General features: G+C 39.3%; 7 protein-coding genes, 2 long non-coding RNA genes and 4 pseudogenes across 14 annotated transcripts; 7 read left to right on the top strand and 6 right to left on the bottom strand.

Annotated features, from left to right (window-relative positions):
* Positions 1–6,230: 6,230 nt before the first annotated feature.
* LOC123475558 lies at positions 6,231–6,904 on the top strand. Its single transcript, XM_045178421.1, has 3 exons — positions 6,231–6,321; positions 6,387–6,567; positions 6,631–6,904. Exons 1-3 carry the CDS (start codon positions 6,231–6,233, stop codon positions 6,887–6,889), a joined length of 531 nt encoding a protein of 176 aa, XP_045034356.1. The 3' UTR covers positions 6,890–6,904.
* A 483-nt stretch (positions 6,905–7,387) lies between these two features.
* LOC116928503 (protein ALP1-like) lies at positions 7,388–9,169 on the bottom strand. Its single transcript, XM_032935592.2, has 3 exons — positions 8,830–9,169; positions 8,163–8,769; positions 7,388–8,091 (listed from the first exon to the last, which is right to left on the bottom strand). Exons 1-3 carry the CDS (start codon positions 9,167–9,169, stop codon positions 7,869–7,871), a joined length of 1,170 nt encoding a protein of 389 aa, XP_032791483.2. The 3' UTR covers positions 7,388–7,868.
* Positions 9,170–11,757: 2,588 nt separating this feature from the next.
* LOC116928728 lies at positions 11,758–12,107 on the top strand (annotated as a pseudogene).
* A 3,175-nt stretch (positions 12,108–15,282) lies between these two features.
* LOC116928727 lies at positions 15,283–16,250 on the top strand. Its single transcript, XM_032935815.1, has 4 exons — positions 15,283–15,424; positions 15,491–15,545; positions 16,052–16,125; positions 16,195–16,250. Exons 1-4 carry the CDS (start codon positions 15,283–15,285, stop codon positions 16,248–16,250), a joined length of 327 nt encoding a protein of 108 aa, XP_032791706.1.
* A 3,419-nt stretch (positions 16,251–19,669) lies between these two features.
* Positions 19,670–24,844, bottom strand: LOC116928645 (annotated as a pseudogene).
* Positions 24,845–25,122: 278 nt separating this feature from the next.
* Positions 25,123–28,136, top strand: LOC116928398 (histone-lysine N-methyltransferase SET9). Its single transcript, XM_032935485.2, has 9 exons — positions 25,123–25,312; positions 25,377–25,581; positions 25,651–25,860; positions 25,937–26,056; positions 26,274–26,381; positions 26,464–26,496; positions 26,554–27,575; positions 27,653–27,824; positions 27,890–28,136. The coding sequence occupies exons 1-7, from the start codon at positions 25,280–25,282 to the stop codon at positions 27,561–27,563; spliced, it is 1,719 nt and encodes a 572-aa protein (XP_032791376.2). The 5' UTR covers positions 25,123–25,279; the 3' UTR covers positions 27,564–27,575; positions 27,653–27,824; positions 27,890–28,136.
* Positions 28,137–29,808: 1,672 nt separating this feature from the next.
* Positions 29,809–31,490, bottom strand: LOC116928390. 2 transcript variants are annotated; one of them, XR_004397167.2, is made up of 6 exons: positions 31,258–31,490; positions 31,083–31,196; positions 30,851–31,027; positions 30,478–30,787; positions 30,214–30,368; positions 29,810–30,133 (listed from the first exon to the last, which is right to left on the bottom strand). It is a non-coding gene; the product is annotated as an uncharacterized LOC116928390 (long non-coding RNA). The 2 variants fall into 2 exon arrangements; XR_004397166.2 differs by having other exon boundaries at positions 29,809–30,133; positions 30,214–30,787.
* A 1,929-nt stretch (positions 31,491–33,419) lies between these two features.
* LOC116928467 lies at positions 33,420–34,498 on the bottom strand (annotated as a pseudogene).
* A 5,016-nt stretch (positions 34,499–39,514) lies between these two features.
* Positions 39,515–42,055, bottom strand: LOC116928642. 2 transcript variants are annotated; one of them, XR_004397338.2, is made up of 8 exons: positions 41,972–42,055; positions 41,855–41,890; positions 41,623–41,793; positions 41,340–41,546; positions 40,612–41,281; positions 40,393–40,536; positions 40,134–40,319; positions 39,515–40,051 (listed from the first exon to the last, which is right to left on the bottom strand). It is a non-coding gene; the product is annotated as an uncharacterized LOC116928642 (long non-coding RNA). The 2 variants fall into 2 exon arrangements; XR_004397337.2 differs by having other exon boundaries at positions 40,393–41,281.
* Positions 42,056–53,944: 11,889 nt separating this feature from the next.
* On the bottom strand, positions 53,945–57,510 carry LOC116928407 (annotated as a pseudogene).
* A 405-nt stretch (positions 57,511–57,915) lies between these two features.
* On the top strand, positions 57,916–59,821 carry LOC116935292. The gene is made up of 5 exons (XM_045177653.1): positions 57,916–58,570; positions 58,640–58,744; positions 58,814–59,049; positions 59,119–59,318; positions 59,380–59,821. Exons 1-5 carry the CDS (start codon positions 58,366–58,368, stop codon positions 59,636–59,638), a joined length of 1,005 nt encoding a protein of 334 aa, XP_045033588.1. The 5' UTR covers positions 57,916–58,365; the 3' UTR covers positions 59,639–59,821.
* A 668-nt stretch (positions 59,822–60,489) lies between these two features.
* On the top strand, positions 60,490–63,159 carry LOC116922284 (cilia- and flagella-associated protein 251-like). 4 transcript variants are annotated; one of them, XM_045177882.1, is made up of 12 exons: positions 60,492–60,715; positions 60,787–61,111; positions 61,189–61,364; positions 61,427–61,513; positions 61,571–61,651; positions 61,713–61,793; positions 61,829–61,882; positions 61,973–62,047; positions 62,110–62,334; positions 62,391–62,477; positions 62,535–62,691; positions 62,749–63,159. In XM_045177882.1, the coding sequence occupies exons 1-9, from the start codon at positions 60,539–60,541 to the stop codon at positions 62,194–62,196; spliced, it is 1,143 nt and encodes a 380-aa protein (XP_045033817.1). In that variant the 5' UTR covers positions 60,492–60,538; the 3' UTR covers positions 62,197–62,334; positions 62,391–62,477; positions 62,535–62,691; positions 62,749–63,159. The 4 variants fall into 4 exon arrangements, with proteins under 4 accessions (XP_045033816.1, XP_045033817.1, XP_045033818.1 ...); XM_045177884.1 differs by having other exon boundaries at positions 60,496–60,715; positions 61,980–62,047; XM_045177881.1 differs by having other exon boundaries at positions 60,490–60,715; positions 61,829–62,047.
* A 37,801-nt stretch (positions 63,160–100,960) lies between these two features.
* Positions 100,961–103,287, top strand: LOC123475559. The gene is made up of 7 exons (XM_045178423.1): positions 100,961–101,406; positions 101,716–101,911; positions 101,965–102,042; positions 102,246–102,374; positions 102,434–102,641; positions 102,836–103,110; positions 103,171–103,287. Exons 1-7 carry the CDS (start codon positions 100,961–100,963, stop codon positions 103,285–103,287), a joined length of 1,449 nt encoding a protein of 482 aa, XP_045034358.1.
* Positions 103,288–143,809: the final 40,522 nt, after the last annotated feature.

The raw sequence follows: 143,809 nt of genomic DNA on the forward strand, positions 1-143,809 counted from the left end.
ATTTATTGCCGGGAACGAGGCAACAGCAACGGTCTGGGAGGGCGTGTATTTGACAGTGGAATCGCAGCGGATCATCGTGTGAATGTCACACGGGAGAGGTATGATAATAGCCACTGGGGAAAGGAGCCGTAGACGAGCAGCAGAGGAGGCCGCCAAGGAGATTCAGACCTATTAATCGGGTTTTAGGGCAGCGACACCTCTAGCACGATCTTAAACAGGATTATAGATAGCAAACGCTGCTTTAGCTCGGTCAAAGGGCCGTTCAAGAGGCCCTCCTGGAGAAGTGAGTGACCTCACTTTGGGACAGAAAGGTACGTGGTTAGCCAGGGAAGTGTCCCTACTGCGGGAGGTTCCAGATCCGTCATAATACCAGTCTGATTCCGAGCCACAGGGCGACGAATTCGAGGAGGCACAGAGCTACCATGCTTCTCGGAATCCGGAAGCAAGGAGTGCTTTGACGGAGAAAGAATATGAGCCGATGGCTGCACATAAGCAGTACGAGGGGCTCGTGAGGTAGGAAACGAATTAGGGGTGCACGCACGTACCGGGACGGGTAACGAGAAGTGGCAGGATGTGCGGGTCATCGATTGTAATCAGATCGTGCACGCGTCAGGCAGAGTTCGACGACCGCGAGTCGCTCATCCCACTTGTGTCAGTCTACAGTGTCCAGGGAAAGATCGACGAGCAGTGGAGGAAGTCGTACGACCCAAATTCTCTCGGAACGCAGGGGTCGGTGACCAGAAACCGAGAGGTGCGGCAGGGGTAAGCCCGGGCGAAAGGAGCTGCCGACATAAGACGCACAGTTAGCGTGGAAGCCGATACCAATGGGGTCATCAACCGATCGTCGGGTACCAACAGCGGACAGCCGTCGGAAGCGAGGGGTGGGCTTGGAAAGAAGAAGCCCGTGCGAAGGCCTACGACCTACAGCGTTTAGTACTCGGCAGGAAGCGGCAACGGGGAGACAGGAACGCGGTGGATTCAGCGTCGGAGGATCGCCAAGCCGACAGTCTCTGGTGGATCCTAAACTCGATTGGGACACGTTTTTGGAAGAGGAGGAAGACATGGCGGAACGCCCAATGTTCCACTACAAGGAGTCGGAAAAGTTCCGGGGCACGCTAAAGGAAAATGCAATTGAGTGGATAGACCGGTTCGAAAGGATTAGTCGCCATAATCGTTGGTCCAATAACGATCTTGAAATGGCTATTAATGTGTCGCTCGAGGGTGCTGCCTACAAATGGATTGTAGGCCTTGAGGCGAGAAACGCCCGCCCGGAGCACTGGGAGGACCTGACGGACCAAGTAGCCGAAACGGACGACGAGCAAGCGCACTACAAAGAGGTGCGTGGGCTCAAGACGCTGTTCCTGAAGCAGTTCGTAGGGGTAAACCTGAAACGACACATGGAAAGGAAGCTACGCATGCGGGTCCTAGGGAAGGAGGAAGACATCACGGAATACTACCATGATGTTATGGATATGTTTCGCATTGTTCAGCCAGACATGGCTGAAGAGGTGCGCATAGACCACCTTTTCAGGAGGATGAGCCCAGCCCTCTACGAGAGGCTTTACGTGTTAGGCATTAAACCGTGTGAGGAATTCCTGGAGGAGGCGAGACTTCACGCTGATGCCGTAAAAACAGCCTATGAGAGGGGGCACGAGGATGCACGTAGAGAGCGCGAGAAGCCTGCAGTCAGGGCAGTAGGCCTTGACAAGGTGCAAGACCTAGAGCACCAGATTCAAGAACTGAGGGACGAGCTAGGCCGGGCAGGAGATCCTTCGAAGACAAAGGAAAAGAAAGGGAGAAAAGCGAATGAAACCAGAAGCAGAAAAAGAAAAATTAGATTCGCTGTTTTAATTGCAAGGAAGAAGGACACATTGCGAGAAGCTGCCAGAAAGAAAAGAAGGAGAGGGCGACGAAGCCTAAGAAACCAGAGGGGGGGGGAGCCTAAGGCGGCCTGCACGCTGATTGGCGGAGACCAGACTACGGGAATGACCAATGGTGATTGATAGCCGACCGACGAAATATGGATTGGTGGACGACCGGTCGATGCATTGGTGGACACAGGAGCAATAATTTCAGTTATTTCGTCTTCATTGGCGAGTAAATTGAAGTTGAAAATAGTCCCGTGGGAAGGACCGATGGTTGTATCGGCTAATGGACAACCGATGAACCGAGGGGAAAGGTTTCCTTAATTGGCCGTTTCCTTAACAGTCACGAATAAAAACGGGTCCGTGGAGGGTGAAGCCTTGGTCCTAAAGACATTTGGACCAGAATTTATTATTGGGGGAAATCTACTGAAGCTGTTTCGAGAGCTAAAAATTTGTTTTAGCGATCCACCAATAGTGGAACTCGGGGCGCCATCCACATAGAAGCGAGTGGTGGGAACGAAACAGTGAGGAAAGTGACAGCGATGGTGCGGATGACCGAATGCCGAAAATAAGTGCGGTACCAGTGAAAGTGTCAATCCCTGAATCGAGAGGAAATGACACGATTATGTTACTCAGACCGTCGAAGAAACTGCTGCAGAATAGTGGACTGTCGGCGGAACACACGCTGATCAACTGCTCGAAGACGGATGCAGTGGTTCACGTGATGAACTTCGATCATGCGGTCACGTGATCGTATAGGGAACATCCATCGGTCACCTAGTGTCCATCGACCAGACCAGTAATCTCTCTCTGAAAGTTGGTGAGGGGAAGGATGCAGCTGGGGAAGTGAGGGGCCGGTCGGGAAAATGGCGGGATCCAGCGGCATTCATACATTTCGATCAATGTGGGGCGTCGACCTTATATCGAAACGACCTAATTGAGCTCCTGATAGAGTTCCAAGATGTGTTTTCTGACAGTGGCGATTGTTTAACCCAGTGCACTGTGCTTAAACATGCTATCCCAACGGGAGGAGTGGCACCGATTAAACAACTACCAAGGAAACGTGCATGGAGGGAGTAGGAATTGATTCAGGATGAGGTCAACAAGATGCTTAAGCAGGGGGTTATAGAGCCTGTTAAACAAAGCCCGTGGTCATCGCCCATCGTCTTGGTGAAGAAAAAGGACGAGGAAGTGGCGGTTCTGCATTGACTACAGGCGGCTGAATGAAGTGACAACGAAAGATGTTTACGCACTCCCGCGCTTAGAAGATGCACTGTCCAAATTTGAGGGAGCGGCTCTGTTTAGTGTTTCAGACCTTCAGAGCGGTTACTGGCAGTTGCCAGTCGCGGAAGCTGATAAGCCGAAGACCGCTTTCGTTACACCGGATGGCCTGTACCAGTTCCGGGTAATTCCGTTTGGGCTATGCTCAGCTTTGAGCACATTCCAACGGCTAATGGATATGGTGTTGGCAGGATTGAAGTAGACCGATTGCCTGGTCTACATGGATGACGTGGTCATCTTTGGAAAAGATGCCGAAGAGCATTTGGAGAGACTAGGAAAAGTCTTGTCGTGCTTCCGAAAGGCTAATTTAAAGCTTAAGATGGAAAAAAGGTACCTTCGGGAACGAGGCAGACCGGATGGAAACGTCTTGTCTAGCTGATGGAGTCTGTGGTTGAACAGGAATGCGTGTCTCTTGTTCGATGACTTGCTCCTGTATTGTTCTCAGGTGAACCTTGCTGACTCCTATCTTCGTTCGAAGGCTTTCGATCTGGGTGTTTAAGTTCAACTTATCCGTTTCGATCTTTTGATCCATGTCATGTAACGTTTTACATTAATCTCGATCCAGATGAGTAATAGCAGCGATTTTAAGAGACGTAGTTTGTGAGCTATCAAGGGGTTTGCTTAGCTATTCACTCATGCCCTTTAAAGCTTTACTTAACGTTTCCGTGACCGACATTGCGTTAGCTTCCATTAGAATATTTGTTGGTTTCCGGGTATCGCGGAACGGGTAAACCTTTTTTGCGACAACGTTGTGCTGGTGATTATGATGTCTGAAGTTGACGTCCCAATGGAACTGGCTGAATGGAGTGACGACGTGGTATACCTAATGGTTAACTTGATAATTTCCATGTGGTCAGTGTCAAACTACAGTACCCGCCCTTAGTATCCAAACGCGAGGGCCAGTTAACCAAGCGTCTTATGGCGAATGGTGTGTATCGCGGATAGGGAAATGGGGTAGTAAAAATTAAAATAAAGATACAAAAAAATTTCATAGTGTTAAAAAAACAATAAGCTATCCAGTAAAATTTTTTTAAATTTTTTACCTACAATATTTGGTGAAAAGCATGCTATTCATCAAATATCCGAACACGCTCGGTGTTCGGATCGGGCAAGCTCTTCATGTACTTGTGATGAAGGTCTTTTACTTCTTCGTAGAAATGACCTGATTCATCTCACCATACTGCAACTTGCAACATCTTGAGTCTGAGGGCTCCCATTTTGTGATCTGTTCCTGCTTTTCTGAGCTGATTCGTTAACTTCGTGTGGGCCGCCTTTCTCTTCCCACGTTTCTGCTTCAGGCTCTCTGTTGTGATACAACGGGATTCAGTGCAAATATTTTCCAATCGACTTTTAAATAAGACAGCAAAATGAATTTAGAAAACTGTTTTATTCTCGGAAAGTTTAAGAAAGGAATACATGGCTACCTAAAAAGCACAATGTTACAAGGAATGTGTTTTAAACGCATCCAATAAACTGGTTGTTTCTGACGCTTGAACCACACAACTTCGCATAACTAGAGAAGAATTCGATCCCAGAGTTAATTCTAATAATAATTAAAACTATTTCCTGCTATGTGATGGTTTTGAAAAATCGTGTCTGGAATTAAAAGCAACGTTTTACACGCAATTAGATAGGGATGCAACAACAGCTATTTACTTTTTTTATGTTAAGACTTTTTTACGTCATTTTTACATCTTCCGGTCGCGCTTACTTGTTCAAACGATTCTGTATTTTCCGGATAGTCTCAAGAATTTTTCTTTCTGAAAAAAACCCCCTGACTTTGGCCACGAAAGAGGTGCTGCAGTCGCATTGCTTCCAGCAGTTTAGGATTTACCATCCACCCTTCAGGAGCCTTGCACAATTGAACTTGCTCTTAGCGGCATCATCGAAATACTTTTAAAAATAATTTCTTTTTCCAATATCACTCCTTCTGTTGTCGGTAGAATTTTATTGAAAGCGCTCCATCCACTAGTGCGCATCTTCTTCTGAACTTTTTCGGAAGATTGGCGGGCTAATAAATTTTCTGACAGGTTCCATAGCTTGTCTTCGTGGCTGCTTAATATGCCTTGATTGCACTACAAATTGTTGTCCACCGACCGGAGCAACTGGACTTGTCGCCACTCTCAAATCGACCTCGGTTTCTGGATCCAAGTTTGACTCTCTTGCAGTCTTGATCGATTCACCCTGACTGTAAGCTTCTTCGACCAAATCGTCCTTTAAAATAGTGTCGCGGGGGGACAGTAGCAGATGTGCTTATCTCTTCCTAGAGATGCTACAGCCGACGCTGTAGTTATGAATGTTAAAACTTGTTGTTGTGTCACCGGGCATTACTCTTTAATAAGTACAAATTTCAGAATAGAATAAGAAAGTACAATAAAGTCGAGTAACCTTAGGGAAGGGGCGTATTTTCTAAGCTAGTATAAAACCCACGATTATTTTCCTTTAAGCCTCGCTTACACTAGAGGTTTTTTAAGCTTTTAAGCTTTTAATTTTAAGAAGTTAAGGTCTTAAGCTTTTAAGTTTCTGTCTTATACTAATAATTTTTGAAAGTTTAACAGCTTAATAACTTAAAAGCTTAATATCTTAAATATCAAACTGGTTTGATATTTGAGCTTTTAAGTTGTTAAACTTTTCGGAAAGTTTAAGCTCTAGCCAATAGGAATATTCGGCTAGTGCGTACTTCTTCGTAAATTTTTTTGCACTGGTGCCACCACAAAGTTTCTTGTATTTGTAGTTTTATTTATTTAAAAGTTTTTTGTCTGAATTTCAAATTTAAAATGTCTGTCAATAAAATAACTAACAGTAAAAAGACTGTTTCCCCGAAAAAATCTGAACGTTTACCAACGAGAATGTCTCCGAGAAAGAAAATAGACAAAACTGTCTACGATTTGGACATAGCATCAGGAAGTGGAGTAAAATCTTCAGCCATGAAAAGGTAACAATACTTTTGTAGTATTTTAAGTATCTTAAAACATAATTATCTATGTTTATTTTATTTAATGTTTTACAGAATTTCAACATATCCATGGAATGAAGAAAGAATCCAAGAAATGATACAGGGTGTGTCAGAGTATCCAGTCCTTTATGATATTTCTCGTGAGTCGTGATGACTACAAGGATGTCACAGTTCATGCCCGTGCCCTTGATGCTGTTGCTCAAAGACTGACATGTTGCAGTAAGTATCACCTACATTACATATAATTGCATTTTTATCATTATTTCATTGTTCTTTTTTATTAGCTGGTGCTGACGTAAAATCAAAATGGGAATATTTGAGGAAGTGTTGGTTGAACGAGAGGAGAGAACAAAATAAAGAGGATCCATCTGGCACTGGGACTGATGACTTAAAGAAAAACCAACGCAAACCATTTGCTTATTATGAATCTATGGGATTCATTTCCCCTTTCACCAAGTCAAGAGTGTAAGTTGTGCTACTTGTTTTTTTTTTCATATTTGAAATCATCAATGTATGATTTTATTAAAGGGGTCGCCATACTAACATTACTAACAATAAATATTTCCAAACCGATGACTATGGTAATGACAACGATGCTGATGAAGCTGTTCAACAACAACAAACAGTTGAAGTAGTACATGTTGAATTGTCACTCGATTCCAGTAATTCGGTTTTTGCATCAGAACAAACAAAGCAAATTTTGCAAAACGGAACTTTTTATTCGTCGGATTCAGACCAATTTGCTGACGAACGTAATAACAGTGGGAATAAGACTCAAACATTTTGATATTCTTTTCCATACGTAAAAATTTAACGAACTTTTAGGAATAGAAAACGGTTTTGCAGGAGAATTCTTTGATGTTGAAACTTCACTACAATCTGGATGTTCTTTTCCATTATTAATACGCAGTCCTTTAAAGTCTACGAAACATGCCGCTGGTGGATCCAACAAGACATCTGGAAATTACAAGTCTTGCGCTGGTAGCAATAAGAAGTCATGATTACACAATTACATTTATTTATTATTTCTCTATTCATTATAAAGGAGAAGAGGCTAACCAACCAGCTAGTGCCACTAAGAAAATGATCAAGGGAAAAAACACAATGCAAGACATAGATGGCCAATTAGATTTCTTAGGAAAATCAATGATGTCACTTGTGGAAAGTAAGCCTGAAAATCCACAACTGGACGATACTCAGAAAGACTGGTATAGTTATGCTGCCAACTTTGGTATACGTGCTGCTGCCATACCATGTGATGATGCCCCCGACCAAATTAGATTGGGTATGGAAAATCTATACGCTACGTACAAGAAGTGGAAGCCATCAGTTTAATTTTTATAAAATTTTTTTTTTGTCTTTCAAATGTTCAATTGATTTTAATTTTGGTCTAACGACCTTTGCGACTGTTAATGCGGATAAATATTTCCTGTGCCAATCTTCACTAAGATATTGCTTTACTTTGAAACGTTATGTTCCTCCATTTTAAAATAGTTTCTCCCCGGCATCATTTTTTGTTCATGAATCGTTTATTTGTTGAAACTCGGAAAAGAAATACATAATTGTATTCATAATGCTAATGCATTTATTCAGGTGTTTTTACTTGTAAAATTAGAAATGACATATTGCCACGGTACACTTCCTTCATGGCAAAAATATTGTTTGTATGAATTACGCAACTTCTTTGCCTTTTGCGTTGCATTTCGACTATAAGAGTGTTCCATGTTATTAAAACTTGCCGCATTATTATATACTTCATCATCTCTCTAATCTCCATCAAACAGGCCACCGTTTCTGTCGAAATAGTCTGATGTTACTTTTCTTACATAGGTGTTGCATTCAGCAATCAACAAGTTATGCAGGACTAAAACTGCACGAGTATAATGTTCTACATTCTCAGGTTTTGCGTTCACAGCTGTTAGGAATAACCTCCACCTTGTTGCTAGAATTCCAAATAAATTTTCCGAAGTTCGCCTGGCTCGAGAATGTCTATTTTAAATCAGTGCATGAGAAATATATAATCAAACAACTGAATGCAACTGATGGTAATGCTGTAATACCTATAATTGTAGATAGTTTCATGCTGAGGAAGTAGAGTTCTCCTACCGGGATATCCTTTCATCATGTAATCAGTAAGCTCAAAGGCATCGTCACCAACAAGAATCATTGGGTGCACTAAAGAGCCTTCTTGTGACAAAGGAAGAGCAGATGGTGCTGGAAGATCTAATTGTCTGTTTTTGAAGGCTTTGCGTAAATCAGACGAGCACCAAATCCCACTATCAGATTGTCTTCCATATTCACCAAGATCAAACATCAAAACTTCGTAATTAGCACCAGCTATCGCCATTAACACGATGCTTTTAAAGCCTTTGTAGTTTTGGTAAAGAGACCCACTGTGTGGTGGACAAATAATAGCGATGTGTTTGCCATCTATTGCACCACAACAGTTGGGATAGTTCCATTTTGTGTAGTATTCTTGGACAACCCTTCTCCATTTATCTGCATTTGGCACAGCTAGGTATTTTGATGCAAATTCCTCATAAATTGCTATTGCTGTACTTCGAGTAATAAGGCATGCAGTAGAAGAAGCTACTCTAAATCCATACGCAAGGGTATGAAGATTATCACCAGTGGCAAAATATCGTAGGGTGAGTGCCAATCTTTCTCCTATGAAACAATTAAAGTTTTACTATTAATAACAAAGCAGCATTTAACAAATGATACTACCTGCTGTGATACACGTTCTCATTTTGGTATGTTTCCTTTGCATTTCATGATGACCACCAATTTCTTTAAGCAATTTCTCAAAGCAAATTGGGGACATGCGTGTGAAATTCTGAAACGTGTAGGAATCAGACAAAGCAGCCTCTTTAAGAATAGTAAAGTACCAAGAGTGTTTAGCTCGATTTTCTTCTTTGTTAAAAGATCTTGTCCACGGACGTCCTAACGGATGTCTTTTACGAATAAGATATTTCTTTTTAAGTAGAGTTACCGCAAATAAAAGAGCTGTGAATCCAACAACACATTTGGTTTTCCACTGGTACACGTCAAAATCGTAGTTATCCATTTTGATGACGCTCAAAATTACCACAAAAATAGCACTTCGTCTGCTTATATTTATTTGCGTTTGCATGGAAACTAACTCCGCCTTCTTTAAAAAAAAAGTCACTTGACAGTGTAAGTTGAAAAATTAAAAACTTAGCTTAACTTCTTAAGAACCTAAAAGATTAAGGAACTAAAAGCTTAAGAAGAACCTCTAGTGTAAGCGAGGCTTTAGGGGCACTCTTCTTCCGCTAGACGCGTAACGACGCGTAACCGTTGCTAACGAATTTTGTTCTTCTCGAAGTTGTAGTCGATGCAGAAAAAGCCTAATGCAAGCTTACCTAGTTGCCCTCGTGATCCAAGTAGACGATTGCATCCAGTGTTGTCATCTGAATTGTCAGGTGGTGAAAGTACAGCGACAGGCCAGACACAAGATCTGGAATTCTGAACCTCTAAAAGAAATAATAAAAATCAAATACAAAACTAATAAAAACCTCAAAAATTTAGCTACGTCAGGTGAAGAAATAATTCAACAGAGCGGTTTTAGCAGCCCTGAAAATCAGTCAGATTCAGGATCTGACAACGAAGCAGATTCGAGGGCAACATCTTTTTGGACCTCCAAGACATCAGCAGCAATTTCAAAGAACAGCTATGGCAGCTGTAAGAAAATTCATAAGCCCACCTACTTTTTTGGGTAGCCCAACGGAAGACGTTCGTCAATGGTTAGAGCGCTACGAAACGATCCTGTGCGCAAGACTCCGGAATGACTGGGAAGATGTAGCAGACCCGTTATATTGGCTTTGTTTTTTTCTCTCTCTCTCTCCCCTATTCTGTTGGCTGAAATTATTTTGGTGTTTCTTGTGTGCCTTTTCTTTCTCTTCTCAATAGCTATTTGTAGTTATTATTTTTGTTTCATGCTTGTTTTATTGGAAATTTAGTTTTTTCTTTAATGTCTATTGGTTTGAGCAGTAGACCAACCCTTCTTGCATTCTGCTGTGAGCTTTGTTTACATTAAATTTTGCATTTATATGTTTACATTTACTTTTGGCTGAAAATTGTTTCTTTGCATTGATTTTTGGCCAAAAATGGCTCGTGTCTCTTCTGTTTTCTGGTTTATTTTTTTTCCTTGTTCTTCGTCGTTATAGTGCGATTGGTACGAGTCGCAGGCTGAAGGGGGGATGTAGCGTTCACGCATCATTCGTAAGAGAACTCTCGCCATCCTTTATAGCTGTAACGGTTCGCAAACGACCGACGGAAGTAACATTCAAGGGTCATCCGATTTCTGATACATCGGATTTGCCGACTGACTCTTTCCCACGCCTGGAAGACTATAAATGGGCTGTAGTGTAGACCTTTGTGGCCAGTAGTTTAATAGAACAGTTGTTTTTACTTTGTGTAGTGCTTGAGTGTTGTAGAGATTCATAAATATACCGAACTCATCGGTGATAACTCGTTACAATATGGTAAACTACTCGACTGTCATGCGGGATACACGTATTCGAAACGGATGACAGAATAATGAATTTAGCGCATTTTTTTTTATAGAGCAAAAAGTCGTCCCTTTTTGCACACCAAAATAAGAGCTTTGGTGACCATAAAAATCCGTGTATTAGAGCAGTTTATACCGGTCATCAGCACCTTCTAAAATCATCTTTAGGTCGTCATTGTAGGATTTTAGGACAGAATAAAGAAATCCTAGAAGTGCCGTTAGGATGAATAAATATCCTTTAAAAGACTTCAGTGTGCTGTGTGGGATGTGGAAAGACACACGGAATGATTATGTTTCAATATATTCCCGAAGCAGATACTTTTTTTTTTATTATAATTCTCCGGATGGAAAATCTATCCAATTATTTTCGTTCGTGATGGACGTGTACCATAAATTCTATAGTCGTGGAGTCAAAATCCTTCAGCGGATTCCTTCCCTATGATCTACATAACTGGAATGAATCAAAAGATATTAAAATAAAAGGAATAAATGATTCTATTGAATGTGTAAAGAACCGTGCTGTAGTATAGGGTAGCTCAGTAGTAAAGCACTAGATTGCTAAGAATAAAGGTGAAGGTTCAAAACTTTCAAAATTGATTACATAAGATAATTTGTGAAACAGTGACACTTATGGATATATATATTTACTTATATAGTGTGTTATTTATTTCAATATCAATCATCGGCACTTCCCTAGCAAGACAAGTTTTCTCTAATCCAATAACGATTAATACAGGGTTGTAGATCTTTTTACGCTGATCATTTTTAACCGGAAACAAAAAACGTTGCTTGCCATAATCAAGCAATACATCGCGCCTGGCACAACTATTATTTCGGACGAATAAAGGGCATAAAAGTGTCTTGGGTAATTAAACCTTTCGTTCAATTATTTGTCTTATCGTATAGTTTATACCAATATTAATCTAATTTTTCGTTTGCTTTTTTTTTCTTACAGAACACATGGTTATATCCACCTCACCGTTAACCATTCCAAGCACTTCAAAGACCCTATCACCGGCGCTCACACAAACACCGTCGAGGGAATGTGGGCGCACGCCAAGCGCACCCTTATCAAGGGAGGAACGCCGCGGAATCATCTCTTCACGTGCTTGGCCTTCTTCATGATGAAGCGAATGTTATCGGCCCAAGAGGAACCCGATACGTTCGTTACCTTCATGAAAATGGCTAACGCGTGCGTCGCCGACGGGAACGTCCTTCCCGGAAACTACGGCAACTGGATTCCTCAACCCGAACAGGACTCGGCAATTTTCACCACCTTCGAGGAAGACCCAGAAGACAGCGACGGGAATGACGAACCGATCGAGGATGAGACTGGCGCCGACATCACCGACCTTGATTCCGACAACAACGACGATGACCAGCCGTCATCAGGTCCTCCCTCTTCACCGACAATCAACCCACCGTCACCTATACCGAACTCTACGCTCCCAGAGGCCAACGACCCTCCCGTTGAACCTTTCCGCCCCAAACGCCAAAGAAGAATTCCCAGTCATCTCCAAGATTATCAGCTTTAATTGACTTATTAATGTTATTGTTCTTATTTCATTTCATTTGGTTTTTATTGTTCTTGTTCGATTTCGTCTGTATTGTTCTTTTTACTTTTTTTCCCATTATTACTTTTTTACCTTTTTTTGTTTCATTATGACCTCTTTTGGTTTACTGTTTTTTGTATTGTATTTAATAAATTTGTTGACCTCCTTTTTTAACAGTTAGCCATCACGAAGAAGTCGAGGAACATTTTAAAAATGTGACATTATACTCATTTGGAAGCTCTGGTTCGTTTCTATCTTCTCCCCTTGTCCTCTCCACAGTCATCACGATCTTGCGCGGTCGTGAAGATTTACCTACCGATCTTCAACTTCCATCAACTACGGAATATTTTTAACAATTTCAATTTTTCAAAAAAATTAGAGTTCCTAACCGACTTCACCGAGATTCGAACCTCGGATCTTTCGCATCACCGGCTAACCAGCTAACCATTACACCATCGGTAACATGCGAGGCAAAGGGAAAACATGGGGCCGTATGGTGTGGCTCAGGTAAACCCCCCTTCACTGTCCCCTCTCCCATGGGTACGCGCAATCCCCCCCGCCCGACCCCCCTTCTGGCCGGCTTGGGCAGCGCGTCAGTTCCGTAAAACTCGAAACTTTGTACGCGTTTTACGGACACTCCCGCTCATTTGCACACCCTAAACCCTACATTAAAAATGATCAGCGTAAAAAGATCTACAACCTGTATTAATCGTTTTTGGATTAGAGAAAACTTGTCTTGCTAGGGAAGAGCCCAATCATCACTATTTATACGTTTTATATTTACAACTTAACTGTACTTAACAATTAAGCTTTTTTTAGAATTTGGTAATTTTTTCATATTTGTATACGTATTCGTATTTTATTTTTCATATTTATGTATACATTCATATAACATTTATTCACAATTTCTCACGCCACCATGTGACTTTGAATTTTTTATGAAAAAAAAAGTTTTTTTTTGTAGAAAATATTTAGTTGTTAAAAAATTGAAAGTCAAAACCTTGACACATAGGAAATGCTATATTTAAGGAAAACTTGGACAACAGTAGCTTTTAGCATTATTCAAAGCAGGGAATTTCAAGAAAATAATGGCTCTAAGCAACTTTTAGTTGGCTTATAAAAATTTTCTAACTTAAGCATAAAAACACAACTTTGAAAGATTTCTTAAGTAGAAAATCTAAGCGAAATCGGTTTCGCCGGTTCTAGAAAATCTAGAATCGGTTTCTAGTAAATTCAAGCATAAATTCGTTTTTTAAGAAAAAAATTGTTAGTTTTTGAAGAAAAAAAAACGTGCTTAAACCAAGACTAGAATACGGCCCCTGGTCACGCTTAGGTTCTTAACTAGAGTTTAGTTAAGTAAATTTAGTTAAGTAATGATAGTCAAGTAAAAAATACTTTTTACAAAATTTTGATAAAACTGTCGGATTAATAAATTGTCAGATTAATAAATACGGTCAGGATTCCTTTTTTCCACTCTTAAATTGTAACAAGACTTATGCAACACAGCCCAGAAACAAGTTTTTTCCGGGTTTTTTACGTATCTTTAGTACTACTTGGTACGGGAGAAACACGTACTGGGAAGTAAGGAAGACATCTTTTTTGCGTCTTTTTTGTGTGCACCGTTTGTAAAATTAGGTTAAAAACACGGTTTTTCCTTGGATTAAATAATCAGGTTTTTAAGTTTTTGGATGTGTTTTATGTTTAAGAAATAATTACTGATCTTTCATGATACCGCTTGTTTCTATATAGCCAGTATCTATATTTTAAAATAAACGAATAACTGTATTTTATATAACACGCTATAAGTAAATAAAATATTACATACTAAAATAAAATTGTATTTTTTTGTAGAATGATTTTCAGTTGTCATACACAATTACACAATTCACATATATATTGCACTAAATCAGAAACACAATTTAAAATAAATTTTTTTACTTTAAAATTCCACAACAGATGGGATAGCAGAAGAACCAACAGTAGATGGGTGACCTTGCAGGATGCGTTGATGTGGGAGCGGGTGGTGTGGTTTAATAATAGTGCTTCAATCTAAATGAAATAACAATTATTAATTTGAAAAAAGAAATTAAACATAAAATACTGAAAAAAAAAGTTAACTTACTTCATGAGTTGTAGAATAATTCGATTCAATTGTCAATTGCAGAGCTATTCAACACATGTTGTAATCCAATAGCAGGAGCAGAGACTCTTCCTTCACGAAAATCAACTAGCAAAGGGCTCATGATGTACCACGTGTCTGCTTATATATGGATGATTGACGAGACATCTAGTGGTCATATAATAAACCAGGCTGAGAATAGTTTTGAAAAATCAAATATAGATATGACGAGATATCTAGTTGTCACATGTAAAACAAGACTGAAAATACAGATTTTGTAAGAAATTAGTTTTGGTTTAAACTTTTCCTTTGCCACATTTCAAGTAGCTCCGTAGAGAAATGGAACATAACATTTAAATGCGAAATTATGCCCAAATTTGTCTTTTAATACTCGAACTGTAACCCTCGGATAAAATTACCTGCTTTTTACGTAAAAAAAGGTTCCCTTAAGTTCTCGTTATCTTGCAGATTAATTAACGTTTCCAAACACTTATTTATCTGTGACTTAGATTAAACATGGTAAGAAAAATAAGACTGATAAGTTAGGGGAAAATAAAAGAAAATCTATTTTGGTACTCAAAAACCACTCCCACACGAAACGTCTTTTTCACGTAAAAAAAATTAGGCTTGTATGAAAGGTGCCGGCGGATACGTGTTTAGAATGAAGTTTTATTCAGTTTTCCTGTGTGGGTATGATGGGTTCAGACGTAGATCACAGTAATCTTCAAGGGCCTTTTATTCGCCAATGGGCGTGTATCTAGATTAAGACTGAATTCATTCAATAAGAAAAGCTGTCAGAAAATCCAAATCTAGTGTAAAAGTAACTGTACATACATAATCAGTAAATCCACCAGGAAAATATGCAGTCACGAAGAAGAACGTTCTTGTGCTAAAAAATCTTCCAGAGATATTAACAATAAAAAAGGCTTGTCGATATCATTGTTCTCAGCTAACATAAAAATTTTCTATTTAGGCATATGGCTCCTGAAGCGTTAAAATTTGTTAAGGATACACTTACCGCCGGCGCACAACCTGCCGTCATGAGTAAACTCCTTCAAGACAAGTTCGGTACCAATCTCATTAGCAAGGATCTAATCAATATCAAGCGAACATTAACAGGTAAATGTTAAGGTCATGGACAATTATTTTGCAAAATTTTTAAAATCTCATACATCAATTTTACAGGAAAGTCACAAGATGAGTGGGCGGATACTGTAGCTTTTCTTCAGGAGCTACAGAAAATCCTAACAACGTCATCAAGGTGTTGCAGAGTCCTGAAAAAGAAGTTGCCGCGATATTCGTCCAATTTGAGCTCCAACGTAAACTGTACCTGAAATACGGAACTGTTATACAGTTAGACGGTACCTACAAGACAACGAAAGCCGGTTTCGCCCTTTACCACCTGTTAATTCACGATAATAACGGAGATGGTAAGCCCTCGCTTTTTTTTATCAAGAAAGGAATGACAGAGGAAATTTCTGAATGCCTGCAGATTTTTACCGAGGTAAATAAGAAAATGAAATAATATAGATTACGATATTTTTAAATAAAATAAAAATTTGTAGAATAACGACGTCTCACTGACTGAAGTTACCATTACGGATAAAGATTGCGCTGAGATTTCCGCTCTATGGAAATTATTTCCAAAGGCGTCCGGAATTCTTTGTCAGTTTCACGTACTTAAGGCGGTTGACACTCATCTGCAAAATAAGTTTAAAACATCACTGGACAAAAAGAATGAAATCCGTGGTTTCGGTCTGCCGTTTACGCCGCATTGGAGGCGGAATTTCACGAAGCTAAATCGCAACTACAGGCACTAGGTATTAAAAAGCTTATGCTACGTAAACTTAACGAACAACAAAATTGTTACGAAAATTTATATTTTCTAGGAAAAGAGATTGCAGCTTTCTTTGATGGGAATTGGTTTAATATTGCAGATAAGTGAAACTATCTTGGACGTCGCCAACTATCAACATTTAGCAACAACACTACCAACTGCCTGGAACGGTAAATACAATAAGATTTCCTACTGGTTCAATATTAATGACATTTTTTTACAATTAGCTATCACCATACCCTTAAGCAAGTTCTCCAGAAGAACAGGCGATTACTAGAAGTAATCAGAAGATTATTTAATCTCGTTAGGCTGCGCCTTAGTGACAGGAAACTAAAGCAATCCATACGAGAGGTGAGGTTTAACACCAAGGGAAAGCACCCGGTGCTGAATACTGTAAACTTAAAAACGTGTAATACCTGTAAACTTCTGGAGGGAGAAATGAAAATTGTTCAGTGGAAAGCATATGACTTTGTCCTCAATGAAGTAAGTAAATTACCTACTATTGCTTTTCTAACGGATTAACTGATGCTTATTATTTCAGGAACTAGACACGTACAGCATTGCCTCTCGTCACACAACGTACAGTTTGAAACGAGACTTGACTGCTTCTACTTGTAAGTTTTTTATGGATTTTGACCTCCCTTGTCGTCATATCATCAGCTGCCACATCAAGAACAACACGTAAATTTCCTCTGGATCATTCCTGGATCATTGGCGGAATGAGTGTTAAGAGGTATACAATTTTAAAAAATATAATGTTTCTTTTTACCTAATACCATTACATATAACAAAATGATGCAGTTGTTCCAGCTTGAGTGTCTTCAAAAACTGGAACGCATTATTTCAAGCAGCTTACAAGGAAGCACATTACCGACAAGGACTAGTTCAACTTTGCCAATACTATTTTTCGTAAAGTTGCCGACACGCTCAGCCAATTAGTTCAGTCGGACTTCGAAGAAAAAATGCAACTCTACTACAAAATACACGTTTTGATCAAATAAGGGAAACAGTTCCACAAAGTTCTCCTGTTCAACATTTGACTGATCTAGTGATTGATCTAGCGTCGGCTGCTGCTGACGAATCTCACGAAGTCACTTCGAAATCTATAACGGAGAACAAGGTAAATAAAGTTAAAGTGTAAATGAACTCCTGTTATAATTTTATGTTTTCTTACGAATAGGTGTTACATCCTTCCTGGAATTTCCTCCATCTTCCTTCAACACCACAAAAAAGAGGTCGTCCTAGAAACAACAACGGATATTTCACCTTATACCACAAACACGCTTAAAAAGCAAAAGATGACGTGGAATTTCTAGATCGCTGGGTGAAGAGGAGATGTTTCTGCGGGAGGAAGCTGAACATCTGATGGTTGGCCTCAGTGATATGCCGGTATCAGACCACGAAGTTGCTATGGAGGACTCGTTCTCACCAACTTCCCCTGATTTAATCATCAAACCTGTTGAGGTAAATTCAAAAATTACTTTAATTTTTTCAATTTATTAATTAAATTTTTTTACTAATTATCAGGAGTCTCAGTCAACTGCATGTGTGCCAATCCGGAATCCGTATATGTTGAAGTTCCTCGTCAAGGTAGAGCCGGTTATCAAGAACAACTGGCTCGGTACCAGCATAGTCAACCTGGCAATGAAGATTCTGAAGCTAAACCATCCAGCGATAGGTGGTTTTTATTGCAGTATCCTTGGTGGATCACTGGAGTTTCCTGGCGCAACAGGCCAGCAATGGCTGCAAATTGTGCATGATGGGGCAAACCACTGGTTGTTGATAGCCAAGAGTTTTTCCTTGCCGGAACATGTTCTTGTTTATGACAGCAGCCCTGTAGTAAATGTCCGTCAACACGTTCTGAGCTGCATGGCGTCTTTGCTACAAACCCCTAAGCCGACAATGACATACGTAGTTAGGGGATGTCAAAAACAAGGGAATATTTTTCATTGCGGTGTCTTTGCTATAGCATTCGCTACTAGTTTAGCAAATGGACAAGACCCTACAGAAATTCTTTATGATCCCGTGAAACTTCGTGACCACCTCAGGACATGTATAGACACCGAAGTGCTTTCCCCATTTCCGTCCACCTACTGTCGCCCAAGGAATCGCGGAGAAAAAATTCAAAGCATCGATGTCTTTTGTTATTGCAGAAGAACCGATTACGCGTCTGATTGTAAGCCAGATTCATTGGAAATGGTTGCGTGTGACAAAAGGGGCAGCAATTGTGTAATTTTGGTGAATAAAATGTTTGACAACACATTTCCAGTTGAAACAAATGATTTGGAATGGTATTGCAAAAACTGTGTGCTACGATGATTTATAGTCTTTTACTGTTTGTTAATTAGTATTTTTAATGACTTAAATTTTACTTAAAATTTATACCAATTTTAACTGTATTAACCATTTGACATAACACTTCGTTGCAATTTCTAGTCTTTTAATTTTTTAAGTTCCGATATATTTTAATGACTTCAATTTTACTTTAAATTTTTACTGATTTTAGAATTTCTCGTCCTTATCTTTTATTATGTCTTAAAATTTTTATGTTTACTGCTTTGTGCTTTTTCCTTAAAATCTAAATAAATATATATTTGTGATGCCAAACGCTCGTCTCTCGAATATGGGTAAAACTCACGGAGTAAAGAGAAATGGTCGACAAAGGGATGGATTCTCTCGGGGTTGTTGGGGCTTTCAGCCAACCCGTCAGGCCATTGACCACGCACGGGGAAACGAACGTCTGGCTAATTTCATTGGATACTCACCAGATTGGTGAACAGTTCCTGGTAGCAAATGTTGTGGGAATCCGTCAGCAGCAGCTTCGACGACCGACAATCATTGCGGGTTAGGCTATTTCTTTCACCTAGAATAACCACGTTAAGATAACTCGTTAAGTATTAAGTAAACTAGTGTAATAGTTTTCCGCGCGTGACTGCATAGACTATTTACGACGAATTTAGAGATTTAATGTTATTTTTGTATTTACCGCATTGAAAGTACACCGAAACACCGTGAGGAAGAATGCAGCATGATGATGAAGCACAGGACAAGGGTTCTAGTACATTGGAGAACAGAAATAACGCACAAGTTAAGGAAAGAATGATCCGTCTAAGAATCTACTTGTTTCTGCTTTTTTGGTCCTATTTGTTACATTTCGGGGTAGGCTTTTCTGGCTAAGCGTCACTTTCTTAGAGGTCAAATGAAAAGTAAGCAGTATATGGTCTACTCTTGGCCTTGCCCTAGTGACAAGAATATTCTAGACTAGCTCTATGGGTTTCCGATAGAAGGTCACGAGTCGAAAGTCATTCCCACGGTCAACTCCCTGCATTGCTTTGTGACAATAATAAGGGTTACCCTGAGATCGTTGAACTCTCAAGGTTCTCTGCAATTTGGAACATCGATTCTTTACATTACCCCCTGCATTGCTTTGTGACAATAACAAGGGTTACTCTGAGAAAGTTGAACTCTCAAGGTTCTTTGCAATCTGAGATATCGATTCTTTACACTAGTATGTAATTAGATGCTTATTAACCAGGCGATCCATTCGATAAAGCCGAACAACGATCCAGGTAACTGGAAGCATGGGGCTGCGTCTTAACGCAAGTAAAGTGATAAACTAAAAAAGAAAATGTATCAAAATTTTATAAATTTTTGGCATTTCTATACTATTTCCATTGAACTTACCTTTCTAATAGAGTCAAGGATCCCGTTATCTTAGATTAACGTTTGGCCGCTACTACCCCATCGGTACTCAAGCCAAAAAAATATGTAAGCTCAAGTTTACGTTGGTTGGCTTCCGCTTCTGAGAATACACTTATTGCATTGCCAAAGAAACCAGCGTCAGAAACCGCGGTTGAAGGACTGGACTGGGACTGGGTTTTTGTGTTGGCGGTTTAAGTTGAATCTTATCAAAGTTCCTAGAAATGATCTCAATTAACCAACTAAAAAATGAAATAACTGTTCTGAATTCAATTAAACTATTCAAATTGCTTGTTCAATAATTACTGGAATCAAATATGTATAATGGGATCAGTTTTTCCAGTCCCCTGTGTGGCGAAGCATATTTCTATCCTAGTCGGTGTTTGGCATACATTGGCCAACAATTCGAGCTGCAGTTTGTCAGCAACATCCATCTCGTCTAGAGCATTAATGTGATCTTGTTTATTGGCAAGCCTGGTAGAAACATGTATGTTGATTGTAACTTCTTTGTAGCGAGATAACGTTAGGTACTCACAGAAGTAGAGATGCCTGGCGTACATTGGCCAACTATTCGAGCTTCAGTTTGTCAGCAACATCCAACTCAGCTAGAGCATCAAAGCGAACTTCTTTATTAGCAAGCCTGGTAGAAATATGAATGTTGATTGTAACTTCTTTAGCAAGATAACATTACGTACTCACAGAAGTAGAGACTTTCCTTTTTCCAAGAGAAAACTTTACCTTTTCAATGAAGGCTAGATTGACAGATAGCGTCATATCGTATGGTTAACGTTGCAGTGTTGGACGCTCTAAGTTTTGTCAAAGTTAAGCAACGTTGCCATATGAATTTTCTCCAGTTCTCAAATTTCTACATATTAGAGCCATGGTACAGCGGAGCCTGGTGGAGCTGTGGCCCAGGTTATATAAATAGAGTCAGAAATGTAAACCGAAATACTGAATCAAGCAAATAATTTCTACTTGTAAAACGGTCTTGTATCGCGTTTCCGGGTACCCGGGTATCGGTGTCTGCGTTGCAAATAGCGTCCTCTGGCGGCGAAGGCCAATAGGTTTGACCTAAAATATTTATAAAAGGACAAGAGTTTGTCTTAACCCCCCCCCCCACCCAACCCAAGCTAGTCATTCCGTGGTGGAAAATTGAAGTCCTCCTTAGTTTTAAACAAAATTTATTTTGCCATTCAAAAAAAAAAAACATTAACAAATGTTTTTGGTTGTTATCGTTACAAAACATGAATTTTGCATTTTCAGATCCTCAGTAGTGTAAGCCATCTTAGAAAAATAAATATGGAGCCCGTAAGATTGTAGGATAATTTCGTCAAATAATTCTAGTAGTCATCTAAGTCCTGTTGCATGCAATTCTATTTGCTCGTTCTTGAATGTGTAGACCTTTATTGGACCCAGCCCTTCATAGTAAACAACACAGACGCAGAAAAAAATTACGGCTTCTAATGTGAAATACGCCCCTTTTGTTCTTCTTCTTCAGACTTTTTTCGGCTCTTGCCTAACACAGTCATAGTTTGAAATCGTATCCTAAGATTAAAAACATTGAAGATGTTAGATTCCGAGTCTAATTCAAGTAGTAGTTCCGATTTCTGTCAGGTTAATTGTCTGACAGCAGCAGCTCGTCGGACTCATCCCGTTCAGATTACCGTAGGCGTCCTAGAAGTAACAAGGTCACCCCTATTCTACCTCATGGCGTGAGGTGTTCCAAGGACCAAGATCTGCTATTCCACCTCACGCAGGGTTCCCAAACTGGGATTTGTTCAAAGCCTCTGCGTGAGGTGTTCCTAGTACTAAGATTTGCTATTCCACCTCACAAGACAACTAAAAGAATGTCTGTGAATTTGTTGTTATACATTACGGCAACAATCAAAACAGATTAAATACTTTCTTCTTATGATAAAAAAATCAATTATTTTTTTTATACGAAAAATCTAGCTGTGTTTAAGAAAAAAATATGAGCACTTGAAATTGAGCCAACGCCTCTGATGGATCAAGCACAAATGATAATTTTCCCTGTAAAACATTTCAGTGTAATCCCTACTAAGACGCGCCATCCAAGCGATATCCAAGGTATGTACAACGGGATGTTGGCGTCCCTCATCCCATGTGGATGTTCAGGGTACGCTACCAGTATGTACATAAATGGATAAAAAATTAAGAAATTCTTTGATCCCAACAGTATATGAAAAACATATACAATGGACATACATCAAGTACATTCACTGAATGTACCGGAAGTATGTTTGGTGTACGTACAGTTTTCATCCGATTAAGATGACAGCTCATATATAACTTTCTTATCAAACATGATAAACAAATACATAAACATTTCGTTCAGGAAAACAACACAGGACGACAACACACAGCAGATAAAATCTTAAATTTCAATGTTTATCCATATTAGTGAAATAGGATAAGATTATTAGTTGAATTTTAAGTTCAATAAAAGAGACACAAAAAACTTTCCTATTTCTGGGAAACTGGTTGGAATTCTGATACATTTATACATGATGACATGGAAGGGGTATAATTCCAATTCAGATAAACAAGACACGACAGCTTCAAACAAATTTGTTGACGACAGAGGGTACTCAAACATAGATTCAACCTTCAGATATCTTTTCCCAATAACATACGGGGTGCCAGCCATATCGACGAAGTTATGAATCAAGAAATATTGCAGCGTTTTATCATGAATAATGACACAACTGTCACGCAAGCCATTTGAAAGCACAGAATTTCCGAATATCAATTTATTGTACTGTTTAGCATTACCTACCGCAGGTAATGTAGGACCATACGTGTGATTGCCAACTAAAAACACAGTATTTTTCTCAACGTTTGTGGCCCTAGATTTAATTTTTAAAAGCGTAATGGCATCTTTTTCATGGGAACGACGAACAGCTTGTTCTAAGTCTTTTCCTCCTTGATGCACAGAGTTTTTAATAACTTGAATTTGATTCTCAAAGGGAAAAGCACTAGTTTCCTCGAGACTGCCGTGTTTTCTTACACCTTCAGCTAGATGACAAAGACTGTGTACATTAAAAGACACAAACTGCGGGCCAAATAGTTTACTAGAGGTCTTAATAAATAGTCTTAGCAATTTATCTGCGTATACTGAGTCATTTTTACAAGAATCAATTTCTAATAGAAGTCTAATGGCAACATGGAGCAACATCATGTGGTGATAACCAGCTGTACTTAGAAAATTCTTGTAAATCACTGGACAGAGATAGAGAAGATCAAGTCGCAGCTCAGCTGCTTTTCAGCGAGTCAAATATTTTGCTTCTCTAGACTTCCTTGCGAAATCACTAGGAATGAATTTTTGAACAAACACGCGAAACGCCGAAATTTTTTTCAAAATTTCCGAACTCAATCTAATAGTATCGAACGGATGTGAGAAATAGCAAGTCAAAATCTTCTTGTATGAGCCTATGCATACCAAATGCAAATAATCGAGATGTACCTCATCAATGAAGTCTTCAATCACGTCCTCGACGATATATCTAACGCCGTTCTTTGCATGATGATTTCGATGACGTCTTTGGCGAAAAGATAAATCAGTTCGACTAGGGGAATTCAAATCGGGAAATGTAACCCTCCCACCAGATTTTGCTTTGTTTGCCTTAGTTACACTAGCAGACCAATTCCCCTTACATGTGCATTTACGACAGGCATAGAACGAATTGTGGGATTTTATGTTCAAAATGAACGATGTAGCTGGTGCATCCCAGGTCATTCCAACGACGGAAACAAGGATCGTTTTACCTTGAAAATCAAATCCGGATGACTTCAGTTTAACTATTTCGTCTCGAAAATCAGCTAGGTATTGGTTCACATCTTTTGGTTTTCCAGGACCATGATAAAGACCTACTACAAACACGTGATCCCACCCTAATTCAAATAAGAAATTAAAACAAAAACAAATAAATCCTATATAGAAATAGTTACCAACAATTCGACACAGAATTGGCCAGAATTCGCCGTATCCACTTTTGGACGTATTACTTCAATCAACATTAAATATAATTTTCACAACATTTGGAATTGGGATACCCATGTCTTTGAAAGCAAGAAGAACTTTCGACAGCCCAGCTTCCACCCCGGAATGATAATATCGTCCTGGAGGAATTTCTTTGAAGTTAAGTTTTCCACGAATTGAACCTAGCAGTGTTTGTGTTGTTCTAGGCAGAAACGTCATCCCAGCAAAATCGTTGAGGATATGAAGCAAACGTGTAGCATGCATGTGAGCGACTCCACTTTCAACAACCCACTCTCGTAGAAGTCGTATGGCACAGTATTGTAATTCTTCGACAGTAGGTTCCGAATTTCTGTAGAGAGAAACAGGAAAAAATGTATATCACACATGTCTGTAGTCTACGTAACAATTGCCATTAGCCAATATTACAAATGTTTTCTTTCTTACCAGCCTCATTTTGTTGATTCCCAAACATAACCGTTTCTTCAACAACATCTTCCTCGTTTGTTTCTATTCTTAATGAGTCATTATCGTCAAAGCAGTAATCACTGTTTGGTTCACTGTCCAGTTAATTTTCTTGGTCACTGTCTAGTTGATTTTCTTGTTCATTGCCGTTCTCTCTGATTGGGGTTCCTGTTTGATTGGCACATAGTTAAGAAAGAATAATTTTATCGAGGAAAAGCTATGTATACCTTCTCTCACTGACTTGTTTGAATAACTTTGGTGTGTGACTTGTCTCATTGTGCGCCCCAGATGTTCATTACAGGTTCCAGGTATGTCACCTAAATTTCTATTCTTCTCTTCACATGGCATATCTCTAGTAAGATAAAGCATGACATTTAACTTATTGTAAGACACATCACAATGAAAGTAAAGATACTTACAGTAAGTTAGGCCTATCTTCGTTTTCCACTTGTGCATAATATTCCTTCAACTGTGCATGTACCCGATTCCGAATTTGTCTAGCACCAACAATAGCCTTTTGTCGTCTTTTTCTAATCATATTTGGCAGTTTATTTTACTGTGATTGCTAAGTGTATAGTTCTAAAAATGAAGAGATAAAAAAAAATTTTAAGTGTCAGAAGTCAGAGGTCGTTGTCCACATCACTAGTATTAGAAATTGGCAGATAAATTTTTTTTTCAATTTTTTTTACTCATTAAATAATATTGACATAACAATAAATCAATTAATTTTAATTTACGGAATTAAATTGCAAAATTAAATTAACTGAGTTCAAAATTACAATAAAAATTATTCATTTCCGACCCACTTTCAACTTGGCAACACACCACGCTGTCGGAAATCGTTGGAGTCTTTTGTTGCATCAAGATACAGCAAAGAGAAGACTGCTCAATCAGCATTATTTGTCAAATTTGATGAAGTAAACTCATCCTTAAATTGTCAGTGGGAAGTAAGAAATAAAGGGAATTTTTCTTAGAAATGCAATACGCAAATGATGGGTGGTACGAAGATGTAAGTATTACATATGCTTGTTAAATGTGTGAAACCGAAATGTTAATGAAAGTTTTTTATCAAGCGTGGTGCATTCGTGATCGTTGATTTGCACTTTGAAGATACACTACAGACAGCAATCGTACCTGATTTCTGGCTAATTATTGAAGAAGGTCAACTGTTTTGTAGTTACCCCCCTGGTAACAAAACAACAATAACCCCAATAAAAATGAGGCATGTCCAAGACGATACTTGGGTGACATATCCAGCTACTTGGAGAAGGGATTACGGTATAAAATTATTTCATTATATTTAATGTATTACTCCCAAATAATTAATGTATGATTTATTTGCTGTAGAATCTTACTCCAAAGCACGGAAAGATTTGCCAAATGCTGTTCAGTATACTGACTTTGCAGAAAGTGATAGCGAGTCACAACAAAGTAAAGCAGTCAGTAGTAAAACTGTTCGTAGATCTTCAAGATTTAAGAGGAAAATATCGTCAGATGAAAGTGACAGTGGTCATGAAACATTGTTGTCAAACAGACCCTCACCTCCTCGTTCTCTGGGTTTGTATTACTTGTTACATCTACATAGATTTGACTGTATAATTGGTGTAGCTAATGGCTTTCATTTGCAATTTAGGTTATGGTTTGCTGAGTCGTGACATTGAAGAACCCCTTGATGATGTCGGACAACATGCACAGAACCTTAGTGATGAAGATGATGATCTGGATTTGAATTTGTGTTCTCCGGCTCTTCCCCGTAAGAACTTTTTACTCCATTAAATATTTTAGTGAACTTTGTGTTTACATAGAAGTATGCTTGACTATATTACCATTTTTATTAATAATGAGGCTTCGATATTGCCTAAGAAAGATTTCCCTAAACAGCATTAATCTAATGTGATGATGAAAAATTAAATCTAATTAATTCAAAATATTTATGTTGTTAGTCTTATTGTATTTCATTTGTATTGTAGGGGCCAATGAATTTCCTCCTGAAGACGACGACCCTTACAACAGCAACAATGAATCGTCTGATGAGACGAGTGAAGAAGGGGTAGAAGCGGACACATCAATTCTAATGGGTTAGAATTTGATTAATTCTTGTCGTTACATGTTTTGTATTGATTCACTTTCCCATTACTAATCTAAATTTTTTTATTATAGGAGGCTTCTATACTTCAACTCAAAAAATTACTGGTACGAAACCTTAATATTCATGCTTGGGCCAGACTTATTTTACCATTTAAATTTCAGAAGATGTACCGGAAGGCGTTGATAACCGCCCTAGAAGAGCTCAGATTGTGAAGGACAGTCTTGGTAGTAGCGATAAACGAAGCACTACGACAACATATTCCTTTATTAGCCGGACTGAAGCCGCTCCTATGGAACCTCCCCTTAGTGGTAGCGCTATTAGACGCAGTTCATCAGGAGCTCTTGTACCAATTTCCCTTGGTAATAGTGCTAGTAGGCGTAATTCTACAACGTTGGCATCTGGAAGCAAAAACACAGCAGCTACTTATTCACAAGACAAGAATGCTAGCAAACGAAGTACAACAACCTTAACAGCTAGTGGCCGCTATCCAGCACATCGTCCACCACATGTGCTTAGTGGTCGTGATAATCCACGCTTTGTAAAACCGTTGCCTGGTGGTGGCCGTTCTTCAGCAGATTCCATTCAACCTCCAAATGGTAGCAGACCTACTCATGGACAGTCGGCTGGTGTTATCCCATCAACAGCACTTATGTCACACGACAAACCAGGAACAAATGCTAATCATCGCCTTATATCACCCATTCCGGTTAGTGCTGGCCGCTCTGTAGCCACTCCTATGCAACGTCCGCGAAGTGGTAGCGCTAGTCGACACAGTTCCTCAGCAGCTCTTATTCCAAATTCACTTTCTAATAGCGCTACTCGACGCATTAATACACCGTTGGCAGGTGGCAGCCGTTCTGCTGCTGAATCTTCTATGCAAAATCCGATTGACGCTGGTACTAGCCGACAACTTCATCCCTATCGCCGATCCCCTGAACGCATAGTCACTATTCCTGTTTTGAATAACAGTCGCCGAGATGATGCTGTATTGAGAGCCATGTTCGAAATGAACAAAAATTTCAACAGCCTTAATAGAAAAGTAGATCAAATTTGTGGGCGGATAGATACACATCGTCCGAGAGAAGAATACGATCCAATGGAGGAACTGCCAGTGAAAACATTGGAAGAATTTTTATCGTTTGAGAACCTGTTATTGGTTGATGAAAGATAACGTGCATCATTGGTTAGTTGGCAAATATCATATCGAGATCTCTTTCTGGATTTTATGAATTTTATGTGAATTTAAAAATAAATTTGTAGGTCCGTTTTGTAAGAAACATTGGTGGCGCAACAGAGGGAGATAGCGTCAGCAGAGCATGGAAGGAGGTCGTTTCGGTGGAAGTAAGAGCCCAATGTAACTGGAATGGAGTTAGAAGGGGCCGCATTAAAAAACACAAATTGAATAAATCCCCGATAGTCTTGGCTGTGTGGAGTAAGTCGTATATTACATATGTACATCCAAAGTTTTTTATCAGCTAACTTTTGAATGTTTTTTAGATATACTTAGACAAAATCCAGCTTGCAGCAACTCCACTGATGCTGCCTTGCAGTTTGAGACAGTAAAAGCTTTTGTAAGAGCTGCGGAAGCGGCCAGGAGAATCGCAGCAAGAGCAATCTTACTTGCTGAGCGAGAGGCAGATCATAATGATGAACACAATGCGGAAGAAAATATATAAAATGATTAACACGTTTTCCTAAATGTTGTCATGGACATTTAAAAAATACAATGCTTCTTTCATCATAATTTGTGTTTTATTTACTGGGTTTTTTTGTACACGTCGAATAAGAAACATTTAAAAAGGAAATTACAAAAAATATGCCATTGGGATGACATGGGTACAGACACATACGGACGTACTGCTGATATACCCCACAGTACATCGAGGGGAAGGTAATTAGGATATTCCCCGTACATTCATTGTATGTACAAATGGGATGTACTAGATCCCAAAATTTACATCCCATGGATATACCATGGACGTCCATGTCTTAGTAGGGAACAACTATGGGGTATAGGGGAGCATTTTTTTAGTTCAAATAATTCTAAAACATGCACTATATTCTAATAGAGTAAAGAAAAACGCGTCGTTCGGCATAAATAAATTAATTTAAGGATGTTTGAAAGTATTTTATATATTTTTTTGGCACTAAAAATGCACAAAAAAACGGGGGTGTACCTAATCGTTTGGTGGGTACTGTTTCTACTAACACAAGGTAGTAAACATAAATTATTACATTTAAGCAGGAAAAATAATTACCGAGTGATCTTTGACAGGCGATGGGGAAGGATGTCTTGCCGCTTACTTCCGTGACAATTGGTTCACCATCGAATCCAAATGGACGAAACTTGGCCGCCGTCACCTGCCCACTTTTTAGAATGGCACCACAAACCGAATGGAAAGGTAAAAAAACGAATTTTACGTTTGAAATTTGAGAGAACAATTGATGCTATTAGTTTTCTATTTGAATTAAGGTTCCATCGCCCAATCAAGATATTATCCCAATTGGATAATATAAAAGTACAGATGAATGAACGACGACTCAAACAGAAAATCAGATAACTACGATTTCCTACGTAGAAGACAAATCCTCTTCACGTAAAGTTTAAAGATTCAGTAACACCATTTGCATAGAGTTTGGTCTAAGAACAATTTAAAATCATCAAGAAAACAAATATCACCTACGATTTCATCGTTACCAACGCTGAATTCCACATTTATTCAAGGCACAGAACTTACATCCTGAAAAGCAATATATCACGGTGCTGCTGCGAATTCTTTAGTAGCTACGAGCTGCCATGCCGTCATATACTTTTTTTCTTGTCGAAAGAAAACGAGGAAATCCTGACCGGAATCTACTCCCAACATTGGTTGGACGGCTGCAGAGAAGTAATCATACCTAAATATTGGAAATATAAACCATTTTAATTCGTTTGCCTGTTTCAGGATGAAGTTACAGTTGGAAAAAGTATATCTCCACCTACTGCCGTCATCAAAGAGAAGAAGATAAGGCGTCCGGTGACTGCTCGAGAGCAGAACAATTTGGCATTGAATTTGTAAAAAAAAAATTGCCGAGACTCTTAGCGGAAGGACTGCACTTAATTTCCACGAGAAACTCCAGTTGTTTCTCGATATACGCAACCCGTACGAAAGTTTTAGCTGTTTTCTTGCTGTAGTCAGCTATTTATTCAGGTCTGGTTAGCTAGAAATGCGTAGGATTGAACTTTTAAATTTCATACTGGGCATTGCCATGTATGTTTAAGCTTTTTTAAAATAGCAAATGTAGCTAGCAACTAGGTAGCTTGAAATTTTCTACCTATATTTCATCTAGAATTTGGAAACTTTTGTATAGCTAATACTTTTTTCATACATCGTACTATATTAAAAATTAAATAATATTTGATGCTGTGAATAAACTGGAACATTCTTTGTATTTGGTATAGATTTCTTTGTGTTTCCGAAATTTCAAATGCGTGACTTTATATAAAATACAATAGAAAAAACTGTAAAAACGAACGTGAATGCGAAAAATATTACATACAGGGACATTGTAAACGTAATCATATAAGTGCATAAATATTGGACTAGAAACGCACTGTTTATTAATTTACTCTGAATCTGCCACTTCCTCCACTGCCAGCATCTTCTCTCTTGACTTTTGAGCCATGTGCTCAATTAAAATTTTTGCAGTTATGCATAGAGACACCAATGACGGATCGATTCCCATCTTGTGTCGGGTTTCCTAGTAATCGAACGTAAATTCTTAAATTTAAACAAAGAAGTAAACATAAAAGTTATTCATTATTATTGTTTATGACCTACCTGTTATGGCTTCAACAACTTTTTTTGGAAGAGCAGGCTTGGGAGGATTGCTACTTTTATCAGTGGGTGCCTTTTTTCCAGTTAAACTGTGGCTTGACATAAATGTTCTATCCCACAAGTCCTCCATTATCACGTTAATCATTTTACTCATTTCCCTAGAAATTATAATAACATAGTATGATGAAGTATGATAATCTACTTATCCAATTTAAAAATATATATATTCCTACATACTTTTAGGTAAAAATGATTATTAAACTATACCTAATTTAAGCGCGCTAAAAACTTTGAAAGCCTGTAACACGGGAACGGGTGATTTATTTTCAAAAAAATTTTGGATACTAACTAGTACAGTATATATCAACAATAAAACATTAAAAAAATTTAAAATCGGCGAGATGACCGTCACTGTCATTGGTTGATTTCATATGGAATGACCCAATTACAGTATTCTTGTTCATTTAGGTTAAAGCTGTCACCCGAGTCTAGTTCAGATGACAAATACTTGTCTTTACTGAAATTTTACATACCATACCTTCTAAGTCTTCATCAAGAATTTGCATTCTTTTTCTAGCTATAAAAAATTTATATGTCACACTTGTAAAAGATTGTTACTTTCTTATACAATTGGAGTTACCCATTGTAGAACCATCAGTTGACAATTTTAGTGAGGTTGTACTTTTTTTGGAGCCCCGTTGACTATAAGTAGTCTTTGGATAAGACTTTTTTGCTATTACTTGCTTATCAGCAGAGGTTGCAGGCCCGGTTTTCTTCATCATAGCATTTTTTGTGGATAATATTACATCCTTGTCCTCTGTAAACCAAACCCATTGAAATACACCAAATCATTAAAATTATGGGAAGCTTACCTGAAAATGTAATAACTTTGGCCAATCTTATATTGAACTTGTGAAGTTCTCGAGTCCTGTGAAGGACTCAATTCACTGATGGAATACTAAACAAACTAAACAACAAACTACTAACTACAAAACAAACAAGAGTTAGCTTTTTCAGGACAACACAAATTTCACAAAAAAGACATACTCCAACGGTTTTCTTCGTCCCAATAAACCCCTTTAACTGATTCAGCTGATTTAAAAAGGAAAGTTCGCAGTATTCTTTTGGAAGAACAATGGACTCCAGGGTCCCAATACCAAGACTTAACTCTTCATTTCCAGTAGAGCTAAAAAAAATAAATACTGACGGCTTATTTTCCTTTTTGCATAACAAAGTGTGCTTCAAATCACAAACAGCCCTTCTCCCACACGACCGGGATCGCCGATGATTTAAAGCAGAAGAAAACGCGATTTCAAGGCCAGAACTAAGGCGTCAAAAATAAGGCTTCATTGCCAAATTACACAAAAATGATCAAACCACAATTGTATATTAGTACTTTTTACTCCAAATTTTGAAATGTTAATAGAATGAGATTAGAAATTGAATTAATTAATCAGGTTTATCTTTATTTAGTCACTTTCAATGGAATTAGGAAGTGCCGTAACAACAAAGGTTTCGGTAAGAACATTATACAAACTAATAACGCACTTTTTAATTATATCTTTTGGGTGGTATGCACTTAGTACCGTTGAAAGTCCAACAATTTTTCTACTTTGACCGGGCAAATTGGAAAAGGAAAAGTTATTGAGAGGTGGAGGGGAACATTTAACTTGAGAAATTGTTCCCATAGTTCGTCTTACCATTAGCATTTTCCCTTCGATAGGCAGGGATTGAAACGAAATTATGCTGTCTATCAGAAAAAAAAGAATCATCTTTCATGAACGCACAGAAATTCCTTCGTTTTGGGGAACGATTGTAACTGCTAGTTGTAAATATGCCTTTTTTTGGGCACTGTTGTAAATGTGGCGCTGTTGTACTTTTCGTCGCGGTCTGACAACGTCGCCCCGACCTCCTGCGTGAGAGAGGGGCAGTTCGGTCCAGGCGTAGCTCGAGTTCGGGCGTTTTTCGTGTTTGCTCTGAAATACAAACCTAGTTAAAGTCGAACACGGCCGATTGTCGATTTAATTTAACGAAAACGTTCGTTCCCTTCGATCGAGTCAGGCGATTTCGTAACAGCACCTTGAGCCTTTGGTAAGAGTAATATATTTTTATGGCATCCGAGTCTACTGATTTCCTGAATGAATCGTTTTTATCTAATGAATCAAGATAATTGATAATGGCGATCTCGTACGAAATGCTAGTAAATGTTTTAGTGGCAGTTCCAAGAAGTTTAATACTATCAGCCACACCAGTATCGTTGCTGAAATGCGGAAAAGGAGCTTCATTTTGTGAAATATTCAACAATTTACGAAACAAAGAACTTACAGTTATAGGCAAGTTATAAGTTTTGATTAGCGATATTGCATCTGATCTAACTGCTTTCCTTAATAGAAAGGATCAAACCATTTGTTCAGCAACAAATAGGGTTCCATTTTTTTTAGAAACTAATTCGCCACTTAATCCATTCAGGAATGAATGTTGAATTACTCCATGGAAGGCCCCAATTAAGTGCACTTTGAACTAAATGGGTGACTAGATGGAAATTATAATGAATGTTGTTTTCTCATATAGTACTTCGGCTTCTCTCACAAAGTATTGAAAAAGAAATTCGACTTCCTGAAGTCACTTAACTAATACTTCTTCTTGAAGCAAAACTTGCATTCCATATACAAGACACAAGAAGTTATCGTAGAACTGCTTGGGTAAAAGATCTTCTAGGACTGAAAATAATAAAGAGCAAATGCTCTAAATTCGGACACCTTCCATACAGAGATATCGGAGATTTAATTGGATGTTCGTGTGATTCGTATGTATTTCATATTGCACTAAGGCGAGCATCGAGAATAAAACGTTTGTCCTTACCTAAATGCCAGGGCTCTTTCCAATACTTTGGCTCCGTCCAAAAAAACACCAAACACTTGATTTCTCCCTGTCAGACCGAATGTAAATAATCTGGTACTTGTGCCTTCACGTAATCGAAATTTGTGAGAGCAAAAAAGGGAGAAGGACCTCTGATTCCATGAACGGCTTTTCCTTTTTCCAGCACAATCTGCCAATAAAAATTTAACTGTTAGATTAACTTCTACGCGGACTAAAAAAATACGGATATTGCAATTAAATCTTCTTCATGCTGTTCTATTGTCCTTAATGGAAATTTTGAATTAGTAGAAGCTTCTGGATAAACTCTTGGGGATCCTCTTCCTACTTCATCATTTCCCTATATGGGCAAAAATAAAAAAATTTCAACGTTACAAAGGTTTTAATATTTAAATCCATGGAAATGTCATTGTTACCAGTGTGCAAGCAAAAATCACACCCGAATTCACCACTACATTGTGTGTCATGTAAGAAAACTGTTCGTGCCATTGAGTCTGTTGTCAGTAACAAATGTTTTAGAAACACGGTCAGTTCTCCAAATTGGACCCCGGAAGAACCAAGCTGCTTGAATTCGGCAATTGACGTATCAAGGAACGGCCCTCTTGGAGGCTTTTTCTTTCCAAACCAAAGAGACATTAAAAGCATGTGCGATCGTCGTGCCTCGTAAGGAATTTCATTGATCAAACCCATGAATGGCCAAAACCCAAATTTACTTTTTTTGAAACACTGAGCTCCATCGACATTAAGTTGCAAAGGTATGCGAGGGTACATTCTTCTGTGACGTCACTATAAATTTTTTCTCGATAGAAGTCTCCACTTTGGACATCGCCTCGAGTTGTTCCATCACAACGAGTTGTTTCTTCTCTCAACTTCATTCCACCGCTTTCCAAAAAGTAATTGAACTGCCGTTGTATTGGGAGAATGAGAATGTAACAAGCCCCCCTTGTGTTGTTGTATGGATTACCACACTTTTGTTTACGTATCGGGAGACCTTTTTTGCCAGTTTGAAGTATGGCCTCGCAATTCTTGACCATACAACCATACACTTTTTTCACGTCTAGTGTGAAATGATCATATTTTGCAGAACATTTGGCGGCACTTTCAACTTGTGCTGTAGTTGAATTAGTGGCTATCTGAATAATTTTTAAGTGGTCTTTAAATGCTTCAATTAATAGATGATATTTGAGCTTGTAAGCTAAACACAGCACACTGAGGTAAGATGATGGTTCACAGTCCTTATCCTAAAAAAAATTAAGAGGTTACAGACTATTTCTATTCATATAAAACCTTTTCTTTTTGTCACATGGAAAAGTTTCAAAGTGTTATCATTATTAATATCACTCATATTGCAGTCATCATCTGCTTCATCCTCATTATCTGCAGATTCGTGATATGGGGACGGAAATATCATTGTTTTTGGCTCAATAGTCTAGTCAAATATGCTTGATGAATATATGTGAAAAAGTAAGTAAATATTTTTTTTTATTGTTACTTTATGAAGATCTTCATCACTTGTGGATGGTAACACTAGGTCTAGGCTATTTTGTTCGTGTGGATTGATGACATTGTCACAAAAACTCTTATTACCCAATTCTGTTGAAGTTCTTTTTTTAATGAGATGTTCTACTTCTGCAAGAACTTCCTGAAGATCCAATTTTCTCTTTAGGTATCGAGATAGCTGTGTTTTTCCCTTAGAAGCCATTCCATCTTGACAGTTTTTATTTGATATCAGAATTTAAAAAATTTGAGAAAACATTCAAATGTAAATGAATTATTTATAATTCAAACTTCTATACTCACCAATTTCACTGTTTCATGTAACGTGAGAAAACTAACGAATGGAATATGAAGATATATGGAATATGTAAGTAAAACAGTAATATAGTTGACTGCATTTAAAATATATTATCATCTGCTTTTGCAAAACAATATAATGAAGGATGAGCATCAACAGCAATCATCTGCTTTTTCAAAACAATTATGAACTACCTGTTCCTAGGAATCGGCTCAGATCGGCTGAGATCGGGTGAACCGATCTGATCTGCCCGAAAAATGACCTATCTGTTGAGATCGGTTCGGGTCCTCCAGTAGCAGATCGGTTCCGGTACGGTTTTTCGGTGAGATCGGGTAAGATCTGCCGGCATTTTCCAAAATGGCAGCTCTGGTGGCGCCAAATAAAAAAGGGGTAATTTCAACCTAACAATGAAGTTGACTGACTGCTGAGTGCGAACTCCTAGTTATAGTTCAAAATGAATCAACTTAGCGCTGGAATCTTAACAGGTCGAAACAGTCGAAGTTTGTTTGACAGATAGAGTAGAGTAACCAGGGCTATGTCAAAATAGTTGTAACCCAATCTGATTCTTTTTCGTTTTTAAATTGCACTTAAATAGATCAAGTGACTGACGCGTACCCCCTACTGTTTGACGAACGCAACTTACTATTTTAAGAGAGAAATTGCGGCTGGTGGCCATGTTTATCTCGAAACAAACATGGCTTCCAGCCGCAAAAGTTAATCTTAAAACACCAAGGTGCGTTCGTAAGACAATGGGAGAATGCGTCATTCACTTGCTCTATTGAGCAGTTACACTCGTTAAAAACAAGATTTTGAATTAAAATTTAGATTTGTGGCTTTGAAAACTTATTCAGCAAGTCAAGTGTCGAAAGAAGAACGGCAGTATTCTGGTCGGAAAAGGTATATTTCGGCCTTGTCAAATCTGTCAAACAATAGTTTTGTTAGTGACACAATTGAATTAGATGTTAGTGAGGAAGAAGAAAATGTAAATGAATCAAGCACAGCATCATGTACTCCTAGACGTAAGTTACTTTCAAAATCTGTGTTTCAATGTAAAGCAACTAACAAACTTAATAATAGGTATTTCAATATCTGAATCTGTTACGACTGAAGAAGCTGAGAGTCCACCTGCAGGAAAAGGAAAAAAGAGGAAGTCATGGGTTTGGTTGCATTTTCATGAGATAGCACCTAACTCAAGCAAATGTAGGTACTGTTCTAGCAGTTTTGTTGTTAGTGGCACTGGCACCATGTCAAAACACTTGCAGACAAAACATTCAACGAAGATTGGTGAGAAAAATCAAAGCAAGCTAGATGTACGGGGTTACGTTGTTAAGCCATTTGAGGTTAGTAATGTATTAAGTAATCATGCCTCAATAACCCTTATAATAATATTTTGCTTGTCATGTAAGTATGATGTGAGCAGCGCCAATAAAGCATTTATTGAATTTTTGGTGTGCAACAATCACGCGTTTACGCTTGGAGAAGAACCTGCATTTCGCAAATTTATTTCTAAACTGCAGCCATTATATAGACCCCTAGGGGCGACGGCGGTAAAAGACAGATTAATGCAAATGTATGTTAAGTTGAGGCAACAGGTAATCAGGCCGTTGAGGCCAAGGTTGTCCGTAATGGCGAAAGACTTGTTAGCTATTCTTGCCACGAGCGCGGCTAGCAAAAGGGCTTTCAGCGCTGGTAAAGATGTTTTTGGCAGTCCACGAATGAGTCTGAATCCAGAAACCGTCGAAGCTCTTGTGTGGTTGCGCTCTTGGTACAGAATTATAGTGGAGGTTTTTGGATATAAGGAAAGAATACATGAATTTGTTCAGTGACAAAAGTCGTAGACCCTATTTAAAACTAACCCTTTTATGCTTGTCAGTTGCCTTATCAAACAAATAAAAATAATTTATCGCATGAAACACTTGAACACATCATTTTTTTTTCAAACCATGTCGTCAAAAACAAATGCTACAGTGTTTTATTGGAAACCGTAACCAACAATGGGATAAATTGGTAAAAATAAGTTAGGTGAAACGGGGTAAAACCTGGTCAGCCGGGTCACTGAAACGGGTCTTGGGACCGGATCTTAGAACCAGTTCTTGAAACCGGGTCTTGGAACCGGGTCTTAGAACTGGTTTCATTTTTTGGCTCTACCCGGTTTGGATCTGTTTACCCATGGGTTACATAACGGACGATCTGCGATCTGACAGATCCACACCGAAAATCAATATAACCTACCCGATCGCCAAAAAAGCTAGCCGATCGGCGCGGGGCCGAGCCCTACCTGTTCCGTAGCTGTTTATATTTAACTTAGCCCGTATTAGACATTTATGGCTTAATTATGCCTGGAATACCAAACCCAAATTTAATCTAGGTGGTTTTCGCTTAAAAACAGGTACTTTCTTTCGAGCTATCAAGCGTACACCGTAGTTTGGTAATATCCTATTGCAGCATAGCTAGCTTTTGAGCGATAATTTTAATGTCTAAAGGTCAAGCTAACTTCTAGCTTCTAACGAGGTTTTTTCTGAAGCCTGGCTACGCGTTAGCTATTCATTAGCAGGTCTTTTAAAATGCAAGCTAAAAATTTCGTACGGGAATCTAAATAAGAAAGAAGAGCCAATTAGATTGACGTCAGATAAAGTTTTTCATAAAAATTAAAACTTGCATTTAACGTTCTCATTTCCCTTGTAGAGGCAGTTTCGAAAAAGCAGTGCACCCCGATGGACGTTAGCATAATCCTAGATGCCACAGAGAAACTAAACGACATGAAAGAACCCCCCTCCCCCCCTTAACGGCCTTCCGTCGCAAGAATGTTTTAAAGCAGACGTTCTCAAAATTTCTCACTTATTTCCCCAATCTCACCAATTTCTCACCGTCTATCGACAGAAGTGGCCAGAGATCTGTCATGGTGGGTTGAAAATTTGGAGGCATACAATGGCCAACCCCTGAAAGAAAATGATTCAGACCTCATAATATATTCAGACGCGTGTCTGTCAGGATGGGGGGGGGGGTGGATTCTGCAATGGCGTAAGAACAAGATGACCATTGCCGGTAGAGGATTGTGCGAGACATATGAACGAGTTAGAACTCCTGGCAGCGTTCCATTGCCTCCGATCTTTCGCGGGTCACGCCTTGAAAGGGTCAGTTTTAATACAACTAGATAACACAACAGCGGTAGCCAACATTAATAAAAGTGGAGGCTCGAAATAAAAAGAACTAAATAGACTAGCTTTGAAAATTATTGAATGGAGTGAATCCCGAAGAATAAGTATTCAGGCTGTCCATCTTCCAGGTTGTCTCCATTATATCTCGAATCAGGAGTCCAGAGGGCACACAGATGCTAGCAACTGGATGTTATCCCCATGGGTTTTTAAAAAGATCTAAAAGAAAGGTGTCCATTGATTTAATCGCGTCCATTTGGAACGCACGATTAAGTGTTTGTGTGAGTTGATTACCGCCACCGGGAGCGTGGCGAATGAACGCTTTTTCTGTTAATTGGGTCGGACCAAAGATGTATACCTTCGCTTCCCCCTTTTTGCTAATAAAGGATTGTTTATTTAAAATAGCGCAGGAGCAGGTCGAGGTGCTCGTGATATGGCCACTGTGGACGAGCAAACCATGGTTCCCGCTTTTAATGGAAATGGCAGTAGAGATCCCGATAATACTCCCACAAGAACACCTTCTCCTGGCTTGGACTGACTAGGACACCCTCTACTACAAGAAGGCTCGAGCTTGCTACCCACCTGAAAGTTATAAGGGGTGACCTCTTAAGCAAAAGCATTTCGCCAGGCGTGGTCGAATTGTTATTGGCGGGAATTCATCCCACCACACAAATTGCTTACCAGTCACCCTGGTCATCTTTGTATAATTGGTGTATCATACGACGCTCCCATCACTAGTCAGCAACTATAAACAACGTGCTGGAGTATTTGTGTGCCCTGTTTAGACCGAGTAAATCCTATAACACGGCTTATATCACCAGATCTATGCTCTCAGTCACCCTGCCGCCTATAGAGGAACAACCAGTAGGCAAACACTATTTAATCCTAAAATTAATGAAAGGAGTTTATAACTCCAAACCCCCCAAGCCAAAGTATTCGTCAACCTTGAGTTAAGATTTAGTTATCAATCATCTTGACACTTTAGCACCGAATGCCGAATTAAGCCTCTTGATTGGCATTGGTCTATTGCAAGTAAAAGCTTGATTGCAGCTTGTGAAGAATGGGCAGTGGCCATCACATGGGGTCATTGCTTTATTGGAGATTGATTATGGAGCTTGGCTGTGGCAGGTCATTGCTGATTGAGAATTTACTATGAAGCTTGGCTGTGGCAGGTCATTGCTTCATTGGGTTGATTAGATGCTTGGCTGTGGCAGGTCATTGCTGATTGAGAATTTACTATGAAGCTTGGCTGTGGCAGGTTATTGCTGATTGAGAATTTACTGTGAAGCTTGGCTGTGGCAGGTCATTGCTTCATTTCGGAGTTAATTTCGGTAGGTTATTGCTGATTGAGAGTTGAGCAGTGGCGCGGCAGGTGAAGGGGTTTGAAGCTGTTGAGGATAAATTGTGTGTTTGCGTTCATATTGTGTCTTTGTGTACATGTTACATGTTGCTTGCAATATGTTATAAGAAATATATGTATAGAATGATATTTTTGTATTTTCAATATTTACATCACGACAATATTTACAATTTTCATTCACGGGGGAATATTTACAAGACCAAGATTAATTTTCATTCACGGAAAATGGCAGTACACATAGTTAATGGCATGATACAATGAAAAGGGTATGCATGTCGGCGGACATCAATGTGGTAACCAAAGGTAAGGCCGGACAGGTATACAAGGCAAATCACCTCTTCGGGTGCGTGCGTCGGAGGGTCTTTGAGGCCAGCTGACCGTGCTTAAAGTTATTTTGTTACGTGATCGCAAGGGAAGGTAAAGGTCTTCCCTTCAAGGTCATCTTTGATATGCTGCGAACCAATGGATGGAAAGAGAGGGACGGAAGAAAATAAACGGAAGAAGAAAACTAGAAGAGGAACTTATTCCGTGTCCATTTTTCATCCAAGAATATCCGTCCTTAGTTCTCTGAGCAAATATCAGTTCTTTGGAAGTGTGGAGGAGATTTTAGTCTTTATCAAGAAAGTAGATGGGTCTATCTGCGCCGTGATAAACCTAGTGAGAGTGTTGTAAGTTATAATAAAAACATTAAGAATAAGGCTAAAATAGATAGGAAGTGGTTCTTCAAAAGACTTACGTTCGTTTGCCCGCATTATGGGTTACATCGGGACCGCTCCAAGAAGAATGATAGATTAAACCAGAATGTGATGCCCCAAGGTTGTCCAGTAAGAGTGCAATTCACGTTCTGTTCCAGGTAGGAAAAGTTTTACGTTGCCTCAATGGAAGTTGTCCAAGAACCACCCCGTTTCCGCACAGCATGTCACTACGTATGCCAGGAAAAGGTATGAAATTAATATTTTTAAATGTATTATTTTGAATCTAAATGTTATCATTACCGCTTTTTAGGCATATGGGAGCGGAAGCGACTCTTTCCGCCGCTCAACCCACTAAAGTGAGAAAGCTGCTGCAAGACAAATTTGGCAGTCATCTAATCAGCAAAGACCTGATCAACATCAAACAAACATTGACAGGGAAGTCAGCTAATGAATGGAGAGACACCGTTGATTATCTCATGGATCTGCAGAAAGAAGAAAACAATGTAATAATGGTTTTACATGATGCTGATGGAGAGGTTGCCGCCATTTATGTCCAGCTGGAAAAGCAGCGGCAAATGTACAGAACATACGGTAATGTAATAGAATTAGACGGCACTTTACAAAACCACCAAGGCTGGCTTTTCCCTATATCATCTTTTAATAGCGGATGACAAGGGCGACGGGCAGCCTGTCGCGATGTTTTTCATGAAAGAAGAGACTGTGGATTCCATTTCAACATGCTTACAACTTTTTTCTGAGGTAATAATTATTATGATTGACATACTATTTTACAAAAGTCTAATCTTACTTTACTTTACAGACCAATGACGTTTCTGTTACAACTGTTACGATTACCGATAAGGATTGTGTAGAGATTGCCGCTCTTGCGAAATATTTCACAAGCGCAACCCACATCCTATGCCATTTTCACGTCTTGAAGGCCGTTGATGCTAAGCTGCTTAAGCTGAAAAACCTGGGAAAAGAAAAGAAGCATGCTATACAACAGCATTTCCGTTCTGCCCTTTTTGCAACTACACATGATGAATTTGATTCATCTCGTGAGCGTTTGCTGAGTATAGATGGATCTGTCACAGCGCACTTCCGGGACAATTGGTTTAACAGTACCGATAAGTGGTCATCTCTTGGGCGTCGTTAACTCAAAACATTTGGAAATAATACGACAAACCACCTGGAACGGTAATAACTTTTTCATTGACCTTTATTTAAGATTGATCTTAATACGTTACCTTTAGCTTTCACCACGCCATTAAAGATGTTCTTCAAAAAACAAGACAACTTCCCGAAGTAATAAGAGTCTTGGTAAACATAGTATTGCTGCGCCCAAGTGATAGGCAAATAAAGCAGAAAATCCGGGAGCTTAAATTTTCAAAGAAGTCTAAGCATCCACTGCTTCAAAACTATGCAAGTCCATATCGCCCTATGCTTGGAGCAAACTGGAAGGAGAAATGAAGATCATGGGACAAAAGTATGACTTCTTTCTCAATGAAGTAAGTAGTGAAAATAATCTACCTGCCACCTGCCATCATTAAGCTTCCACCTGCCATCGTCAAGGATGAATAAGCTACATACTCATGCTACACCTTTTACAAGCCACTGCCCATTCTTCACAAGCTACAATCAAGCTTTTACTTGCAATAGACCAATGCCAATTAAGTACAAGTACACCAATCAAACATCTATCTGTAAAAAAAATTTTTTAAAAATAAAGTTGAGACAAAGCCATGCCCTTCATCATACTTACTATGTTTCTAAGCCTTGTTTCGTTTCCTAGCAGCCCCTAATAAAAATATTTTTGGTTACCAAAGATTGATTAGTAATTCATTAACTATTAACGTATGATTTCCTAATTCTTAGTTACCTTTGGCTGCAAATTTGTTCAATTTCTTCAAATGGACAACGAGTAAATACTGACGGCGTCAGTACGTCATGCTTAGGAATAAAGGTAAGAACCTAAACCTAGTAACGATACGCTAAACAAAAGACGGTCGGAAGGCGCATCCGGGCCTGTAGCCAACGCCATCTGTATTCTGGGAGGCAATAGCCAAAAATGCTATTACCCCCCGGATTCTGGGAGGCAACAGATTTTTCCTTAATTTAAATATAATTGTATAAGATTTTCCTGCTATACGATGGTTTTGAAAAAGAGTGTCCGGAATTAACAACACCGTTTTAAACGTAAATAAAGAAGAATACAACAAGAGCAATTTAATTATATTTTATAATTTTAACAACCATTGAACAATTTCAAATGAAACATGGATGGCGTCGAAATAAAGGACTGGAAATCATTAAAAAAATTAATTTTAATACTTAAAAATATAATTACAAATCTAATTTGAAAAACGTGTGTCCCAATAAGGGAAAACGTTTTCTAAAATATTTTCCGTTTTAAGAGTCAACGGGCACAACAAAAATGTTTCTATGCCTTTAAAATTTAATTAACCTGGTTTTTAACTTAAATGCTAAACACTGTAAAAAAAAATTACATTCCACGGATCTCCTTCCAACAGCCCAAAAGATTTTCAATTGTTTCATTTAAGGATCGGCCTTGAGACAATCGGGGCGCTTTTTTGCCAATCGGTTCTCATTTGGGGCCATCGAGGCGTGGCTCAGGATGGATAATTCTTCTCCCCGAATTGAATTGGGGTTTAATCGAGGTACTTAGTGGGGGAAGCTACCCCGATGGCAATCAATCGATTTATGCAGAAACATAATCGATTGATTGTTTTACCCGATCGATCCGAAAACAACCCCAATAATAGCTCGTCCTACCCGCCTGCCCTGATTTTTACTCTGAAACCGTAAGAACGCCCATTTTTTAAAATGGCGTCGGGGCAATAGGGTTAATCTCGATTTTTTCCCCGCAATGCTGCGATTGAAAAATTGGCACCTCAATTCAGCCGTGAATGCCTTTTTTGGAGCGGGGTGGTTTACCCGATTAGAGCTAATAGGGGCCGATCGCTAAGTTTCCTTATTGATTATTCGTAAATAACGTTCGACATTAACTGTGTGTCGACCTTGTATTTAGCATATTTCCAGCCCTGTCAAAGGGGGGTAATCTTTTTTTGTCGTCCTGGATTACGCCCCCTATTTCCTTCTTCAGATCTTTTTTAGCTCTAGTGCAGTTAACATGTCTTATCCTAGTTCGTCTAGTTCAGATTCTAGTTCTAGTTCATCATCTAGCTCTGACGATGAACGCTCAAAAATCGTAAGTTTTTCTTTTTCTAGGGCTCAGTCAACCAGTTTGGCAAAATGGGTCGTCACCGGCATTGGCAGTCAGCGAGTTAAGGATGCTAGAGAATCCTTTAAACCTAAACTGAAGTCTAAGGAAGGCATTCTCACCAACCCGACGCTTGATGAGGATCTCTACACCGAACTGAAGGCCTTAAAACGTTCCAACGCTTCCAAGGCCAACATCGACCCTCTGGAGAAAGAGTTTCATAAGTTATCCTTTAGAGTGTTAGATCTGGCTAAACCTCTTATTTATTTATCAAGTCGTCAGAAGATCAAGAGAAAGTCCAAGAAAGATGTTTTTGCCATTCGCACGGCCCTCAAATTATGGGCATCTCTCTACCACGACATTCTGGCAACCCGTCGGCGCAACATTGTGACGCAAGTGTACCCGAACTTCATGAGCTTGTTGGACGATCACAAGCTGTTTAAAGGAGGAGACCTGCTCTTTGGCCCAGCCTTTGTGAATAAACTCGTCGGTCATGCTAAAGCTCAGAGCACGCTGCAACAAATTCGTCCCTCATCAAACGTATTGAAATATTGCGATGTTTTATGCAAACCTCAAGGTTGCTGTTTAGCAACACCTAGAGTGATTTTACTGTTTAGCCCTATTCCTTCATGCTTTGCTATACTGCTGCTTGATAAGTGTGTGAGCACGTTGAAATACAAAACTCAGTTGTTACAAAGTGAAATATTATAGTATTCAATTTAATATTGCAACAAAACGACCCTCGAGTTTCACGTCGATCTGACGACAATCGCCAGCAGGATCGTAATGCCATTCCAAGAGTCAACAACGAAAACAATTTCGGGTATGAAACCGTCTCTCTAGCTTTTCATAACTCTTTTGGTGGTCGTATCTCTCGTTTCGTGGAGTCTTGGTCGGTAATTACCAAAGATCCATGGATCCAACAGACGGTATCTCGTGGTTTTCGTCTCGACTTCACGTCAGAACCTGTTCAATATTTCATTCCTTGCAACGCTCCCATGACCAATACCCAATCAGATTTATGCGACGGAGAAGTCCGGTCGCTTCTTGAGAAAGGAGCTATTGTTAGTTCCCAGGGAAAGGGGTTTTTGATCGAGATTTTTCTCATTCCAAAGAAATCAGGTGGTTTTCGTCCGATCATCAACCTTAAAGGCCTAAACAGTTTCATCAAATACCGACACTTTAAGATGGAGGGCATCCAGACTATCAGGCAAACAATTAGAAGAGGAGATTGGCTCGCTAAAATTGACCTGAAAGACGCATATTTGTCAGTGCCAATGCGTGAAGATTGCAGACGATTCCTACGCTTTCAGTGGAAAGGCGTCATTTACGAGTTTGTCTGCCTGCCATTTGGACTCGCCTCTGCCCCCTGGGCATTTACCAAGCTTTTACGTCCAGTAGTAGCTCACCTTCGACGAATGGGGATTCGCGTAATAATATATTTGGACGACATTCTCATTGTACAAGCATCCAGGGAGGCGACCTCTCAAGCGGTTAAAATTGTGAGACGGCTGCTTGAGTCGCTAAGTTTCGTCATAAGCGAGGTGAAATCAGAGGAGGACCCGACACAGGAAATTGAGTATATAAGGCTGACGATTAGCTCCATCCCGATGACGCTTTCACTTCCGGACAAGAAAGTGACAGAAATAAAGAACGGCTGCCGATTGGTGCTCCGCAAGGACGTGTTATCACTTAGAGACATGGCATCTATGCTGGGAAATTTCGACTGGGCTTCCGCAGCCGTCAACTTCGCCCAGTCACACTACAGAAGTTTTCAAGCACTTTACTTATCTAATTTTAAATCGGCAAAAGGCGATCTGCATAAACGCGTCAAGTTAAACAGTGATTCAAGGGCAGATCTAGTTTGGTGGGAATCAAAGGCTGATTTTCCAAATTCTAGCAATCTGGCCGATGAAGATGGATCTGTTTGCCAGCGCATGGAATGCTAGGCTCCCAAAATTCGTGAGCTGGTTGCCTCAACCAGGAGGATGGAGAACGGATGCCTTGACTATTCACTGGAGAGATCTGCAAGGCTACGCATTCCCCCCATTCAGCCTCATCCCGCATTGTTTATCGAAGATAATCCGGGACCAAGCGTCCATAGTCCTGGTCACGCCCTATTGGCCGAGCCAAACCTGGTTCACGACGTTGATGGAGCTAGCATCGGACTGCCCTCGGCTATTCCACCCAATTCCGAGCCTCTTGACCTCTTCGCTGGGAGAGTGTCACCCGCTCACGATGGACGGCTCCATACGACTAATAGGATGGAAACTATCCGGAATTGCCTGCGAAGTCGAGACCTTCCGGAGGACGTTATCAACGTTATATTGGCAGCAACCAGAGCTAATACACACTCTTCATACCAGACAGTCTCGGCATCTTGGCATGATTGGTGCAGTCGAGGGGATGTTGATCCCTTGTCGGCTAGCATAGAAGACGTCCTAAAGTTCCTGACGGAAGCCTTTACGGCGGGTAAGAGCTTTAGTACTGTAAACATACTACGTTCAATGCTCTCTTCCACCTTAAGTTTGGCGCCGGACGGTCTGCAAGATACAGGCAAACACCCAATGGTGATCAAGCTCCTTAGGGGAGTCTACCACTCCAACCCACCGTGTCCAAAATACGCACACATCTGGGATCCAGCCATCGTGCTTTCTCATCTATCTTCGTCTACTACTTCTAAGATGTCCATAATACAACTTTCTCGGAAGACATCAACGTTGCTGGCGCTGACGTCGCTCCTTAGATGTGCAGAGATGGCGACCATCCAGGCACAATCAATCAGCTTTACAGACGCTGGAGTCACTTTCATATTGGGCAACCTGAGGAAGCCGCAAAGAGCGGTCCCACTGCATAAGCTCTCCATCAAGCGGTGGCCACACGATTTAGCCATCTGCCCAGTGGCTACTCTTGAGGATTACATCAAATGCACGTTGGCACGGCGCAATGATGTCAACAAAAATACTCTATTTTTGAGTACAACAAAGCCTTTCCAACCAGTAAGCAGCTCGACTATTGGCAGGTGGATCAAGGATCAGTTGAAGTCAGCAGGTGTGGATACAAATATATACACGGCTCACTCAACCCGAGGAGCAGCAGCATCAAAAGCCGCTGCCTCAGGAGTACCCATCCAGGCCATTTTCAAGCAGGGTCATTGGTCAAGAGAGGCTACCTTCGCAAGATTTTATCAGCGGGAGATAAAAGGGGCCAGCAAATTTATTGGAAAACGGCATTTTTGGCGCCGAGATGGAAGAATCCTCCAGCGAATAGGGTATTTTTCTGCTGTTAAATCACAGTTAATGTCGAACGTTATTTACGAATAATTGTAAATTGTTCGAGCGAACGGAGTTCGCGATGGACAATTGTGATTGTTCTTAAATAAAAGAGTGAAGACATTAACTGTCTTCACTCCCCACCACCCAACCCCTAAGAAGAGAAAGAATAATAATAGTATCATAATAGATTTTATGCCCGCTAATCAGCGTCATTTATTTTCTGTTTTTAGATCAAATCGGTTCAGACGAGGCCGGCAGCTCGACAACAATTCCCGAAATGATCGAGGCCGGCGTTGATTCAGCAAGTTCATCACCAAAAGCAAGAATTCACTAAAAAAGTCTGAAGAAGGAAATAGGGGGCGTAATCCAGGAAGACAAAAAAAGATTACCCCCCCCCCCCTTTGACAGTGCTGGAAATATGCTAAATACAAGGTCGACACACAGCTAATGTCTTCACTCTTTTATTTAAGAACAATTTACAATTTTCGAAATTTATTTTGTTCCAAAAGGGGGGGAGGGACTTAACCGTGTTTAAATTTTGCTCTAGAACTTATTTTTAATTTAACTTCAGCATTTACTACGGAAAATATTAAAAAATAAAGGGGTAATTATCTTTTTGCCGGGATGGTTTTTTTCAAATTTATTACAAAATGATGTATAAAATATATGTAAGTAGCGAGGTTGTTGGCGCAGGCTTGCCGTTTAGCTTACGGTAACCAAACCATTTGAAATTAACTTAACTTGTAAAATAATGAAACAAAGAAAATATATATTATTCGGCATTTAACAATATTCGAAGCAAGCATACTTATGATAGGACTTCAATTTAAAATAATGAAAAACTACTTAAAATTTAATAAATCAGGCTGAAGATTAAAATTTTAAAAATATTTAGCATAACTTGTTCAATTGCAATTTATACACTTCTGGTTTAACCTTAAGTTTGAAATTATCTTGACTTTTTTAAAATCCTGTTTGTGATTTGTTATCGAAAAAAACTAATGTGTTTTTACAACTATTCGATTGGATTGTTGGAAAATTATAGAAAAGATATATGTTAGCACAGCGGAATAAGATTCGACTGTGGTACGTGAGAACCGAGTTCGAATCCATCGGAAGAAAAGGTTCGGTGGAGGACTTTCAACGAGGATGTCGTTATCACGTGAATGCTCTTCCAATCCTCGTAACAGATGAACTTCATCCAGTCTTTAAGACTGGATAAAGTTTTCTCCGGAAGGATCGGATTTTCGTCCTCGTGGGTGATAGTCAGCTGCTTCGTATATTCCCATATTGTTCTTTTGTGATTATCCAACCGTTGAGCGAGTCGTAGCGTGAATCCCACTTGACCAACTATAGCCAGGGCCGTGAAAACAAAAACTACCATCCATTCAAACGGATAGGTGGTAATCCTCAGCCTGACGTGCTGAGGAATGTAATTCCGTCCTATGTAGATCATCGCAATCCAATCAATTATAAGTAAATCGACGACATGTATTTTGGAGCTAAAGTGGAGAATCTCATTAAACAAGTGCTGCAAGTTTCGGATCTGGTCAGGATGGTAAGCAAGAAAGACGTCGTCAAGAGCTTCCACCTCAAACGGCTGGAGTTCTTCATTGAGTTGTGCAACCAGATAAACCAACGAGATAAGCACAAGGATCCCGTGGTCTCCCGGCTGCATTTCATTGACCCTATCGTGGCTCTCTCCGGTAGTGAACCCTCTATTAGAATCTTTTTCAGCCACTCTTTCTGGATTGGATGTAGATGACATTTGTAATGAATGGAGAAATGTCCCGCAGCTGAAGGCTCTCCGCGATAATTTTCGGAAATACCAGAGTGCGCTTCCCCAAGAGAAAAAGAGGAAAGCTAAACTAAGAGAAGTAAAGCAAGTTCCTACTCCAAGGAGTCTACGGCGGCAAAGAAGACTCAAACGTAAGGAAATGGTTTCTTTGCTGAAATCAGTGGTGACTGGGATATTGGATAGAGTGATGGCATATCTGACTCTGAGGTAAACAAAAAAATTACATTTCTATTTATCTTTTTCAACATTGTGTTTTTTGTTATTTTAAGGTGAAAATGAAAACGAGAGTGATACGAGTGATTCGACAGATGAGATCCACAAAAAGCCGGTAGATCTCTACCCTGTTGCATTTTGGTCTTAACTTAAAATTCAGACTGATTCTATCGGCCAGGGATTCGGCAATCTCATTGCTTTTATGGAATTTCTCATGGTCCTTCATCATTCAAGCGCATCGGCCGAGCGGTGCTTTTCTGTTTTGAAACTCATTTGCAGTCCTCTTTGCAAAAAATTGAGCCCGGAAACAACACTTATATTGATGCACGTGAACAGTTACGTGCGCTGCCCCATTCAGAACTGGGAGATTCCTGAATCGATGTTGTCTTTCAAAATGGTTTACGAAATAAAAGAAATCCCATCCTACTTCTTCTCAAAGCCACACGCATGATCTTATATCCGGAATTATTGGAGAACAGATTGAAAAATTCAAAATTGAAGGCAAAGTGGTCTGTATTGTTTCAGACAATGGTGCGAATATAAGAAAAGCAGTTAGATCAATACAAGATTGCGCACAAGAAAGAGAGAACGCTCGTCATTTGACGTGTATGCAAGCTGCGAAAGCTAAACGGCAAGTAAAGGCAGCAAAATTGTCTGATATATCTGGAAAACCTAAGGCCAAGAAAGCAAAGCAATCATCAAGTGAAAGTAAATATTCCATTGAAGTACCAAAATAATAAAGACTATTTTTTTTAATTTTTTTTTGTATCTAAAATTCTAGACGATTCTTCTATTATTCATGAAGCGGTAATGCATATTGACATTGAGTCTGAAAGTGACATGGAGCCTCATAATCATATTGTGTAAATATATTTAGGTATTGAATCAGACGAGGAATTCACTGAAGTTGAATTTCAAGAGATATCAGTATCCCAATTTCTGAAATAAGATATTTTAGCAGCACGATATGACTACGATACCCCAGCTAAATTATGCGATGATATTCCATGCATCTCGCATTCATTTGATTTAGTGGCATTGATTTCAATAAAGTCCTTGACGCTATTAGACCCGTATCTTTGGAAACCGATCATGATGAGGCTTTCAGAAAGCTCCAAAAGTTGTGGAACATCAGTAATAGAAGCATTCGAGCGTCTGAAACTATTTATAAGGACTTTGATGAGCAGCCTATACATATCATGCTATTTCTACCAACAAATTGCTTTATATTAATAATTTAGTTACAATCATTGCAATTTACAGGTTGCCAAGTCAAAACTCGAGTAGTACCTCGGTGGAACTTAGAGTACGATTCTGTTAATTCCATCACGGAACAAGATTCAGTAATACTTGATGGAATCATGAAGAAACTAAAACTGAAACATCTTAACGCCAGTGACCGAGTATTATTGAAAGAGTATCTGGCTGTCATGGGCCCTATTGTGATTTATCTTGATGTAATGCAGGGTGAAAGAAACACCTACTTAGGATGTGTTATCCCTTGCATAGGCAAGATAAAAACAGCTATTGCAGAAATGACAAATATCTTATATCGTGGCTATGGTGCCAATTTTCGCCGTGGAATAATGACTCACCTAAATCGAAGGTAAATACTTTTCTACAGTAAATCTGGCTTTAGTTTTCCACTTCCTTATATATCTATTATTTTTTCGTCAAATAGATAGATTTGATACTATTTTAAAAAGGGAATTGTTTATGCTGTCAACAGTTAACCGGCACTTCAAATTGAATTCGGTCCAAAAAGAAGAAGAGGAATTAGCCACCCATGTCCGGCGCCTTTTGGAGAAAAAACTTGAAGAATTACATTCTGTGATTTCTAGTACAAATACCATGCTGCAAACTAAATCAGAGGACCCTCTTCATATACCATCAAGGGCTACTCCAATTGTGAATGAACTTCATTGAACTTGATCTGTACTTGGTTTATCGGATAAGACGTTGGAGAATATCCGAGAATCAAATCTCTGTTTCTACGATTTAACACAGCTCTGCCGTCAAGCGCTCCTGTTGAGCGCTTGTTTAGTGCAGGTCAACTTATTTGAACTACAAGAAGAAATCACCTCTCCGACGATTTCTTTAAAACAGTTCCAATCTTAAAAATCCATAAAAGCGTTTAACTTAATGAGTTTCACTGCAATGCCATTAAGGCATTAATTCAGAAGTGGTTTTTGTGTTCTATTACGTCAAAACGTAATTTGGAGTTTATGTTACCGCCAGATAGGAAAGGAGCCTAATCTAGAAAAAATCAAACGTTACAGTTCAGTTTTTTTTAATTACTTGTAATAATCTGGATTCAGTTGTTGTGGCTAACTAAACCCATTTAGCCTTTTTTACAATTGTTTGTTTATTTTTATTATAAAATGAATCAATAATCAAAACATAGTGGTTAAATATTGATAATAAAAATAATTTTTTTTATTTGAAACTTTTTTCTTCATTCTTTATTCTTTATTCTTGTAATTAAATTTTTTTCTTATTCTTATTCAAATAAATTTTAAGCTTATTCGGCAGAACACTGGACAAGCAGACCTATCGTTCATTCAGCAAAATCTGATCGGTGATCTCGATCTCGATCAGCCTCAAAAAAAGATCGATCTATCGTTCAATCGATTACCGATCGATCCATCAACCTATCAGTTTTCGATCACGAAATTTTTTAAATCCAAGCTTGCCTTTTTCCTTCCCACCAATTACATGTGTATTTCATGAATCAATAAGAGTGTTAGTAACCAAATACAAAAAATTACTTCTTGGAAGTTTTGGCAGGATCACCTGAACCAAAACGGCCGCAATTACCATTTGGTTTTAAAAACACTAAGGCTCTGAAGTTCCCATCTGACAAAGTAGTTCGCTTGGCCGTGAAAATTAAACCTGAAGAACTGAAAACCTGCTCACATGCAGCCGACGAAGCTAAGGCAATGATAAATTCCCTAGCGATAACAAGTAAATTAAGTGAAATATGTGTGTGTAATCGATGATACCATAGGATAGAAAAAAATAGTTACAGGCAAATTTTTTTTATGGGAATTTGTTGGGAATCGATCTAAGGAGCATAATTCTCCTGCCCCCTCACTTAGGTTGCTGTCTACTTCATCGGATTCAATCGATGCCCTTTTCTTTTTATACCCGTCAAGAAAACAGGGTTTTTTTTTGGCGAAGGGATTTTTGTATTCTTTTAAAAGAGCTGAATAAAATCATAAACAATTATTCTAAACAAATAATGTTCAATTTCATAGCTACTAAATTTGTCTTTGGTAACTCCTTATTATCATTACCTAACTGGAGAGTAAATCCTTGGGGAAATAAGAGACGACACACGTTAGAATAGCCGATTATAAACCGTTTTTATTCTTCGTTGCTCGAAAGAAAGTGAGATCCTTTTACATGCTATCACACCCCCACTGTGGAAAATCCGTCTGCTACCTCACTTTGGCAACCGGCGATTCCCCGCCGTTCTTACGGATTTCATCCGTAATAAATAATTAGAAAAAAGGAAATACCCTGGGTCAGGCGGTCTATTAGTGCTCTGGTGACGTCGTACTACCGATCTCAGCTGAGTAGTCAGCTGCGTTTTGTCATCCTCGTAGGCCCAAATTGTTTAAAACTTTGGATCGGAAATCGATGCCAGTCGAAAATGAATGTTGTTGAACATCTGTCCAAATCTCTTTTCGAGTCCAAGCAAAACGGCAAAAACCAGTGGTTGGCAGTGAACGATTGAAATGTCCAGTGTTGCGAAAAACGTTTTGGTCGTTCCCCCGGTTATGCCTTTAAAAAATCCGATTGGCGGTGAAATAGGACCGAAACGAAATAGGACTGGAGAAATAGGACTGGGAGAAATAGGACTGCTTTTTAAACACATTTTGAACAGTCCTGTTTTTCCTTTGACCAGCACTTTTTCTCCTTGGATATAAGGCTATTTCGCTTGCCTTTATCATACATCTTTAAGGACAATGAGCCTCCAAACCGGTAGGCGAAATGGGGAGGAAATTGTGGTAGAAGTGCGTTGGCTTTATATGCCTACGCCCTTGAAAATGACCGTTGATAAATTGGCAACCCTTACTTCACTTGCATGCTAAGAATTCCTTATCCTATTAAACTTTTTATTGCAGAATATTAACCGTCTTTTTTGACTGAATACAGTTCATTTAACAAAGAACTAAATTTAACAAATCTAATTGTTGTTTAACTTTTTCTATTGTAAATTTTTCGTACATCTTGCAACACAGAGGGGGTTGCGGGGGATGATTCGTATCTTGGAATCTCAGCCCTTTTGGTGAATCATTCCCCTTCCTAGAAGGGTGAGGACCACACCCATCGTAGTCCCTCTATGATGCAAGTCGTAAGAAGAATAAATAATAACCAAAGTAAAATCACACTCACATTTATGAAATGATTAATTGTTTGATAAATGAACTATATATCGTAAAAAATTTAGGTTAAAGTACTGAAAAAAATTTTTTTTTATCATAACGAGTTCTTAAGCTGCAAGTGAATTAAGCGCTGAAATTTTGTCAACGGTAATTTTCAAGGACTGAAGGATATAAGCCAACCCGCTTGTCTCTATCATTTCCCCTCCAATCTTGCCTACCGGCTTGGAGGCTCATTGTCCAGAAATATGATAGAGTAGGAATACGAAAATAGGCCTAACCCCAAGGAGAAATAGGACTGGCAAAAGGAGAAATAGGACTTCTTTAAAGAAAAAAAAAAATCTGTCCTATTTCTCCCAGTCCTATTTCTACAGGAGAAATAGGACTGGAAATTTTCAGTCCTATTTCCAACGTATGCTCACAAACTTAAGACACAGGTTTGTCTGGATTTTTCCGAAAGTAACAGAAGAAGGGTTGTCTTAAGAAAACAAACGTTTCTAATTTTTTTATGATTTTAGACCTAACATGGTTGTTGCATTAAACAATTGATTTTATCACGCTTAATTCGAGGTGTTTTCAGTTGCAAGACAGTATCATATATATATCATAAATCCTATATCTTAAAACAAAGCTTTGTCTTATGTTAAAAACTTAGTAATTTCATTTATTTTTTTTTTATTGAAGGAAAAGTAATTATAAATTGTTGGTTTTATTACTTTGTTAATTTTTATCGATTTAAATTCATTTTTTGTAACTTAGTTTGCGAAAAAGAGCGAAGCGAGGCTATTGAATTCAGGCTACATTTTCTTAAGACTTAGCTTTGTCTTATGTTTATTGAAAAATTTAAGTTGATTAACTAATTTTTTTTTCAAGTTAAGTAAATTTAAAATATTACATTTTTTTATTAATTTAATTTTCATAGATTTATAATTAAGTTTGTATTTTTTACGTTTATTTAATAATCATCAGAGTCACTAGAATGTGTTTCAGTCTCCTCATCAGAAAAATCAAATTTTGTGTAAGAATTGTCAGTTTCCTCATCAGAAGTTTCAAATTCAAATTCTATTCCAGAATTTGAATTAGTTTCACGTACGAAATTCGAAAAATCGTTGTTACAATTCAAATTAAATATTTTTAGAGAAAGTTGAATTTGTAAATTCAGACGCTCAATTTCGGAATGGGCCATGACTGCTTTTCCTTTACAAAATGTTTCTTCCGCTTCCTCCGAATGTGTTAATTGTTTTAACGATGATCGCTTGTCAGTCAAGAATCGAATGTAGTTTATCATTTCGATCTTAGTTAGTTCAACTTCCTCCTTTGCTCTTTGCAAAAGCATCCAACAATCAACAACATGATATTTATCGGCATACGAAACTGTCGAAAATATGGATTTAAAAATTTGTATAAGTGGTAGATTATGCTAATTTTTCGTTTACGTGTTGGAAAGTTAGTGTCGTTTTCATTTATGACTGCTTCCCAAGGAAAAATACCTTGATTGAAATCCTCGTAAGAGATTGGTAGGTCTTTATCCTTTGATTTTAAAAGGTCAATTGTCTGTAAAACTTTTTTCTTAGTTTCAATTAAAATTCGCCTAAACTTTGTCCGAGCCTTCGAATTTTCTGTAAGGTTAAAAGTTTTTTTCTGAAAATAAAACATTCCAGTTTACTTGAAAAATTATTAATATAAAATAACCTGCTTCTTTAGAGATTTTAATGCGAACCGTTTTCAGCTGAACATAAAATCCTTCCAGCATTCTTCTTAATTTATCAACCGGAGTAGTCTTTGTTCTTCGTTGGTCAATGATTTCTATAGCTTTTCTTTCCAGTTCCTTGTGAATCAATGGGAGATCACCATTTTCAAGGTTGTATGACTGTAACAATTCTTCAACTTTTGTTACGCCTTTTCTGATTTCCTTCCTAGCCTACAAATCAAGGTGGTGCTGTAAATACTTGCTTGCATTGTAAAAGTTACTCACTCTCTGTAATTTGTTGCGTAAGAGAAATGGCATGTTCTGAATTTTATTCCAGTTCCAATAGAGGATGGCTAATGTTAGAAAATCCGCTCTGTCTTCAGATTGCATTATTTAAGTTTAATATTGTTAAAGGATAACAGTTTAAGATGTCTTACTAATTTTTGACATATGCTTGAGAACATAAGCATAAAGATACAGTTTTGAGAATACTTGCTCGTGCTCCTCTCCTCCGGTTAATCCAAGTCCTTTTGTCCATCGGGGATTCCAAAGCACCTGTTATGAATGTTGGACTTCAGAAAAATATTTCTCTTACATAAAAATTCAAATGGTACCTGGCAAGGTAATTGATGTGCCATTTGATGCATTATCGGCAAAATTCCTGTCATTTCTTTTGTTAGCATCATATATTCTGGAAATTCCGGACCAACTTTTTGATGCATCCATTTCCAATATTGACACACAACATCGTAGCAAAAGAATGTAGCCTGACTCTTCCAAGCTTCGTAATGCATAAATGCCGTATGTGTCCACGATTCACCTTTAAACATATTGATGGCATACGGCACTATACAGTGCTTGCAAGAGCTAACGACGAGCCCAGTCTCGTCATATTTTTTATTTTCATTGGAATCTTCTCTTGCAGCTTTAAAAGCCGATCCCCCACACATGTTTTTCTTTTTCGACTGAAAAAAGCAAAGAAACAAATTGCACTACAATAATGTTAAATTAATAGAATATTGCTTACTGTTTGAACTTTGTTGTAAATCCTTTGACGAAAACTTTCAACTTCAACATCCGACTTGATTACTAAATTCTCGAACCTGGATTCTACATCGTCCATTCTATGGAAAAATTTAAAAACTGAATACCAACAATTATCTTAACTTATAAATAATGCTTACACTCTTTCATTTTCTGGTTTCCTCGCTTTTACGGCAGAGGCCAAACGCCTCAGCTTAATGATAGCATCAGATGATCTCACTAAAGGTTTTGTTCCGCAACTGGGTCAATCAATTTTGTTCCTTTTAAATACTTCCTGGTCAATGTAGTGGCGACATGTTTCCCATTCTCTTTCCGCAGTAGTGAACAATGGTATATTGATTGGTCCAGTCTGCAAAAGCCGAATCATTTTAATGTCGTATCATGATCTTTATTTAATTTTAGTGTGTTATGTTACGTACCCGTCCATATTCCTTAGATACTTCTTCAAGAGTGTGAGCGTACATGTTCTTCGAAGAACCTGGACATTTGTGGGAAATGTGGTGGCATAGAAGAAGTGCCTCTTCTGAAAACAGGTATGTGACCGTTTCCGATAAACTTGCCGGGAAAAACCCAGAAAATACATAATCATCGATTGTTGCTTTCGTTAGAGAATTACAAGTATCGCAAACGAAAGTTGCCCCCTTTAAAACAAATCGACCTGTTGAAAAGGTTTGCGAATATTAGAAAATATTTCTAATATAGTTTATATTCAGCGTAATTCTTACCTTGCTCAGTGACAACCACGATTGATTCTGTAATATTGGGAATAAGTGACATCGATCCATGGCAGCTTATATCGCAGCATTTATGAGTTACGAAGCATGGGACGCAGACATCTGTAAAATAACAAGAAAGTTAAAAGTTAGCTATGTGTGGTGATTTACCTTCTTATTCCTTACCTTTTGTTATAATGTTTCCCTCTGCATCGATAAAATGATCTGGTTGTAATATTTCCAAGCGGTCGCAAGAACAGAATAGCCGTCGATGAAATGGCATACCAGAGTGAGTGTTTGTATCACATTGATAACAAAGATGTTTCTTGCAGGTCATACATCTTACAGAGCAATGGTCGAGGTCCTCGTGACACTGGTCACATTTTGAATGATACAGTGGCTGTCTTGAAACATATTCTGTGAAAATTCTTCTTCTATCATGCCGTCCCCATGCAGCTATTGCTTGCCGTTCTTGCCATGTTTGATGTCGTCTAATCTGCATGCTATCTAAGTCATTTTGAACCTGTTTCCTAAGGTCGTCTATAAATACACAATTTTAGATTATTAATAACCAAAATAACATTCTATTAAATTTTTCATACTAACCAAGAGCTTCTGGGCTGATGACTGATGGCACATCATCAAACAGTGAATCATGTGCTGCACTGTTAGACGGTGAAACAAATGGTGGCTGTTTGAGGGATGATGAACAATGTGGAAGGGCATCACCAAAACTAGGATCTTTTTTTTTTTTGTCGAGTTTTTCCCACATAAGTAAAGCACTTTCCGGCAGTAGGTTTTTGTACGGTTTTCGGTTTCTTTTTATTTGCCTTAGACTTAGAAAAAGAAGAAAAATCCCTCTTTCTCTTGGAATCAATGCACTTGCCTTTCTGTTCTGTTGACGAGGTTTCCGAATCACTGTCTGATGAGTTTTCAGCATCATTTGATGATGAACTTTCTAAATCACTTGATGATGAATTTTCTGAATCTCTTGATGATGAACTTGCTCTTTCCATTGTAAATATGTTTGTTATTGAACGGAAACTATTTGACAAACGTATTTACGGGACAAGAAATGAAAATGTGAATTCGTCTGCTATACCGCTAGTGTCGTCTGGTGGGGAACGGCGACAACTCTCTTAGATTTCGTCGTCTTTCTAGTAGGCAAAGTGTCAGGGAAACCAATCGTTAAAAAGAAAAAACTTTCAATAGAAGAAAAAACAGCCATTTCGCTGGAAAAAAAACTTGCTCGTGATAAAAGAAAAGCAGATACTAGACGGTTAAAGGGAAATCCATTAAACCTCCCGTTTGTTTCCAGGTATGGGGATTTCAAAGAAGAAAAGAATGAAAAACTTGCCAGAAAAGCTGTTAATAAAGTTTTTAAAATGAAAGGTAATCATATTTTGAGACCAAAGTTAACCCAAAGACATAATTTGCTCTTTTTCAATATAGGATTGGTAAATAAAAACCCTGTTGAGGAAAGTGAAACAGACCTTCTGCCTTACAATGGAAATGAACTCGAACAACATTCTTCTACATCTGCATATGATACGATGTCTACAGCTGACAGCTGTGCCAGCACAGTATTGTTGTCCTGTTTGGCAAGCCAACCAGAGCTTGAGCCTCAAAGTGAAATTGATCATCATCTTTCCACCTCTTTCAATTATACCATGTACTATCAGAACAGCTGTACCAACACTCTATTAAGTTCCTGTTTGGAACAGATGGAAATGGCTGCTAGTATTCACATCGAGGCTCTACAAGGAGAAAGAGTCACCGAACAGCAGCCATCTTAAAAAAAAAAAGGATGAAGCAGCAGAAGGAGAGAAGGCTGAAAATTTGTGGAAAGAAAAATAATAGGATGTCTACAAGGCTTTCGTAACATCACATGCTTCATCTGCTCATGGGAGGATGTGTTCTTCAGATGGATGTCTTAATTCCCTTTTTGACCATCATATTCGCTGTGATGATTGTAAACGTCACTTCTGCCATAGCTGCGATAAATCCATTCATTTTCGGTTACCGTTCCATAAACGAATATGGCTTAATACTGAAAGCTCTAAGATATTGGACCACACACAATTTATTAAGGAAAACGGATCAGTTTCCAAGCAAGGTATTGTCATTTTTACATGTATGCGTTTTTTAACTTATGGTTATCAAAGAACTTTTTTTTATCGTTTAGAGGTTCCAGTACCAGTATTTATTCCTTCAGCTTTCCAAAAGTGTCAATCGTCTTCTCTTTCAATTGCTGCTGGAAACGACTTTTGTATCGTCATTACTGCGAATGGTAAACAAAATACCAATTAAATAATAAAAAAAATTTTTTTAGCTGAATAATTTAATTCCGAATTCACAGGAAGGTTTGATCTAAGTACAGCTTTGTTTCGCTGCAATTCATGCGAATGTACTTTCGATGCCACACTTGATGATTGCATTCTATCCGGTTTTTGGCCACCCGTGCCTAACAAGTTCACTTTTCTATGTTGCAGTCAACTGCTAACTCTGTGGCATCATCTAAAATTGCTTACCCCAGGAACTTCTGAACAAAAGTTCTTGGAAACGATTTCAGCTATGTTAGTAGAGGGATCGAGAGTGAGTATTAAAAAGTTAACCCTTTAAAGTAATTCAGTCGTCATGTTCACATTTTTCAATTACTTTTAGTGTCTCTCAATTAAAACTCCTATGTTAGCAAGAGCTGGCCAGGCTCATGAGTTTACACGACACTTAACTGATTCACGAATAAAGCAGGTGGATACGCTTTCATGTCGTGCTTGTATTGATGAAAAAACCGGGAATCCTTCCCTCCTCTCCGGCCATCCTGATGCAAATCATAAACTAACAAGGACTGATCGTAAAAATGAGTAAAATTAATATATTTAGTGATCTTTCGTCATCTGATTTTTTTTTCAAACTTTAAAATAGACGCCCAGCTAGGTCTTGGTATGGTAGTGAGGTTATTGCTGGGAATGAACTTAATATTTCGAAATCCGGAAGACTAATATTCTTGGAAGTTAACATTTTATCGGAGAAAATCTTGAGATTAAAAGCTGTTTATGACGAAGCATGGTCATACCTCCGATACTTCTGCGAAACCCCCATTTTCTCTGAATCTTTGATTGATGTTCATGAAAGTGATGACTACGACTCCGACACTTATAGTGAAAACGACGATGTTGTGTAGGATGTTGTGTGATTTATTATTAAGCAGCTTGTGCCTTGTCTAAATTGCATAATCTGACTGTACAACTTGGAATATATCATACGGTTCCTGCATACAACTGTATCATCAATTATGAATAATATACCGTGGATCGTGTTGATAAAGTAAATGTGGTTTTTTATTATTTGTTTATATCAAGAATCAGTTCTATAGTAAACGAAGTCATGAAACATATATAAACACTTCCATGAAATATAAAATTCGAATCGCCGCGAAAATATGGCCCCTGGTTGTGATTGGTTGTTGCGTTTTTTGGACATATATTATACAAGACGGCAAAATTTTGCCATTTCGTACACACCAAAACATTCCTTGTCTTACGAGGAATCTAATTATTGGTTTTAAAACACGTAACGAGAAAAAACAATGCCCGAACGGAGTGCCCAAAGTTTGCCACTTTCTTTGGTTTTCCCCTCCCCCATGAAATCGTCAAAAATTAAAAAGTGAATTATCGGACAAACTAATAATCCAAAATGAATTATCTAACTTGAAATGAATAGAGGTAGGTAAGAGCTATCGATTCCTGTAAAATTTAAAGCAAGATTTTCATAAACAAAAAATTTTAAAAATAAATGTTGTTTACAATTTTTGCGTTTCAGAGAAATACTGGACTTAGGCGAGAAATCGAAAAAAAATTATTCGTTCCTAAAATTTTTGCTTATGGAAAACTTGCTATAAATTTTACAGGAAATCGCACTTGTGCAGTCAGCCATGGGTTGTCAAATTCCAACACTTCTGACCCCTCCCATTTCCACGTTGACTTCCGCGCAGTACCGTTCCAAGTTCCGCGTTCCATGTATAAGAATAGACGATTATCGATCGAAATCAAAAACTGTTTATTTACATTATCACCATAAGAAAATGATTTCAGAATCGGAGGGTGACAACAGTTGTGAGGAAGGACAAGACGTAGCAAGGAGGAGGCTGGATGAAGCTTTGATACATAAGAAAAAACAGTTCCAGAATTTAAGGAACATTAAAGGAAGAACAATAAAACGGCGAGATACGGATAAACAACAGAGACTTATTGCTTTCAAGGTAGGTTTTTGAGTGTTTTAATACATTTTTCTTATTTGTATACTAATGAACTATATTTATACGTCCTATAGGAGTCTTACAAAGGGAAAAAAGAGGTACCTCAAAGAAACAAGCCATGGTCGGTTCTTGAGTGGCAAAACCATTGGAATTTCCTTGACCAAAGACAACAGGACAATCTAGATCGCAAGAAGTCTCACTGCCATTTAAGTATTGGTTCGAAGATTAATGAGATGGCTGCGGATTACAATGCCTCAGTAATTTGCTTAATCCGTTACCCCAATGGAACTCAACACACCAAGTATGTGTTAGTAAGCGGAGGTGGAATTAAATATTCCAAATCAAGAGACGGTGTTCTAACTGAACAACTCTGGCATCGATATTGGAACAAAAAACAAAGTTAGTAGTTAGTTATATAATTTAGCAGTTAGTATTAAAGATATCTATTATTTACAATTTTAAATTATGTTTTTCAGAGAAACGACAACAGTTATGTGAGGAGAATGGCCTGTGGCTTGAGAGAGCCAGTAAAAGAAAAAGAAAAGAGAGAACAGTGGAAAGGACAGAGAAAGAGAAAAGTATGCAATCAGATTTAGAGAGACTAGAGAAAGAAGAAGACGAGGAAGTATGGGACAATCGAAAGGGGAAACAGGTAACAAATATCTTCAAAATATACACACAAATATTTAAAGATTTTTATGTTATTTACATTAGAGGAAGAGAGAAAGACAATTTGATAATGAGAGCGTAGAAAGTGAAGAAGAATACAATGAAAGATTGGACAGCGGAATAGAGAATCAGGTAATAAATAGATACAATATATACACATAAGTTTAATATAATTTAAATTTACAATAGAACATAGGAAAATCACACAACGAGACAGTAGAAAGCGAAGAAGATAACGACGAAAGATTGGAAAGGGGGATATGGAATCAGGTAGGAAGTATATAAAAACAAAAAAAAAAAAAAGTTTAAAAAGATTTTTTTAACAAAAAAGACAATAGAACAAACACGTAATGAGAGCGTAGAGAGCGATGAAGAAAATGATGAAAGATTAGACAGGGGAATATGGAATCAGGTAGAAAGTTTAAAAAGATTTTTTTAACAAAAAAGACAACAGGCGACAATGGGAATAATGAGAGAGTACAGAGCGATGAAGAAAACGATGTAAGTTTGGACAGGGGTATATGGAATAATAATAAGATTTATATGCAAAACAAAAAAACAAGTTTAAAAAAATTTCTTTTTACAAAAAAGAAAATAGGAGAAACAGGTAATGTAGAAAGCGAAGAAGAATACGACGGAAGATGGGACAAAGGAATAGGGAGTCAGGTAAAAAAATATAGACAAAATATACAAACAAGTTTTAAAAAATTTTATTTGCAATAAAACAGAAAATAAGACAATCAGATAACGAGAGCGTACGAAGAGAAGAAGAAAACTTTGAAATATGGGGGGGGGGGAAATGGGGGAACAGGTAACAAATATATACAAAATAGAATTCAAATTTCAAAGATTGTTTGTTACAACATAACAAGGGTACAAAGCAAACAGACAATGACACTTTTGAAAACGAAGAAGAAGACGAGGAAGGAAGGAGCAAAGGCATGGGAAAACAGGTAACAAATATGTACAAAATAAACATACAAGTTATAAACATTGTTATTTACAACAGAAAAAAGAAGGAAGGGAATCAGATAATGAAATAGTACAAAACGAAGAAGAAGACGAGGAAGGATGGGACAAAGAAATGAAAAAACGGGTAACAAATATATACCAGAATAAACATACTAGGTTGAAACATTCTTTTTTATAATAGAAAGAGGAAAGAAGGCATCCGTCGACTGAGGCTTCCGAGGCCAGCGAGACGGTTGCTGCTGAGGCTGAATCGTATGAAATCACGGTCAAAGCGAATCAATCATTCGCGGACAGAATCGGGGCGGTTACGCGTTCAAAATTGGCAATTGAAAATAGAGGTACTATTATTCACATAAACTACACAGAATGGAAATAACGATAAACAATTTTTGTAGATCCTAAATTGGCACAATTGCCTCATGTAAAAATAAACCGTCTGCCGTCATCTATTGCTCACCAGGAAAAAAGAACAGAAACAGGAAGAGGAGAAGGAAGAGGATCAGGAAGAGGATCAGTATCAGGTTCAGGAACAGGTTTAGGAACAGGAACATGTACAGGAAGAGGAAGAGGGAGAGGGAGAGGAACAGGAACAGGAAAAGGAAGAGGAACAGGAACAGGAACAGGAACAGGAACGGGAACAAGACGAGTAGGAAGACCACGAAAAGAAGAAAAACGTTTGTTGAAGCAGTAAAATTAACATTGTGCGTACTTTTTGTGTATGTTTAAAAATAACTGGCAGTAACCTAGTCCTTATTTTGATATTAATCCGGTCAGGCAAGAGGAATACAACGAATTCAGAAGCAGAAGATTTTTTAAAATTTTGATTAAAAAAATAAACAATACGTCTTCTTCGGCAGTAATCTGGGCTTACCGACGGACGAATTATTTATAATTCCAGACTTATCGACAAATATATTTATTCTTAAGAGACAGCTTTGTCTTAAGTTAGTTGCACGTCATTTTTTAAAAAGGTTGGTTCATCTTTGAAAGAAAATGTATTTGTAAAATTTTTTTTACATTCTACGAACCACAAATTTCACATCATTGTCAGCATGAGTTAGTAAGTCATTCAAGGTCATTAATACTGGAACATTTTAATTTCAATTCGTTTGTAAATAGTTCATATTCAACCGCTAGATGACGAATTGGTAGAGAATATTTTGTTAAAGAAAATATATATGATGTAAAATCGACCATTCGCAGGAATGAATGAATTTAATTGGCTAATTAAATTTCCCGCACAATTTTTTCATCTGGTTAAAATTTTAGTAAAATTCAGGGAGTCCCGGGTCGGATCGGGTTGCCCAAAACTTGATCCTCAACACGCCCCGAATGCCCTTATCAAAACCCAACCAAATATAAAGTAAAATGGAACCAGTTTTTAAAAAATTAACTTTACTTGAACGATTATTAATGAAATCAACAATTTTGAAACATAAGAAAGAGCTATGTCTTAAGAAAATATATGGCCTATGAAAGCCTCGCTTAGGGCGTAAATCGATAAAATTATTCACAGTTAAAATTTAAAATTATGGTAAGTGTGATGAAATCTCCTGTTCAATAAAGCAACCGTTTAAGGTCTATAATTATTTAAAAAATAAAACAATGTTTTCTTAAGACAACCCTTCTTCTGTTACTTTGAGAAAAACCAAGACAAACCTGTGTCTTAACTTTGTGAGCATGTCCTATTTCTCCAGTCCTATTTCGTTTCGGTCCCATTTCACCGGCTACCAAAAATCCGGACGATCCCGACTTTAATTTAAATGAATTTAAATGCTATTTTCGCTTCTTTTTCGAACGATGGATACTCTTTCTTATTTATTTGAACACAAAGACTGCATTAAACGAATGAGACCACTCTGGTTTAAATCACGTAACATATGTTGAAAAACGCTTGTGCATTGACTGAAGCAGTTAAGGCTTGTAAAATTTAGACCACTCTAGTTTTAATTACATAAAATGAATTGCAAACTGTAAAGGGATCATGGATTTACTCATTCTTCCCTTTACGTAATAATTAAATTAAAAGCGGTTTAAATAAATAAAAAGGAGACGGCTGATCCACGATGCAAATGTATTGGTTACTAAGTCTAAGTCTACAATTAGAAGTTAAATGAGGTGTGATCAATTGGGAACAGTTGAACGATGGGAGAGGGAATACCTGGTTCACCGAATTAAGTTAACTGAACTAAACTGGTACTTTAAACAGAGCTGTTAAGTCACAGAGCTCGAAGGGAGCTGTACTAGCTAAACAGAACTAACAGAACTGATGAACTAACCGAACTAACAGAACTGTCTGAACCAACATAACTAACAGAACTGATAGACTGTACTGAACTATGAGAGGAAAGTCACGGCCTTTTATATGGAAAAGATGCGTCCGTGACCTGAATAATGAAAACAATAGGGAAGGAAGGCTCCGTGCAAAATCCACCCCCGACTCGAGTTGAGAGTTCTGTCAACTCACTTAAGTCGAATTTTAGGGAGGTTTAAGGGTACCCATCCGCTAGGATGAGTCACGGAGGGGTAGGAAGAATTATAGGTTTAAGTCGTGAGATTTACGGGAGAAAGCGTGAGTTTGAGGTATAAATTAGTATTTAATAGTCCTGTGTTAAAGCCACCCTCGAACTGTGGTGACAGTTCGGACAGGTCACTTAACTAGGGTTTAAGTGAATAATTAGTAAAACTATTTCTATATCTACGGTTATTTATCCATTGTGATCTCAATCTAAAAAGGGGTTGAATGTTCTGGCGCGTGCGGTGCAGGTGCATGAATATTATAGGCGTGGGAACAGGTAAGAAGATGTTCGAGGAGTTTCCGGCTAGACGAGGGTGCTCCCGTGTTAATCGGCTGATGTAAGAATATATCTTCGGGCGGCGCAGGTGTCTTTTAGGGAGTCGATGGGGAAAAGGTCTATTCTGTTGCTGCTTGCAGTCTTATGGTAGGTTCAAGTGGAGGCTGTGTGACGAGGGATGTGGGGGAGATAAAGTGAAGAAGCCATGCTTGCAGAATGGGAATTCTGTTACGAAACCTTTTTTGCTATTAAGGACTTGAAACGACAAGTAAAAAAATCACGAAAGCTTCTTGATTAGAATCTGGTAATTGAAAATTAATCAATTGCTATGGTGGGAGAGATGTGACTACAGAAATTCTTAAAATTAGTCCATGATAAATAAATAGATAAGATAAATAATTTGGAAAATATTATTTTTTTTTACAATTTAAAAAAAAATATTTTGTTACTTCTCTTATTCTTTTGCAACATAGCGCCGCCAATTTTCTCATGAGAGTTTTCTCATCCAACCAATGGGCTGTCATTCCAATCCAGCAGCGGTGAGTTGTTGACCACATATCAGCAGTAAGGCAGACGTGGTCAACCGAACTCATCGCCACTGTAACTTCTTCTTCAAAGAGCTTGTGCTCATTTTCAATCATTTTTCTCAACTTCTTTGCCCTTATGACACTTGGTTTGGGATTTAAACCTATAATCATCGCCATAAAAGCTGCGTCATCGACGGTATTCACCGGTCTTGCATTGTTTATGACGTAATTCATAATTCATAATCAACATATCAATTTTCTTTTGAATAAATGATGGCAATCTTGACGGTTCTTTAGAAGACTTAAAATTAAGCTTGGATTGTCTTATTCTCTCTATCTTTAGTCTTCCAGCAGCCTTTTTGGAAGAGACAGGAGTTGAGGAATTAAGATTTCGTTTTCGTTCTTTTCCTGTGGTGTACTCAGTGTGGAGTTCACTTTGTTTCTAAATAATCATGAGAACAATGATAAGTTATCGGTAAAATATACCAAAAACTAGAGGCTGTGTTACTTTTTTTAGATGATTTTTCGAATTAGTCGTAGAAGAAATCCTACCAGAAAAAAGTGTTGTTGCATTTCTTACAATGCTCTTTAATATTTTCATTTTGGTTTGGGCTTTTGTTTTTTTTAATTAGCTCCAAAAGTAAAGAAAGACAAACATAAACTTTTGTACCATTTGTTCCCATCTGATTCATCTTCGGATGAAGCTGCAAGTTTTGGCACAATGCAATTGTAAATTTTCTTCTTCAGCCACGGGATTGTCATTTAGATCTAAATCCTCATCTGTTGGCGGCTCTGAAGATATATTCTTGGCAAAATCTGAATCATAATTGGGACTATTTCCAACTTTTGGGGGTGATGATGTCATGATGGCACGACAGACAGTCAATTTAAATTCAGACAACACAAGTACAAGTACTCAAGTCTGATCAACTCACACTTATTCAACTATTAAATAATAAATGACAATTTTATAATTGATAAAGTGCAATACTTGAATAAAAAAAACCATTAAAGACATCATGGTTTAAAATGTATATTACCTAAATATCTAGTTTCCATTTGGAAGAAGAGTTCCAACTTATTACTTTTTGATTTTTCTTTGAAAAGCTTCACACTACAAAGCTTGTCAGATTAAAAAAAAATCAAGATCAGCCAGAATCAATCACATGTGTGGAACTGGAATCTGGAATACAGGAATGTCGCTAAGTTTTATTCTTTTATGGCTTTAGTAGTAGACTTGCTTTGCAAGTAGCAGACAGTAATAGGCAATTCAACTAAATATTTTCAAGTGCTTAACAGAAATTATTACTCGAACCAACGTTGAAAGACCATTATTTTGTATTCGATTTTTAAATTTAATTTTGAATCGAATCGAATAAAAAATAAGAATAAAATAAAGCTAAGAAATATTCAAAAATAATAAATAAGAATAAATAGAATAAAATTTTATTCGAAAATAAGAATAAGAATCTATTCGTATTCTTATTCAAAATACATTTTTTTATTCGACAGAACGTTATTCGGCAGAACACTGTGCTTGTCATCGAGTTGAATACATTAATTGGATAGTGGCCGTTACGCAAAGTGATAGATGTTATGCCAGTGAGTCCGATAACATTGTTCGAGTGTGGAAAGTCAAGATCAGTAACCAAAAAAAACCCCTGTTTTCGTCCAGTGACAAAGCTGTGTGTTATGACTACGGCAAAATAGCAGGACGTTTACGTGAAAGATAAAAAAATTGGGTAGTCGGAGTCGAAATCTTTGTCATAAATTCAAAAAATGTAGTGTGAATAATAACACCTTGGATGAAACAGTAAAGTTGATGTATAAGTTGTTATAAAACGTAAGAATGTCAAAATTTCAAAATCGTAGAATTTGAAATTGGTAAATAGTCAAATGTAAAATTGTATCAAATATCATATTTAAGGGGGGGAGGGCGGAAAGGGTTTTAAAGTAAAATGCCTATTGTGCCATAAGCGCAAGAAAAAATATGTCTTAAATGGACAACCAGAGTACTTACCAATAACAAACAACTCCCTGTACAATGCCAAGAGGCATATGAAGGTAACGTACCAATACCATATCAATACCATGAACACAGGTCTTTAAGACTTGAGATATTTTTCATCTTTATCGTTCCAGAACAAGCATCCTGCAAGTCTTGCTGATTTCCTGAAATTATGGAAAGAGAAAGGAGAGACCGAATTCCAAACCAATGCTATAACTGAAAAAAGACATAATGTGGTTCAAAGCAAACTAGATCAACATATGAATCCTAGTGTTTCAAAATTCAAACAAATCAAAACAAAACCAGAACTCGAGTACAAGTACCGAATAGTGCTGTGGCCCAGACCAAAATGGGCGGTTTTTTTTTAACGGGTGGTTTCAAACGGGTTTTTACTGGGGTGTGGGTTGTCATCAGTGTGGGTTCTTCCAAAAACGGGTGCAACAAGGGTTAACCCACGGGTTGAAAAAAATGAACCGATCAGTGTATGACTCGGGTCGCAAATCGGGTCAAAGTCATGTTTTTATAAGTTTATCAAGAGATTTTACAATGCAAATTCAGCAACAAGTAATTTTTACAAATCTTATTTGTATTCTTGCTTTAAAAAAAAATGTTTAAAAATTGAAAGAATTCTTAAGTTTAAAAACAAGAATGAACTGTATAAAAAATCTTCAATCAGTGACGTCTTCCTCCTCCCTTTCTTCCAGCTGGGATGCGTCGGATATTTCTTCGAGAAACGTCACGACATCTTTTTCTCCCACTAATCGCGCTTTGTACCAGGAACGAAGACAAACCAGAGCTTCTACGGTTTTAGGTTTCAAACTCATTCTTGCTATCCCGAAGACGTATTTTCTAGCACTAAACTCTCTTTCGCTGGCTGCGCTTGTTGCTGGGATGCTCAAAACATCTCGAGCCACAGTAGCCAAGCGGGACCATCGACGAAAACGGTTGTCGTAATAGGCATAGACTGAGGTAGGATCACAGTCTGCCGGTTGCGTCCTTTCGAGTTCATACTCGCTGATTTCTTCCAGTACGTTTTTACCTGTTGCTGGCCAATTTTTATTGAGAACGTTAGCGATATAAGTTTGGTTGGAAGGAGACGGGCATTTTCCAGTAGTTTTGGACGTAGTGACTACGTAGCTGGTTCCATTTTCGCTTCGAGGATGCATCAATTCAACTAGCATTGCTTTATAATTGTTCCAAACGGAAAATATGCTAAATATAATGGAGAATTTATTGTAATGAAATCAATTTGAGGACAACGATAGTGAAATTTGACTTACGCTGGCCTAACCCTGCATGAGATGAGATCCTCATCTGTGGATTCAAATGCATCCCACGATTCCCCGCCACACTGCCAACCATTATCAATGAAGTACTGCATTTTTAGCCTAGGATCCATAAACGTGGCCGCAATGACAATCGGGGATGTCTTGTCGTAGTATAATGATAATTTTTGAAGGCTAGCACTTGCTCCCTCTACAATCAGTGGATGAGAGATCGATTCGTGAAGATTTTTTGAGATGTCTTCTAATATCACTAACAAACGATGGTACATCGGTACAACTAGCGATAACGTGGGGTAACCGCTTCCCTCAATATACTTGGTAATGATGGCAAATTCTTCTAAAAATTCTAGCACTTGATGTAGGATACGCCAGTCTTCCTTGCTTAATTCATATTTTCGAAGATCCTTATTCTTTGCAATTTCATCAATTGCCACTCTGAGCTTCAAACCACGTTTGTCAAAAAAATAGCCAGAGCTCCACCTTGTTTCACCATCTAAAATTGGTAGAAGATATTGGGTGATGACAGTCTCTTCGGTGGACCACATTTCTTCTTCTTCAGAGTCTTCATTTTGTAAACGCAACGTTTTTAGCATCTTCTTGAATTTTTCAATTCTTTGGGCCAAAGCCCCGAGGTTACAAGATCGCGAAGCTTTTAAAGAAAGATATAAATATAAAAGTAAAATTTCAGAAAAGTTTTCCGGCTTCACCTTTTGAACCAGTCCAGATGTCACTTTAAGCATTTTTTGGACGCAAATATTCAAAACATGGGCAAAGCATCGGATCCACATGTCTTTATTGAAAGGCGCTTGATTGTCCCTGGTAAAGTAAGCAATTTGTTCTATGAAAGTCTAATTAGAACTTTGGTTATCGGTTGTTATGGATACCATCTGTGGTTGAAAGAAAATATATGATTAGAATGCATTGTATAATAAAATATATTTTAATTTACATCAAAGATAACTCACCCTTTTCTGCAGATTAAACAACGTAATGGTCTTAAAAAAAGAATACGCAATATTGAAGCCAGAATGTTCCCCTGACATTTGCTGAAAGCGATTATAGCATCAACTGGTTCAAATTTATTAGTCAGTAATGCAACTGTGGTGCCGATGAACGCCAACTTATTTGGCGAGGTCCACAGGTCCGTAGTCAGGGCTACTTTGCTTCCTTATAACTTTGTCTCTTGCTGCAATGAAAGTGGTCATCAATTTATCTTTTACTGCAGTTCTGCCCAACGGCCTATACAGTGGCTGCAGACTAGAAATGAATCTTTGGAAGGCAACTTCTTCTCCCAAAGAAAAAGAATGGCTGTTGAAGAATTGAAGAAAGTACTCATCCGATTTCAATTGATTGAACTGCATGCAGAAAGGACACTATAAAGATAGCCTACTTTATATGGTACAACCAATTGTGCAACTTGAGTCAAAGTGCACTGTGTTGTAGCCAGTTTTTCATTGTGTTTGTTTTTTATGTCTTCCGATTGTTCCTGTTCCATTCTGATAAATGTCTTGGGACACTAGAGCAAGTGACTGACGCGTACCCTCACTGTTTTACGAGCGCACCTTGGTGTTTTAAGATTAGCTTTTGCAGCTGGAATCCATGTTTATTTCGCGATAAACATGGCCGCCAGCCGCAATTTCTCTCTTAAAATAGTAAGTTGCGTTCGTCAAACAGTAGGGGGTAAATGTCTTCCGGTCAGCAACTTTTGTGGAGACAAAGCTTCGTAGGAATGTGCGTCGCCAGAAACATAAGTTAGGGGCCGTGAATTCACGATAGCTTCAATTTCCACCAGTATGGTGTGAAGTTGGTCGAAACTAACCTTCATTTTCCCCAGCACCTTTCTTAGCGGTTCTTTAACGGAGCGGACCATCCTCTCCCAAAACCCACCCCACCATGGAGCTAGGCTAGGAGAAAACTTTCATTCTATACCCTTACTTGAGAGCCAGTTGGCTAGGGTAGGATCTTCCGTCACTAGTTTTGCGGCACAAGTAAACGTTGACGCGTTGTCACTGTAGATAATTTTACAATCTTCTCGGCGTGACATCATTCTTCTTAACGCGTACAAAAAGGTTTGTGTTTTCAGATCAGTCACAAGCTCCAAATGCACAGCCCTTGTGACTGCACAAGTAAACAAGCACGCATGCACTTTCTTTTCACCAACACGAGTTTTCTCGATATCGTTCCCATCACTGTCCTTTTCAATAAGAATCACTTCTTCTAGCACATACATTGGGCCGAAGTAGTCGATCCCGATCACTTCAAATGGCTGCGCTTTCTTGGTTCGATCCAATGGCATTGCAGCAGTTTCTTCATTAAAGGGACGCGATTGAATTCGTTGGCACTTTACACACTTTTTTATGACACTTTTAATCCGTTGGTGTGCACGAATGATCCAAAAACGATTTCGTAAGAACGTCAGAGTGTTTTGGACACCAGCATGCTTCCGTTTAACATGATGATAGTAAATCATCATGTCGACAATCCTCTCGTTTGATGGAAGAAGGATGGGTGGATCGATGAGCAGTTCTTTTAGGGCCGGGCCTATTCTTCCAGTCACTCGGATGAGTTGCTCCTTTGCATCCCAAATGGGCCTGAGTGTTTCAATACCGTGAAGCAGTTTACCATGTGGTTTTCCCTTTTGCAAGGACTCGTAGATTTCTGCAAATGCCCTTTTTTGAATGAGTTTTAAGATGAAGTTCTCGGCGACGGCGATTTCGTGAACAGAGAGACAGGAAACTTCCACTCCCCTGATCATTTCAGTTGCTTTGCCGGGCGACTCCTTCCTAAAAATCCTAAACATCCAGGCGATTGTACGTAAAACTCTCAGATAACTGCTTGCTCTTGATACGAGTACGTCAAACCAATCCGAAGTACTATTAGCTGCAAGGATTTGCAGTTTCTGCTTCAATTTTGCTTCGATCTCCATCAATTGCATTACTTCTGATGTCGGCATATCTTGTTGCGGCCATTCCGTCTTTTCCAGTTTCAGCCAGGAGGGACCTCCCCACCAGGAAGAAGCCGCAACTAACTTCTTTGCTGTCAAGCTTCTTGATGCGTGGTCTGCTGGGTTGTCCTTCCCCGGACAATGTTTCCAGTGATCTGGCTTAAACCTCTTCTGGATGGCTTAAACTCTGTTTCTGACGAACATCTTCCAACGGTTTGCTTCTCCGCGAATCCATCCAAGGGTTGCCATTGAGTCAGTCCATAAATGCACTTCCCAATTTACTTTGTCAACTGCGTTGACGATTCTTTCAGCTAGAACACTGCCGAGTTCGGCACTAAGTAACTCTAACCGTGGTAGAGAAACCTCGTTCTTCGGGAGTGGTGCTGCTCTGGTTTTGCAGCAAATTAGCCGAATGAATTCTGGATGTCTTGATTTCACGTAAGCAACAGCTCCATACGCTTTGGTTGAAGCGTCACAAAAAACATGCAGTTCTTGCGTGTGTTTGCTAGGTGCCATAGAAATCATTCTTGGCACTTGAATTTTGTCAATGTATTTTAAATCTTCAACAATTGTCCTGAAACGGCTTTCCGTTTCTTCGGGCACCTTCTCGTCCCATCCAATCTTGAATTCCCACAATTCTTGAAAAAGAAGCTTAAATTGGAGCGTTACAGGTCCAATTAATCCAAGTGGATCGAACAATTTTGTTGAAATTTTTGCAAAAGCTCGTTTAGTTAACACTTGAACTTTTGCTGCTGCGTCTACGATAACACCTGCCTTGAAATAAAAGCAATCCGTGCTAGTATTCCATCTAACTCCAAGCACTTTTTGTGGGTCTAAATTAAGACATGAGTGCGACTTGTTGGAGTCATTGGTTAGGCCTTGTTTTTGTAGATATCTACGCAGTTGTTGGTTGTTTGTTACCCATTTTCTTAAGTCCATGTTTGCGTCAGCAAAAAGTTTCAGCACAATTCCGATTACGGCCATTGCTTCTTCTACTGTAGATGCATTCGACAAGTAGTCATCTACATATAGGTGGCGTAGAATTTGCTTGCTGATTTCTGCTAAGTCACCTTCATAGGACTCCAAATGTTTCTTCAGGACGGTCCTGAGCACTGCCGGGCTGCATGTGAGTCCAAATGGAAGCCTGTTCCATTTATAAAGTTGCAGTGATCCTGGGACGTTTTCATCCTCTAGAAAAAACCTTAACGCTTCTGCGTCTTCTTTAAGCAGTTTCACCATTAGAAACGCTTGTCTAATGTCAGCTGTCCAGGCAATGGGGTTGAGCCTAAACTGTAACATGATGTCAAGAATGTCTGGGTTCAGATTGGGTCCTTCTTCTAGGCAATCATTGGCGCTGAAACCCGTTTTCGGTTTTGCTGAACCATTGAAAACTGGCCTTACTCTACTGGTGGTTTTGTCTTTTCTGACAACCGGATGATGGGGCAGAACCGTGTAGATACCGTCGAATGACGTATCCGCCTTGGAAATGAACCTAAGTTCCTTTAATTTGCTGAACTCGGCTTCGTATGAGGTCTTCATCTCCTGGTCTCTGTCCAATCTTCTTATCAGTGCCTTTGCCTGACCTTCTGCCATGGCTTCATTCTTGCTGAGGTATTTTTTGTTCCCATTCCATGGGAGCGGTGCTATATAATGTCCATCATCATCTTGAGTGATGGACTCTGCATAGGTCTTCCACTGTACTGAAAGTGGCACCTTTTCCAGTGGATCTAGACTCTCTAGTTTCCACCATCTGGCAAAATCAATTTCTTCTTTTTTGGGTCAGTTTCTTCATGTAAATCTTTGGGTGTTCCTAGTTTAGCTTTTAAGAGAAAGCTGATAGCTGTTGTAGAAGATAACGCCACCTTCTCATCTTGCCCTAGTAATAGCCATCCCAATTTACTTTCTATCGCTCGAATACCTGTATTCGACACGATCTGTTTTGAGCCGAGAACCTTCCAGACTTGATTCGCTCCGATCAAGATGTCTATTTGGCAGGGTCCTGCTTTTCCGCTCAGTATTCTGTCGTCGGCTAGTTGGTATCCTTGTCTCCAAAGTTCGCTGATGAATTCTGTCTTACTTGACCCAGCAATTTTCCCGATATCGGGTGGCTCTATTGCTTCAAGTTCAATATCTTCCGCCTGTGGGATTGTTCCGCGAAGTCGTAGCTTTCTTACGCTTCTTTCCTTTTCTGGATGGATGTGTCCCACTGCTTGCAGCTTCAGATTGATTTTTCCGACTTCTTGTAGCCCTAAAGTCTGTGCCAATTCACTTCTAACGAGGTTTGCATTCGATCCTTGATCGATATAGGCGATAGCTTTATGCCACCCGTTTGGGCCCTCCACTACCACTGTTGCCGTTTGAACGTATACGCCACCAAATAGGCGTGCTTCGATTGAGAGAGGAGCGCCATCTGCTACTTTGAACATTGGAGACGCTGCCACAGTTGCTGTCACCGATTTCGGTTTAACTGCCTTGTTGCAGATAGACGTGTGGTGACCCATTCCGCACTTGTAGCATTTTCTTGTACTCCAACACTCTCTCACCTGATGATTTTGTCCCAGGCACTTCCAACACCTTTTTTCTTTCTTGATTAGCTCCAGTTTCTTCTCTAGGGTGATATCACATTTAGCCGGTGAATGTTTATCATTGCAGAATAAACATCTTCTTTTGACCATAGGGTTCTGTTTCCTGTCTTTATATTCTGTAGCAGTGCCTGTGACTGCTAGTTCAGCTGCCGTAGGTGTGGTGGCAAATGTTACTTTTTGCGTTTTTTCGCTTGCGTCTGGTCTAGTTTTCTTCTTCTCTTGCTTCTCGGTTGAGTAAGCATATTCCCAATCTGCAGCTATTGAGTCGATGAAGGTAAAGAAATCTGCTAATGTCTTGTTGAACTGCCTGGTTTCGCCATGCCATCGAGATTTTAGTTCAATTGGCAGTTTTCTGGTCAAGATTTCCATAATTGCTTCATTCTGAGCTGTTTGTTGGTCTAAGCTGCCGAGGTTTAAAGCATGGCCCATTGCCTTGTCATGTAGTTTCCGTAGTCCTTTAAAGTCTTCTTGATGCTCTACTCTTGGAAGTTCTGTGATGGCAATATAATGGTCTGCTTTTACCGATCTCGGCTTGTTGTATTTCCCAGTCAAAATGTCTATTGCTTTGATATAATTGTTGTTTGTCAGATCCAAGTACGATATCGCACCAGCTGCGTCCTCCGTTAAATGCAATTTCAGTCTGCTGAATTTCTCGATGGGTCTCATTGACGGATTCTCGTGGATCAGTGTGCGAAAAATTGCCCACCAATCCTCCCATTTGCTAAGATCTCCCTCAAACTTGGTGATTTCTATCCGTGGTAACAGATGTGAAATGTTCCACGGGGTTGACGGTACTTGCAATTGCATCGCATTCATCGGTGGAGTTATTGTTGTGGAGTTGGACACAACACTTGGAGGTGTTGTGTTTCCACTTGGAGCTGCTACTTGAAGTATGGGGCTTGCTATACTTGGTGTTACTGCTGGTTTCTTTTTCTTCCAGTCGATGGTTATTTTGTGGAAACGGTCGACGAACTCTTCATGCTGCACCAGGTACTTCTGTTGAACTTCGGGGGCTTGTTCCAACATAGGGATGATTGTCTCGTAATTTCTGATTAGTCGTTTCATCCTGTCATCGACCAGCTCAAACGAAGTTTCAGCTTCCTGCAGTCTGTTTTCATTAGCTGCGGTTTCATAATTCCTCAAGTCTTTATGAAGTTCTTTCTCCAAAACTTCTATGGTCACCACCAACGTTGCTTGATTCAATCTCTTTGCAGCCATTTTTGTTGTGGAGTTCTACTGGTGATCTGAAAAAGTTGTCTAAATAACAATTATAGTGGGATATCCCAGGGCAATATTGTATCTGAGAAAGCAACACAAAAACGAGTTTAAGAAGAAACAAAAGACTGTATTTTTGCGAAATCGCACACCTTTTTATTAACTTGAAACTAAATTCAACTTCTTGGGGATTTCCTTTTGCTACACCCTCTTTTTAGAATTCGGACTCCAACACCTGAAGAACGAATTCTTCCTCTTCCTCTCTCTTCACCGTTACCACTTGGCCTTCAGCACGGTCTTCAATTGCCACCTTGACGTTCTTCTTGTCTTTGTCTGGTACTCCTGCCCTCGCTGCAAAAATGTTGGAGACAAGGATGGTCCTTACTGGGCGTACCTGTGGTGGATGCTGTTCACGATATCGTGCTGGGCATAGGCTCCTTAGTGGTGGTGGTATCAGTCTCGGTGCCAGTGTTGGTGTTGGATGTACCAATGGCCCTAGTGGAAGTGGAATGTGAGGGTAAATTTGCTCCTCTTTTACCACAACTATTGGTTGCCGTTGGTGTTCTGGCTTCAATGATTCCAAATATCTGGCCTTGTCTGCGTTGACTTGAAGGTTGGTTACTCCTACAGCATCACTGCGGGGCAGGTACTTGATGGCCACGCTGTAGAATCCTGTCTCATAGAAGGCCAACTTCTCATCAATATGAACCCCCGGTGGTAGAGGTTGATAAGGCCTGGTAGGTGTAGGATGCAGTGGGTGAGGTCGCTCCCCAAACTTTACTTGAGCATGGAACTCTCCTAACCTCCTAATTTTCCCCAAGTACTGTGGAACAGGGTTAGTAAAGAGATCTTAACTTATAACGTAAACTTAATATACTCTCATCTTCTGGTGCTCTTCGAAGGTGTATGGCCTTTGCCTAGGGAGCATTGCCTATAGAGTAGTGTGACAACTGCGATTCGACCAAATGGGAATGGTTAGTTAGGAAACAGAAAGGTCAAACAAACTTACACTATAAATTAATAGCGGGCTGAAAATTTCCCTAACACGTGATGCCTTACAACACGTGTTGAATCTCTCACTCAAAGTCTAAACTTTAAATTACGCCAATTACTTGGACGATATCGTCAGTCTCAAAAAAGGTTCGAAGGACCATGAAAAGTATTTAAATCTAATTAACAACTCTAATACCTGCGATTCAATACCTTTGTAAATTTAACTTAGGCAGGTTCTACCACTAGTTTATTTGAAACTGACTTCTGACACAAGAAATGGCGTCTGCCTTTACACAGGGAAAAATTCTAACAAAGGCTATTGCCGATATCGGCCACCAAGAAGGCTCTGCTTGGCAGCGCCCCTGGCGGCCTAAACAAGGTTTACAATTATAACATAAATTATAAATCAAAAACAGTAGGCCGTCTGACGGGCCTTCCAAACTTGGATGCTCTTTCTTCTTGTGGGTTTTTACAATCCGCAACAACAAGAACCTGATTAAATGTTCGTGTTCTTGCTGTATTCCTATCTGTGGGAATGCTTGAGCTATGTCCGCCGTCCAGGCGATTTTATTCTGCCGGAACCGAAGCAAGACTGCTAGAATTTCCGGGTTTAAGTTTATCCCCGTCTCTTTCATATTGTACGAATTTTTTGTGGTATTCGGCTCTGTCTTCTCTTGTCATCTTCCTCAGTAGGTTTGTTAGCCTGATTGAGGCTATGTTCTTGTTTGTTTCTACAGACCTACGGTTGTTTCTAAACGGGAATAAGACCTAATAATAAAAAACGGGAATAAGACAGGATCTCCCGTCCTGATTTCTTTTAATCGTATTTTGGTACGTTTTAAGGAACCCTGGATCCTCTAGTTCTTCTTGAGTTACCCCCATGTGCTCTAACGCCCAAAATTCTCTAAAACCTACCAGGGGCTTAGTAGTGCGTTTGCCTGTGGTTACTAGCACGGAGCTTTCTGTTTTTTCTTCTGATGCCCCGAATATGATCCACCCTAGTTTACTCGCACAGGCCACTGACCCGTCACTTTGTCTGGTGTGTTATAATCTTCCAGAAGTAATCGCACCCAATGACTAGGTCAAACTCTGGTCTATTGTATCTGGCGTCGACGTGTCTTCTGTCGGCGATTTCTTCGTTTCCTTTGTTGAGTACGTCTATCAACGTTGACTGCACTTTCTCTGTTGCCTTTGCCATGTAATTTATTTCCGTTGCTCTTATCTGAATCTTCTCTGCTGTTGGGGTTATCACCCATACATTGTATGTTGTGAGCTCCTCTGTCCTCGGCTGGATGTTCCCGAATGTATTAATGCTTAACTCGGTTCTTTGCGAGTCCTCCGTGTGGAGTTTGTTTATCAGACCTTGTCTGATAAATGTTCTATCACTTCCAGATTCGATCAGTCCCAAGATTTCTATGGACTCTTGATTTTTCCCTCGCATCTTTGCTGAGAGTGTCGGCAACCCTTGCGCTATTGTTCGATTCAAGTTCGTGTTTGTTTCTATCGTGACTGTTTGTGGTCTCTGTGGTGACTGTGATCGGTTTAGGTCGGGAAAGTTCTGTGTCCTAGCCCTTCCTAGACATAACGCCGGGCTGTGGTCCATACTTCCGCATATCCTGAAAGGTATATGTGTTGTGCATTGCGCCGTGTTGTGGGACCTGCCTAAGTATTTTATTCATCTTCTATCCCTCTCGCAGATCGTGTGCCTTGTCTGGGGTGTTCCCATTGTACACCTGTGATGTAAGTGGTTCTGTTGACAGAAGCAGCATGGCGCTAACCTGCCTACTGGTCTGTTTTGTCTTAGGTCAAAAGGTTCTCTAGACTGCTGTGGTCTACCTTCCTCCATTTCCTTTAATTTGATTTCTTTACCTAGTTCTTTGAGGATACTATTCACGTCAGGTTCTCCTTCTTCAATCCATTTGTCCCTCAACCATCTCGTTGTCAGAGATTTTGGTAGGACGTCTAGTATGTCTGACGTGATGTATTCTCCGCAACTGGTCATGTCTACTTTCAAATTCTCAAATGCCAGCCTGGTATTGTTCACCCCGTCATATATTTTCTGCAGCTGTTCTGTGCTGGCTGTATTTGGTAACTTAGTTGCAAGAAGTTTTTTCAGTTCAGCGGTGTAGTGACTTTTCAGTTTCTTTTGATCACCGAATCTGCTTTCTAATTTATCTAGTACGTTTTTATACAGTCCCGGTCCAGTTATAGAACCGCCTAGCTATGGAACCGGCTCGGTTATCGAACCGATTTTTCTTTGCCGTGTTTCAGCGCCACCATTGGCCGTATTATGAACTATATCGATTTTCTATGGCGGGAATGAATGGGTTTTGCCTTTTAAGACATGCAAAAAAATATTACTGTAATGGGTTTTATCTTTTTAGGCAATGTTGTACATCAGTTCAATGACCCAACTAATAATAATAGGCGTTAAAGTTATTCATACCAAATACAATAATAATAGGCGGTAAAGTTATTCATACCAAATACAATAGAATACAATAGCTTCCACTATTCATTCTTATCTTCTAGCACCTTGTTCCATTTCAGTCCTTCTACCAACTCTAATTTCTTTTTCCTTCTGGTATGACAACAGTTCTTCTAGTTCATCAAACCACTTCCTCTGTGAATGGTCCCCCACCAATGAAGATACAGTAGTATCTCACCATTCATAGCCATAGACTATATTACACAAATATTAAAAATCTTTTTAAGTTAGTCATAGCAGCGGTTCGAACACGGGACTCTAGATCTACAGCGAACAGCATTACCACTCTGCTGTGTGCCCTTACATTCTAAGACCGTCAAAGTTTGAGGGATGAAAGAACCGACGATAGGTGGCACTAAGATCGCGTGCTTGGTTATAGAACCATTCAGTTATAGAACCGCGCACAGGCCGGTTCTATAACTGGACCGGCACTGTACTGATCTTCGTCGAACTGTATGTTTGCAATACATTCGGCCGCTTTTCCTCTTAGCGCATTCCGTAGGTATTGAAATTTTTCTACTTCCGACAGCTGCGGGTCTTGGTCATAAGATGTCCACATTAATCTCCAACCTTTCCAGGCTGTTATTTCTCCGTTGAATGTCGGGAGTGGGAGCGCGGTTCTGGCGACTGAAACTGTCGTTTCCTTCAGTCTCTCCATCGCTTCCCTTACTTTGTCTTCTACTCTTCTATCTTTTGCTTTTTGATCTACTGTTGAGATCAAAGCTAACTTCTCGTTTATTTTCTAGAGGGTCTCCCATCTGGCTTTTGCTCTAGTTTTATGTCTTTCTCTACGGTCTGAATCAGTTTTAGCCAGGGTTATATTTTCTAGCAACTCGTCTCGAACCTGTTGTCTGTCCTCCAGTAGATTCCACCTTTCTTCTGACGTGTCTGGTTTTGGAGACACCGAGTCTCTTCCCAGGTTTATGGTTTCAGGTTCTTGTCTCGTTTCGACCTGTTGTTATTCTATCGATCTTCCTTCGTTCTGGGGAGTTATCTCTCGCCTTCTCTCCCTCTCCTCACCTTCTAGTCGTGGGAGATCATCCACGGGTTGTGGTTGGATGTTTATTATGCCTTGGTCTATTGATTCCCTAAGCATATCTCTGACTATTTTTGCGAGGTATGGAACGTTGTCTTTATTTTATGTAATGCTAGCCCTAATCTATTTTATTTCTTCTGCCATTGCCAAGGTTATTTCTTGAAACGCTTTGATGTCGATTGTTATTTTTACTGTTTTCGCTGCGATCTCTCGTAGCGCGTTTTCTCAGCCTTATCTTCCATTCTGTTTTCAAGTTGTTGTATTGGTTTGTTCATACGAGCTTCTAGCTGTTGCGTCAGTATTCTCTGTCTTACTAGATCTTCGTTTAACCGCCGTATTTTGGATTCCAACCCTTCTATCTTGTTTTTAATCATCGAGTTTTCTGGTGAGGACGCCGGTGACAGAGTCTCTGATTCCTTCTCGATCTGAGAAGTAATTACTTCCGGTGCTGCTTCTATGGCTGAAAGAGTCTGTCTTGTTACTCTTTGGTCTGTCTTATCCTGTATTCTATAAATTTTGAACACAGTTTTTATCTGACACTCTTATTTTTATACTTTCTTTTCCTCCTTCTTTGTCTTTTTGTTTAATTATCTTCTGTTGTTCTGGGTTTGAACCCAGGACCTGTTTATTTCCCTTTTCGGAAAAAATATATTTTTGGTTTTGATCCTTAGACCTTTGTGTTGCTAGCTTTGTTTGTTAACCACTGGTCTATCTCTACAGTGTTTATGATTAAATAAATTTTAAGCACATTTTCCTCTTTGTTAACAGAAAAGTTTTTTATTTTCAATCAACAAAAATAATAACTTTTAGTCTGATACAGGAGATTTCAGAATCTCGTCTTCTTCTTCTTCTTCTGAGAATGTTTCTAAACCGTTGTTTGCGAACTTTCTGGCCAGCCTTTTGTTAACTTTTTCCGCTGGAATTATTTTTGAGAATCTTTTTCTGGGCCTTGATGCCGTCGACCGGATTTCTATTGGCAGCAGCTTTGGAATTGTTTGAGCCTTGATGTCTCTGTTTATCCTTTCCAATAAGGTCTGCGGTCTTGGTAATGTGATTTTTGATGGCCCAGGTTGAGGCTTCGGTGGGGTTTGAACCACGGACTTCTGTGTCGCTTTGGCCAGCGTTTGTTCGTGGAACCGGATTTTTTCCTTCTCTTTTCTGATCTGGGAGGCCTCCAATATGAGTTTTGATTTTATTTCTGCCTCCTGCGCTGAATGTTGAGCTGCGGCGATCACGGCTGCATGCGAAGGTCCAACTTTTGATAGCTCCTCCAGCTGTTTCTTCTCTTCAAGACTAAGCAACGGCGCGGCACGTTGCGTCTCCGGCACCGGCCTCGAGTATGGGGTAGACCTTCGGGTGTACGGTTTCTTGCTTCGTTGTTCTTGGAATGGCTCTGGTAGTCTGAGCCTCCTGAAAACACCCTTGGGAATTGTATTTTCTAGCTCCTTCCAGAGAGTGTAGCTCATGACGTCTGAGCCCAGAAGGGTTTGAAAAAAATTGAACACAGCTTTTTGGTGTAGTGGATGTTCTGACACTGTTATTAGATTCGAAGGACCATATTAAATTTTGTGAGATTTAATATCGGAGACTGCCGACTCAGGTAAGTATTTCTATGTGTATTTTATTTTATTTCTAGGCCTAACACCGGAGTGTCAGCATATCTATTTTGTATATTTTTCTAGGCCTAGCACCGGAGTGCCAGCGTATGAGACTTTGTGTATTTTCTGGCCTAACACCTTATAGGGTGTCAGCGTAAGGAGAGAAGAAGTTGCCGTAAAGAACGGAAAACGATGGCGGGTTATGGCCGCGACACAAAGGCAGCAATAACCTAACAGATTCAAGGAAAGATGAGAATATTAATTTTACTGATGGCTGGATCTTCTCGAGTTGTGGATGCTTGGATGATTCCGGTTATTTGGATGGCTAGGTGTTTGACGGTGGCTGGCGAATGGAGATAATGGCAGCAAGGCAGCAGAGGCAGCAAGGCGGCAAACACAGCGAAAACAGCAAGGCGGCTAACAACAAAAAAACAAAAACAGGTAAGGAATTCAACCAGTAAACAATACCAAATAAGGAGACCAGGCAGGAAAGTCGGTGGAAAAGTTGTGTGGTCTCTGAACCATCAGGCTTGGGTTCTGGAATTTCTAACAGATTGTGCCTTGGCCTCAGCTACTAGATGTTCCATTAACTTTGCACTGAATAGGTTCTTTCCGCCACCTAGAAACTTCTTGTGATCCAAAAAGCTTACATACTCAGGGTAATTCTGGGAGAGGATGTTAAGTCGATGGAAATAAAGCACCCCGCTAAACAGTGATCTCCACAATTTAATTGCCGTGCGGATAGTTCTGGTATCGTTCTGGGTTTTCTTTTTATGATGGCTACGCTTGAATAAGAAGGACAGAGGTTTGGCTAGATCTAGAATTTTTTAAGGTAGTTTTCGGCTGGCTTTTTCTTGACCTAAGAAACTTGCGAACCTTTAACCGCCTTTTGCCGTAAAAAGAGCGATTCGTCCAGAACCGGATTTCCCAATAGATCCTGTCTCCCCTTCAGTCTTGGTCTAAAGGCCTCTTTTGTTACCTTTACGTCTTGTGATGTTGAGCTTGTTACCACCCATTTTGCCAACGAAGTTGATTTAGCAGATGAGAGAGTAAATTTCTTGACGCGCTCTGTCAGAATGTGAAATAGAGATATACTAGAAGATGAGCTAGAAGACGAACTAAAATTTGAAGACGAATCGATGGAGGAGCCACTGTCCTACGACATCCTTGCACTAGACCTAAAAGTGGTCTGAGGTGGGCAAGGGGGGTGTTTTCCCTCGTTGAAATTTTTTTGCAACTCCTGTTAGCTAAAATACAAGGTCAACACTCAGTTAATGTCGAATAAATTTACCAAAAATTGCTTCATGACTTCCAAATCGGTAAATTTAGATTGCAAAAATTCCTGGCAGGATGATGATGTCTGATAAAAAAAAATCATACAAGTTACAGTACAAGTTTTTAACTAAACGATTTGAACTTTTTCTTTTGACAAACCTCAAGTTCACCATAATTTGATGCTGATGTTGATGTTGTTGTACTCGAGGTCTCAGCAGACGGAATCACTTTCTCTGTTTTACGGGTGTCCAATTGCTTCACGACTTCCAACTCAGTAAACTTAGATGGCAAAAATTCCTCACAGGATGATGCCTGGTAAAAACGGGAAAAAAATACTAATTACAATACACGTTTTTTGCTGAAAAAAACAACAAATGAAGAAACAAAATTTTTTGGGACTTTTTTGCCTTTCCTTTGTATTTGGGATTTCTTTAAAATAAAATTTTTATTAAAAACCAAACGCATAGATTAGAGAATATAAAACACAAATTTTTAGGACATCCAGTCTTTTTGTCTTTCTGCGTTCTTGATGCCTTACTGGCTTTCAATGCCTCTGCTTGTGCGACTCGCATCAAGGCTTCCTTACTTGCAACCGGATCTTTGGCTTCATTGGTCTTCTCTTCTGTTTGACACTGTTTTCCTGCTTTTAACAATATGATCCTGTAACCGAAATGTTTTTCTGGGTCAGGCCCTATTTTTAGAAAAAAAGAAGGACATTATTTACTAAATTTACAATTAAACTGCAACACTGGTTAAAACTTACTGGGGAATCTTTTTCTTGATTCATGAAGCATTTTCTCTCCACTCTCAGATCCAGGTAACGTTTTGCCCCCGTGCAACTGTTGTTAAACTGAAGCTTGTAGGAGTTGGTTTGTGTGTGACTAAAATAGTGTCATAAAAATCGTGATGTAAAAAAAAGGAAAGTAAATCAATCTTGAAATTGGCCTACCAGCTGAGAAGATATGGAAGCAAGGATTCGGTCTCAAGTATACCTTGAAAGACCAGACCTATTCAACTTAGACTTATTGCACTCAACTAAACGATCATAAGTTATGGTTTCTGGTGGCCTTGCATCCTCTAATACTTCTCTGAAAATATCGTCTAAAATTGCAACCTGTTTTCTACCTGCCTTTGCCTCTTGCTCAGCTTAAAAAATGCACAGAATTTTAAATTTAAATATGTTTAAATACCTGCAAAACTAGATGTAGGGCAATGTTTTTAGTAAAAGATTTGTATAACTGTGTCTACCTCTGCCTCAGCTTCCATTTCTCCCACACAAGACTAGAAGACGAAAGTAACTTTTAGTAAAGGATTTCTCTAGCCCTGTTCAAATTTAAACAATTTTGGTGGATATTGATGTTCATGTTCAAGCTTTGCGGGTTGGGCCTTAGGGGCGCTGGAAATTGGGAACAAAATATGCGCTAGTGGGGTCAGCATCGACGACTGCTCACACGGGCTGAGCATGCTCACCTTATGCTCACCTTATGCTCACCTTATGCTCACCTTATGCTTATGCAGCTTATGCTCACTTATAACTGAAGAATGGGATTCTTTCCTTATCTCTCTATAAGGGTGCTGGGTGGGCTATTTTTGCGAAAAAAAATTAAAAATATATCGTTAAATGCAGCTTTAAAAGGAGATTCTAATCACATGACTTTTTCTTTATAAAACGTATCATTCAAGAAGATATTGTAATTTTAATTTTAGAAGGAGAGGGAAAATGGCGGGCCGCCGGTGCAATCAATCAATCACAAATCGAGCGTTCGAGCCATGTTGACAGTGTCTTGAGCCATCCGTAAACATAAACACAAACAGAACTCCAATCTCAGTGCTGTAGTTTTTCACTTACAATACACTTTGGAGACATAATTTCTACTGACCAAAGTCTCATTTTTGCGTTATTTCCTGCTAAACGTGTTATCTCATTTCGATTGCTTCTTTGTGCAGATTTTTGGGGTAAGTTCGCACTAGGAACTTACTAATACTGATCTGTATCCACCTCTTCCAGCACCTTTATCAGTGAAGCGAAGGTTCATCTGAAGAAGACCATAATAATTTCCTCTCAATCATCTTAGTAGTTGTTCTGCTGGGATAGCGACGATTGTCCCCTGTGACTAATGTCCCCTCGATTTTGCTACAGTTGCCCCCACGACTCGTGCAACCCAAAACTAATGCTCCTTAACTAAAGCCCCCTCTTTTACATAACAACTGACCCCCGTTTATCGGCATTCAGGAGATCAAATAAGGTTTATTTTTTTATCTTGAGCGAGTACATGGAAGTCAGGTTCGTTTATCAGGGGGAGTTATTCGAGAATCTCCATCTGCTGAGAGGTGACGAAGTACTTGCGTGACACGACGTGGCCGACTGGTTACCGTAGTTATTTCAGCAGGAGGAAGATTAATTTGCTCGACAGGAGGAACATTAACTGGCTCAACTTGAGGAGAACCGGGTGAAACATGGTTAACTGCAGGTGCTTTGATAGTTTCAGCCAAAAACCGCTTTGTAAGCTGAATGGTTTGCCTTTCAGTCGAATAAGCACGGTTTTGAGTTATCAGCTGTAAGAACAATTAAAAAGTAATGAAAATATTTTAATAATTACAACGTTTTTAAATTTACGTCTGGTTCAGTTAAGTTCCTCGATTTTATAAGGAACTCACGCATGGAAATGACCCACTCGGAAAAATCCGTTTCATTTTTGGCTATGGCCTCATTGCGTTTGCGCTGCGAGAGGGGTTGTCGTCGCGTTGTCCTAATATCTTCAGATTTGGCTAGGAAATCTCAAGCTTTTGAATCCTCAGCATCTTTCAAAAAATCTAAAAAACAAGCATCATTTAAATTATTGTTCCTAATTTTACAAATTTAACGTAGTTTTCAAAAATATTTTTGCATTGTACTTACAAATAAAATCCCAAAAGTTAAGATGTGATGTTCCCATGCGGTCATTCAACCACCTATGCCACGATTCCACCAAATTATTTGTCCGGTTTATAAGGTCAAAAACGCTGAAAACTTGAGGAGTAATTTCCCCTATCCAATAACTACAAAAATAGTTGTTCAGCTTCTTTATTCCAGCTTGAATTGCAGCTGTTTCTTGGCGGAGATCATCATTATAATAAGCTTTTATATTTTTTTGTTAAAAACGTTGGCTACAATTTAGAAAATCATGTTTATAATATAAGCCAAGTACTTGATAGGCGGCCAACATTTCATCCGGCGGCAAAAGGGCAAGCGCTATAAGCTCCTTTAAATATTTTTATATGACAGCGCGGTTCTTATACGCAAACTGAAGACCATACTTTTGTGTTCTTCTCCAGATAGCTTGAATAAATATCGATTTTAAAAAAGCTTGAAAAAATTTCAGAAGATAAATTTATCAGAGAATAGTGAAAGAGGCAACCAACGTATTGGCTTCCATGAAAAGCAGCCGCCATCGATCATTGTATTGCCACCACATAGTCAAACACGATGAGATCAACAGCAATGAAATGGTCCGGATAAAGTTCATAAAAAACATCGATGACTTTTTTTAGTACAGCATCATAAAGAATGCGTCATTTTATAGTCATTAAAATGTATGCAAATGGTAAAGCCTAACAGAAATTTTGTATTAAATATGAGTCTATAACATCTTTGTTAATAACAATTTACCAAATGACCTTTAGTGATGTGGATAGTAAAAAGTTGCTTAAACAATCCAGGAACTGTCCGAAAAGTTGCGTCAGCTTGCAGCTCGGTAGCTACACTAAGTTTCGGCAGAAGTGTCGGGGATAAAAAAACCAATGCTTCTCCTTCAACCGTCTAAACAATGCCTCTAAAGAATTTCCCGCCATCAATGGCATCCCATAATAAAAACAGATTGGTAATAATAGCAATGATTATAAGTAGTTATTTGTGGCATTACCTATACTCATGATAGTTTTCCATCTATTCCACTATTTCCTCAATGGTTTTGGGTATTTGTGGTTGCCTTCTTCTTTTTGATCGCTGCATCCGACGCTGCATTGCATCGCCATAACCAATATGAACCCCAGCATATCTTGAATCATACAATGGACGATGAATATTTCATTTAGGCGATAATGAAGATTGGCTTACTCTCTACGAGCGGCGTCCAAAACGATCCTATGTCTACGACAATCCACAGCAGCAGCATTAACAGACGCATTGACTACACGAAGCAATTTATGTTCTTCCTGCTCCGGTGGATGATTGTGATAAGCGTCACCATGTCTGCTAAAAATAGCGTCTTATAACCCCGATTTAACTCCGCCACTCTGAAGTTTTTTGTGGTACTTGCAGTGGTATATATTGTGTGCCGATCTGTAAAACTAATACATTTCACAAATATAGTTCAATTCAAGTTTAATACAAATTAAAATTCTTACGTTTTCTTCTGGAAGTAGTAGATAAAGCCTTTCTCGGAGTTGTAGCGGGTACCATTGTACTTAACACCTTTAACGGGTTCGACCACAAGCTCGTCCTCTTCATAGAACATTTTACTAATCAAAAGAGTAGAGATCGGAAAGAGAGATGTGCAAGATGTGCTAGAGAAGAATGATTGAACCTTGTGACTTCCTACTTCCTATATTTAAGTTTATTCAACAAGATTACGAAAATTGCGTAAGTCGGAAACCAATAAAAGTCAAAGAACGGAAAAGGAGGGCAGGAGCAAAAAATCGACCGGAACAAACAAGGATTTAACTACAAACATTTGTTTTTGTCGTTATATTCTCCAGGGAGCTGTGCGGTAGCCGATGCGCGATCAAACACCCGATCTCACGCGCGATCCGACGCTTGGTTTTCCTTCTTACTGATCTATTACTGGCCATGTTTACTGTATTTAATCCTATAGTGAAGTTGAGATAGCCTCCTCGATCCGGATTCTTTAAGGAAGCCCTGGCGAAGATATCCTGTTACGCTGACTTGGCAAGGTAAAGTGTTGATGAAGTTGGGTTGCATGCGACCATCAACGGGTATCGTCGCGTATGTTGGTTGAATTTAGATAACATACATTAGTAGCCTACTTTAATGAATATAAATGCGAAAACCAACCAACGATCGTGTTTCTCTCACTTCATTCTGCAACTGATAACACAACCTGAAATGCAAAAAAAACTTAAAACCGATGGCTGGGGGGAAATTGTTATATTTTTGGGGAAATCATTTGGTAGAGGGGCAATAGTTAGGGGGCCAAAATTCTGGGGGGGGGGGGCAATAGTCAGCGGACAACTGTAGCAATTAATGGGGGGTATTTGAAATAAAGGGCAATCGTCTACATGCCGTTTTGCTTGGTATTTGAATCCATTTGATGCTCAAATTTCACCTTCATCTCCTGCCTGTAAGCCTCGCAATAATTTTTATTGGTAAATCACATGACATTAATTTTTAAAAGTAAGATTCACAGAATCACATTGGTTATTATTTATCAGGTCTCTTTATTGGACTTTTTTTAAAGCTTCTATGTATTCAGCATGTTTCTGATTGGGCTAAAGAAGCAGCTTTTTCTCCTAGAGGACTCCTAAAGACTCTTTTCTTCAGAAAATTTATAGCTGTGGACATTTAAAAAAAAAGACTTTTAGAAACTCTTTTGTTGACTCTTGTATTGTTAATATTTTTCTACTTCTTGGAACAAGGAACATAGGATGTCTTAATGCCAACCAAGTGTCATTGAAAATATTGCAAACAAAATGTTAAACGTATTTGACAAATGTGTAATAATGTCAGTAAAGTACTCTTTTTGTTTTCTTAAATTAGCAGGAAAAAACTAAAGCTGGAGGACTCAACATTTGTTTCTCGTTACTAGTTTGGTATTAAATTGGTAAAATGAAATGCCTTATGACCTGTTACTTCAGATGCATTATTTTCAAAAGTGAAGATTAATTCCATAGTCTTCTTTCACAAACTTCTGAGACAGACACCCATCAACAAAGGATGGGTGATAGATGATATTGTAACAGATTCACTGGGTTAAGGGATGTATTAAGTCATAAGTAGACAGCTTCTGACTAAGATGTACAACACACACAGTGTTTTGCATCTTTTTAAAAAGATAAGTTAAGATAAGATAAGATAAGATAATTTTGATATCTTTTGATATCTTTTATCTTTCAAAATTTTTGTGATATCTTATCTTATCTTGTCAGTTTTTTAAAAGATATTTTAAAATATAATTTTGTAACGTGACTATTTTTTTCGCGAATGGTTCCCGCTGTTGTCTAATAGCGTTATTATAACGTTAGACGTTAACGTTAAATCTTACAAAGCTTCACAGTGTCACTTCGACGTAAAATGCTGACTACAGAAGTGCAGATACAGTCAGAAGCAAGTGCTAACTTCTTAGCTCTATCTAAAATCTAACACGGTTTGCTTTTGGTTGACAAGTGAATGACTGAATGGTTCACTGATAGTCTGACGCTGATGGTCATAGATTCTCGTAAGTAATTGTTTTCTTAAAGTAACCCAATGGTTTTCTATTTAACCTACAAAGACACCATTGCTTCTAATAGGTCTCTAACATGCAGTGTAACGTATCTTTTATTTTTTTGGTTATCTGATAAGATAACACTTTTTTCGCTACTGCGAAGATAGATAAAGATAAGATATTGACAAAATAAAAAAAAACAGATAAAGATAAGATAAATATCATATAAGATAAAGATAAGTTTTCGTGATATCTTAATCTGATGAATTGTTAAAGATAAGTGAAAGATAAGATAAGATATTTAAGTTTTTAATTTATTGGAGAACATTGCATGACTGTAACTTAATGTTACTAATTAATGTTAGAATTTCTTTTAATAAACATTAGCATTTGGAAAAGATCGGCTTTCATTCTGCTACGTTTAGCGTGAAGAATATCTGTTGCGGTACTAAGTACACGTTCGATGCTCCCACTTGAAGCAGAAACAGCAAAAATATTTTTGGCTATTAACGCCAAAATTGGAAAACGATGGGCGTTGTTTTTCCAAAATTATAATGGCTTCGAGGTTTTGTTTGTCCGTTTGCTTTCAGCGGGTCAACCAACTCTCTCATCGAGGAAAGGGGCTCATTTAGAAATGTATCAAATTCCTCAATGACAGCAGCAGAAGTACTACCAGACTGATTTTCGCTCGGCTCATCCAGTAACGTGCTGTATAGTTGACTGGCTTCGTTGCTAGCTTCAGCGCATATTGGTGCACAATTCTTCTTCTCAGTTGAATTGGGCTGTGATACTTGGAGTTGTTGAGCTCTCATTTCCAATTCAGCTTTAACGGCTGCTACTACGGCCCAGTCAGACTCACCGGATTTGGAAATCCATTTCTTCTTGAACATTGGATTCAGCATTGTTCCTACTAATCAACAAAGAATTATTAAAAAGAAGACAAAGTGGCTTTTTATATTTAAAAAAGTTACCAAGAACATAGAAAGTATCTCGTAGAACATAGCTTAAACGCCTTGTGAGTGATTCTTTTAAGACGCTGGCAATTGGTTTGCAGTATTTGATCTGACTTGGAAATGGACACGCTGGATTGCTGTAAAGCTTCCCGTTTGAGTCTTTGATGGTTACGCTTACTTTGTTCAACAAGTCTAGATAACAAGGAATAACATTTCCTGTAGTCTCATAGTCTCCTTGCAAATCATTGGTTGCATCTTCAAACGGCTGTAAAAGAATTGTTAGTTCTTTCAACACGCCGAGTTCTCCCCACGTTTTAGTTGCATTAAGTTTTGATTGAAGTTTTCGGTCCTTATCGATTGCTTTAAGTAAAGCTGCAATCATTCTTAACTGAGAATTCCATCTAGTTGCGTTTTTAGCTACCAAATGAAAACCAACTGCTTTGTACATGGTTTCAGTGTCCAAGACAGTCTTACGAACAAAATTGACAATCTCACTTGCGTGTTCTACTGCTGCAAGGCCTGAAGGCGAACCCAAACCTGAGATAGCTTTTATTGTATCACCAACAACCAACTGAAGTGTGTGTGCTATGCAGGTTGCTCTGTAGGTAGCAGTAAGACAGTACTCGACGACTTCTCGAAAAGATGCTGATGGAGAAGATAAAAGTTGTAAATCTATACCGTATTCCACTTCTTCAAGTTCTTCTTAAGTGTCTAAATCAGGAACTGTTAATTCCTTTAATTTGGTTGATAAGTCATCTATGATGTCCAATCAAAGAAGATCCTCCGTCGTCAATCTCAAGTTCTATGAAAACCTCATCACATTTAGGTTTCTCAGTGGATGCAGTTGATGAACGATCTTCGATACGATCTTCGGCTTGAGAAGGAGCAATGTGAGTGAATTCATCTGGCATTGATTCATTTGCAACTTCGCCTGATTCCCACCCTGGAATTTGATGAAAACCAGCTGCTACCATGTTTGAACCACCACCGGTCATAATTCGAGACAACTTGAAATAAATAGAAAATATGTTCATAAATATTATATCATATTTTCATAAAAGATAATATCTTATTCGAAGGAATTTTCCAATCTTGTAAAAGCTGTTCATATTCAGCAAGAATCGCTTGGCTAGTGTGCCTTCCATGCATTTTACGAACTCCCAAGAATACCACAAACTTTTCAAAGTCGTCAGACACAGCAGCTGAACATGTAAATCTGATGTACCCATCCATAGATTTAGACGACCAGATATCCATGATATTGTTCAGTGATCTACATTGAGAAAGCTTGTTTGCAACTTTTGTTTCGATTTCCCTGTGAAGTTTTGTCAGGAGTGTGTTTCGCATTCTTTCGGGAGTTGGAATCGAATAACCAGGTATGCTCAACTAAAAAAAAATGTAATTCAATAAATAATATCAAATACAAATTTACCGAGCATAATACCTTTATCCAATTACGAAATCCTCTTCTTCTCAGCAAATTAAGTGGAAAATTGTCTTCACCAAACATTTTAGCTAAACCAATGTCAAGTTGTCGTTGCCTTCCTTGACCCATTTTTGAATGAACAGAATAGGATCGAATTAAAGGCTGGTTGTGGTACTTTTTCTCAGAGAAAGATTCAAATTCTTCTTAATGACGGTGTAAAAGGTTGCTTTTGAAATTTGTAAAAGATCCCTGGTCACCTGAGAAATAGCTGTTTCCTTGAGAGGCTTTGCATTCTTTCATACATCTTGCAAACACTTTTCCCTGAACATTGCAACGCCAATCTTTAAAAAAATGTGTCCTCCAAGAAGGGTACTTATTCAATTCAAAAACTGCAATGGGTGTGGTATCAGGTGGCACTACTAAAGGATTGTTATTGCCAAGTGAAGTATATTCAATATCAACTATCTCTTCGTCACTCTCAGACGTCACGTGACTTACATCAGATTCACCCTCATGACTCTCTTCATAATCCAAACCAAGTCGTGATATCTTTCGAGGCAACGGCTTCTTTCCCCTATTCGATACCTTTTTTCTTCTTGGCATGATGACAGCGAAAAATATTGATCACTTCACTTTACGATTTCGCAAAAAATGAAGCTCTGCAGACGAATTTTGGTGACTAATGACAAAGGCTTTGTCAGTGCACCCAATAACTAGTTATCTGTTATCTTATCTGCTATCTTTAGAAAAAATTGCAAAAGATAAGATAAAGATAAGATAAATATCTGTATTTTTGAATCGCAGATAAGATATACAAAAGATACAAAATTATCTTATCTTTTCGTATCTTATCTAATCTTTTCAAAAAAATACGGAACATTGCTAACATGAAAAAACTTTCATATTCAACCTTTCCTTGAATGCTTTTTGTGGCTTATGGTCTTGTGCTTCAACCTTCAGAGTTTTTGTTGAATTTTTCTGACAAAATTGAAGGTTTTTAAAATTGAAGGTATGTTTTTTTAACTTGCACATTCAGTTCAGTTGCTACAGAGTTTTTGGTAATATGAAACCGAACATTTTTATTGATGTGTTTTTAGTTTTTACATAGTAAAAAATGCCAATGCCATGAGCAAGAACAAAACATGTAGGAAGAGGAAGAGGTTGGAGAGGAAGAGGTACAGCATCAAGAATGTTTAATCAACCCTCATTAAACGTTGAAGAATGAAATAAGAACGAGGCTCAAGAGGGAGAAGAACAGGACTTGGCCAGCTTGGTAACGATGACTAATTCAGATTTCGAAGAACATGCTGCTCTGGTTGAAGATGAGGAAGGAGTAAGCACTAGTGATGCTTCAACAAAACAGTCCTCACTACCACCAGTGAATGGTACGTCATTTTTTGACTTAAGTCATTTTTTTACTCCAGTCACGACTTAAGTCAATTTCCCGCTAAAAATGACGTGTTGGTGACTTTTGACGTTAACCTTAAAAAAATTCCCCGACTTTAACGTTGACGTTTGACGTTTGCATAATCCAGTTCAAGCAATTGCTGAGCGATACGGTGTCACCAGTAAGTGACAAGAGTTCGGTTTCTCTTACAGACGACTTTCTCAACTTCTGCCCTACTGATCTAGCCAAGCCGGGCGAAGTGGATTTTTTTAAGAGATCCGGAAACTAGCATAGAATGCTGGACAGATATCCAGCTATTAAGAATCTCTTCATTAAGTATAATACGGCCATTCCGTCTAGTGCTCCTGTTGAGCGTTTGTTTAGTCAGGCAGCCTTAGTTCTCACAGTGCGACGGAATAGGCTTTCGGGTGTATTACTTGAGATGTTAATATTGCTTAAAATGTCTTTCAAATAGTATCGGACAACTTCCGATCTAATTAAATGAATGCAAAATGGAAATTTGACGTTTTTATGACTTAAGTCATGACTTTTGACGTAGGGAAATTGTTTGATGACGTTTGACGTTTTGACGTTGACTTTTTACGAAGGAAACTTCCGAGACGTATACTTTGAAGTTTTTTTTAAACTTCAATTTTTTTGTTTGACGTACCATTCAATGACTACCACCCGCAACCATACCAATGTCATCATTTACTGTGAATACTTGGCCAAAGTGGCGATCACATTTTTTCCAGGATTGGCGCAAAAGCCCAATGGGAAACATTTTTGGCGCTTGCAAGCTGAGCCACAAGTATTTTGCGGAAGACAAGACGTCTTTTACAAACTTTAAAGTCCACTGTACTTTTGTACACAAAGACGAGTGGGATTCTTTTTCGTCATCCGCTACGCCACTTGAGAGCAAGCCAAATGGCTCCTCCATGGTAAATGTTTGTCTACCTTACCAGGCCAGTGAGTAATGGAAGAAAAGATTCGCTCGATCAGGGTGTTACAAGATTGATTTGCGAAGAAAATCTTCCATTACACATCGTTAACTAACCCGGATTTCGCGGTTTTATGCCGCTACTTGTACTTTTTTCTGTTATTATCTGTATGATGTTAAAATTTCTAAAGCTTTTAATTCAATATTAGCTTGCAGTTCCTGGCTATCAACTACCAGCTGCCAAGAGAGTACGCAACACTTTAATACCAGATTTGGAGGAAACTGAAAAAAAAAGTGATGGAAAAACTCGGGAAAAGTTCTAGTTTTACCATAATATTGGACATCTTACCTTCAAAGAACATGAATGGGTACATTGGATTCACCTGCCAAGCGGTGACCACTGATGTTGAGTTGTTTAATTGCTTTTTGGTCGTGAAAGAACTGCGTAGCCGCCATACCACCGACGCAATAACTGCCGAATACTGCTTGACTCATTGCTGATAAGTTGTCCGCGTTTCCCTATTCGGTTTGTGTGTACTCATACTTAATTTTAAAAAAAGGGGGGGGCCAGTCAAGAGAAAGGAAGATAACCACGGCTTATTGATTTCACACCACGACCCGCCTCTCGCAGACCTTGTGGCTTTTTTTTTGTTTTGTTTGTCTCTTACACATTCCGCTATTGTCAGCTCGTCTTCGAGCAACTCGGCCGCAATCTGGAAGAATCCAGTCACGCGCCTTAGTGTCTTCTTTGGCTCTGCGCGTTCCTTTCGTGCCAGAAAACAAAACAGATTCTTTCGACGCAAGTCAATTGTTCATCTCTTTTGGGTATCTCCCGGTTTTCCGCTGCTTATTCACGATGCGTCTTATTGCACGCATGGCGTCCAGATGCTCGGCCTGAAATAAATCGGTAGCAAAAGCGGTTAGAAAAAGAAGGGAGGACGGAAAAAAACGAAAAAAAAAACGAGGAAGGCACGAAGATCAAAAGATTGGAGAAGAAATATAAAAACAAATCATGCCAACTTGATTGATTTGGCCGTGCTATAGATGATTATTCAAATGCACTCGCACCGGGATAGGACACAGCTGGGGGTGACTCCATATCACAAAGGGTGTTCCTCATTCATTCTGGAATTTAATTCAAGGGAATTAACAGAAAAAAGAAGTTGATTATGGTAGTCAACTACTACAGTAAGCTATACTTTACTAGAATCAAATAGGAAACCTACTATACTCACTAATAGTTCCTTTTATATTGCAGCACATTGCATTATTGAAAGATGAATTTTAGTTTGGCTTAATAAACGATGAAATTTTACATTATTATTTTCAGTGGCATATTGCCAACATTTTTTACGGTTTATACATAAAAGATTAATCAAATTCAAAACGACAAGTTATAGGAATAGCAAGAGAAACATTTGGAGAAGAAATAGTTAAAAATTTGCCTATGATTTCCATAGGGTCAAGTACAACAAATTCCTTTTCACCGTCGTCAATTTAGGAAATAAAAGAAGTCAAATCAGTGTCGGCGAAAGAATCATGAACTGGGGGTAATTTAGAACGGTGATATTTGTAACCAAGAATGATAGTTCGGCTGTTGTCGGATGGTTCACAAGTCAAGAAACAATTATTTTCGTTTGAAGGAAAGGTACAAGTGCAAATGGATGAAATTCTAATGATAATTCTAGCGTAAAATTGCTCTGTAATAATACATGAATTGTCACACTGGAATGGTTCAGCGTAATCGGCAGTGCAAAAAAGGTTTCCATTTACGGTAGCCGGAGAAATAGGACCGGTCGAAATAGGCCCCGACGAAATAGGCCCGGCAAATAGGACCGGACGAAATAGGACCCTACAAAATAGGCCCACTTATAAAATTTTTTTTAAGTGGTCCTATTTCTCCGTCAAAATTAGCCTATTTCTCCTTTTTTTTCTAAGTTCCAAACGTATAGTTTTTGGTATCTATATAGTTTTGAATACCAAAGTCCAGTTGTCTAAGATTTCCATCTATAGTAATTTTCGCTTCGTGCTTTATAAAAATTAAATAATTTACGAAAATGTTTTAAACAACGAGCGTCGTGTAAAGCCCAACCGGTGATTTATTTAATGCAACATGTAGCCGCTTGGTATTGCAGTGCTTGATGCTGTTGTGCTATTTATTTTTCAAAATAATTTTTCTGTAAATTCTATTTTGACTTGTCCGAGATTACGCGATTTTGGTAAATGGTTATCCCTTTTTGTTTAAGTAAAACCATAGTTTAGATTTAATTCATCACTTGGTGTATTCATTTGTGCTTGTTCAAATACAACTCGTATGAAACTATCTTCCTCTTCCTTTACGCCGTGAAAGCCGCCACGAAACTTCCCAACCCGTGACTGATAGTTTCAAACACCTTCATGTGGCAGTCTGAAAATAATACAAAATTTTACCAGAATAAACATTTGGATCTGAGACGGATCGGGTGGGTGGGTTATAAGACAGTTAATGTCTTCACTTAAAATTAAAAGACAATCCCTATTGTCTGTCACGAACTACGATCCCTAGAACAATTTACAATTGTCCGTAAATTTGTCCGACATTAACTGAGTGTCTTTAAAGCATATTTGTCTAATTAGAGTACAGATAGAAATTAGTTTAACGAGGAGTCATTGTCTCCGAGAATGGCACATCCAAACTGATTCTGCTGATTCGTTTCACGTCGGTAGAATTTTCAAAGGTCGTCTCACCCGCCCAATGGACTTGGTTAAGGATGGACTGGATGTTAACCCCGGAAGACGCGGGTTTCGAAGCGGCAGCCCCTCTTCTCGAATGAGCTGAGAATATAGTGGTGTCAACACCAGTTTCTTTTAATTGGTCCTTTATCCATCGATCCACTGTCGAACTCGAAACAGGCTTGTGATGCTTGTTTGAGCCAATAAGGGGATGAGAGGCATTTCTGGTACCTCTCAGGGATTCCGTCTTCGAAATGTAATCCTTTAGGCAGGCTACTGGGCAGATGACCCGGTTCTGATGCCAGGCCGCAACTGATACTTTCTTTAAAGTACCAGAATGTTGTGAATTTCTTGGTTTACCTTGGCCAAACACTGCTTCAGAATGCGAAATGACAATCGAATCCAATTGGATGTACGCTATTTCTACACAGAATACTTTGTACTCTTCCAATAGAATACTTTGTATAATATATATAGTATTCTATTACTCTGGTAAATATATATATAGTATTCTATTATATATATAGTGTTCCTTTACTCTGGTAAAACTGTGGGAAAAAAACAGAGGGTTTCTAAGAATTCGGGAACTCTGGTTGATGCCGCAAAAAAGAAATTTCCATAATTTCGTTTTGTAACATACTCTAAAATCGTTGAAGAAAAAAAAAATCTGAAAATTAGACTACAGGTAGAGCTAACGTAGCTCTTTTTTAAGCCCTTTTGCGTCTTCGTAGCACTAGCTGTTTGCTAAAAAAAAGCCAAAGTGACCTCATTTGCATAAGGTTCTCTCGGCTTTCTAAAGACTTTTTCATCGAATTTTTACCCACCCTTCTCATAAAAATAAAATTCTGGAAAAAATTATGTACGTTTTCACTATTTATGAGAACGTACACACAAAAAATTGTACCATTTGGGTGAAAATTGTAGCACTGAGAGAACCGCAAAAACGGCGTTTTTGCATAAGGTTCTCTCAGGCTTCCAAAGACTTTTGGTAGGTATTGTAGGTATAGGGAAAAATCATGTTTTAGGGGCACTATTTAATTTTAGAATTAAGTTAGGGAAATGAAAAATTTAATTTACATAGATTAAAAATAATCTTCTATAGTTCATTTATTAAATTTTCATAATCGTCTGAAGACAATTTTAGATGAATTTTGGCGGACCGCTTATTTCGCCAGCGGTGTTTTCCATTCTTAAGGGGGGTATAAAACGATAGGTATCGATGCATTTTTTCCCCGTAAAGGCGCAAAATTTATTGCTGATTAGTACTTTCCATGGTACTGGCTGTCAGTGTAATTTTCTTTAGTCTGTATTTTAGTCGTTACCCTTTACTTGTGTTTTTTTTATAGATAATAAAAAGTAAATCATATTTATCCTCTTATCTTTGAGATGGCTCAAAAGAGCGCGAATGGGAGCGCGAGCGTTACTGCTTGTGCTCGCAAACACGAATTTTCTTTTCGAGTGCTCGCGTCACGAGCGCGCTCGAATTTTGAGAGCGCACATTTCGGGCACGTTCAACCCAACACTGGAGCTACCTTGAGAGTTGACGACAACATCGAACAATAAATATTAATCGAGTTGTACTTCTTACCCTGGTTAAAGGAATCCGACAGGAATCCTAGGACATCTACTACGCCAACCGACAAGGGATAAACATCCCCTCAGTGGCACCAATTTTGCCATGCGTTCTAAGCAGTTTCGTATGCAGCGTGTGAATTGAACCGCGATGCCACCAAGGGAAGTTCAATAACGTCTGGCGGAAGGCTTTGCATTCGGAAACAATTCCGGAGTCTCCAAACGATTAACCGAATCGAGTCATTCAGGATCAAGGGACGGCTTTCCTATAGTGCTGACGTCAACAGGTACTTGTTGGGTTGTACAAGCCGCAGGATTTCTACTTCAAGATCCAGTAGGACAGGAAACCAGGGCTGACTCGACCAATACGGAGTAAATAAAACCAACGATGGCTGATCGCTGATTATTTTCGACAGGCATATCGGAATAAGATCAAATGGGGGAAGGGCATATCCATGTAAGCCTTGCCAATTTAACGAGAATGCGTCTATCTTCCATGCCTGCGGTTGTGGGAACCAGCTCACAAATCTGTCCAGCTGGAAATTCCAGTCCCTAGCAAAAAGATCGACCTCCATGCTCCAACCTGATGAAATTGATTGGAATGCGACTATTGATAGTTTTCAGTCTCCAGCAGCCGCCTTGATGGTATATCCGTCAAAATATTAGCCGTTCCCGTGAGAAAAATTGCGTGTAACTCTAGCTTTCTTGATTTGTTCCAGGTGACGATACGAAGCGCGACGGAACATAACGTTGCCAATTTACAACCCCCGAGACAGTTGATAAAGCTTACCGCTGAAGTGTTGTCCAACCTCAATTCCAGCGACGTTGTATGGATAAATGGCGTAAAACGAGTTTCCAAACCTTTAAGGGCGGCTAAAATTTCAAATTCATTTATGTGGCCTGTACTTTCTGGTAAGGTCCATGGGCCGCCCATCGTGACATTTCCAGATAAAGCCCCCCATCCAGAATTTGAAGCGTCAGAAAAAATGGTAAGAGTAGAGCTGGCTGGCAATATCAGTTTGCCATCTTCAACAATTGCATGTAGACACAACAAGGTCAAATTCTCTTTGGCTTCCCTGGTAAGTGATATACTGTATTGTAAATTTTCCTTGGCGTTCTTTAGATTGTTATTGTAAAGAGCTGGAATATTCCTTAGTGCGCTTGGGCATAACAAACCGCCGGCGTTGCCTAGTTTAAATTACCTAAAATTATGGCAATATCTCTCAACGAAAGGCGATTTGTTCTGAGAGCCCGATCGTATAGCCTTTGAATGTCTCGAGATTTCTTTTCCAACAATGAAAACGACATAGAGATGGAACGAATTATCAAGCCTATATACTCTATGGTTTGAGATGGTTTCTCAATTGATTTCTCTCCGCTTATTACGAATCCCAAGGACTCTAAAAGCAGGCGGGTCGCGCACTAATAGACGATTGCTGCGCCATCACTTTTGCCCTATGAAGAGCGTTACTCATCGTTTAGACGATAAGTCATGAATGGCCGTCAGCTTGTCTGGTAACAATCGCCAGTACCAGCTATTGTTCCAGCAATAATGACTCGGCCAGATTCCCCTGTAGCAATGGCTACACCAATGAACGTTATTGTTGTGCCTTTTCCGGTAGCAACTCCTCTCCCGATTACCGCCTTAGTCTCCACAAAAACGTTAGATCCAACTTCAATGTGTACACCTGCATCTCCAACTATGCATCAATCTGCAACGTCTAAGCGAACGTGGACAACTGATCGAAATCAACAGGGGACAACGAAGGCAAAAAAACGAGACGGCTTTTAAAACAAGTCACTGGAATAACAATTCCAGCGGCTCTCAGCATGATTCCCGCAAACATGCCAGTGGGCGTTCCAGACCCTGTAATTCGTAAATCAACGAGAAATCGTAGGCGAAAATTTTTTGTTGACGAAGTAGCCTCAGCTTTGGATTCTTCAAGGAAATTAATAAAAAAACATCAATGCGGAGTTCAGAGTTGCGAAAAATTAAGTCTACTCTTTTGTTAGGGATCATTTTCAGTATGTTTTACCATTTTTTTTCAGCCGATAGGAAAGTAACTATGTGTTCAATGTGATGGAAAATGTGATAAATGGTTTCACAAAAAGTAAGTACACTATCAGTTTGGCGATCTTAAAGATTTATAACAAACTTCCTTTTTTTGTTAACTAGGTGTTTAGGCTTGAAATGTTGGGACATAAAAGAGTCTGAGGACTATGTTTGCCCCAATTGCCTTTGAGACTACGATAAGAGAAAGTTGTCTTATTCTCAAGGAGATTTTCTTCTTATCTTTAATCCAGAATGTGTGAGAAATCCAGAATGTGTGAGTTTTCGCTTCAACAACCCGTTTGTTAAACAATCCATTTGTTTCGTCCACCATCGTTCTCGAAGCCGATTCGCGATTTAAAAATTAATACTTATTTTATAATTAAGTAGAACTAATGAAGATGCTGTGGCCTTCTGCCCCCTATCCTTCTTCACCCATTCCCAGTTCTTCTTCTCCGACTCCATCATCTCCTTCTCCAGAATTTTCTCCTCTTCCACGTCCAGTTTCTTCCTCTTCATCTTATTTTTCTTCGTCTTCTCTACCACCTCTTATTTCTCCGTCCCCTACTTCTCCGTCCCCAACTTCTCCGTCCCCAGCTTTTCCGTCCCCAACTGCTCTGTCCCAAGCTTTTCCGTTCCCAATTTCACCGTCCCCAACTTCTCCTGCTCCAACTTCTCCAGCTCCAATTTCTCCAGCTTTAACTTCTCCAGCTCCAGCTCCAGCTCCAGCTCCACCATCTGTAATTCCCAATCCGGAGGGAAAACGGAAAAAAAAACTAAATCCAAAAAGAAAAGGGTTCGGCATGTGGACAAGGTTGCCAAACACCGGATTTGCCACAACGTAAGTGAAGTTTTTTTTTATATTTTTATTTAAAAAAAAAAGATTTATTATTTTTTTTGTAGTGTCTACAGAAGGGCCATATGGCAAATACTTGCCCTTATCCAAGGCAACGGCCAACAAAGAAACCGAAAACAAATTAGTTTGTTTTGTATTTTTTATTTTTTTAAAATACATAACAACTTTTCATTTTTGATTGCGTTCATTTTTTTGTGTGGAGGGAAGTTTTGAAAAAGTGATGGGGGCTGTGTGTTCTTCCATTTTTCTCTTCGTCTATCTCATGATCTATTATTAAACTTGCTTGTATTTTAGTAAAACAGCAGATGGAACTTCAATTTTCTATAATGGTCGAGTTTCAACTCCAACCGGCACTGCTCTCGTGTTTATCAGTCTGACCATGCTACCACTGCTTCGAACGTCAGAAGAAATTGCATGCGACGGAACGTTTGCCACTGTGCCATTGCTGTTATCGCAGTTATTCACGTTGCACGTTGCGGCATATAGATATGTATGTTTATGTTTGAAATTATTGAAATACCAAGATTATTTACTTTTTTTTAGATGTTTCCACTGGCTTATGCTGTCATGTCTGAAAAGACACAATCACTATACCAGTTGGGTCTTGATCGTATTCTACATGTCTTAAGAACTGTGCCCGGAGAAGGTGTCGGAATTATCCGAATGGTATCCGACTACGAATTTGCTATTCTTAATGCAATGGAGCATGCATTTCCAGGTGGCCATTCTAGCGAGTGCTGGTTTCATTTTGGACAGGTAAGTTGTCATTGTTGTATTTCGAAAAATTGATAGTTTTATATTTTCGTAATAAATATTTGTTTCAGGCAATTTTCCGAAAAGTTTGTACAGAAGAATTACGGCAGTCTTATATGCACCGGCCAAATGTAAAGAAAATTGTTAAAATGCTTATTGCACTCGCTTTGTTGCCTGCCGCACAAGCTCACCAAGGGTTTATGGTTCTGCAATTTTTTTCTCATAGCTGATGATTCTTTTCATTATATGAAAATTTTACTATGATATCTGCCAATCATCAGTTGTCTTACTGCAAGATGAAACTCGATGTGCTAAAATGCAAATCATTTATGAATACATGGGAAGTTATTGGTTCCAGATAGTCACTCCAGATCGTTTAAGCGTCAATGGGCAGCCCAGGCGTACAACGAATGAGGTAGAATCTTTCCACCGATGGTTCAACAGGCGATGTGGAAAATATCATCAGAGTTTCTGGACCTTTATCGGTAATTTTTTATTATAAAATAATTTATTAGGGGCTTTGTAATTGCTGGATAATACTTTTTTTGGTTTTTTTTCCGGATTTCTTAATATTTTATTCTACAATCTTAATCTACCCCCTACTTTTTTGCATAACATATTTTTCCTACTGTGGTAAAACTGTTTTATTTGTTCCCAAGAGTACTGGCAAAAAGTAGAAGAAGGTGCGTAAAGGACTACAACCTCGCCCGATCAGGACGGCTAATTCGACGAGAACATGCCAAGAAACAAACAGAAAAGGATGCGCGTATTAGGACTTTTTGCCAATCTTTTGACAACCGTGAAATTACGGTTTACCAGTTTCTTGAAATGTGTTCCAGATTTTTCGAACCTCTGCATAATCCTGCACCATTAGGCGGCCTTTTAGCTGATCCCTTTGACTCGTACCATAAAAACTCTGTTTCCGATAAGTCTTTGGTTAGTACTAACAGATAATAATTTATTTTCGATGTAATAATAATACTGTTTCTTTATCAGGAAGAAGACCAACAAGGCGCTGATGTTGGACCTGACGTCAATCGAAGAGTTGCTCGTGTCCGTCGACATCGTGGTGTTCGACGAGGTGATGGTATTCGAGGAGGTGATGGTGTTTGACGAGAGGATTGTGTCCGCCGAGCTGCTGTTGTCCGTCGGGCTGGTGGTGTCCGTCAAGCTGCTGGTGTCCGTCGGCTTGCTGATGCTGGACGTGGTGGTCGTATGGGAAATGTTCCACTAGTAAGTTTTTTTATTTTTTTTATTTGCTGGTTGGGTATATGGTTGGGTATATGGTTGGGTATAATAATTTATCCCTCTTCATTAGCTAGAGGACGGTGCACAACTAGCGAATGAAAGAGAGGTCCGACGTCGAGGACGCAGAATGGTTGGTGGAGCTATTGGTGCTGCAGTCCACTTGCTCGTAAGCTAACCAGCAACTGTTTTACAGAAATAATGAAATTCCATTTCGATAAAACAAGATTTTTTTTAAACCGTACCTTTAGGGCGAAGAGCCGCATAGTCGTGTTTTGGTACCAGTTGCAGTACCGGGAATACAAGATTTTGACGATACGAGAAGCTATAGTTGATGCTGGAATAGATATTGACGTTGCTGAGGACCAAGTGCAGATATCGCCACCGATCGTCGAAGAGGAGCAGCAGCAACATCATTTCGCCGACATGATTTGTGAAATTTGTTTCAACAATCCTAAATCTTTTTTTTTCAGGCCTTGTGGCCATTTATTTTGCAATGTTTGTGCTGACAGGGTAGTACCGTGGCATGGCAATGGGCAAGATGCACCTGCTAATTTGCGTTGCTTCCTTTGCAGGGGTATAGTTGAAGGTAAGGACAGATTATTCCTGTAGTAATAAAGCCAAATGCCCCTTACTTCCGAAATTTTACCTCTGCTTTGGTTTATACTTTAAAAAAATCTGATTAAGACCTAACTTGTTAAAGACTTAGATAATATAAAGCTTTTCTCACAGCATGATGGTAGAGCATGAGACTGGAATGCTTTATATCTTGGGTTCAAATCCCCGTCCATGAACAGTAGGGAAATTCAGTAAACTATTAAAATTTTGTTTCACTTTTTCGGTGCTCATAACCCCCCAAAACTTGTTAAACTGGAGGGGGGGTTATGAGTACCGAAAAATGATTATTTTTTCTACTACAACTTATAGGGGGTTTATAACCACCTAATTAAGGTGGTTTTATGTACCACTTTTTATCTGTTACAACTATCAAAATGTGAATATTGTAACATCCCTTTTTTGTTGTTTAAACGTGGATAATTAAATATTCATGGAATTCTTTTTTACTTTTTATTTCCATCAATACGTCACATTGGTAAACAACCATTAACGAGGAAAAAATTGCAGTTTTGGATACACTGAAAGTTAACGAAAACATTTTCTTAATGGAAAAAAAACTTGGTTGCAAGTGGACAATAAATTTGGTGTTCACATTTTAAACACTTTGCATTAACTATTATCACTGTTACGGTTATCTATTTGTTTAAATTGTTTGAAGAAAATTTTTAAGGGTTTACAGTCAAAAGGACTGTTTCGAGATTCGCTGTGTCCTACAAATTCCCGGATGTTAGCCTGTTGTCTTACAAACATTTCTGCCCAATCCTGGGCTGCCACGGCCAAAGCGCCCAAAACCGGAAAGTAGTTGCCAAATTACCCTATTTCACCCGTTTTCGAAATTGAAATCACCCTCTTGATTTTCCTGTCCAAAATATCGAGAAAACCCTATTTTTTACCCCTTTTTTTACTGAAATACCCTATTTTAACCCAATTTTTTTCACGAAATCGAATTTTATAAAAATGTTTAAAAAAACTAGCCAGTCATCTTTTTTTTGTTTCAAAAATCAAAATTGGCTTTGTGGGCTTTTGTTTTTTTACAGGAAGGTTCACTAGAATACTGAACTGGAAAATCTTTGGTCTTGTCGCAAACAGATTCATGACTGCGCTTTGGGATTGTCTCAGTCACGATACTGAAGTCAACGTCGTTGACTGCCAAGTTTTTGCTAGAGTCCTCTTTCAGCTCTTCATTGATATCAATTTCAAATAAAACTGAGCCATTTTAAAGCTTTCTTTCAAATTCAATATCTTTTTAATTCATCGGGCTTTTAATCATCTTTCGTTCAAGTTTATCATCAGGTAATGCAAAATAGCGTATAGGTACGTCATAAACGTGACAAGCAGCCGAAATTCAAAATGCCGTATAGCAGACCACACACCATCATTTTAGGATTAGGCCATTAGGCATTAGCCATTTATATGGTAAAGTGGAGTCCCCTACCGGCGGATCACCAAAATATGCCGTACCCCTTTATGCTATTCCTATTTCTCTTTCTTTGCAACCCGCGAAAAAGGTGCAACATTAAATGTAGGAAAATTAACTGAAACGTAGAGGAAGAGAAGAATGGAAAGAAAACGAGGGTATGGTAGGGACCATAGTATCCCTTCCGTCCAAACAAAATGAAAGGATATAGATCCATTTGCCTGCTAAAGAAACTTGCAAGCATGACTGTATATAAAATAAATTATAATATAAAATAATAAAGTGAATAAAAGTTTTGTTGCGAGATAATCTAATTCAATAAATTATACGCAGTTGTAAAAAAAAAAAAAATTCGAATTTCGCGGGTAGAATGCGGGGTTGCCATTCCAGATAAATGATATCTGACAGGAGAAATGAGAAACCAAGCGGCAGATAATTACGTCTGCTGTGATGCTAAATTAACAAGTAAGAGCTGATCTATTTAACGGTGTTTTCGGTTTGTTTGCCCCTTAATTTGACAAAAACCATCAAATTGAAACATTTTCAAAAACGTCTGCTTGGCGTAAAACGGCCAGAAAAGGTGTCTGTTCAAACACCCTAAAAAGAAGCGTAATGTTCCTAATCTATTGGTGGTTTTCTTTATCCATGTCGCGTGGTTTGACAAAAAACGTCACTCACGCCGACTTTGACGACACGTCACGGGTAAACGGAGCCGATGCCAGACGACAGAGATAGGTTTAAGTTTTCCTAGACCCCCATCTAGCGGTACAATGCGTGAAACCTTTTGCCCCTAGGTTTGAATCCATCTAGCGGTCAAATGAAGAACATCTTCAAGTTCTGTTGACGGGATCGAAACGTTCTAGTGTCGGCAAGTATAGTTGTATTGTCGGCATGTAAAGTTCTAGTGTCGGCATATAAAGTTCTAGTGTCGGCATGTAACGTTCTAGTGCCAGCATGTAAAGTTCTAGTGTCGGGATCGAAAAGTTCTAGTGTCGGGATCGAAAAGTTGAAGTGTAATTATCGAAAAGTTCTAGTGTCGCCACGCAAAGTTTTAGTGTCGGCATGTAAAGTTCTTGTGTCGGGATCGAAAAGTTCTAGTGTCGGCATCGAAAAGTTTCTATTTCTAGAACGGTCCAGTGTCGGAGCAAAAAGGTCTAGGGTCGCCATGTAAAGTTCTACAGTCGGAGAAAAAAGGTCTGTCACGACCGTTGCAAGTTGCTGAACCCTTTTATGATTTTTGGTTGCCAGAGCGACCAACCGACAGTAACGGTCTGCTACAAGAGAGCGTGGGGGGCGTACCTTTTTGGTCTCCTTAGATTCGGCTCCCCCTTTTTGGTTTTTTGGTGTGAAATACTACGACTGTTGTTTTCCCATTTATCAGAGAAATACAGCAATTGGTGAGAATTATAATTTTATTATTTTTCTTATTTATCCTGAGGGAAACAATCTCACAGGTCTATTGTCGAAACTTTTCTTCCAACTTTGAGTCTTTCCCTGTTGGTTGGCTAACATTTAGAGCCGTTCTAGAACCGCCGTTCTAGTGTCAGCGCCAGAAGTTCTACTGTCGGGACCAAACGTTCTAGTGTCGAGTACGAAAAGTTCTAGTTGTAAAACGGTCTTGTGTCGCGTTGCCGTTTGGACCTGAAGTTTATGAACTGTAGAAGGCTTGAGCCTTGGAGTCAACACTCGTTTAGACATATTGGATGAAGCTAGAGTTTTTAATGTGCTATTAGCCAAAACACCGTCTACGCGTCTACACGTGGTAACCTATGAAATCTGCCCAACGGAAGCGATTTAAAGCTTAAGAGGTTAAAACGTCAATTTTTTTAGCTGTTTAGCTTGGGTGTATTGAGTAGGTTTGTTCATATCACCACTAGATGGCACCACTTTTCGGGTTACCCGTAAGCCGTGAAAAACGAACCGACTCACGGTTCATTGTTTTTTCGGGTTTTTTCCCCCTTGACCCGGGCCATAGCCCTAGTACCGAACTTGGCAACGGTCCCAAATGATATTTGATAATTTGACAGACGAAAATCCAAACATTAACGATATTTTTCTTTGTTCTGCATCAATAGAATCATATTATTAAAGACCTTTTGCCAGTAAGCCAAATAGAGAAGGATGGATTTAAAGAGCTCATTGGTTGTTTAATCAGTCCACTTGTCATTAAAAGCCGGTGGTCTATGATGGAACTCTTAAACAAGAAGTATGAAAACACCAAAGCAAATTTGATTGCTGAATTCCAGAAAGCTGAATATGTTTGTACTACTGCTGACTGCTGGACAGCTCATCGGTGAAGCTTTTTGGTCATGACAACCAATTGGCATGTGGAAGGCAAGATTAGAAAGACATCATTCGAAGAAGTGCTTGCCTTGGAGTTCGCTGGATGTATGGAAGCTACACTTACGATGTTATTGCTAAAGCAATAGCAGATTTTCATTCTGACTTTAAACTTACCTCCCAAGTGAACTGCACGATCAGTGAATACGAGTCCAACATTTTCAAGGCCTTTAAGATGTTGGCTTCACACGAGGATTTTATGATGAGCAATATGAAGAAGACAATTATAATGACGATGACGACGACGAGGAAGACGTCATTTACATAGACATTGGTGAAATTTTGAATCGTCCCAATGAAACTGAGCCATCGATAGAGATGGAAAGAGACGATGAAAATGAAAATGCTCAAAGAGATGATGGCGCTGGCAGTGACATTAGCGACGTCGAGCCTCATATCAAACTTCCACGTAATGTTCGTTATACGTGTAATACTTTAAATCTTATTGCCACGGTCAACGTTAACAAGATATTGAACCAACGATTTGCAAAATTAAAGAAGCATTTGGATGCAAACCGATGTGCCATCTCGAATAAACAGAGCCGTAGTTCATTGGCTTTTTCCAAAGTGAAGCAAAAATGTCAGTTGGATGTGTTTTACCAGTTTTAACCCTTCTGAAAGAGAAACTCGCTGATTTCTAACAAGACAGAAGCATCACGCATTGTGTGTCTCTTGTCACATGCTTGTTTGACGGTGTGAATAAGTCCTTCGAACTTTAATCATTTTCCAGGGTCAGACAATGTCAATTCACACCACCAGAAGGCGGTTTTCAATAATTTTCAGACCCTTCTCGACTCTGGTGTCAGAACATACAGCTTGTGGAAGGAGTTAGAGGGTCTCATCCCAAAAGGTGTTTTTAGACGCCATAGAAACCCAGAACCTTTTCCTGAGCAAAAGACACATAGACCAGAGCGCCGCAGAGTAGCCTCTATGTTAGGCCGGTTCCAGATTCACGAAACACCGCGCCTTTATTAAGCAAAGACAAAAAAACGCAGCTAGAGGCTCTGGCGAGAGTTCGAGCCTCACATACGGCGGTCATCGTAGCAGCGCAGAAGACGGCCCAGGAAGCTGAACTGAAAGCAAAACCGATAATAGAAGAATCACAGATCAAAAAGGAAAGGGAAAAACTTAGAATCCGGGAACAAGCCTTGGCCAAAGCTACTCAGAGGCCTATGGATCAAACACCACCGCCGGAAGCTCAACCTGGCATATCAAAGATACTATCTCCAAGGCCACAAACATTACTAGAGCGGATAAACCAAGAAATCAAAGCGCAGTCCCTACCAAAACCAACACCAATTACTAATTGGTGTTGTGTTGTCAAATCTAATCAGTGTCATCAATCAGTCAAATCTAATCTAATCAGTGTTGTCAAAATCTATTGCGATTTAAATCACAAATGATTTAAATCGTGATTTAAATCATTTTTTCATGATTTTGATTTTGATTTAAATCATTTTTAAATTTTGCGATTTTTGATTTGATTTATGCGAAAATAAATCATTTTTTTAAATCAAAATCAGCGTTTGATGGAAAAATATTAATTTTAATACAGATTACAGAATCTTCATCATTCTTTCTAAAATATAACGATCATTGTGGGAATCGCGCCTGATACTTTTAGTTTTGTACTGATTTTGTAGGGAGGATGGGGCCAACTGAAACGCGGAGTCAATTGAAACAAAAATCTAGCTCTTGGCGTCTGACAAAAATTTTGAAAAATTGGTTAAAGAATAGATTATTTTCTACACAATTATACACTTTTTTGCTGAATTAAATCATTACTTTAGTCAGGGGGACAAAAAATACACGAAGTGTTTCATTTGAACCCATTCTACCCTACACTAGTTTTCCCCTTGCTATCAATCAATTGCAAAAAAAAAAAAAAATACAAAAAATAATTACGAGTTTGTGAATGAAAATGACGAAAAGATTGCCCATTGCTTTGCTAACAAAAATATTGTTATATAATTATATTCAAGCAAAAAATGTTGATGTGATTTTGATTTTGATTTCGAAATCGATTTAAATCGCGATTTAAATCATTTTTTTCATGATTTTGATTTATGATTTAAATTGCGATTTAAATCAATTCTAGAAAATGATTTGATTTGATTTAAGATTAAGATTTTAGCAATTTTGGTTAAATGATTTGATTTTGATTTAAATCATTTTTTCATTTGATTTTGACAACACTGCAAATCGGAAATATCAAATGATACTTCCGTCGGTCGTTTGTCTATCCGTTACAGCTATACTCAGCTTGCGAATGATGCGTGAATGCTACAATATTAAGTATGAATATTGCGGATTTTTTGTTTTTTTTTTTATTTTTATTTTTTCATATTTTTTTATATTTTTCGTATTTTTTTATTAAAAATATTGGGGTGTACGAATATTTTTTCGAGTTGACAACCCCCCGACTTGAACTGAAAAGGGTTTTAACTCTGAGAGGGAATCATTACCCAAAAGAAATGGGAAACCGTTAATGTGGATAATATCTCCCGTGATCTAAATTCAACATCCATTAAGGTAAAGTTTTTATCAAATTGCCCTTTCAGGAAATAGTTGTGTGCCATTTACTAGAACTAATGGAAAACCTTCCCCACAACATGATGATTTTCCAAAAAACTTAATTCCCGACAAAATTCTTGTGGAATTAAAGTTGCTTCTGTCCCGATACATATGACAGCTCTTACAGTCGTTCGAAGACAAGTAACCTCTTTTTATATTACATTCTTTGACATTGGATGGGAAAGATATAAAATATCGGCAATGGATTCCCCTTAAACCACTGAATTCAGTTTGAATTATATAAATAAATATAACCCACTATCCCACAAATAAAACAAGCAAGTGGTGGACGCGTCGAAGTAGATCTACAGGTACGCCCAATATGGCCCGGTTGGCCACAAGAATTTTAAATGGGGCAACTGTCAGTTGTTCTTTTAAAAACAAATTATCTGATCCTGATCCTTCCTTTCTGTAACCCACCTCTACGTTCGTCTCACTGCCTTTAAGCTATGAACGATTGGCATTTTAAATTTCATTGGTGAATGAGGTTAAAGTGGATGTCACGTCTTTCTTAATCTCTTTTCTCAACGACGCAATAGAAGCATTCAACTCTTTGTTTGTAACAAATTAAGCAGAGGAAGAATTCAAAATTATTGTATGTAGCACCGGTGCAGAAAATCTGTTATTGAAAGCTCGATTAGCCATGGAAATCGCCTGACAACCAACTTGGATGCGAGCATCAAAGACCGAATGGATGTGCTAGATCAGGCATCACCTTTTCCACAAGGACAGGATTTAATCTGGACCAAATATGCTAGAATTTCTCTTGTTCAGCCAAACATCAATTAATCTTCGAACAGAGGTGATTCACATCCTAGCAATCAGTCATGGACCGGACGGGTCCATTACGGTCTTGCTTTCGAGCACGAAGCTGTGAAGAGTTCCAACTCGTAGTTATGATGACTTCCCTGCTAGCACACTGAAGTACATTGCACGTAAAAATCGCTCTTTCTTTCAATAGATGCGAGAGATGTATAGAATATTTGACACGCACAAAATCTTTAATTTCAAAAATATTTACCTTCTGTTAAACTTGTTTCTGTTGCTATTGGCTAGGGAGTGTGATTGTGAAAAAATCATACTTTGAAGATGGTGACTACTACCACCACCTACTACCAACCACTACCTCATTTCATATTTTCAAATCAATTTTGATTCATATACTTCATCTGGTCTAATTTCAAATAGCCCACTCATTGCCATTCATTCTCCCTCCCATTCAACGCCTTCTTTCAAAGCAGGCGTCGCTGTGATCATTCTTCTGTAAGTCCGCAATCCAGCTGTGGATTCAGTGCAGCCCCTTCGATTACTATACCTCCCAAGCCGTTCAAGCCATATGGTACTCCACCCATATTTGATATTGAAGAGTTCAAAGACTCATTCGAGATATGGCATCAACAATGGAAGATATTCCTGGCTTTGTAAACCATTAACACAGCACTGCCTCAGGCTGAACGCCCGCAGTACATCTCTAACATTTTGCTGTCCTGCCTCTCGAATTCCACACTGAAGGCGGTTTTAACGATGGGTCTTTCAGACAACGAGTTGGAGGATGGCTCACCAATAAGAATTTGAAAAGGACTGCTGTAATGCCTATCAGGATACGCGCCTGTTGGGACAGATAGTCTTCGGAGTCGTTGACGATGACGTGCGTCGCAAACTTTTTCATTTTCGCAAGCCACCATCATTATTTGCACGGTGGAGGCTACTCGTTTGTAAGCGTCCACGATTAAGCAAGGTGGTTCGGCACCAGTTAATCAGATCAGTTCAAGAGCCGTGAAGTAACCTAGTGACAAGCCAGCAAATTCGCAAAAACTCAACACCGTGGGGGACCAGCTGGCCGTTGGCACCCACCTAGTGGTCAGCCCTATGGTTGCTGGAACTGTGGAGCAGCATCCTGCCACGCCAAAGAAGAATGTCCGGAGTTCGGATAAGAATGTCCCTCGTGCCACAAAACCAGTCACTTTCAGTCCGTGTGCACCAAGGGCAGTTCTTCATCCAAACCAGAGGTTGCCTGTAGCATCACTATCAGTCTATACTTCGACACAACATGGTCCAGCTCAGCATAACGCTTGTGGGAAGCGGCCCAGAAGTTTTCATCCGGATGGTTTCAGATTGAAGTGCGTCCATTGACGCGTTTCCAGCTAATATATATCGAAATCAGTTCAAGGGCATTCAATTATATTCTCATGGGCCTAAGGCCGTTACTTCCACTGGTACCACAATCACATCACTGGGCCATTTTAAAACTTTGGTAGGATGGGCAAGTAGTTCCTGCTGCCCGGTTGCCCCAGTGGTTCATGTTCTGCAGGATCTCCAGCAGCCAGTGCTATCTAAGGCAACAAAGAAGACATTCGAAATGCTGCTCCCCAATACCCTCACATATGTGTCCTGGCGGCCATGTTACCCCCCGCGACAGAGGTTTGAGCGTCACGGAGTGTCCAGGCTACATTGCGTCAGTTAATGGCTGAGTTACCTTCAATATTCCATGGGGTTTACCAAGGGATACGTGGTCCACCATGCCGTTTTCAGCTGATCGAAGGGACAATTTCTACTTCAGTTCGTGGTTCGTGCCCAATTTCTGTCCCGTTGATGTCGTAAGTCATGCACGAGTTAGATTTATTGGAGGAACAGAACGTTATTGCCAAGGTGACCGAGCCGACTGCATGGGTTCACCCAATTGTGATTGTTGCTAATTGTTGTTGATTGGGGCTGAAACACCAGATGGGATTGGACTGAATTGAGAGATGTGGCAACTCAGCATCCACTGAAGGTCTATTGCGAGTTTGGTCTTTCTTATCTTCCGTTAACTACTAGAACGTTGATGAACACCACGCGAACAATAATGTTTTCGAAACGAATCTTTGACTAATTTATTTACTGATTTAAATCATTTTTTCATTTGATTTTGACAACACTGCCAATTAGAATTCAGTCTACAGCTTCAACACCAAGAAGACGGTACTCTAGGATTATTCCAGCTAAGAAGATGGAAAAGAAGCTGGTCAGGAAATTTGCCAGATATTGCTTGGATACCTCTTCAGAGAAAGATGAAATATTAAAATCGCCTGTGTCTGCCTAAATAAATAAAAAGTGAAAATACAAATAAATTATCAAAAAGCAAAAACAACAGTCTTGTCATTAGTTCATAAAACATATCCTAACAGTCTAGGGGATAACAACCAAGCCTAGTAACTAAAAGAAGCTGGGTTGAAATCCAGCTAAACATAAGAAATATTTTTTCCAAATAAAGAGGAACAAAAACCCTTGACAACCCAAAATTCGAAGGCTTATTTGAAGACGACATCTTGCGTATTGCGGCTGTCAGCGACCCAAACTTTAAATTAACTTGGATCCCGCAAGAGAAAAAAAGTGCGATGCCAATTTCCTTAAGCTAGAAGTGAAAAGGCGTGGGAGTGCTACACTTGAGTAAGTAGTACGTTCTGCAATCATTCATCATTATTGTTTGCTACAATTTATGGTTTCATCACTAGCACAATTCAAATTAGCCATGATAAAGGAAGTTACAGTAACGATTCACTGTCAACGAATTGAAGAAGACGGCCTCGATCGATATTAGTGAAGTAGACCATTACTTCGATGACGTTTGTGTTTCCCTAGAAGATCTTCATCGTTTTCGAACGATTAAGCAGGTTTTTCGGTAAGAAAATTCATGCTATGTTAGCTAAGTTTTTTGTTATTCTAGTATATTTAAACTTTGATCTTTAATAATAGGGAATTTAAAAGCGCACTACCTTCGTCCGCTGCCTACGAGCGGCTCTTTAACAGAGCGGGACTAATATTTGTTTCGAAACGTAGCAACTTATCAGACGGTAACTTTAAAAAACTTATTTATTGTATTGTATTTTTTTTACAAAATGGCATGTCAAATAGGAAATGGCAAGATTCGCCATCGAAAACCAGTTCTAAGTTGTAAAGTGTAAGCATCTTCAGGTTGAGATTGCCAAGGTCGGAAACTAGTTCTAGTTTCATATATCATTGTATTTCAAGACATGTCAAACTGGCAAAAAATACAGTTTTTGCATAGAACTTTTCAGGGTTATTGAGCGTGAGTGAAATGTGAGTGAGAGCGCGCTCAATTTTGTTGTGAGCGAGAGCGGTGTTCCGTTCACTTTTTAGCACTGAGCGGGAAGCTAAGAGGGCGCTCTTATATCAGTGAGCTACCTCCAACTCTGGAAATATATATAAACTCAAAATCTTAATCTAAATGTCGTAATGTCCGGTGACCTACTGTTTATCATCTGACTACTTAGGGAAGCTGTTTAGCTCTCCAGACCAGCAGACGACAGTTAGCCCCAGAACTTGTTAGTGAACACACGTTAAAGTGACTATTTCTCAACCAACGTGCACCATGGCCAAAAATCCGCCTCCATCCGCTGCATCCGTCAAGGAAAAAGTCAAGAAATCGCGTAAACGTGTGAGGGAATGTGCTGCAAACCTGCGTCAAAAATTCGCCGGCTACCGAGATTCAGACAACCAATGTGTCTACGCCAAAACAACCTAATGCCTTGCTTTGGCGAGGCAGCTTAATGCACAACAGAGGTTTGGAAACATCAGATAATTATTATACACACAGAAATAAAGGAAATTAAAATCCCACCAGAAGCGATAAGAAAATTGTCTGGGAACACAGAACCCAGTCGACATAGCCTCACGAGTGTCGTAAATTCCGACGGACGAAGATCACAACTCTCGTCCGATACGCTCAAGCGAGAATCAGAGAGCTGAAACTAACCATTCGGCCAATTACAGCCCTTTGACCAACGCAGTTTAAACTCAGCCGTGTCAGCAGGGGAGAGCCGCACTACCGAGGATAGAGAAGTCAAAGGACAAGGCGAAACGACTGGAGACGGCCTACTGCTCGCGAAGAGCCGTAGTTGAGAAGCTGGAGCACGAGACACTGATATCGGAACTACAGCAGTGCTTTTCAATATAAATGGAGACACCTGTTGCTTCACCGCATCACCGCGTCACCGCATCACCGCATCACCGCGTCACCGCGTCACCGCATCACCGCATCACCGCGTCACCGCATCACCGCGTCACCGCATGACCGCATGACCACATTCCGTCCCTTGCCTTTAATCTCCTATTTCTTAGAGTCACCGTTAAGGTCCGGATCCTCGCCGCCGTCGCTTCTCTTCAGCCTGCCAGCCGTGAGCCCTCAGCATACATCCTCCCGTTGCCGAACAGACCGGAAGAAAAGGAGTGTGGTATTATGCTTTGTTAACGGACAACTCACGTTACCAACGAATGGATTCCATCAAAACATGTATCAATGTTGAAAATCGTTCCAAAATTTCATGTGGCTCGCAATCAGATTATTTTGTTATGAAAAACTAAGACATTGCTAGTTATCTAGGACGTGTATTTCACAAGACACTTTTGTGACATGTGTGACGAAAGTGTCTCGTGAAGTAGACCTCTGAGATAACTACCACTGTATTAAAAAACCATCGAAATGACTTAATGCAAGCGTATAATGTCCAAGCCGGAAATGGAAATTGCAATATTAACTCGAAATCTACCGATATTGGCGAATGTTTTGTTTTCAGTGAACTGTTGGCAGGATGAGATAGCATCAGATAACAAACCATTAACAACATACAGATTCACGAGAATGAATAACACCTGATGCTTATTGTTGGAGCCTTTTGACGTATTCTTGACTGAGTGTTGTAGGATAAACGCCACCGCAATTAAAGGTGGAAACAATGGGAACCATCTGTGGAAAATGGATACTTTATTTCTACTTTTAGAAAATGGCAATGCTTGCGGAATGGATGCGATTTTCTCTTTCAAGCCCAAATATAAGTAAAGGTTAATTTTAAGAAGTTTTGAAAAAGGAAACACAAAACCAAAATATTAATGAAATAATCCTAGCGGAATATTGGGTGTAATACGTGTCATAGGTGTAAGTAATAAAAATATTTTTTTCTGAAAAAAGTTGTACCTAATGGGTTGGCAACAAAAAAACCTTTTCCCTGTACGAATTTCATGCAAAGATACGTAAATGGTTTTGATTTCGGCCTTCCTTGGACAAACAAACAATTTCCTTTCATCGGCACTTAAGTTTCGAAATTATATTGTCTGAGAAATTTTACTTAATTTGGCAACCATGTATTCAGTGGTTTCATTATCCAAAATGCTTTATCTGAGCTGTGTTAAGATGGTGAAATCTAGCAATCTCGTAGTTAAATTTGTTTAGTTGACTAAGTAACAGCAAAGTTACTATTGATCAAATCATTCATAATTTACTATCATACTTTTGTCAATGTAAAAGAATATAAGTGACACTTTTTCTGCTTAGATGTGTAAGTTGAAAAAATAAAAGTGCTCTGTGAAATCGTCAAGTGATTGTTGTTGATTAGTCAAGAGCGGGATGTTTTAATGAGGCATGAGATTACAGTGTGTTCACTCTTCGGGTAAGATCCCAAATTTTGCGATATTTCAAGTAAACTGGGACAAAATGGAAAAACGGGAAATATCGGGAAAAATCATTTCTTTGTGGAGTTTAGGGGGAAAGAATATTTTTTAAATTAAAATTACTTCTAATTCAGTTATTATATGAATATCCAGCAAAGAGCAACAAAGGATGAAACCATGGCTGTGTATCGATGTGTTTAGTGAACGATAATACGATAAATGTTACTTTCAAATTCATAACACTAAAACGAGGGAAAAACTATTCCAACGTCAGTTCCGTTAGAATGTGCAACGTAGCTGTTGACTGTGAAATTTCTTTTTTGAATTTCTTTTTTTACTACATATCTTGAAGTCTACATTGTACCGAAAAGAAAACATCTGAATCCAATTTGAGTAAATGAATATATTTTTTAGTTTTCGAACTATTTAAATGATAAAACTTGTTTTGCGATATTATTAAGATCTCCAAAAGAGTGGCTGAAGCATTGAAGTGGATTTTGAACAATTCAAAACTGAGTACAATAAAAATTAATTAAAAAATATGGAATTGTTTCGGGTTTTTTTTTAACAATTGGTGGGCTTTTTTTTTAAATTCCAGTATATTTCATATCTCGGGATAATTTTTTTTATTTTGGAAAAATTTATTTGATTTGACAACTTCGGTCAAATTACCCAAAGTAGTCTCTTTGGAGTGCGACGCGTTATAATGTTATCATGTTTGGAAACAGCGATAAGCAATAGATGTTTTTTTATTTGAAACGTTAGGAGTAACTAGGGTTAAAATTAAAATTCGGACGGTGTTTGCTAACAGACTTCCTTATGGAGAATGTGTGTATAGCAGATTTGCTGATTTCGGAAAACTTTTATTATTCACCGGACATTTTTTCTTAATCCAGACAGTCATATTTTTAAAAACTAATTGATTCTTTCTATTCAGATTCCAGTTCTTAATCGAACTTCTTAAAACCACCAAGGAGGTGCAATGAGAAAAAACAAAGAAATAGAGCAAGTAACTGACGCGTACCCTCTACTGTTTTACGAACGCACCTTACTATTTTAAGAGAGAAATTGCGGCTGGCGGCCATGTTTATCGCGAAACAAACATGGATTCCAGCCACAAAAGCTAATCTTAAAACACCAATGTGCGTTCGTAAAACAATGGGGGTACGCGTCAGTCACTTGCTCAATAAATGATTAAAATAATCAGAGCAACGATCAGTTAAAACTAAATGTAGTCTGCCCAAAACCAAATGACACTAGATTGAAACTCTTCAAAAAACAAAATTATATTGAATTAATACATCAATTTATTTATCTCGATAAGTAGCCAGTGGTATACAAATATTATAGATAAAAATTAAAAATTTGAAAGTGATGGAATTTTCAATAAAAATCAGATTTAAACTATGGCAAGTATGGCTTATTGTACGATCTTACATATCATAAAAATTCCTTATAAATTGACATTCCATCGACGACAATTGGTATCACTAGATACATTGGAATTGCCTTTGTTATACTGTAGAAATCGCAATGTTTTAAATATGACTATGTTATTAAAATAGGTAATTACGTTTCTCCTTTTTCCCATAAGCCCCTGTGATGCTAATTTCCGCAATGGTTCGTAGGTGTCTGTTATAGCTTAGCTGCTATCAACAAGACCGATGGTTAAATACGCATCGAGGATAAAATTTTTTGTTTAATTGCATTTTTTTCGTATTTTTGGGAGAAATTTTAAGTCACTTAATATGTATGTACAATTGGTATCACTAGATTGCAAGTCACTTAATATGTATTAAACATACATTATCCTTACAAATATTTATATGGTTAGGTTCCCTGATCTTGCCTTCACAAGACAGTTGAACTTGTTTAACGTTTTTGAAGAAAAAACGTTATCTTATTAATGATTGCATTCTCTCGTTTTTTTACATAAGCTCCCGTGTTGCTAATTTTGAACAGTAGGCTGCAGTAGTAAACACAAAAGTACATGCTATTCATTTCAATATTCATTTCACTTTAAAAACATCTGTAACAGCTTAGCGTAAAGCTGTTGCGCTGCAAACAATTTGATCTATTGTTAATACTCAAGGATCCTTATTTTTGCTCAATGCTCATCATTTTAAGTCACCTAATATGTTTCTCGTTTCTAAGGATGTTGAATTCCGAAATTAATCATTATAAAACTATGCATCAGTCAAAGTATTTCTGATTTTATGTTTTACACTAGTCCATATTATATACTGTATTCAAATATTGTTAATAATGGATCAATGGTAAGACATTAATATAATAAATCAAAGGTGGTTGTTTCAATTCCAGTTAAAGAAGGTGGTAAGATATTTTTATTGGTTGAGATCAATTTTGATATATTTCTGTTCTTCGGTTTTTAAATATTTATGAAACATTAATTCCGAATTTATCACGTTTTTCGAAAATATTTTAACCAAAAAAATGATCTACCTGTAAAGCAAGCTTTTTTTCTCATTTACTAGCTTGCATAGAAAAGGAAACAAACCCTTTTTATATCACAACAGATATCATTTAAAAAATCATGTCACGAAACCGTAAACTATGTTGGTATGCTTAATCAAATAAAAAACTGTAATATATTTTTTTAAAACTTAACTTAGAACTTCTTTTTAACAAATATATAACCAAATGAGACAAGTTGCAGAGCAAAAAAACTCATTTTCTGACCAATTCTTTTTCCATGTTCCTATTCCTTTAAAGAAAACAGGTTGTATTAAAAGTAAATAAAAAAGACAAAATATAAGAAGTTTAAACATACTTTACCAAAGTTTCGATGCAGGTTGAACAGCAAAAATAAAAAAAAAGCTTGGTATTTCATGTTTCTATGAGATGTCTCAATAAAAACATGCATTGTGTACCCAACAATCACAAATCCTGCATTTTTTGCAATCGTCATTGGTTCCTGTGCTTTTACACAGCGTACACAGAACGACTGGTAGCTCTCTTTGTATTTTTCTGTTAATAATGGCTAAGGATACGACGGATTCAGATCAATCCACGACTTTCAATCTTGCTTGAAGCCTTGATGATCGTCATGAACCTTCTATAATATATTTTTCGTTTCTCTTACTAACTTTTGGTTCTTTCGCTTTCGATCTGTAATACCGATAAATTATTAAAAAATAAGATGAAACAATAATAAAATGGAATAATACATCATCACAATCCTGGTTCCACTGCGACGGGTTCTTTTTCAGAAAAGCTTTCCTCTTTTGTGTCCCGGTTTTACCCTGCTGCCTCTTTCGCTGCTTTATCCCTGACAGCTGATTCTTAGCTTTTTCTACAGTAAGAATAGGAGATGGTCAAACTCACTTTCTTGAAGAATTCGGAATCGTCGGAAGGGGGCCAAAGCCTAGCTTTGAAGCAGGCTTACACCTGGCAACTGGTGGGATACCTTGTTGGTTGGTTCGAACCGTTGTTATTTAACTTACCTATAATTAATCTGAATAAGATCCTACACAAACTGTACTTCACCCTATCCATGTCACTTAGTCGGCCGAATTCTTCGGAGACTTCGCCCATTTCTCTCATTTTTCAGAATTTTGGTAAAACTTTTTATGATAACCGGCGAAATCATCTTTTCCAATTCGGTCAGGATTACTTGTGCGCACTCTTAAATTGGAAAAAAACCTTAATACTTAACGACTTGAAGACTTTGTATTTTAAAAATGCTAACGTATGATGGGTTCAGACGTAGATCACAGCAATCTTTAAGGGCGAGTGAAGGTGCTCATCGCAGACAAGCTCAGACGGAAGGGGTCGATCATGATAACGAGGGACACGAAAACCTTATACCCGCTAGAGCTACACGCGGTCAAAATTGATGATGATCATCAGAACACAAGGTCGTACGAGGCCAGTGAGCATTCTAAGGCTCAGTTAGACCTTGGTCTAGCGGGGGGAGTGTCGGAGATTCCGACGGACGAAGCTCACAACCCTCGTCCGAGACGCTCAAGTGGGAATCTGAGAGCTGACACTGACCTTTAAGCCAATGACAGCCCTTTGAACGACGCACTCTAGACTCAGCCGATTCATCCTCAGTAGATAGCCGCACCACCGACGATAGAGAAGTCGAAGGACAAGGAGAAACGATTTAAGACGGCCTGCGGCACGCAAAGAGCCGTAGTTGAGAAGCCAGAGCACGAGAGATTGATATCGTTATCATGGTATAATAGTTTAGAGGTACGTCTACTGCTTAAGAATTCCCTTTCTGCAAAAGTGTCGTGTTTTTCAGGAACGTAGGCGGCAACACCTGTCCGTAGTAGTATGACCTAACACAGAAGGTATAGGGAAAAAGAAGTTTTTTGCGGTTTTAGGGAATATGTAATTAAGTTACAGCCATAGGTATTTTTATTTCTATAGAAAACAATATTAAAACTATAGCTAATTTTTCAGAAATTGCTTAATCTTAAAGGAAAAAATTCTAGAATTTTTTGAAAATGCTAGAAAGGGAAGGGAATTGGGCACTTTGCCATAAAAAATTATGCTGTTTAGCAGTGTTTTTTTTGGTTTTTTTTACCTCTAGTGTTTCGTCCTGTCACTGGTGTTTCTTATTGCTTGTGTGATACTTGAAGAGGAATTGGAATCTTGAAGACTTGTTTCAAATACAGTGTATTTTTATTATGTTTTAAGCAATCGTTAATTAATTTATACAGATACAAAAAAGAGTTCACTAGTTAATTACTTTGGCTTGCTTTCGCAGAGCTTGCACTAGATTTTGTTCATAATATTTTATTAGAAATTTTTGGTCTGTAAAAGGTTTCTAATACTTAAATGTTCAAGCATTAGATCTGGGAGGATTTCGCGCCGAAGTCGTTTGCAGCAAGGAGGAACGGAACGTCATCATCAACTGGTGACGGAAATTCCGAAAGGACGAAGATCCCAGCCCTCGTCCGGGAGAGAGCCCTTTAACCGGAGCAACCAAGAATCAGCCGAGTCATCCTCAGTGGACAGCCGCACCACCGAGGATTGGGAAGGCGAAGAACAAGGTGAAACAACTTAAGACGGCCTACGGCTGGCAAGAGCCGTAGCTAAGAAGCTGGAGCGCGATTCACTGATTTCGGAACGACAGAAGTGCTTTTCCATGTATATGGAGACACCTGTTGAGGATCAAAATGTCGTTGGAAGGACTGAACTCGTTCAGGCGGAGCCTGGTGAGTTCATTTAGCCAAAGCATTGGTTCAGTTCCCGTAGGGTTATCAAGAAGGTTACCGATCCATTGCCGGCAAAGAACGTTATCATCAATTGGTGCCCTCTATTCCAAGATGAAACGCGCAATAAAGATTAAACAGGTGTAGTTTTCATCTAGAGCAGTTGCAATACACACAATTTTCTTCGCCAATTCACCGTGTTCAGTCGTTTGCTTTAAGCTCCCTTATTCTTAGAGTCGTTAAAGTCCGGATTCTCGCCGCCGTCGCTACTCCTCAGCCTGCCAGCCGTCAGCCTCAGCTTACGCCATCCCGTAGAGGAAACTCCTGCTGAGCCAGCCTGCGACAGAGACGACCCCGCAGTCCACGAGCATCCCAAATTCATCACCTGCTTGCAATGAATCTCGGCACTGCTCTAGCCTGACAAGGCGAAAGCAATACCGAAGGCATCTAGTCGTAGCCTGATAAGGTTAGGGCTATTGTCATCAGAGTGTGCTACGGGAATTGCTCCTAGGTTTATCCGCCATTGATAAAGATAGTCTGGCAGGCCCCGTAAGTACAGACTGTAACTCTGTGCCAGCAGTATCTGGCCCTTCGGAATAATATTCCTGAAATTGGTTGAATTGACTTGGAAAAAAACACACAATCCTTAATCACTTTTTTCTTTTCTTCGCAGGGTTGGAAAATTGTTCCCTGAGCGAAGACGCCGTATACCGCTCGTTCGAGCGAGCACTGGAAAAGAATAATTTACACTCGCTTTGGGTCGGTTTCGATTGCGTGGTGCTGAGGGAAGTCTTCCGCAGACTTGGGCTTCGAGAGCTGTTCTTAAGAGGAGCTGTTGCACCCGTAAAGCCTAAGATCACACCTCCAGCTCGGTTTGCTCCGTAGGCCAGACCGGAAAGAACTCAAGTTTCTCAACGATACGGAGAGAGTTGGAGGCAGTCCAACGGGTAAAGGAGGAGCACACCTTAGTGATACTGGTAGCCTAGAGAAAGGAGGAGGGGGCAGTCGAAACAGCGCTCTACCTTCAACAGACTTGCCTCTTGAGAAGAGAAAAGGAAGCCTTGGTCCGACGGGAGGAAGAGTTGGCAAAATCGGCAGCGGCACGCAGACTTGCATCTAAAGGGACGGAGCCCTACTTCCTGTCATTGATAGTCCAGCCAGCCACTCTGAACATTGAACCACTTCCGGCCATACAACCTCAGCCCAGATCATCCGCTCCAACTCCTGAAACTGTTCCGGTGACCCCAAGACACTCGACCAAGTCATCTAATTCATCTAAAAGCAGTAGCCACAAACATTCAAGAAAAGAGACGCCAGGGAAAACACCCCGTTAAAGTAAAAACAGCCGGAGTCTGTCGTCGCAAGCCAAAAAGGGAGTGTCGGACGAGCTAGCCAAACAATTCAAGAAACACGGTATCACGACTTTGGACGACGAAGAAGAGGCCGCACTCAAATCGCCTGAAAGCCCATGCTCAGCCTAAAAAGCCCCACCAAAGAACATATATATTTTTTCCACTGTATTTTTTTTTGACGACGAAAAATAAAAATTGCTGAATTTAAGTAAAAGCGTTACAGCCTTTAATTTTTTTGGTAAAAAAAAAGAGAAAAGAAAGATGAGTATGGAACCGAGATCAGTAAGATCCAAAGCAGCAGTGGTTGCGGAGGTGTCAGAGGACAGCTTCACGGTACAAGAGATAGCACTGGACGATGCCAGAAACGACATTGCCCGATTCAACGGGTGGTTAGAAGGAGTTGAGGCGAAAATCATCAGTGAGGCACAACGGCTGGAATTAGAGTTGCGCGAAACAGCCGAGAGACAAGACGCTGTGATAGCAGCGCTAGAGAAAAAGGGGAATGTTGCGAGAAAATATGGAAAACGGAAAACTGAAAAAAAAAGTCGGGGTGGGGGAAAGGTAACAATTCAGAGGTTAGCCTTTCCCCGACTTTTTTCTCGAATTCTCCGTTTTCCAAATTTTGCTCGCAGCAAAAAATACTGATATCATGGCAACCGTCTCGTTTTTGCAGTCAAAACAAAGAAAACGAAAAAAAAGTTGCATGCTTTTTTTTGTTTGTATTTTGCTATTAAAAACTATGCCATCTAGCGCTCATAAGTAATTTTTATTTTTTGGGCTACCGGGAGGGGGGGTGCCTCTTTTTTGTGGAGGATACTGTACGCTCTGAACGGTTCTTAGCACTTCACTTTCTTTTTTCTTTATATGTTATGAATTAATGACGTTGAAAATTTATCATGCGCTCTAGTTGTACGACACCAACAAAGACATGCCAGTTTTTGAGAAGACTATCCAGCCAGATAAAATAGTTCTAGATGTGAGAGAGTGCTACGCAAAAATGAAAGTGGAAGTATGTATTCGGTCAAGCCTATTTTTAACGTAGGGAATACGTAAAGTTCTTCAATATTTACAAGTCAATTTTTTATATTACAGAATGATTCAAAGGCTAGAATTGCAACCGACAGTACCAATGAAGGTACTAACAAAGGATAATGTCACGGTTTACAACGTCGCTACCTTATTAAACAAAAACGACCTGATAAAACAAATCGGGCCAGGCGAATATGTGGTGAAAAGAACGACGTACTCCGAGAGTAGGATTGTGAACCTGATTCCAAAGAACTTTTCTTTGACTAAGTGTACCTGCCATGCATCTGCTACGTGTGCACACGTCGTGGCTGTCCAGATGCACCTTCAATGCTTCGACCACGATACGAAAAAGCCCAGGAATTCTACTCTTGCTTTAAAGAGAGCAAGGAAACCTGCAGACAAGACGTCTGGCAGAAAGCGTCCACGGAAGAAAGATGTGGATCCACCATCACTTTCAAATAAGTTAACTCCCAAGGTTAGCATTTATCAAATATTCTCCGGTATTTTTGAATATAAATTTGCGTTGTAGGAGGGTTCTTTGTCTGAAATCGCAGAGAAGTTGGCTCAATTTGACATCGGACATTAGACCAGTTCGACCTGTTCACACAATTTTTTTCCATGAATGTTTGCCTTCAAACCTTAATAATAAGCAATTGAAACAATTACATTGTAAAGCGTTTTTTTTTTCATAGGAAAATTCTACATTGATAGACCAAGACAATACAAATCCAGAGGCCAAATCAACTCCTTCACTTAACCATCAAACTAGTCCTTCCAGTATCGACTTGACTATGAATTTAAGCCGAAAAAAACAAAATTTTTATCAATTAGAAATGTCACACAAAAGCATATTAGACTGATTTTTATTCATAGGTGAATTCCACATTGAAAGAAAAAGAAAAGAAAAATGCAGCTGCCCAAACAACTCCAAGTGACCATCAAATTAGTCCTTCCAGTATCGACTTGACTATGATTGTTAGCCTAAAAATCCTAATTTGTTATAAAATAGAGATGTTTAATTATATTCTAGATTTTTTTTTTTACTCTTCATTTATAGGAAGATTCCAATTGGAAAGGTCCTGATCATTTAAACGAAGCGGTCCCATCATTGCACGATGCAATTTACCATTCACCTGCTGGTCCTAAGGACATATTATTAGCCCGCATGGTAAGCCTTATAAATCCATTTATAATTTAAATGAAATTAACTGTTTTTTCATGTCTTTTTCATGTCTTAAATTGCTTAGACTGAATCATTCGATGAAGAAGGGGTCAGGGACGGATACGACAATTGCAATAAAGAAGAAGTTGTTGTAGAAGATGTTGGTTGTGATTGTAGCGCGGATACGTTGTTTTTTAAAACATCTACTTACTCACGGGATAACAGTACGAGACACGTAAGGACAAATTAATTAGGATTTTTGTTGCGTTTTCCATTAACTACCTTATTTAATTAGTTATGTTTTAATTGAATGCATTTCTTGACAAGTTGAAAGAAACCTATCCATTTCTCTGTGCAATGTAGGAGGGTTCTTTGCCTGGTCCAGAAATCAATACAAAAGCGGCACAAATTGACATTCCTCTTCGACGTGATGACCACAAAAAAAGTTCTTTCATCGACTTGACAACGAAGGTTAGCCAATACCACTCTTATTTCTATTTTACCCGTACATATTTTTCTTTCATAATTTATAGAAGAAACCTGAATTTCCACTGGTCGTGTTGTCTCGATATCAGCTTAATCAAGTCACTAACGAGGACATTCGGTTGAACGATTGTCACATGAAGGCAGCTCAAGTTCTCATCAAGAAGATTTCCCCAGAGGTTGGAGGTCTAATGGACACTGTCCATGGTTCAAATCTTGGCTTCCCAAAATTAAAGGAGAAGAAATGGATCCAGATTCTACACGATGGAATGAACCACTGGGTTACGGCTTACAAGGCACCTGACGAAGATTTTGTGAAAATTTACGACCGCTTAGAGCACGAGGACAACCTGCACGTCATCGCCTGCATCTCTGCTTTGCTGCGACACGAAGGAGACAGCATTTCATATGCCTATGTGAAATGCCAGATACAGAATTCCGGAGTCAACTGTGGCGTTTTTGCCATTGCCTTTGCGGTGTCCTTAATTACCGGTGGTGATCCTACCAATGATAATTTTGCTAGCGACACGGATTTACGGCAACACCTGAAGAAGTGCCTCAGCGATGGCAAAATGTCAACGTTTCCAAAAACTACCGAAAAAATTAAGATGAAGAGAACATCGAAGGTTAAATCGACGAAGATTTTCTGCCACTGTCGTTTGGTCAAATATGACCCACTTAACGACAATCCGGATTGGCCATCCAATAAAAAGAGACAGAAGCGGCTGAAAAACCTCGACCCAGATGCTCGTAAAAAGACCAAAAATTGCATGCGGCAAGTGGCATGTTTATTTGAAGGAAGAATGAAGAAAAACATTTCGGGTTCTAGTGCGCCTTTCGTTATTTAATAGGCGCGCATGTAAGGCGCGCACTTAAGGGCCGTCGCGCATGAAGGGCGCGCACTTTAGGGTCGGCGCGCACACGGGCGAGCATTTTTGGGTCGGTGCGCGGGTGTTTTATGTCGCGCAGTTTAGTGGTGCAGGCGCGCACAAAAATCCGCGCATTTTAGGGACACCCGCAGTTTGACATTATCGTAGGCTGTGATTTCATATTGTCGATAATGCAGCACAAGACTGTCCCAGGCGCAAAAGGGTTGGTAACATGTGCGAGCAAAGTCGGCTGGTTGATCTTTGGAATGATCAGCGAAAACAGCAAGGCAGAAGACCAAGTATTGTCGGCGACAGTGGACGCCTAGCAACCGATGGCAGACTTCAAAGAGTTTTGGAGTCTGGGGTCAAATTCTGAACTTCACACTTGACTTTGGAAAAAAAACTTGACTTAACCGATCGAACTTGACTTGACCAAGTCCAGTATTTTTCTTCAAGTTCGACCTTGAAATTAAAAGTCACAGTCAAATTCTGAACCCAAAAACGATTTTAACTTAGCTAAGTTTAAAATTAATACTCGACTTGCCAAAAGAAGAAGGAGGAGTTTAGTGGACGAATAGAAATAGTGCTTTTATGGGAGGAAGAAATAATAGCAGACGAACAAACAGAGCCTTGTTTGATATTTTTATTACTTTCCCGCCAGTTTGCCCTTGTGTTAATCTCATTTGCACAAGAATCGAAAGAAATGGCTACAAAAACAGTTAACTCTTTTTCGTCTCAATCTAAAAATCCAAGAAATACAGTAAGTCGTCTTGCTTCAGCATCAGTCGGCAAGAAGAAACGAGAGACGTGGACTGATGGTGAAACTGACTCGTTGCTCTCTCATGCCATCATTCACAAGGTAAGAATCTGGTTTATTACAGTGCATCAATTCAAACTAAGCAGAGATATATATTATAGGATGCCATTTCCGGAGCTTTCAGTTCGGTTGTGACGAAAGAAACTCGCAAACATGCTTGGATGGAAATTGCAGAGTCCATTTTGTTGGAGCATCCGGACTGTCCATTAAAACTTCCTGATGCTGTGAAGAAAAAGTTTGGCAGTTTTGAGCAAAAAGCCCGTCAGTTCATTCGCAATCATAGGGCTGGATTGAGCGAAACAGGTAGCCTCTCCCTTTATCTCCCCTAACACTCTAATTATCATAGCTATTTTATAGCCATTTGTTTCATTTCGATACTGTAAGGAACGATCAGCCGCGAACCTTTTTTACCACCGCCGATTTCACACCTCCGATGTGCGACCTTGGTTCCCACGGAGAACCCTAACCCGAAAACCCTTACCCGGTACCTTTTTACACTTTAGTGTTAAATTTACACTAAAATATTCTCTACCTTTCCCCGTATGTTAAATTAAACTGACCTTGTTTTCCCGTATAAAATGTTTCCCCAAAACCCTGACGAATTCAGTCTTTTTCTAGTGCTCGACTCGACAAGTTCTTTTAATTTTGTAAGTGTAAGTGTTTGCGTGAATAAACTGTTTTGTGCCCCGACCCGCCGCGTTCTACTCTACCGCCGCTAGTTGTCACTATGCACACACTGTAAGTCTACCTAAAATTCCCCTCTCTATCTCGTCTTATTTTGGAAGCCTACTCTCACTCGGAGAGTCAAGCTTCACATTGGTGACAGTGAAATTCGAACCCCGAACCCCCGTTAGAGACTTGAATTTTCCTATACCTTTCCGGTACCTCAGATAGCGCCACCTTTAACTTTTTTCCCACATTGCCAAATATCTATTGATTTTTTACCAATAAGCGCCACTGCTAAAGGAAATTAGAACTTATTCGCCTAAAAAAGTAAATGGATAATTTTACAAAAGTATTTCGAAGCGCTGGGAAAATAGTTACAGGATTCACGACCAAAAATAAAGTAGCCAGAAAAAATCAGGGTCCTACAAGCGAAATAGTATATTCTCAGATACAGCCACAAATCGCCCCAGATAACGAATCCCCTAGCAATATCAACCTACTAACGGACAACGAAGTAGAAGAACACAACCTCGTCGCTCAATGGGATAAAATTAGGGAAGAAGAAACAACGCACCTAGAGAGCGACCAATACGGAACACCCCCTTTAGAAATTCTAAGACAAGCTCAAGCACTTATCGCAGAAGATCGTGGTCAGCAGGGAATAGAAAACGAAGCCACACAACTTTTCTTCAACGAGAACCTTACAACACTAAAAACAGACACAACAGGCACCCCAAGCTTTAACAAACAATACGCCGATTTACAACTTGAAGACGTACCAGAAGAAGAGATCTTACACGAACTACTATTTTTGAGGGAACTTAATTGCCAACCTGAACTGTCTTACGAACAAATCAGAAAATCATACCGAGCAGTGATACAGCAGTACGGCGAGCATTTTTATACACCAAAGGAACTTTTCCGATTTTTGAACCTCAGAACATACCTAACTCCGATACCAGAAGCTCTCTACCCAAACCCTTCACCAGTAACCGCAGGTCAGACGGAATCGACCACACTGGCTTCCCGACAAAACCCTAACCTGGAACTAACCAGTTTTAAGGCAGACATACCGCACTCCGTCCTCACACCACACCCGATCCGTGTAACTAGTAGAGGAAACCCCTTTTCAACAACCCAGGACCAAGAAACCGGGGCAAGAAGCAAAACAACAAGCAGACTAGCAGAAAGAGAGTTACGATCTTCTACAGTAGCAACACATAGGGAAACACCGAGAAACGCAGAAAACCTCCCACCTCCGGTTCCAAAGAGAGTATCATTCACCCCTCAATTATCAACGACAACAAGACAGAACACCACAAACACAATGAACTATAACCCGCGCCCTCAAGCCAGTACTAACTCAAGCAATCCCGAAGACGACTTGGTAACGGTATTCCGAGCTTTAACCAGAAATAACTGGTCAACTGACGAAGCCGCAAATTTCGTAGCCGCCCTAGTAGGAAACAACACAACCCGAGCATCCAACCCTCCCCAGTATACGTCTACACCAAACCCCACCTTGTGGCAAAATCCGATGAGCAGTACCATCGCCCCTACCTCGCAGAACTACCGAACGACGGCATCAACAATAGCCTCTCAACCAAGCTACATGACCTCAAACACGCACCAACCACAGCCTCACTACAGACACCACCAATCAACAATCAGCGAACTAGATATACAAGCAACCCGGCTGCTGACACAAATTAGCGTATTCTCCACACCAGGAAACAACGCCGACTTCAACTCCTGGCTAAGGCATTTCGAAAATACCTTGGACATTGGCGATTTCGAAGAACCCAAAAAAATTAAATATCTCCGATCCAAACTAGTGGGTCCAGCAGGAGACTTCTTGGAACAGTACCAACTCGATCACCCAGTCGAAGCAACCTGCTATGAAACCCTCAAGCGAGCGCTCAAAGAAAGATTCATGGGAAAAAACATGGAACACAAATACCGAACCTCGTTCAACAGCTGCAAAAGGGAACCTGGAGAATCAATCAGGAACTTCGCACACCGAATCCAGAAACTTGCAAGAGGAGGCTACCCGAACGTAAGCCACGAAGTAATCGAACAGTTGAGCAGGGATAAATTCATGAACGGACTAGCCCCCCAACTTCACGATCGACTATTCTGTAAGGATTTCCCCTCATTCGACCAGATGATCGAGACAGCAGAACGACACGATTCAGCTCTGGAACTCATAAATTCAAGAGAAAACCCAGGCACAGGAGACGCAACAGGACCCCTAGCAAGGAAAGAAGACGAAGCAAAGGACATCTCCGACCTCATGAGGGAAGTAATTAGATCGGAACTCGCCAAGAACGCCGAAACGAGGAGATCAGAGCGAAGGGAGCCGAGAAATGGGCAATACGACACGTCCGATAAATTCTGTACATACCACAACATGTACGGACACGACACCAATAACTGTGCAGCGAGGCAATACCAGATGAGACTAGTGTGCGAAATATGCGGACGTAGGGGACACAACCGCAATTCCTGTCGCGCTCCCGGAAACCACCCGTCATCAGGGCAGCAACCTCCAAACAATCCACCGCCGAGGGACTATTATAATCAGCCCCCAAGACCGCAGCAGCAACAAACGCCGCAATACCCACCACCTACTGCAAACAACCCTCCAACAAATAACACCGCAACCGGACAGTTAAACGAGTAACCACCGATAGACATGTCGGGCCAAACGGTGGAAACGATCCTAAGCCCCGCCAATACGTAAGAAGTGTGCAAAATAAAGTCAGACCTCCAAGAATAACAATAAAAGCAGGGGAAGTAACATTCGAAGCCCTTTTCGACAGTGGTGCAGGACAAAGCTTACTAAACAACAATTTATACTCGGCACTCGGTGGAAACGTAGTGAATTTTTCTCCAGAAGTAGCGGTAGAGCTATTTGATATAAATAACAGGCGCTTAAAAACCCTTGGTACAGTAACCCTTCAATTTCAGCTAGTGGACGAAAAAAGTCCCGATCTCCTAGTTCAATCGTTCATCGTAGTGGACGATATTACCGAGAACTGCGTACTAGGTTTAGACGCACTCTACGGTCACAAGTTCATCTTCAACGGCAGTGAGAAGACGATTTATCGGATGAGAAAATCGGATCAACCTACTCATGAGCCCGTTATGATAACTCCGCGCAAAATCACTATTCCTCCATACACAGCCCAAGTGGTGGAGAGCGAACGGGGGGGCGGAAAGCTACCCCCAAACATCGCCTGTTCATTTATACCAGCTCCAGAACTCCCGAAGGGAGTCCGCCTTGACCCCTTCGTTTCGAAGAAACAAGGGAATGGATTATTTCGCATCGTCATCATCAACGAGACCGACAAACAAATCACGATACCAGCCTTTCAAGTATTAGGTACAGTAGTCTTCACCGAAGAAAAAACACAGCACACAGTTGCCTCCTGCTCCTACCAAAACACGCCGACTGACCCCAACGTCTTCGACGAAGCCCTGGCAGAAATTCCGAGCAAAGAAAAACAAGCCCTACTAGAGCTCCTCGAAAATCACGCCCATCTGTTTGCTTTCAAAACAGAAGATCTCGGAAAGACAGGACTAGTCAAGCACACGATCGACACGCAAGGCAAAGGACCACTCCGCTCACGGCCCTATCGGAACTCCCCACGACAAAAAGAAGTCGCGGAGGAAATCATCCAAGAACTACTCAGACACAAGATTATACGACCATCTGTTTCTCCTTGGGCATCGCCCATTGTTTTGGTACGGAAAAAATCGGGAGAAGAAAGACTGTGTATCGACTACAGGAAACTAAATTCCATCACGAAAAAAGACTCATTTCCGCTGCCAAGAATCGACGACGTATTGGACCTCCTGCAAGGACAGAAACTATTCTCCACCTTAGATCTCGCTTCAGGGTACTGGCAAATAGAGATGGATGAGCAATCCAAAGAGAAGACTGCTTTTATTGTGGACAATAATTTGTACGAATGGAATAGATTAGCATTTGGGCTAACAAACGCCCTAGGAACATTTCAACGTTTGATGAATTTTGTGTTAACGAGCGTCCTCGGTAAAAGTTGCCTCGTTTACTTAGACGACATTATAGTATTTTCCAAAACCATCGAAGAACACGTTCTGCACCTGCGAGAAATTTTTGGACTATTGGAGAGAGCTAACTTAAAACTCAAGTTATCTAAATGCAAATTCCTGCAAGAGAAGGTAAATTATCTTGGCCACATCATATCAGCCGAAGGAGTAGCCCCCGACCCAACAAAAATTGAAGCAATAGCCAATTACAAACGCCCATGCACTGTGAGAAAACTTCAATCATTTCTAGGGCTAGCCTCATACTACCGTCGGTTCATCGAGAAATTTTCAACCATAGCACACCCCCTGCTAGTACAGTCAAAAGGGCAACCCAAAGATGAGATCAAATGGGGATTGGAGGAGGAAAAAGCCTTTGAAACCCTCAGGAAGAGCCTGATAACAGAACCAGTGCTGTCATACCCGGATTTTGGTAAAGAGTTCATAATCTTCACGGACGCAAGCGATCACGGACTAGGTGCCGTCCTATCTCAAGAAATCGACGGAAAGGACAAGCCAATTGCGTATGCCAGCAGACATCTTAACGACAGTGAAAGAAAATACTCAACGGTAGAAAAAGAAGCAGCAGCCCTGATATTTGGGATAAAACGTTTCAAATATTACCTACAAGACGAACCCTTCGTGATAGTAAGCGATCACCGGCCCCTGCAATGGCTTCAGACCTTCAAGGACGAAACAGGGAGACTAGGCAGATGGTCGATAATGCTCGGTAACCTAAAATACACGGTACGATATCGGCCAGGACGGGTAAACGAAAACGCCGACTTCCTATCACGGATTCCAGTGGCAGCCGTGCAAGTGCAGCCCAAAGACGCCGATAGTATAACACGAGAACAGAGGAACGACCCCTTATGCCAAGACATCCAGGCGTACCTAGAAAATGGGCTTTTATGGGAAGAAAATCGACGACAAATGCCAACCTGGGCAAGAGAAATCGAACTATTTACCGTCGAGGATGGCATATTATGCAGGTTGTACACGCCTCACTCCGAAAAGAGGCGACCATTTGTGCAGAAACAAGTGGTGGTACCAGCATCCTTACGACAGGCGCTAGTGGAAGAATATCACGACTCACCGCTTTCTGGCCACCTCGCTTACCGAAGAACCTGCCAGAGGTTACGTGATAAGTATTATTGGCCAAGCATGCTCGAAGACGTTAAAGAATACTGCCAGAAATGTGAAACGTGCGCTCGACAACGACGATCAGACAACAGAGCGCTTCTACATTCGCTCCAACCTGCCCAAGCCCCATTCGAAACATTAGGACTAGATTTCTTGGGCCCTATTAGCCCTACATCCTTCGAACGAAATAACCACATACTTGTGATAACAGATTACTTTACCAAATGGGTGGAGGTCGTGGCGCTTCCAGACCAAACCGCAGTAACAACATGTAAGGCCCTAGTGGACAAAGTCATAAACTACCATGGCCCTCCTCGGGTAATCATCTCAGACCGTGGCACGAATTTTACATCGGAGCTATTCAACGAACTTTGCAAGGCTCTCCGCATCAAACACTGCACCACCACCGCGTATCATCCACAAACCAATGGATTAACTGAACGTTTCAATAAAACCGTCGTAGAAATGCTAAGAAAGTACATCTCCGAAGGATACGAAGACTGGGAAGACATGTTGGGACACGTAGCATTCGCTTATCGTCATTCGATCAACTCTTCGACGCACGAAACGCCGTATTTCCTGAATCATGGGCGGGACGCAGTCATGCCTATCGACCGATGGCTACAGCCAACCTCCTTCGATCCTATTACACCGCAAGACTACAAGAGCCAAACCATGAAACGCCTCCTTAAGGCTTTTGACCTCGTAAAGGAAAATCTAGAGAAAGCAAGAGCACAGCAAAAGGAACAATACAACAAACGAGCTAAAACGTTCGAATACCAAATAGGGGATAAAGTACTCCTCGACGTACGAACCGTTAAACCTGGGACCAGCCGTAAACTAAATCCCAGATACCAAGGCCCGTACCGAGTGACCAAAATTAACCCAAACCACACAGTGGAGATACAGGCAACACCAGGTACGGCCCCGCAGCTAGTTCACACCAACCGAATCAAACCATTGCTAGAAGCTATGATCTGGAGGGACGACCCCTGTCCCGACTTTGAAGACCTCCGGCTAAATCCCGCAAGACAAGTAATCGAAGAGGAAGAGGAAGAAGAGCTCACACCGGTAGAAGACGACACAGCCGAGTCCTCTTACCCTCTGGAGGCGTTTTCCCTAGACCTCCCGACAGATGAAAATGAAATGAACATCTCAAACCCATTTTTCGGATTCACGCCGCCAGACCAGGGCGACGAAGAGTTGGCACAGCCAGCCAGACCGGAAAGACGCACAGGGCTACGGCCATGGTCATCAATACGCCCGCCAAGAAGATAGTCAAAAAAAAGTTTTTGTCGTAGCGAAACTTCGGGGTACCACTCGTTCGACAGCGAAACCACTCTTCCCCTAAACCCTGCAACATGATTGCGGGACGCAATCTTTCACGGCCGTAAGGTATGTAAGGAACGATCAGCCGCGAACCTTTTTTACCACCGCCGATTTCACACCTCCGATGTGCGACCTTGGTTCCCACGGAGAACCCTAACCCGAAAACCCTTACCCGGTACCTTTTTACACTTTAGTGTTAAATTTACACTAAAATATTCTCTACCTTTCCCCGTATGTTAAATTAAACTGACCTTGTTTTCCCGTATAAAATGTTTCCCCAAAACCCTGACGAATTCAGTCTTTTTCTAGTGCTCGACTCGACAAGTTCTTTTAATTTTGTAAGTGTAAGTGTTTGCGTGAATAAACTGTTTTGTGCCCCGACCCGCCGCGTTCTACTCTACCGCCGCTAGTTGTCACTATGCACACACTGTAAGTCTACCTAAAATTCCCCTCTCTATCTCGTCTTATTTTGGAAGCCTACTCTCACTCGGAGAGTCAAGCTTCACAATACCAACAGGTGGTGGCCCATCAACTGGCCCACTGAATCCTTTGTACCCAAAGTATCGGGAGCAATATTTGGGCATTGACAATCCTTGTGTCGCAGCAACCATTGTGGTATGTATCTCTGATTTAATTTCGGGAATTAGAATCCCATTGTCAATTGGAATGATTGAATTCCTGAATCGAAGATGGAAAATATAGACTATTATAATAAATAGTTGTATAACAGGGCGTGATCTACACCGAAGCAGCTGATAAATTGCTTAATGGTCAAGAGAAGGAAGTGTTTGAGCACATGTTGGGTAGCCAGCCAGATGAAAATGAAAATACTGACCTTGCCAAAAGGGCTGTACTGGATAAGTCGCTGGAGGATTTCAGGTATATACTATTATTCAGCAACGATTTTTAAACAAAATATATACATCCATTGGTTCATTATTTAGTAATATGGCGGCTGAGAAGAGTAACGATGGAGATAGGCCAGGATTTTCTGATGAAGAAGAAGAAGAACTTCGTCTAACTATCAGCAACGCTCTAGCCAACACTACGACGGAAGAGTCTATCGATTTACAAAAATAATACGCTAAATCGTCCATCTAGCGCCATTCCCGTTTATTCCAGTGGCCGAATGATCCCTGCCGCTGACTCGTCCCTTCATTCTATTTTGAATAACATTTCGAAATGCAATTTCAAAACCCTCAGGGAGACCAAGAAAACTACGCAATTCAAGCTTTGTTCTACAAGTGAGACGGCTGGCCATGCCCGCATGATGGAGACACGCTTGCGATAACTCTCTGCTGTCCTGGAGGTGCGTGAGAAGTTGAACTATCCAATGACTGCTGCCGAAATCCCAAAAGACCTGCAAGACATTATCTTTGATCCTTATGACAATATTTGAATCTCATTATTGTCTATTTGTCCGTGGTGTGTGTGCAAATACAATGAATGATTGCCAAGATCAACAACACAAAAAAAATCAATGGCCAAATAAGTTTTGAGCAATTTTTTGTCTTTTTGCACAGCCCAACTGATGAACTCGAGCTTCGGATACTGGCAGTGAGCGACCTCGTCATCTCTCTCCTCCATCTCAAGATCATCAAGTGGCATTTTCCTATCAATCGCTATGTTGTGTAAGACACAACAAGCGACCGTAATACTGCAATGTTAATAAGATGATTTAATAAAAGTGTCTCATAAATATGACAGAAAATGTAACATAAGAAGAGCACATGATGCCACCAAGATGCCTTTGTGGGGCTCATTCTAATCTCGCTTTGCAGCACATTAAAGCGCTTTTTCAGCACTCCAAAAGCCCTCTCGATTTTGCATCTAGTTGACGTGTGAGAGCGATTGAATCGAATCTGTTAAAATTAGACATAAATTTATCTGGAATGTATGGAAATCCAATCAAATTCTTATTAAGTTATACCTCATATCGCTGAATAGGGTCGGAATAAGGAGTCAAAAGGAAGGTGGTGTTGGAATATCCACCGTCTCCCAACAGAAAAGACTCTCAAAATCGACCAGACTCAAGCTTCCTGCCAATTATACTGCCTTTGAATATTGTGAAATCATGAAAAGATCCTGGTTTTGTCGCACATTCACTGAGAAATCGATGATTGGCATCACAAATAGTCTGAATATGAGATGAAGAATAGTCAAAATAACATACACAAATCGATATGAAGACTATAAATTTACCTGGACATTAAGAGAATGATAGTTCCTGCGGTTGGCGTAAGCTTTCTCGTGATTTTTGGACCTCACAATCCTTATGTGCTTGCCGTCTATACAGCCAACAACACCGGCCATCCCAGTGATTTCAAACAAATCTCTTTTTTACTATTGAAATTAAAAAATCAATTAGTAAACATAAACCTACAATTCCGGGAATTGGAATCCCGGTAGATAAAAAGAGCATTGCTTTAAAAACAGTTGGTTCAACGAAAGAAAGCCAATTCTGCTAAGCCTATACTTAAATAGACAATATTATATATCCTTGAAATGAGTGCCAATCAATCCAAGAAAAAGTCATAGAAAGCTCATAAACAATAATAAAATACCGCAAGAAGGTCAGCTGGAAATGTAATCTGACTTTTGGATATCATAGTTAGTGCCAATGAAACGATGGGTATTGAGCGACAAACTGATGGTTGACTGTAGCGTAACAAATTGCCAATCACACTTTGAAAGGTGCCTGTGGCATAGAATTGCAATGTTGTTAATAGCATATCAATTGGTTCCAGGTTTCGCTTGGCTTTGGTCTTTCGCTTGGGAAAGAGGTGAACAATTAACCTTATTGTTAGAGATGAATTATGAATCATTGAAAAACTACAAAGATAATTAAGCATATATAAATTATATAGTACTTCGAATAAATTCAATCGATGCCCGGTCAAATCTGATGGTCTTGATCAACTTGTCTCCCTCAAAGTAGGTAAAGATGTCCTTGCGAGTCTTATAAAAAAGGGATCAACTTGCTTCTTCGATATTTCCTCACTTGTTTTGCATTTACTTCTTCTTCTTCTTCATTACTTGACTCTGAACTACCCTCATTGTCCGTAATATAAGCTAAATCGTCCGCAAATTCACCGACAAAGTTGTTCTCGATATCCATTTTCTCAGTAGAAACAACTAGCAGCAATCAACAAAAATGGCTATTTTGTTAACAAATGCAGTTGACGTTGCCATATATTGAATAGAATTCTCCTCTTTTTTCCTCACTTCAGTCAAAAAAGTCAAGCCAAGGTACGTCGGGACTTACCTTGGCTTGAGATTCAGTTTCACACTCCACTTTGACATTTCCAAGTTCAAGTTTTTTACTTGACTTTCAAAATTTCGGTCGGAATCACACTTTTAGATTAAACTCAAGTTCAACTAACAACAAATAAACTTTAAGTCAATTTTCAAGTCAAGTTTCATGTTCTGAATTCGATCCCTGGAGCATATTGGGATAACCATATGATAAGATGATATATTGATGAGATTCTGTCGAAAGTACAATAGTATAAATGAAAACAAAATTGGTACGCTCTTGTAATAAGCATGCTTAAAAAGCTCTACCAACATACTACACATTATGATTGAAACGCGGATATGTACACGTCCTACTTACGGATCGACGAAAGCAGTATCCAATGGCGTCCGACAGCAATACTTCACTAAATAAACAAGGAGGTGTAAAGGTTTCAGCTTTTCACAGATATATGGAAGCATTTTTGCATCGTAGGCATACTGCGAAAGCTTCACGAATGACTCCATCCTGTAGTTCAGAGGAATTGCGAGAAAAAAGAACCGCCATGGAATGGAAAGTGTGTAGTCCGTTGGGACGTAACGATACTAAAGCGTCACGATACTTTTGTAAATGTTAGTTCATTATAGGCTCACTGCAAAAAAAGCAATTATACAATGAAAAAAAAAATGTAAGATAATAGGGAATTTTGAATGTTATTTCATTATTATTGTTTGAAATTGAAAAAAATTCTCAAATTTATTCAACTGGTTTAGAGAAGGAGGATTTTCAAATTATCTGTGAAATACTCAAACGTAGCAATGAAAAAAAAATCGTATGCAACGAATGCTGCAGAATGGGGGAAAATGCTAATTTCAAGCTTCCACCACATTTAAACCATATTTGCTTGAACTTCGAACTGCCACGAAAAACTTGCCATACAGAACATAGACACCCATCACCTAAAATCGACATTCCTGCCCCCGAAAAAACCGTCCGCCTTACAATAGCTAAGCCAAACCATCAAGCAACACGACATGGAAAACACAAAACCACCACCCACAACCGATTCAAACTACCCGTCCCTTTTGGGAACTTCCTGAACGGAGTGAGGGCCCCTAGTTAGTTGTTATACATTACGGCAACAATAAAACAGATTAAATACTTTCTTATTATAATAAAAAAACCAATTATTTTTTTTTATTTTTTTTTATACGAAAAATTTAGCTGAGTTTAAAGAAAAAAATCCGAGCACTTAAAATTGATCCCAACATAACGACCTATTGGAAACAGGGCTAAATTTGAACCCAGAGATCTTGGCAGTCCTGCTAAGATTGCATGGACAGCGGACATAGCAAAAGCATTCCTTCAGACAGGAATACAACAGGAACACAAACAATTGATCAAATTCTTATGAATAGACAACCCCAATCAAGAACCAGTTACGATCAAGGAATATAGGTGGAAACGAGTCCTCTTCGGGCTATTTTTCAGCCCCTTCATTCTAAGAGCGGTAATCCTGAAATGCATGAAAGAACGCCAAACAGCCTTCCAAGAACTAACAAAATAATTAGAGAATCAACTTTATGTGAATGATTCGTTAGGGGGAGCTGACAGCATAAACCATGCGCCCATACTAATAGACCAAGGAAGGAAATAGTTCCAGTCAACGAAAATGGAACTTAGGAAATGGACAACAAACAACGACGAGCTGAGAAACTCGTTAGAAAATGTGTAGCAATCCTAAAACGACCTTATAGGCATGGCCCGAAACTCAGATGCATCCATAAAAGCATCAGGGGTTACATGGAACCCCACGACAAACACGTTGCAGCTCAACCCAGACAAAGTTTTTGAAGACGCTAGAGAGCTCAACAAAAGACGAACTAAAAGGAAGCAGTTTAGTCTGGCGCTAAGACCCATGCCAGCACACATCATGCCCCACTGGGAAACTTTTGTCAAGGGACTACCAGAACTAGCCCAAATAAAAATGCCCAGATGAATTGGAGAAAATAAAAAGAGGTTACATCTGTTTTGCGACGCAAGTGACGACGCCTACAGCGCAGCCGCCTACATTGAAGTAGGCAATATAAACAAAATTCAACTTCTATGCAGTAAAACCAGAATCGCATCCTATACAAAGAAGTCAGTTTCAACACCAAGGTTAGAACTATTAAGCAATTTGCTATAAGTAAGGCTAGGGGGATACATCGAGAAGGCATTAGGTACAAGTTTAGATAAAATCTTGTGAACGGACTCAACCATAGCCTTATGGTGGATCAAGGGAGACTCAGGCAGATGGAAGCAGTTTGGACACAACAGAGTGATGGAATTTAGTGGGAAAATCCCCAAAGAAGCGATTAGACATTGTCTGGGGTTACAGAACCCAGCAGAAAAAACTGGGAATAATATGGGACAACAAGACAGAGCTATTAAGATGCACAGGGCGATACCATAACTGGTTAAATTAAAACGACAGAGAAGCAGTGATTTTGTTGCCATAAGACCACTGGGTTACGAAATTGCTTAAAGAACAAACCCACGAAAGGCTGAGGGGAAAATCCCACCGAGGCCAATACCGTTATGGTTCACCTAAGACGGTCATTCTGGATACCCAAATTAAGACAAACAATAAAAAAAGAACTAAGACGGTGTACCAAATGTCAGAGATTAGATTTGCATGCATTTAGTGAGGTTCCCGCACCTTTGCCTATCGACAGGTGGCAAATCGTAAACCCATTCACGGTGACAGGGGTAGATTTTGCCGGTCCGTTTCCTGTTGAGATCGGGACAAACATAAATGTAACAGCATTCATTTGTCTCTTTACATGCGCAGTCACAATAGCTGTTCATTTAGAAGTCGCTACATATCAGGGACTCACAACATTTATATATGCCTTACGAAGGTTCTGTTCAAGAAGAGATTCCCCTAAAGCAATGTATTCTGACAATGCGGGGACATTTACAAAAGCGGCAAAGTATCTAAGATTAGCATACAAAAGTGAAAAAGTTTGCGACACTTTAGCAGGACTAAACATTAAATGGAGATTTTCACCAAGTCTAGCACCCTGGTGGGGTGGATTTTGGGAAAGGATGGTACAAACAGTGAAAAAACTGTTGTACAAAACGGTACAAAGCGCCAGGAGTACGACCTATTTCAGACAATTTTGACTGAAATAGAAGATACAATCAACACAAGACCTCTAACGTTCGTGTCAGAAGATGACAACGAACCACTAGCACCCAAGCAGCTAATATCAGGGTATCGACAGAGACAAAAACATCCGATAGACGACGAAGAAATAGAGTAGTCGGACAGAGTACGGCTCATCAAACGAGAAAAAAAACTACTAAATCGGCTGGCAACTTGGTAGGAAAATTGTTATTCAAGAGTTTGTAGTGGATCTGGAGAAATTCCACTGCCCGAAACCTGGACAAACCAAGCAGGTAGAAATTAGACAAGTGGTAATAATACATGACGACCAAACAAAGAGATCTAAGGGGAAAACAGGGAGAGTAGCGAAGCTATATCAAGGATCAGATATCAAATAAGGAAGAGTAGCCGTGCTGATAGCAGACAAAACCAAAGGGAAGGGATCGACGCAGATCTACACGGACATTAAGTGACTTTACCCATTGGAGCTTCACGTCGGTCAAATAGACAGAGATCATGAGGACGTCGCACCGTTTGTAAACGCGCCATCAGATTCGGGTTCGGTTTCTGAGTTGGACGAGGGTCCAAGAGTGTTGGAAATCCCAGCATCCGAACCTGATGACTCGGAAATCCGGCAGGCAGACATTTGAGAAGATTCAAACGGAGAAATAATAAATAGATCAGTGTAACAAATAAACGGAAGGTCGGAGAAGCTTGATGTGAGATCGAAACAGCAAGGATGCTACCTTATGAAAATGAGTCATTGGAAATCATATACTTATCAGTGAAATATCAATGAGAGTCATTGAGAGTCACTGACAATCAAGTAATTATCATTAAAACATCAATTGGCGGGTTAAAAAGTCATTGAAAGGTCACTGTGAAAAAAGATTCAATGAGAATCATTTAAAAAAATCAACTGAATATCGTTTGTAAATCAAATTAAGTTATGAAAATCCAAAAGTATCATTCATCTATCATTTGTTCGTCATATGGTGTGACTATGCTATGATTATTCCGTGACAAAGTTAATCAAGTTATCAGTAGAAAATCATACAAAAATCAATTTAACGCATTTTCATTGATAATTTTGTGATTATTATCTGACATTTGTTATTTCATTGACTTTCATTGACTATATGATTTTATCCCAAATGATGTTAACACGATGTTTCATTGACTATTTTATGCTCAGTCAATAGTAGTCACTGGATTGTCATGACATGTCAGTCGAAAGATAAATCAATGATTTTCTGTAATTACCTAAGTTTTCCAAAGTGATATCTTTCTGATATTTTTTTAACTTTACAACCAACCGTCACTGGATTGTTAATTAAATTTCAATCCAATGATTTTCTAATGATATGTTATTCTATTGATTTTACAGTGATTTCCTCATTTCTCTAGCTCATCCGCGTTCATCAGTGAAAAGTATAAGAAGTTTTTTATAGTGACATTTTACTGATATTCTCTTGACTTTATATACGCCAGGTGGTGTGACTTTGCGATGATTATTCCGTAACAAATTCGATCGAGCAGTTGTCAATAAAACATCATACACAAATCAATTGAATTAAATTTCACGGATAATTTTGAATCGTGATAAAGCATCCCAAATGATGCTATCACGATGTTTCATTGACATTTGATGTTATGCTCAGTTAGTCAATTGTCACCGAATTGTCAATCGAAGCATGGTCTAAAAACTGGAGGTCGAAGAACTGTCGTCTGCTAGGACTGTTTTGCTCTTCTCGTCTGCTTAATCTTGAAACAATTTTGGGGCATCCGCTAGGGGCGCTGACTACCCGGGTTAGTCATCATTTTGCCGCGTAAACCATGGAGAGGGACGGCTGAGTGGTCTCAGTTCGTAGTTTAATCATAGAAAAAATCGGTTTTAAGCTAAAATAACGCTGATGACAGACGCTGAAACATTGATACTTGAGAGTATTTTGCATGAATATCGATTCGTAAAGTGGGCTGTACTTTTGTGAAATTTCCCGAGAGTAAACATTAAAAGACAGTGGCGCTACCAGGGTTTAATGGCCTTGCTGGGGTGGGGGCTAAATAGTAAGAAAGGGAATCGTAGTAGGCTATGAAAGTAGGATAGGTTAATAGTATAATTGTTTAAATGACTTTGATTACCTTTAAATGTACATGAAAACACTTAGTTGTACCTGTAACCAAATAGTTTTCACAAACATAGATCTTGTTAGCAATGATGGATTCACATTTAGGATTGGTAAGCCAAGTTTGTCTTCTTAACTTATTTCTTTGGCATGTTTCCCAATTATCTCTTTGGTTTTCCAGATCTTGAGGAATGCAGTAAAATTAAGTTTTATTTCTATTATATTTACTATTACATGTAGAAATGTAAAATTTTTTTGACATTTTTGGGGAGGATTTATTTCACTAAGAATCATGAAAGTAAAGTCGTGGTGAACTATATGATCAGTCTAGTCTAGTAACTATTTTTTACATAAAAAGTAGTGCCATCTATGTTTGAA

The sequence above is a fragment of the Daphnia magna genome, linkage group LG8 (genome assembly GCF_020631705.1).
Source record: "Daphnia magna isolate NIES linkage group LG8, ASM2063170v1.1, whole genome shotgun sequence".
NCBI lineage: Eukaryota > Metazoa > Arthropoda > Branchiopoda > Diplostraca > Daphniidae > Daphnia > Daphnia magna.

Coding starts and splice junctions, on each gene's coding strand:
- LOC123475558 (XM_045178421.1), top strand. CDS start 6,231: ATGATATTTCTCGTGAGTCGTGATGACTACAAGGATGTCACAGTTCAT. Junction 6,322..6,386: donor TCAAAGACTGACATGTTGCA/GTAAGTATCACC, acceptor CTTTTTTATTAG/CTGGTGCTGACGTAAAATCA. Junction 6,568..6,630: donor CCTTTCACCAAGTCAAGAGT/GTAAGTTGTGCT, acceptor ATTTTATTAAAG/GGGTCGCCATACTAACATTA.
- LOC116928503 (XM_032935592.2), bottom strand. CDS start 9,169: ATGGATAACTACGATTTTGACGTGTACCAGTGGAAAACCAAATGTGTT. Junction 8,770..8,829: donor GAGAACGTGTATCACAGCAG/GTAGTATCATTT, acceptor ATTGTTTCATAG/GAGAAAGATTGGCACTCACC. Junction 8,092..8,162: donor GAAACTATCTACAATTATAG/GTATTACAGCAT, acceptor GATTTAAAATAG/ACATTCTCGAGCCAGGCGAA.
- LOC116928727 (XM_032935815.1), top strand. CDS start 15,283: ATGGCTCCTGAAGCGTTAAAATTTGTTAAGGATACACTTACCGCCGGC. Junction 15,425..15,490: donor TATCAAGCGAACATTAACAG/GTAAATGTTAAG, acceptor TCAATTTTACAG/GAAAGTCACAAGATGAGTGG. Junction 16,126..16,194: donor ATCGCAACTACAGGCACTAG/GTATTAAAAAGC, acceptor TATATTTTCTAG/GAAAAGAGATTGCAGCTTTC.
- LOC116928398 (XM_032935485.2), top strand. CDS start 25,280: ATGCAATACGCAAATGATGGGTGGTACGAAGAT. Junction 25,582..25,650: donor TACTTGGAGAAGGGATTACG/GTATAAAATTAT, acceptor TATTTGCTGTAG/AATCTTACTCCAAAGCACGG. Junction 26,382..26,463: donor GGACACATCAATTCTAATGG/GTTAGAATTTGA, acceptor TTTTTATTATAG/GAGGCTTCTATACTTCAACT.
- LOC116935292 (XM_045177653.1), top strand. CDS start 58,366: ATGTGTTCTTCAGATGGATGTCTTAATTCCCTTTTTGACCATCATATT. Junction 58,745..58,813: donor TATCGTCATTACTGCGAATG/GTAAACAAAATA, acceptor CCGAATTCACAG/GAAGGTTTGATCTAAGTACA. Junction 59,319..59,379: donor AGGACTGATCGTAAAAATGA/GTAAAATTAATA, acceptor ACTTTAAAATAG/ACGCCCAGCTAGGTCTTGGT.
- LOC116922284 (XM_045177881.1), top strand. CDS start 60,539: ATGATTTCAGAATCGGAGGGTGACAACAGTTGTGAGGAAGGACAAGAC. Junction 61,365..61,426: donor ACAATCGAAAGGGGAAACAG/GTAACAAATATC, acceptor TATTTACATTAG/AGGAAGAGAGAAAGACAATT. Junction 62,048..62,109: donor ACAAAGGAATAGGGAGTCAG/GTAAAAAAATAT, acceptor GCAATAAAACAG/AAAATAAGACAATCAGATAA.
- LOC123475559 (XM_045178423.1), top strand. CDS start 100,961: ATGAAGATGCTGTGGCCTTCTGCCCCCTATCCTTCTTCACCCATTCCC. Junction 101,407..101,715: donor AACACCGGATTTGCCACAAC/GTAAGTGAAGTT, acceptor CTTGTATTTTAG/TAAAACAGCAGATGGAACTT. Junction 103,111..103,170: donor CTGTTTCCGATAAGTCTTTG/GTTAGTACTAAC, acceptor TTTCTTTATCAG/GAAGAAGACCAACAAGGCGC.